This window comes from Labrus bergylta, chromosome 20 (assembly GCF_963930695.1).
Source record: "Labrus bergylta chromosome 20, fLabBer1.1, whole genome shotgun sequence".
Lineage (NCBI taxonomy): Eukaryota > Metazoa > Chordata > Actinopteri > Labriformes > Labridae > Labrus > Labrus bergylta.
Window position 1 is genome coordinate 14,214,889 of NC_089214.1, and position 144,179 is coordinate 14,359,067.

Sequence of the window (144,179 nt, forward strand, 5' to 3'; positions counted from 1 at the left end):
TTACCTGACTGTATGCGCATTACTCTTCTTAAATAAAACAAAGAAATGGGTGGATGCAGCCGGTTCGGGACACGTAAATGACGCCACTTCCATACTGAATGAATCAGAAGAAGTAGGAACAAATATCTGCCTACTGTGCGCGCCTACTGAACAGTAGGTACTAAACAGTATACAGCAAGGATAGTAGGTACTGTCTCCTGCCTACTGCCTACTGACAGATTGAGTAGGTACTTGGCAATTCGGATGCCGCCCGGGTTGCATGGACGAGAGGGGCGTGTCTAACAATAGCAAGGCTGACATCACACCTGGTCAACAGGTGGGGATCAAGGGGATGGTTAAAAGCCTGCACAAGAGTCATTTAGAATGTTTCAAACAAAGGGAGTTAGAAGAGGTGTAGAACATTAAGGAGGCTTTTGTCACAAAACAAATACAAGGGATTTAAAAATAAATTAAAATAATCTTACAATATATTTAAAAATGTATATATATATACCAAATAATACAAAGTATTAGAAGAGCATAAACACATAAAAACATTATAGGAACTCGTTGATTGGAAAATCCTCATTTATCCCTCCTGGAAATAAAGTTTTAAAATTAAAAATCCAAAATGCTTCTCTTTTGTTCCTGATAAAATTAATATTACCACCTCTTGGATTTAGTTTGATGGCTTCTATTCCTAAAAAAGAAAGGAGATGGGGTGTTTTGCTTCATTAAAATGTGTTGCAACAGGGCTGTTGATGTCGTTCCTTTTAATAACACTCCTGTGTTCGGAAGTTTCACCCATGCATCTCTAAGGCACCAATACTAATCACTACACCACTCTGCTGCCTGTCAGTTGTTGTTTTTTTTTTTTTTGGGGGGGGGGGTTGTCCTTTACATTTCAGAACATTAAGGTAGTTTAAAATCATCTCCAAAGGCAGAAACCTAGATCATCACTAAATGGCCTCGTTCTGACACAACCAAGATTTCATCACTTAACAATTCAACGATAGTTCAAAAGCAATTCCACTGGAAGAAACCCAGGTCACCCAGCTCTGCCTCAACCAAGATTCAATCACATATCCTACTGGTTGGGAGACGGCAGGCAGCCTTACCACAACGCCTACTGTGCAGTGTTTCAGAGAATGCCTTTCCAGATGGTTTGTACTTTTCATTTCAGGACATTAAAATTGTTGAAAATCAGCTCCATTGGAAGAAACCCAGGTGACTCCAGATCTGCCTCAACCAAGATTCAATCACACAACCTCTAAGGTTGGGAGGTGCCAGTCTAATCCACTACTCCACCGTGCAGCCTGGCAATGCATGCCTCTTTAGAGGGTTTGTACTTTTCATTTCAGGAAGTTAGGGTAGTTTAAAATAACTTTTAATGGGAGACACCAAGGTCAGCTGCGGATGGTCTCAATCAAGATTTGAACACTCAACCTCCTGGCTAGTAGGCAGCAGTCTTAGCCAGTATTTGTCCTTTTCATTTCATTTCAGAATTTCACCAAATTTGGACAGGATGTTCACAGATAGATAATAGTTACAATTAAAGTGATACTTCACCCGTTGAAAACTGAATCTGTATTGACATTGGGTCATGTATGTAATAGAAATGTGAAATACATTTTGAAGTTGGTGCCTTCTTGGCCGAGAAAAGGCAGAAAGTGTGTTTTTGGCTCATGTGGATGAAAGACACCAAATCCCAGAATGCACAGCACCGCAGGCCACTCCCACTAAGGTCCTCCAGTTCATAATCAGAAATACTTTATTAGTCCCAGAGGGAAATTTGATCGTTACAGTTTCTCCTAAATATACAATATGTGGAATCTTATATTCTTTATACTTTTATGTTTGCTCATTAACTGATCCAATGCATTACACATAGCATTACACATATCACGTATACATGCACCGTGTCCTTATATGACCACTGCAACACACGAACCTTGCACGATACTCACCTCACCACAGGTGTTTTATCTCACGTACACAGACTCAAAAAACAGCTCCTTATAAGGACTATTTTTTTAAACTCTCAAGGACAAGTTATTGCTACATTCACATATTTATACACTGACCACAAGGTGCTGACACAGATAAAGCTACACCTTTTTCTTTGATCCTCCTCTGTAAGTTTCGATCACACTATATGCTCAAGTATATAAAGATTGTATGCCCCAAGAGCGGGCAGAGAACTTACTTTGTGTATCCTGTACGCATAGCTGAACTTCTCTCCATGCTGCATGTAATAAACTGGTGACTTAGCAACTCAACAGTTTCTGAAAGTCTCTTTTATTTACTCTCGTCCCAAGGTTCGGAGGGTTTTCTCTTTCTGCTGATTTTCTGCAGGCCCAGTTCTACCACAAATATACTAGTAGAAATATAGTAATAAAAAACATTTACAGACATATTTATTTTAACACATAAGGCCATTTCCTCAACTGATTCAGAGATTTCTTCCAGAAGGAATTGGCATCTTGGAAATTCCTGGCAGAAAACAGACTCTATGTCTGTGTCCATAGGCAAACAGTGAGAGCACCAACACTACCAGCCCGCCCCAGCTCGAGCCGGCCCTCATCCTCACCGCCGCCGACAGGCAGGCCTTATGTCTCGGTTGCTGAGCTGGCAGCATCCGGCAGCGGCCAGCAATATAGCAATATAGCAATATAGCGGCGAGACGGTTGCTGCTGACAGGCTGGTTTTGTGTCCCGGCGGGAGGCGAGCAGTGGTGGCCCCGGCGGGCGGCGGCTGCAGCAGCCAAAACACAAGCCCGGCCTGTCGGCAGCAGCCGTCTCGCCGCTATATTTATATTTTCGCCATTATCAGCTTTCTCCATAGAGCCTGTTAGCATAGCTTCCAAGCAATATGGCGGATGTTAAGTTTCGATTCTGGGAGTGAGTTCCCACCCACTGATCTGTGATAGCTCTGTAGCTTCAGTGGTTGAAAATATGAGGAACTAGCGTTATAGTTTCACCCCGCTAACCACAACAGCTAACAGTGATGCAAAAATCATCATTCTGCATCACTGGAAGCTCCTTTTCAGACTTAGAAATACAAAGATTTCCTATCTCAGGGGAAAATGAGGGCGGGATGCACGACCATTCAAAAATACTACAAGGTTTCTAATGACACAAAGCTTGGAAGCAAATGGTGGAAGTATCCTTTTAAGCAAAGTTTTTATCAATACCATTTTCAATGTTTGATTTTTTTCACACTTAAACACACATGTAGTTTAGGCGGAAATTGAAAATTGAAACAAAAATTCAAAAAAAAGGTATGTAAATGAAAGTCTGTCATTTTTTAAGTGAAGACACCAAACATTAAAATATGTCGTTTTTATCTTCTTTAGACTGTTATCTCAACATAAAAGCAAGTTATTTGATTTCTCACTTGACCCTATGCTTTCACCAGCCCCTAACAAGAAACTAGTGCAGCGAGGATTTCAGGGCGACCTGGTAGCAGGTTTGACAAGGTTTTGATTTGGGGTGCCAGTCAGAGTCAAGTCTGACAAATAAAAATGAAATGCAAACAAAAAATAGTCAACCTGCACAAAATGTGAAATAAGCAAGAGCCACAATGTGCAATGCGATTCAAAAAATATATATATTATCACATGTATCAACCACACTGCAAACAAAATGATTGTGCGCAATGTGTGTGCGTGTTTCACAGTCTGTGTTTGTAATTCAAAGTTGACTCCCGTTCCGGTGAGAGTCCACCCCGGTATACCCACAACCCACAGTTCAGTCCAGTTCAGTTCACTGTTCGAACTACAAAACAAAAACTCCGCTCCGGGCTTTACACAAATAAGGAAACAAACTCCAAAGAAAGCCAGCGTCTCTCTTCGCGGTGCGACAATCAAAACACAAACAAGCAAAAGACACAGCAGGTACTCACGGTACCGAAGTTTTTCAGTCAGTCAGTATAGTCAGAGTCAGAGTTGGGCTTTGCTTCATTGCGACCGGCATCTCCTGACTCCAGGGAACAGCTGATCCGCCAGGAACAAGGGAAATAAACAAATCCAACCTGGAATCGGCCTGACAGCAACCAGCGACCAAGATGTCACACAAAACGGATATAACACGGACTTCAAACACGCTCTATGCCGAGTAACACTTCTCCTTCACTGACTTTCTTTCAATCACTCTCCGCTCCAGTCACCGGTGACTTGCACCTTTACAAATATAGGCGGCACTGTGGCTGTTTTCCATTGGAGTGTGAGATGAATGTGGGTGGATGACGGAGGAAGCAATGAATGACATGCAAATTCTCTAATTTTTAACATGAAATACTCCCATTTCTGAATGTGACTCATTTCATTATTATCAAATTTCTCTTTGGCAGTAGCTTTCAGGTCACAGAAAATATTGTGATTTAGTAAATTGTGATTTAACGTCCAGAAATCACGTCAATTACTTTTTTGTTGTTTGAATCCCACTAAATGTATTACAATTATTTGTATTAAAATGAATTTGTGATCAGTAAGTGGAGCATATGAGGATTCTGAAACAAATTGTACACAGGCAGGAGAAATAGATATAAATAAGGATGTAAGCAGTGCTTTTAAATCTTGAGTATTGGACTGATGTTTCAGGAAACCTGTCAAGCAGTCATCTTCACTGTAGAGCAGGGGTGTCCAAAGTGCGGCCCGAGGGCCATTTGCGGCCCTTGAGGGGATTTTTTTGCGGCCCGTGACTTCAAATGAAGAATCAGAAGATTTTATTGATTAAGATTGGCACATTATCTTATTTTTCATGTTAACAAGCACTGAACAATATTCCTAAAACAGAAAATGTTCAGTAACATGTATGTTGTTGTTTTAAATCTACAGATTTTACTATTTTCCACATTTTTTTGTAAACTATGAAAAAAAAATGTATGCAAAGTTTTTGCAAACAAGCGGACTGTTGTTTAACCATTTAATGACCTGAGCTAAATGAACCACGTTACAGGCTCTGAGAAAAAAACAAATAAAGTAGAACGAAGAAATCAAAATATTTGATTCCCTTTTATTAAAGGGTTTCTTTTGATTCTGATCTACAAAGCCTTACTATTTTTTCAACTATATTTAAAAAAAAAAAACCTGTGGCCCGCGAGCGTTTCTAACACGACAATTTTGGCCCGCAAGAAAAAAAGTTTGGACACCCCTGCTGTAGAGCATCATTTAGCTTTGAACAAAGTTGTGTTAACATATTTCATGCCTTTGCTGAGTTATTATAGCTGTATTAATTACAACTTACAAGAAAGGTGTTATCCCGATTAAAAACTAGTATTATCCATCTGTCTTTATCTAAAATACATGACTCAACAATGTTTCCTTTAAACTTGTTCAGGAGGATGTCAACCCCTGCTGACTGTTGGGTGGCATGAAAAAAAAAAAAAATACTGGTCTACCCCATTGTGATTTCCAAAATGTCACATCACCATCAATCGCTTGAGAAATAGTAAGAAAAATTAAAGAGTGAATTCCTTTTAGTACCGTCACAGATACCTCTAACGTTAAGATAAACTGTTTGTAATGAACTAAGTAGGAGTATGTCATAAGAAATAATTATACATGAACTTGGATGTCTGTAAAAATAAGATAAGATTAACTTTAAACTTATAAAGCTCTGAGATATAAACTATCGTACAAATAACCTCTGAAGTAGAAATCTCTAAATACAGAGTACAATAAAATTCTTATGCTCAATCTAATTTTCAATAGATGAAGTGAACAGCCGATAATATCACAAAAGTAGGCTAGCAGATAACAAATTATCAGCCCAAGTTAAAGTTGACCATGTAAACCTAAAACTAATCAAATAATCTGGTACTCGGTGAACGTGTAAGAGCGCAAAAGAAAGCTGCTGCACAGGTCGGCTATCTTGCCTTGACCCCTCATTAATGGGTCGTCCAATAACTGTCATATAATAACCCCATTACATCTGCGTGCTAATATTTTCTGTAAGTATCAATGGTAACTGTGAAAAGATCGTCGACTGCAGTTTTGTGACCAAACCAGACTTTTAAAGTCAAAGAAATAAAACATCAAACTCTCAAAACCCTTTGAAATATTTATTTACAGTAGAAGACATTCATTTACAAATTGGTTACCATAGTAACAGAGCTTAATGTTGCATAAACATAAATTTACATTACAGATCCACTGAAAGTACAGATGTGCTCTGTCGTCTTTGTTGCTTCAGAGAGAGCCGAACCATATGATCACTCAGTAATGCAAGAGGAAGACGAGAGATGGCTCTTTAAAACAGCAGTCAAATATACCTTATTGAAACAACTAGATGTTTTTAAAATTATTTACACAGAATTAGAAAACTCCAAAATATTTCCTTAAAGATATCTGCAATTTTACACTGAAATATCTTCAAATAAAAAAAAAAAAACAGCAAGAGCTAAAATCATCAAATATTTTCTCCAAGCATGGCACCAAATACAAAATAAGACTAAAATAAAACCAAACATGTTTGAGCTTAAAGGAGCTGGTTCTGTTCAGAGGGAAGCAGCCTTGACGAGGAAATGGACAGAAACGGACAAAGATTTGGCTTCTGAATTCAAACGTCAGGAAAAGTTCAAAATGTTTAGAAATAACTTAAACAAATATTAAATCTCCGCCCCCTCCGGTCATCAGTACACACGCACATTTATGACGACTGGAGCAGTACGAGTGCTATTTACACAGTGGATTTTTCCTGCAGAAAGACTTCTACCCTGCAGAAGGTTCTGTGTTATCCTACAGGGCCACACAAACAAGTTGAATGGAACATCTAGTGTCTGGCAGGAAAAAGCTTATATGTTTCTCCATCAGTGAGCGGAGTCTTGTTTCCAAGAGTTACTCCTGCCCTGTGTGTGACATGCAATGGTTGTCATTAATGATCTAAAAGCTCAAAGTGCTGTTATAAGAAATAGGACTAGAGGAGAGAAATTACTCAACATGGCCACATTAATCAGAATCTGTTTTCAAGGTCGAAAAAAAACGACTTAAAAAAAAGTACTTATCTTTTTCTTACAACTTGTTTATTTATTCAGGCTTGACGAAGCACAACAAATGAGATTTCACAAAATTGGTATTCAGTTCAGAAAATAACTTTAATGTAAGGATTTTATTATTTAGATGTTTCATGGAGCATTTTTCAAGCACCCTTTGCTAATTTGAAGGCATGGAACGGTCTTCTTCTCCGGTAGTTGTCGTAGTGTTTGATCTGTAAGTTTGTCTTGAATGGCATCTCTAAAATAAGGAACACTCTCTTCAACACAAACAGTTGATAGGTTTCCAAACTCAACCTGATAAAATACATGATACATGAAGCTGTTGTAGCTGTTTGAGGAGATGTGATGAGCATCAAAGTGATGATGCGTTACGAAGAAATAATGAGAGTGGGGCTTAAAGATGCACTTAAAGACTGAATGCTTAAATAATGTCAGGTTTACTTTACACCTGTGTCTGATTATACACACACAGTATACACCGAGGGGAACTCTTATTTATCAGATGGTCTGAGTTTGTTACCACGACAACACCAACTCTTCCCTCCTCTGTCATGTGGCAGGTGGGGCTCAGAAGATGAACTCTCCAGGGACCTCCTGCAGGGAGCTGAAAGGCTCCTCAAACTTGAAGCGTTTGGAGATTGCCTTCTGCTCGGCAGCCAGTGCCTCCTTCTCTGAGGAGGAGTTGGAGGACTGACGGCACTGGCCCACGGTGTATGCAGCCACGACGATCAGCTCCTCTGTGACAGGGCCTTCGTCCTCCTCCTCCTCCTCCTCCTCCTCATCAGCTGTGGTGGTGGTGCTGCCGGGAGTTTCGGGGCTGCTGGTGGAGCTTGACACCTCCTGGTCCTCGAGTGGGAGGATCTCCAGCACCTTCTTGGTTCCCTGACACTGAGAGGGTTTAAGCCAGGAGTGTTTGAGACACTGCTCTGCTGTGGCCCGATCCCTGAACACACACATCAAAACATCTTACATTCTGCATTGGTTATCATTTGTTCTGTAAATTTAGTAGCCCAGTTGTTCGGGAATAACTGCATAACTGCCTCAACATCAGTCCAACTCATGGCTGATCCAGGTATCCAATAGTGGTCAAAAGAGTTGATCACAAGGTAAAGGGAATGTAAGAAATAATAAGAAAATTTGAGAATTAAAATAATTTCTACAAATGCTTAAAATGAAAATGATAAACTATAAATTCAAAAAATGTAAGTATTATAGAATTTCTATATATTCTATATTATAATATAGAATTTCTTCTTCTCTTTTTTGCCTTTTCTGGATGTTATAACAGTGTATCTCACATCCAGGTGGATCTGATGAGTGAGGTGTGGACATACTGAGGCTGTTTGCGGAGCAGCATCTGGATGAAGGGCAGGGCAGCCTGGTCCAGCTGCTGCAGCTCCTCCTCGGTGTAGCTGACATTGAGCTGAGAAATGTTGAGAAACGTCTCCTGCTTGTCCTCGCCCAGGAAGGGAGAGATTCCTGTTAGCATCACGTAGGCCAGAACACCAATACTCCTATTTACATGACAGGAGGGAAAAGTCTTAATAAATATTGCAAGGAATAACAATTCTCTTGACAGAATCATTTGTAATTTATTCAGTCGAATGAAAATTGATCTCGCACCATCATTAAGTCAATTCTTGATTTTTGGTGGTAAAGATGTAATCAAAGCTGATTGTCTTTTGGCTTTTGTAGGTCACATGAAGGCAGCGCTGTGTGAGAATTAGAAAGGAGTGGTGGACACCCGGTGATTCTAATTCGTCAAAATGACAGACAGCCTTCAGATTTTTTCGTCATTGTTAAAAAAAAAAATCAGTTTAAGATGGAGAACATTCGGTTAACGCGACCTCTGCGAATCAGCAACGCAACAGAACAGATGCCTCGCGATACAGGAAGAGAGAGCCCCATGCTGGGGTCTAAGATTCATCAAAAGAATCGTAAAACTGACAGAGACTTTTTGGGCTTCTTTAAACAAACAAGTCCTATTTTCTGTATCAAATAATCTTTTTTTGTTTTGTTTTGTTTTTTAACAAACACAGATATATGTCTGAGATCAAGTGTGACTGAATAACCTGATTCTGATATAAATCTGACGTTAAATGAGTGAATTAGAAAAAGCTGTTTAAATTGATTCCTACTGAGTATTTTAAGAACATGACTGCCATCCCATGGTCATTATTTGTATGGACACATAAGACTTTTAATCATACAGTATATAGACGCTGTGATGATCATATTATCTGTTATAACAATAGATGTGTTAGGAGATATTATTTCTATAATTCATAGTCATGTTTTATGACTTCATAAGTTTGTGACTGCTGAAACACATTGTTTCTTTTCTTACAGATTGTAGAAGAAGAGTATTCTCCTCATTTTTATCTACTGCAAATGTTGAAACTCAGAATGCTCAAATTAAGGTAATTTATGGTGAAGTCGTAAATGTTCCAGATTTTCTTTGAGTTTTTGAAAGTTAAATCAAGTAATTCAACTTGTACATAGAAGCTGCAGTGTCTCCCCCCTTAGAGTGGAATGAACCCCTCTCTATGCCACAGATGCAGAATCAACTTCTCATCAAGTTGTCCTTTGAGCATCAAAAGACAACTTGATGGGACGGAAACACAGAGTCAAGCGATCTGCTGGTCTGATCGCTCCTCTTATGATATAGCATCCTTTGTGTGTTTTTCCTTTTTCCACGTTTTCGCCTCACGTAAACTTCACGTGTTGTTTTTCGAAGTCACATTTCATTCATCAGCTTTCGTAAGCAACTCCTTTTTTTTTATCTGACTCGAGCTAACTTGAATTGGCCAACAACTTTATCTCAAGTTTTAATATTTTTATCAACTTGGACGCGATCAAGGAAACGAGTCTCAGCAGCTGGAGGGCATCCATCGATTTCTGAGTAGACTGCATCTGCAGCGATCTCCAGCAAACTTCTCGGAGCACACGAGTGGACCGGAGGAAATCGCAGAGCCCTACTTTAAAGTAAGAGCGTTCTGGTTGTCTTGGGGTCGAAGAGTATTCAGGAGGATTGCCGAGCTTCTTCACGGAGAGAAGTTCCGTTAGCCTACAGCTGGCTTCCAGACTAGAGAAAAGGTCATTGTTTAACACATCGGTAGCTCCAAGTGATTAGTCTCTCACAACATAATTCTCTTTTTAAATCCTAACAAAACTGTTTATCGTTTCATTTGTTACTTTGACTATTATGACTCCACCATATAAATTAAGTTAGAATCAAAATCATACTGTTATTTAAATCATAGAAATGATAAACTTTGATATTTACTTCATTAATCTGCATTATTGTTCATAATTCCTGTAATAAATTCATAGGTAATCTTTTATAATGTTTTTTCAATGATTGAAAGGATTCAATATTCTGATATGAGATTGATAGATTCATTAATTACTAAAGTGAATGTTATTTCTTCTGTTAAACATTGGAAGCGGTGCATGTTGTTTGAATGTTTTTCTTTTGATTCTCGCGTGATCTTGTAGTTCTCCTGTGATGTCTGCACAGCTGCTCATTGTTACGTTTTCGCTCAGAACGTTCCAGAAACGGATCCATTCGGGCAGGTCACGCGCAGGATGGAGCAAAAACGTGGCGCTGACGGACTGCGGCGCACAAGGAGTATGTGGGGATTGGGGGTGAGATTTATTTCAAATGGTCAAAAAGGAGGACAATATGCGACCTTTAAATGAAGTCAGTTTCATAACAAGTTAAGAATTCCTTCCAGCAGATTCTTCAAGTAAAGTAAAAGCTGGTTATTTAAGTATAAAGGATAAAAGTACAAAAGGTATGCCATTATAAATCACTGAAGTTGTTATGCAAGTTGATAAAGAAGAATCTTCAAAGGAGTTTTAAAAATACTCAAAGTCTGACTATCGTTCTGTTGGGTTTGTCTCGGATAATAAACATTCAAGTACAGGGTTGTTGTCAGTCTACATGAGAAATAAAACTATATTTAATTTGAAATAATCACCAAAAGACAATCACTTAATGTGTCGGCTTCAGCTCATTCATGTTGTATTCCTTTCCAAATGTCTAATCTTATTCAACCACTAGGGGGCCCCAAAGGACAGACATTTCACTGGTCTCTGCAGTGTTTAAGTTAGATCATGTACATGCTGCAGGAAACTGAGTGCCATGAGTGGGTAAGACTGTACATTTGTCATATTGTGTCATATAAACCTTAGCTCTGAACAAAGCAACAAAGTGAGTGAGTTTACAGTACAGGTTTACAGAGAACAGTAGAGTTTTCTTACCACATATCTGTCGCTGTGCTTATGGGCTCATAATTAAGAATCTCAGGAGCTGAAAATATGAACACAAATCACTTATTATCATTCACAGTTAAATGCATTCATAAGTGAAAGGTGGTAGATGTGTTGTAAAACACAAACTCACCGACATACTCCGGAGTACCCATGATCTCTCTGAGCTCCTGGTGGCTGCTGACCATCCTGGACAGACCAAAGTCCACGATCTTGATGTCACCCAGAGGAGAGCTGCTGGTCAGCAGGATGTTCTGAGGCTGATGGGACATCACTTGCATGTTAGTGTTCAATGAAATCATTTATGTCATGGTTGTTTTTAGAAACAGGAGGAGTATTGTCTGGATTCATGATTTCTATCTGTCAGTATAATCCTTTCTGTGTATAATGCATTATTCTTCAGACACTGACACATTCTTGCAATCTAAAACCATCACGTGTGACAAGTAATGGTAAGAATGGACTTTTATTTCACCCTGCAGCAGATTGCAAGCTTGGCAAATGGAAAGGTTAAAAAGTAAATCTTAAAGCTGAACTGTAGCTCAGAAGTGAAGTTTTCATACTCTGAACATCACATTAACAAGCCCAGCATACAATACACTTTGTTTGTCCCATTGGACTCAACATGCTACACACAATCAGCTGCTATGTATCCATAGTCAATAGAAAATGCTGTGTAATATTAATTGTATGCTATACGTCACTGTGCGAACACCAATGATCAGACGTTTTGTTACATTTAAATCAAAATGCATATAGATATACGTATATATAAACATGGTTCTTTTTAGGGACATGAAGCATTTGAAGACACTCAAATACATTACATAAAAATGATGTGGGGGGGGGGGGGGGGGGTACACCGAGATATGGGGTCCCGGGGAGGTTGCTACAAACCACCGAGCCCCTGTATGACCAAAGTGGGGGCGGTGTCCACATCCCCGCACAAAGTAAAATCGTTTCCGATGCGTGTTGGCCTTCGCCAGGGTTGCCCCTTGTCACCGAATCTGTTTGTGAGTTTCATTGAAAGGATCTCTGCTGCAGCCGGCGGTTTGCAGCAGAGTGCGAAGTGGCTGGGATGAGGGTTAGCACCTCCAAGTCCAAGGCCATGGTTCTCTGCCGGAAAACAGTGGACTGCTCTCTCTCCGGGTGGGGAGTGAGTCCTTGCCCCAGGTGAAGCAGTTCAAGTATCTAGGGGTCTTGTTCAGGGAGGGTAGACCTTGAGATTGACAGACAGATTGGCTCAGCATCAGCAGTAATGCAGGCGTTGTGCCGGACCATTGTGGCGAAGAGGGAGCTGAGCCTGAAGGCAAAGCTCTCCATCTATTGGTGGATAATTGTCCCAACCCTCACGAATAGTAATGAGCGATGGGTAGTGACGTGGTAGGAAGAATAAGATCGCAGATACAACTGGCCGAAATAAGTTTCCTTAGAGATAGGTGAGGAGCTCAGACATTCAGGGGGCACTCAGAGTAGAGATGTCATGCAGACAAACAGCTTTAGACGAGAGAAAGAAATGACATTGAAGAAATTTGACGATTCAAGAGTCCTCCAGAAAGAATCCAGTAAGAGTGTCTGCTCACCTTCAGGTCCAGGTGGACTACATTGTTCTGGTGGAGGAAGGAGACTCCCTCCAGAATCTGCCTCATGAGCCTCTTCACGTCGTCCTCGCTGAAGGCCTCGTCCTCCCGGTCTGCCACACACTGGTTGAAGATCTCACCTCCTGCCGCACTGCACACAAAAACACACATGTCATTTTCTCTGCTTCACTTGCGCAGTCAGGTGAGGGTGCAGGTCAGCTGTTTCATACTGACACAGTCACGTGTATATAAAATGAAAGTTTGTGTTTTGGGCATGAAAGGAAAATGAAATACCCGCAGGAGAGTAAACACACACTCAGTGCTCGAGTTTCATCCAAAAACTCACCAAAATGATTGAGACCTGTCCTACATCAGGCTTTTTATGGAGAATCCCGAGATACTCCCTGGAAACACGGTAAATCATATTCCAACCCCAATGTGGCCGTGTGTGTGTGTGTGTGTGTGTGTGTGTGTGTGTGTGTGTGTGTGTGTGTGTGTGTGTGTGTGTGTGTGTGTGTGTGTGTATGTGGTGGTACTTGCTTAAGGCGGTGGTAGAAATAGCAGAAGAAACTGCAAACTAATTATGAAGTTCACTTGAATGAGGCTGTTTGTTCTGGTTGCTGAAGGCTTCTCTGCACCTCTCACATGAGAAAACAGGTCTGTGATTATAAAACAAACAGCTTCTTAAAAAAAAACTGAGTGAAGCAATGGAAAATACTGACTACAGTCTCCACAAAGTACCTTTAATTTCCTCTGACCTGATATAAACTCTGATGGATAAACCCAATTAGGCTGGGTGGATGATGGGAAAGAAAAGAGAGGGCAGTCAGGAATAGACAAGGCGTCCCCTCAGGGTGCTATTGAATTAGGTTTCTATCTCATAGGAAGCAGAGGAAGAGGGGTGAGGGCGTGTGTTTTGGTTTTCAAGGTGAAAACCGTGTATAGGGTCGACTTGATCAGGGCTTTCCATGAGCGCCAAACAGCCAAGTACTTCTTTGAGTCCAGCTTGCGACCTCAGCTCTGTATTTTTTATTCTACTAGAAATGATTTGATCGAAAAGTTATAATTGTCTTATAAAATCCCTTGAATAATATTAAGACTGAGTAGAACATGGGTTTTAAAACATATTCACCCTAAGCATGGCTCACACGTCAAAAGGACCAACTTGTTTCATTGTTTCAAAAATTACCTCAAGTTTGGTCAGTGTTCACATGGACATTTACAAGCGGACCAATGTGTGTGATTCATTGCAAGTTATCGCTACATCCCAAAATGTATATTCAAATCATTCATATTTTACCATTTCTATCGCATCAACCTGATATGAATCTTCTCCTGAAAATGTAGCAGACTAGTCTAGTCTACTTTGAAGGTGATGCTTTGATGGATATTGTAGTCAGGTTCATAATGACCTGCTAAATTGATCTTTCTTTTTTTTTTTTTAAGGCCTGGATGACTGGAGTAAAGCTGGTCAAACACCAGGCTTTAACAGTCATTTCATACACACAGGCTTTGTTGTGTAGGCCAAAAAATCTCACCCTGTTGCTTCAGTGGATAATCAGTGTGTGGATGGCGGAAGTGCCAGAAACCCGAGAGCACAGGAAGAAAGAATTATTATTATCAATTAGGTCAGAGTAGTAATAGTGTGTGGGAAGTATTGTACACACACACACACACACACACACACACACACACACGCACACACACGCACACACACGCACACACACGCACACACACGCACACACACGCACACACACGCACACACACGCACACACACACACACACACACACACACACCATGCACATTAAACTGTCGGAATGCTAATTATTTCTTTGGAGGATTACACGGAACCTAATACACTTTCACAAACAAAAACAAAAACAACTTCCTGTGTTTAGCCAGCTTAGCTTGAAAAGGTCCGAAGGAGGTTTACTAGATGCGTGCCAATACTAGAGCTTTATATGTACAAGAATCTACTAGAAAATGTTTTCACTTGGATTAGATATCAAGTGATTTGAACATTTTATAGAACTGGATATGGTCCAATTGCTTCTTATCTTGTACAGTTTTAGTTGAGCGGGAAACAGCTGACTCCCTCTTGTTGTTTCTTGAAATCATTTTTTCTAATGGACGGTATCCAAAGACCCCACTTGATACACGCTGTATTTTAAACATGCATGAACGATGAGTGTTAACAGTTTATCATATCACTCTGCGTGTGTCAGCTTGTTAAGACACTAAGGTGACAGGGGGCAACAATATGTAAATATTCCACCTTAAAATTGTATTTTCAATGTCGATTTAATAGTACAACAGCTTTCAACAGGTGGAATAGCGTATCTGCCATGTCCACAGATCGACCAGCTTTATGGTACCAGCCCGTTAGCCGGTCTCGATAATGTTTGATAAAATGGCTGAGACTAAGAGGACAAGGACGGTGATGGATGAAGCTAAGAAGAGAAAAAATAGCAAGCAAGAAGCAGTGTTTGTTCATAGTACTCTCCCTAGAGTGTACGGGCTGTAGACACTAGAGAGATATTATTATATATATATATATAAAATACGGTAATGTCGTTGTACATTGTCAGTTGACATGGGTTTTTAATTACACCACCACTCTGCTTGTCAACAAAATCTCATTGTCTGTGATGGGGAGCCATAACAGCACTGTTTGTTTCACGACAGTGCAATTGCAGCCGAAAGCCAAAGCGCACCAAACACAATTCCTGCATGATGTGGCTTTAAGGTAGCTTTTTAAGCACTGATATCTGCCAGCTTATTGTTTCCAGTCCTCATGTTGACGTTATTGTTTGCCACATCAGTTAAACCCTGCATTTGTGAATTAAACTTATCATCACATTTACCCGTTCTTAGTATACTTAACTCTTTTTGGTTTAAATATATCTGCAAGTGTAAAACTACCTTTGTTATGTTGTTTACCTATAAGATCAGCAGCATTCTTACAATGCTTACTGCTGCAATGTTGTGATCAATAAATAGTTTTTTGAATGAGGGACTTGCAGTTTTTAAACAATAAGTAGCCTGGGGTTGGATGTAGTCTATTCTATGTACAAGCATAATACACTGCACACTTTCTGTTCACAAATTTCAGCATTTAAGAGCCAAATGTGATTGAAAAGCTAGAACTGTAGAGCCCTGATATCATATATATATATATGCACTTGAAACAGCAGTGATGATCATTCACTTCATGTTGATTTCAGTGGCCCCTGTGTACAAAGCAGTACGTCTTTGTGCTGATGCTGTCCTCCTCTGATAAATATAACCCTCCCCTTTTTAAATTGGCAAACATACCTATCACTGTGACATTTTGGAGAGGAAAAATTAAACACAAGCTCTTTCAGCAGCATGCTATGAATGCTTCGTTGATCCCTGACCTGGTGACGCAGGTGACACGCTTTGAAGAAACGACTTATTCCTGATGACCTGGCTTGCTTTTGTTGTTCATTTAGAAGCATCATTATACCAGCCTGTTTAATAACGAGTGACCAAGAAACCTCACTAAATGGGTCACCCACTTAATAAAGGGAAAAACACAGAAAATATATGATCCCAAACAAATCAGATTGGCCTTCTGCCTGTGTGTTGTTGTCCTGAAGCCTGACAGCAGCTTTGAAGCTCAATGAGAGGGAAGGTTCAGGCAGCACAGTGGGCACTGCAGTGTGATTGGCAAGTCCCTAATGTAATTAATGAAAAGATTTTCATTGCTATGCTGTGGGAGTGGATAGATTCAGCTTTGATCAGCCACCCGTCACGCTGAACCTCAGATTGTTTACTTGGGGGGTGGGAGAGAGAGAGACAAAATGCACGTCAGCTGACCTACAAGCACACTAAAAACAATGGACAGGACAGGATTTGACCGGGAACTCCCTTGTTATCAGACAGACTGAGAAATATCAAAGTACTGGATATTGCTCCCAGAAGGTTCAGAGGGTGTTAGTGGAGAAAGTAGATTGAATCAGTCATTCCATCACATTGAATAAAGAGATGCTCGAAGAGATGCATTTCAGTGGAGGAGAGGAAACCACTCAACAAAAAAGAGCAGAGACAAAGAGAGAAATGTGCGTGACAGAGAGCGGGAGGGGACATGATAAAGTCAGAGGGAGGTCAAGTGAATGCCTCTGAGTGGCGCTTCATCCTGCACTCATGATGTATTCATGCCCAGCTAACTGGAGTTTCCAACATGTTAATGGCTCCATTTACAACAGACCAATATAGCAACTTACAGTTCAGTACAATGAAACTGTGTTTGTCAGAATTCCTGAAATATGACATCGCCATTCATTACCATCAGGATTAAAATAACCCTTAATGGTGCCCCAGAGCAAAAAGGAGAAATCTTGTCTTGGTTATACTGTATGTCTTTTTCACAAGTGTTTAATCACTGCATATCAAGGACAAACGTAATAAATGTGTATATCTATATCTTTCTCTAAAGATTGAACACAGATCAAAAAAAGATATCGGCCGATTTATCAGTATAAGATTTTTTCTCTTTGAAATATCGATATGCCTCTGTGTCATGAAATCAATGGATTTGCAGGTAAAACTTGTGTTGGGGGGCCAGCCAGACAGACAAAGGACTCAGGCCTGTACCCCCGTTCCAAAGCCCGATTTGACTATTGGGAAGCAAATAAGACAAAGGGGGCTAAAGGACTCTTAACTCCCAGCATGCCCTGCAGAAGCTGTTGCCTCTTAATATGCTTTAAGCATCAGAGGACACACACTCTGTCAGACTCTTTCATACTTCCATGGCCTGGTTTAAGAGTTTTGGCGCAGTTAGTGACTAGTTGTTCGAGCAGAGAGTTTATTTCCTTCCTCCTTTATGTTCCTGTTTAATTATAATTTGTCACGTTCTGACAATGAAGTATAATTATACCATAATTAACCATCTGGTTTCTTCAACTTTCACTCAGGAGCAAAAATCAGCTTTTAAAATTGAAAGAAATAATGATTGACAATTAACGTGATAATTATCGATATCGACTGATATGACATTTTTTCCCATGAAAACATTTTTTCATATCGCCCAGGCCTAAGGAGCACTGAAGACAACCCATTGGTACCTGAAGAAGAAAAAGAATGGGACTCCATGCTGCCTTTCCCGTCACCATCAATAGATTGAAGATCAACCCAACGTTGTTTTTGTTGCTGAACCGCTGTGTTCGCCTAGCTGTGTGTTTATTCCCTGCTGTGCTAGCTTACTTTCAGTTAACTGCTTTCTCAATCAGAAAAGATCTGTGTACCTGCCATTGAATCAAAGTCTGGCCACTGGCTTTCTGGTGTTTAAGTTATAGTTACTGAACTTAGCTCAGAGAGCTCAAGCTGCTCTGAGGGCCAAGCCACACGGCTCCCTTTGTTCTCTGTCCACCATTTATTTCTCATGTGACGTTACCACATGGTGCTTTTTCTTTCTCTGCCTGCTTACCTCCATTTGAAGTGACTACATGGTGGTCACGTCGCCATCTTGTCAACGCTCTCTCTCTCACACGCACGCACGAGAGAGACTTTAGATAAGTGTGTGTGTGTGTGTGTGTGTGTGTGTGTGTGTGTGTGTGTGTGTGTGTGTGTGTGTGTGTGTGTGTGTGTGTGTGTGTGTGTGTGTGTGTGTGTGTGTGTGTGTATGTGTGTGTGGTTCATCACAGATAAAACCTGCTCACATGAACATGTTGTCACAAACACACAGTGTCTTTGATGCAAAACAGTCATCAACACCAAATGTTTCCAAACCAACAGACTTGAATTTACTTGAAACTTTTAAGATCACTAACACGTTCACCTCTGGATGATCTATGAACCTTCTGTAAATAAAATCAGTTAATATTCATTTTAAATCACTGATTTTACAATAATCAGAGGTAAAATAAGTCGGGAGATGCCAAAGGCTCAACGCCGGTGTCCTGAACCTTCACTTAGTCTGGATGTGAGGAGACGGGCCGTTACACATGACGGAGAGGAGTGGGGTTTTTTTATCCAGAAGAGTTGCTCTCTGTGGCTCATTCCAGGAAGGAAGCGTTGTTACTATCAGCCAAACTTTTACTTTTACATCAGTCAAGACGTGTGGACAGAAGTAATGGCCCGCGGACCGTAAGTTTGAAGCGGCAGCAGTCTGTTTTGAGGATTTCCACGGAGCAGGGCATCTGCTGTAAGTCAGGCTGCGTGTAGTACTGACACAGTGCACGTGCGTGTGAGACTTTTATGAAAAAAATCAAAAGTGCGTGCGTACGTGCATGTGTTGACCCATTCCACGAGTCAACACATATTCCACGCCACTTACACACTCACGTGTGCCACTTTGTTTGCTTGTAGTTTAGTTTATAATTTATAAGCCGCGCCTTCTATTTATTTAAATACAGGTATTTATTAAATATGAATAATATTAGTATTTAATTAATCCATTACTGATTTTGGTGATATTTGTTCCCTGATTTCAGGGTGATGCCCCATTTTTATTAACCCAGTTCAATAATATTGTTAATTTATATTAACAATTAATTGAGGGCAATTATTAATATTGATTTAAATAACACAATTTGACTAGATAAAACCCAACATAATTGTTGCCTGCGTGTTAGTTCTGCAAAACCCCAACACTTGGGATCATGAAGGATAAGACGGAAGGAGGGAAGTATAACAGGATGGATGTCAAAGCTTCAAAATGACTTGTCAAATCTGAATTGACTGACAGCATACAGAGTCCTGCTGCCTCAAATACTCCTCAGAGTACCCAAATGAGATTCGCAGCTGATAGTAGCTCCAAAACAAATGCAATGTATTCTTCCTTTCTGAGTAGAATTTAAGAAAATACAGTGACCAGATATGTGAAGAAATGATCAAACATTGTTGAAAATAAAAATAAGACAATGCATTTGAGGCCTAATCTTTGGGAGTTTTTCTATTCGTTCTGTTCAGTAGGTTCAATAGCAATCTCTGCAGCTACAGTCTGGTTTGCAGGTGTGAATATCAACAAGTCGATCAGAAACATCAAGCTATTTCCACTGGGTTATTTCCTCCTGTATGACTCTGACTCTGGGCGGGCTGCCATGCTTTGGCTGGTCACGTGCACTCGAGCGGCTCAACTGACATAATGAACTCTGGACTGGAGCTAAGCCAGCAATGAGGCCACGCATCGCTCTATTGCTCTCTTTCACTCTCTCTGGACACCTTCATTACTCTGTTTAACTGCCCCCCCCTCCCCCCCTACACACACACACACATACACCATCTCGTTTCTGTCTCTCTTTTTTTATCACCCCCCCCTCTTCATCTATGCCTTCCTTTCTCTCCCTTCCAGCCTTTGTCCCCCATGTCTGTCTCCTTCACCAATCCCTCCCTCTCTCCCTCCCTTTCATCATAGCATAAATAGCTTTCTATGCCAAGTTGACCCTCATTTGTAGAAATATACCCCCCCTCCCCATCTACTCCTCCATCTATCCCTCAATCCTCTGTCATCGCCATTTGCCCCACTGTCCGAAATATCTCTCAGCTGTCGGCCAAACAAAAAGAAAGGAGAAAATAAAAGAGCGTGCAGCCTTCTGCTCTATTTCTCTCCGATATAAAACAGCTCAAAGCAAAAATGCAGGAAGAAACGTGGGGTTGAAAGGCCTCGAGCACTCACACATTTATCACTTAATAGACTCATTCCCTCATTCAAAAAATATCTAAAGCCACTGATTTACTAGGTAAATATAGCACTTTACAGATACATTATAAAAATGTGTTATTTATGTGCATTTAAAAAGCAGATGTAATACAGATAAACAGATCTGATGGAAATTAGGGCTGTGTCCCTTTTAGGTCAAACTTTATGTCCTTTATGTCTGACAATATGTTCAAAGTCTTAAGTTGTAGAGTTCCTAAAAGTAAATTACAGTTTCTTATCCTTACATCATCCGATGAATCAAGTGTAAAAGGGGTTAATGCAAAACCAGACTGCAGTTATTTGCAATAAATGTCTGTATTTATTCATATCACAACAGGTCTAAATTGTCTTGATAACTTAAGGAAGGAGTCCCATGTTTGAATAAAGATGGAAAAGTCATCCTTTGATTTTGTATATTAAACGGTTGGGGCGCAAACTGTGGAGTAAAAATTCAGTTGAGCATTTTGAAGACTTCATAATATCCACAGGATCCGTGTGCACAATTTTCCATCTCTGACATAGTTTTGCGGAGACATTTAAAGTCGTTGTAAGACTTTGTAAGCTGCTGTGCAAACACCAGTCATACCTTTAACTTTCTCTGGGAAACAGAGTAACCCCTGGTGAAATGTCGGAGGGAGGAAGGAAACCGGCAATCTGTTGGCCTTTGATAAAATTCCTTAAAATGTTTTTATTAAAATAAAATAAAAAACATTACATGAATAAATGGGAAAAGAATGTTTAACGAGCTGGACAGATTTTAACCTGAGACTTTAACTCCCATAACCCTTTGCTATTTCACAACATCTTTGTTATTGGTTTGGTTGGCATGTCTATCAGGAGAAATGATTCAGTGCAACCAAGCTTATGATATGAAGACGTGTGACCAAAGTCACAAGCACTGATACTACTTTGGGATTCCTCACTGCTTTCACATCATGAGTCATTATGAAAGAGCACCTTTGTCAGATTCTGTGAGGTTGGAGAAGGGTTGGAGGATACTGAGTGCTTGATGCAGAAACATCACCAAATAGGCTTTTAAAGTGCTATCATCCTATGCCAGAGCTGTAGTAGCCACTGGATTCCTTTAATAATGCCACCTTGTTAAACCCTTTCTAATAAAAAATGATGGCCCTTTTGAGAAGAAATTACCTTTAGGACAGATGTTTTAAGGGATAGAAACAAAGCCCTGTTTCCACCAAGCGGCCTAGTTCAGTTTGGTTTTGTACGGTACACATTTATTGATGTTTCCACTGTCAAAAGTTGGGAATGGAATCAAAATAACTGATCCGTACTGTTCCACTTTTATAGTAACCCTCTATTGGGATGCCAAGCATACCGATCCGACCCAAGGCTGGAGCTAGATACACTGCAGTCCGTCGATTGGTCAAAAGAATCTTCACTTACCATGCTGCAGCGGTAATAAAGAACAAACACAAAACGCTGCATGTTTAAATATCCTGTGGATTTAGAGAGAGTCATTTCAAGGCTGTTTTTTTTTTTTTTTGCCGCAGAGATGCAGACCTTCCTAGAAATCATTGCTTCTTGTTTACTGTGTCACCTTCTTGGGCGGTCTACACTATGATTTAGCGATGGGTAAGGGTACGATTGGCTGTGGAAACGCGAGCTACATCAGGATTTACATTAACAAACCGTACAAAACCGTGCTTAACCAAACCTAACCGCTTGGTGGAAACAGGTCTTCTGATCATAGAGGCCATAGAGGCTATTGGAATATCCAAGTGCATAGACCTGTCATCTATCTATCCAATATCTATACCGCTTTTCCTGATCGGGGTCGAGGGGGCTGGAGACTATACACTCACATTCACACACCATATTTAAAATATGGCGTTTGATTCAATTATTCAATTAAAAACCTTTTTTTTTCCAATTTTTATTTAGACATACATTTCTCCCATCACTTTTACATTCCTTTGATAACTCTACGTTTAATATCATGGGAATATGGGATGCTCTGTTTGGTCTGAGTTTGTATGTGCCAGTTGACGGTGTGTCCGTGACAAGGGGCTCATTCAGGGCAGCAGTTAATTCTGGGATTATCCTTTTTCCTCAACAAAGGGCTGGGATTGGGATTATGGATTGAGGTGGGGGAGGACTGGGCTGACTGGAGCATTTAAAGGGGCATTAATGGGATCTCCTTAACAGACAGATTGCACTGTATGGCATGTGCTGCTGACAGCACATAATCCTATAAAAGACACAAGCCTAACAATGCTGCCATCGTCTCTGCTCTATCTCTCTACATGCAAACATTCAGTGAAAGCAGGAAACAAGTTTGATGATAAAAAATTGACATGGTTTGGATTTTAACTTTAGCCTATGAGTCACATGCGGTGAATACACCACTGCTCTGTTACTTTTAACGAGCAATGTGAAGATGACACTGGCTCCTGATTAAAACTGTCACTTCATTTGTTTGCAGACAAAGTGTGGTAAATTTAGAAGAACTTCGATTCTTAATATGGAATATTACAACTATTTTGTCCCACTGAAGCTGACAACTGCTTTTACAATATGCTGCTTATATGCTTCAAGCTTCTGATTCAGTAGATACTACAGACGCTCTACTTTGGTGTCTTGTTTTCCAACTGAAAGAAAACATTTTTGCAAATGGTCTGAAGCTCTGTTATACACCCTTGACTGACTTCTCTCTCAAGCCAAGGTAGCAAAGCATCATGGGGATATAAGTATTTAGAAACTGTGTTTCCAAAAAAGTTGAACACTTATAAATAACTTCAAATATCTAAATCCCATGTAATTTCACAAATCTACAGCAAGTTATCTATAGAAATGCTGCAACTACTCGGTTGGGCTCTAGTTTGCTCTATTTTTTTTTTTTTTTAAATGACTAAAGGTTTAAAAAAATATCCAAGGTAGCATTCAAACACTTATATATTCTTGAAAGGACACTGAAGTTTTCCTCATTTCCAATGCCGCCGAGGTTATATGCACATTTAAAACAAAAAAAACACTTATGATCAATTACAAAAACTATTGAGATCAACTGAAACACTTACAATTTGAAACAAAGTGGCTAGAAATGAAAATCCTACACTCTGCAAGAGAGGACTCCAATCTTAGAGTTTTCTGGAGGCCGTTCCATGAGTTTGGGACATCAAAAGAAAATGTTGATTATAAGTATATAATGTATGTAAGTGGTAAATGTGCTATTCATTGACACATTGATTGTTTGGGATATAAATCTTTTGTTTCCAGAGCTTTGAAAAAAACCCAGGATGGTTTAACTATTCATATTATTTGTAATTTTTCTCACTGTTGTTTAACTACTTCAAAACTCTTTCTTATTGGTCATGGGAACTCCTTCTCAGCCTATGAAAACAGCTGTGTAATGTTTTTCATCCTACTCCGCGGATAATCCTGCTGCTATGAAATAAAAGAGTTATGTGGCTCTATCCTTTCGCTTATAAGACTTTTTAGTCAATTTTTACCAGTGTTAAAACCTGTTTTATTATTATTTAAATCATTCTGTCAGAGGCTGTGAAGAGGTCATAAAAGACAAATGACAGCTGAGTCAGAAAGTGTCAATACTTTCTAATCTACTGGCGAACTGTGAACACATACTCTAAAATGTATGTGTGTGTGTGAGTGTGTGTGTGTGTGTGTGTGTGTGTAGATGGTAGGGGGTTCTGGGTATCTCTATGGTGAGGGATACAGGCAAAATTCAATATGGCATGAGGAGGGAAGGCCTTAACACAAGCATGAATGCATGAATGCATGAATACACACACACACACACACACACACACACACACACACACACACACACACACACACACACACACACACACACACACACACACACACACACACACACACACACACACACACACACACACCATGGGAACCAGGTCAAGCATGGCTGGGGAATGTCCAGTGAGATGAGATCATCAACAACTGGTGCAGCTACCGGAGTCAACACCATACTGTACATGCACGGCAACTTTTGTTCGTGTGCACTAATCCCACATACTGGGTCAAACTGCTGCAGTTGGTCTTTATTTGGTGTTACTGGTGGATTTAACACAACGAACTGCTGTCAGTCTGACTGACATCTCCTTCACCTCTACAACACTATAATCCTGGGACACAGGAAAACTCGATCCGTCCATATCCTGCAAAAACAGCCTGTGCATAAGTGAGTGTGTGTATATACAAAGGGACACAGGAGAAGCTCATTGCTAGAATAGCTAGTGTTTGCTGGAGCATTCAAATTTGGCCTGAAGCCCTGCAGGACTTAAGAGCCCCAGCTATATTGCCTTTTCTTTTCTCTCACTCGTTGTGAACATCACACTATTTACTTCTTGTGGGCTTTTTCTGGCCTATATTTTAAAGTGCATAACTGGAACCCGGGAGTTCTATTTGATCAGGATAAGTCCTTCAATTAGACCATAAAGCCATTCATAACCTACGTAACATTGCAGAGATCAGGCACATCCCATCCAAAACAATGCAAACCCTCCAACAAACTCCTTATCATTATCCTGCTCAAATACGTCTTAAAATTATCATTAGGTGGTTAAAATGCTATGGAAAGTTTACTGAAAGAGACTAGGGGAAAAAAATCATATTACTCCAATGTCAACTTCTCAGAATTTAGCTCCCAATGATATCTAAATACAGTTTAAAATCCATCTCTTCAAGAACAAAGTTTTAAATGTCACACACCAGTGTATATTGAAAAGCTTGTAGTATCCTATAACCCTTCTAGAACATTGTGCTTTCAGAATGCAGACCTGCTTGTGGTACAATTTTCAAAAGTAGTATGCGAGGCAGACTTTTCAATCAGGCCCCTCTCCTTTGGATCCTACCAGTTTGGGTTAAAGAGGCAAATACTCTCTCTACTGTTAACTTCACTTCGTAAAATAATCCAGAAGTTCTTAACCTTAGTTCTTCGGTATGATGGTTTTATTTTATCTCCTTCCAAACAAAGTACTGCACACATGGCTCCACAATGATGCTTGTGATGAAAAACTCTTTCACATGAAAACACTCATGGCTGGATAGGACAACCCCTGGTTATCTGAGGTCTTTGACAATCAGATTTGTGAGTATTTGGAACTATCAAATCTTTTTAAGACTTTTTAAGAACATTAAAATGTTCTCAATTAGATTCGTTTCATAAATCTAGCTTTTTTTGTTAAGATGCTAAATGTGCTATGATGGATACTCACAACTCCAGGACCAGCACCATCTCAGAAGCCATCTCAAAGACCTGGTGGAGGTTGACCACTCGGGGGCTGGCTGTGGCCAACTCGAGCACTGCGATCTCATGGATGATCTCCATCCGACAGTCTTGGCCTTTCCGTCTCTTCCTCATGAACTTTGCAGCGTACTCGTTGCCTGTGCATTTCTCCACACACTTTCTGACCACAGCAAACTTTCCCCTGGAAGTCAAGAAGAACACCAGTTCCGTTAATACAAGGACCATGTTTGAGTTAAGATGACTTCAGACACTTTCAAGTTTACCAAAATGATACCTGTCTGTATTGAGCTTAAGACTAATTTTGGTATGCTCACAAAAACAATGATATCTATCTTGTATAGCGCTTTTCCAGTCTTCTGACTTCTCGAAGCGCTTTTACACCGCAGGTCACGCCTTTCCATTCACAAAGGCTGCGATGTGAAGTGTCCATCAGTATTACTAATCCCATACACATTCACGTCGCCAATGAAGCAGTGGGAGCAATTTGGGATTAAGTGTTTTGCCCCTAGGATACACCGGACATGTAGATGCCTTGAGCATGGGATCAAACCCCTGACCTTCTGGATGAGACGACCGACTCAACCACTGAGCCACATCTGCCCCAGGTAGTAGAGCTGGGTATTGTCCACAATTGTCCAATTTCGATTATTTGGGTCACGATTCGATTAGATATCAATTTGATTCGATATTGATAAACATGCTTCGATATCGATTCAATATTACGCATAGATGAGAGAAATACCCAGATAACTACTTACAGTACCTTCTGATATTTGTTAAATAATTATGTTAGCATTGTTTCTATTTGTTTAAAACAAACTGACTCTGATATGTATTTTATCGTTGCATTATTCTTTAATAAACAAAGATTAAAACACTAAAGTACAGTATGATCTAAAGGGCACATGTGTGCCTGACCTGAATTTGCAGCAAAATCTTAATAAACATAACAGTGCTGTAATGGCACGGACAAAAAGTAAATGTAAAGTGCACGATTGTGCCTGACCTGAATTCACAACCAGTGCCCCCAGTGGAGAGGGATGTTATTACAACGAAAATGCACAGCACCCACAGTGCCCCCCCAGTGGAGAGGGGTGTCAATACAACGGGAAAAAAATCAATCTCGTGATTTTTCATAATAATTGCAATGCATTGATGAATCGATTTTTTTAACCAGCCCTACCAGGTAGAGAGTTTGTAGACAAATTAAATTCCGACCACATGATTAAAACAAATTGTAAGTAATCTTAATCCCCTAAATTCTTACTTTTCATTGAGATGACATCATGTGTATGCCTGGAAAATAGGTACTGGAAAATATGTGAAGGGATCATAAAAGATAACAAGATTTACCCACGACGGACCAACCATGGATGCCTTTATATAACACCATGCTTAACAATGAAACAGGGCTTGAGGTACTCCAGTTTGGACAAAAATGATGGACCAACCACCAAACATTGCCTCCAATATAACTCTAATATAACCACCGGGATTAATAAAGTATTCTGACACGTAGAGCAACTCTGCTAACAAAGATAAAAGGTGAACACAATTATTAGACACACCAAAAAATGATCTCTCTCAATTATTAGTTATGATGACTTCAGAAAATACCAAGGGATCTGGTAACGTGTCAGACAGTCACCTTTCAACAATGCTCTGTGGAGTTTTTAGCATGTGTGCTCTAAAAAGTGGCAGCTGAGACATAGTCACTAAATAGTGTTGAATGTCTTTGTCGTCAGTAACTCCACTACCTTAAAGGGTACACAACGCTACATAGAAGTCCTAAAGGGGGACGAAATTAAATAAAAGAAAGTGGCTTTTGTAGTTGCATAATTCTGGAACATTCTCAAAGGCAGTAAACTGGTGTCCTTAAATGTAGAAAACAAGCTTATCAAAGGCTTTTTATTCCAGTCAAAATGAAAGCAGCTTATAAAAAGCAAGAGCTGCTGCTGGCACCAGAAGTCTCAGCTAATGAAGCAGAGTCTGATTACAAGTTTAAGTTAAAACACAGCTTCACAGATATATCTAGTGTTAATGTTTGGTTTCAAACAACCTTAAAACACTCTGCAGACCTGGCTTTGGATGTTGTTTCCTTTCTCTTTATATCACAAGAGTCTGGCCTGACCCAGTTCTATTTTAGGCTAGGAGGTAAACCCGAGTGAGGACCACAGTACTGTGTGTGCACTGCCCACGGGACATCTGGTGAAATGTGAATGGTGATGGAGATGACAGGCCCACATCATGCTTTCCCTCTGGCTACTGTTGGCAGTCAATGCTCCAATAAATCAGCAGCATGAGCCTGGCTGAACGTGACCGAACCACTGCCAAGTCTCAGCCACACTGACATGCCAAAACTGCTCTCCCTGCTTCTTTAAATTTGCCTTGACATGAAGAATGATCAAAAAATCTAAATGGAGCACAATTTAATTAAATGTGTCTGAGGGTAAACAATGCCAATTAGCAAAGTGTGGCTTATACAAGTCGTGCCAGCCTTTGGTCCACCTTGCATGTTCGTCCATATTCCTGTTTTAAATGTCGTCAAATGTAGTGTGAATAAGCTAGTTTAACCTGACACAGTCCACAAACATTTTCATGTTAGTGTTATAGATTAAAAAACTTCCAAACCGTGCTGCTCCTACGAGTTGTTCATTCACTGTGCCTGTTTACATCCTGGTAGCAGGCCCAATAACTGGAGCCTCAGCCAGTTTATGGCTACAGCAAGTGAAAGCGGCTGCGTTGCAGTTTGAGCATAACATTTGACCGGCATCGGGCCAACAAATTTTAGAAATGTGTTTAACTGACTAGTAATTCTAGTACCGACTAGAAGGGTGATGACGTTTAACTGTTTAGTTCACTTAACACACACATCAACAGTTTAGCCTCGGTGAATATAAAAGTTATTTTAATAGTAGTAGTGATGCCTTTAAAAAAAACACTAACCAACAACTGGATTGATAAAGCTTGGATCACAAGAGTCTTGTGATTGTGGATTATGTCTTTGCCTCGTAATTATAATCAACTCTGTAAACTAAATGAAGTCCGAGAAACACAATTACATTGTTTGTTTTCCTTTAACCTTACATAGCTACAATGCAAACATTAAACACTTTGGTTAGCCACATGATTTCAGAACCAAAAGTGGTCAATGGCTTGCTGTGAAATATCCTGAATTTGTCTCAATGCATCCCTCAAAGATGATTGAGGGATGTGAATAGAGAGGAAAATGACTTTCATGTCTAGTTGAGACAGATGCCCTGTTGTAGCCCTGAATAAGAAAACACCTCAGCTTTAAACATGCAATCATCAGCCCCTTCTTTCACGGATAACTTAACTGTGAAGATCTAATACAGATGTCTTCAGTTTGTTTTCTGTGAATAAATTGATACACAGAGGAATCTTTATTTAATTTCCAGCAAAAACCAAAAAGACTCTCAGAACTATTACAAAGAGTGTTATTATCATTCTGCGCCAAGAGGGAGTTTAAAACATTTATGATAGTTAGAGGGGGAACACAATGTGCGAGTATACGGAGAATAAGACTGCGTGGAAGCTAAAAAGAACCTGTATCGGTTGCAGAGTGTGGTAACCGGCTCTGGGCCTACAGCACTAGACTGAGCTGATTCATGCTCATGTGAGAGTCATGAGGCCTGTGAAGCTCGGAGCTAAAGAGTACAACATCCCAGAGGAGACTTATGGTGCAACTGGGGTTTCTGTAAATAATATTACAATGAGTTTGGTCTACATCTGCTTCTGTTTGTTAAGAATCATGAGGCAACTTTTGTTGATTATGTGGAGTATAATATTTGAGAAAAAGATGATTTGATTAAATTCATTTGTCATAGTGTTCATATATTGAAGATTGCACAGAGCTTACTGTAGAAATGGGTCATGCTTTGCATTTTACAAAACACTTGAGAGAATGAAGAATCTCATTGCTGACATCAGGACAACTGTGACACATGTGACCTCTGACCTTTCCGTCAATCTTGTTAGCCATGTAATTACCTTTCACTTCACCTTTAACACACATATGGACAATGTCCAAATCTGGCAGGTGTACTACTCAGTGTTTACGTGTGCATTATTCAGTTATTCAACCATTCAGTGATTTACATTACGCTGATGGCATTACAATGAGACTAACTCTGAACTTTAAAACAGCTGGGAAAACCAGCCAGACATTTAGTATCACTCAGTTTTGTAGACACAATTGAAATTAAAAGATTTTACAAAAAATACACAATTGAAACAAGGACTAAACTTGTCATACACTTTTGTACTTGACATTGTTGCATTATTACAGAATGCTTTCCTGTATCAGTAAGTGATGTCTTCGTTCGGTTAACATTGGTTTAGGACAACAAGCCAAACATTGATAGATGCAATGAAGTTTCTTGAAACTAGGCGTTTTTGTGCACAAGTAGATGGGTTGGTCAAGCTTTTACAAGAACTTACATTTCTTTGTATCAACAGGACTTCATTTGTTTTACTGAGTTTGGTAGCACAGTGAGGTTTATGTTATTTTAAAATCCTTAATAATCTAAGTCAGTGTAGTTCAAAGATCTTTGCTAGCAGTATGTTTTGGTCTGGGTGTGGACATGTTGGAGCAGCAGACAGATGCTGTTTGGTTTGGGAGTCTGGGCCTGCTCTTTAGAAACCACACTGGGCCACCACAGCCTTTTCTAAAGCTGTGTCAGCACATTTCCAAAGCCAGCAGCCTCATTCACAGACTACACCCTGAAAGAGCTGGCTTTTGTGTGTGTGTGTGTGTGTGTGTGTGTGTGTGTGTGTGTGTGTGTGTGTGTGTGTGTGTGTGTGTGTGTGTGTGTGTGTGTGTGTGTGTGTGTGTGTGTGTGTGTGTGTGTGTGTGTGTGTGTGTGTGTGTGTGTGTCCAAGCCAGAGGTGATGATGGCCCTGCACAGTTACATTTACTGTAAAGAAGCAGCCTAATGGATGCAGTATTTGGCTTTGGGAGGTTACAGACTTAAAGCCAAGCTGCAGCAGAGAACCTCACAGCTCTCTGCACCAGCCGTTCACAGGTTCACCACAGCCTAGTTTAAGTGAAGATTTATGCATCACAGATTTAAAATGGGTTACCCTGTCAAACTAGTAATTAGTCAGAACTTTCTGCAAACGTTTGACTGCATAATAATAATGCACAGAGATTTTTTTCCACTCATATTTTTAAGGTTTAAACTTTGGTCTGATTTTGTGCAATTGTGCTCAAATACTACAGTGACTACTCAAAGGGTATTGATGATATTCATGCTGCTACATGGCTGAATGGCTGATTATTTGCCATGACCTCTGTGTTGGGACGTTCAAATTACAGATTATAACAGAAGTTTATGTTGCAGTAAATTACATTAGTTTTAAGTCTATTTAGGTTAGCTGATGTGTTGGTTGGCTTTTGGAACCCCCCTTTCTTCTCTTCCTTTTGATGGACAAACTAAGTGTCCAATGAGCTAGATCAGTGCTTCAGCCCGTATCAAATTGGCCATCAGTTCTTTAACTACTAAGGTGATGTCAGGTTTGTCTGTGCGGGCTGTTTGCAGTCTCATGGTTGGGCTGTTTTAGAGGCTGTCGGGCAGCCCTGGATTCATTTAACGAAATAAAGATTTCCACTGGCTTATGGCCAAACACTTCCAACGACATCAACGGCTTCCCCCTGTGCACACCAGGGTTGGCTCAAAGCCAGAGGCACATAGCGAGGATGACCCAAACTGAAATGCATTTCTGATAGAAAAAAATGGATCAACTGATGACCCCATTTTTCCAACTCTCGACTGGCTATTACAGGGATGAGGTCAGCCAGTAAATAATGTAGGTTAGACTTATCAGTTAGAATGGATTCCACCGCAGTATACAAGAGAGGCAGAATCTGATAACTTCATCAAACTAAAAGGACTGTGGAATATACAACATCCACATATTCCCACAGGCCACGATGTAATAAGAAGTAATCAAAAATATAATTCAATCTATATATTTTGCGCATGCATAGATAAATTAATTTAAGATCACTTTCAAACCACCATTATTTTAGCGTTGGAACATGTAATTCAAACAGGTTCACAACAAATATCGAACAACTTGGGGTGAAAAGCTAATGAAGTAACTGATTAAAGCAATCAGAAAAGAATTCTACAATTTGAGTGATTTTTAGGATTTTCAAGACACGTACCATGCAGAATGACTTAAGGCCATGACACATTGAGCAGACGGCCAAGAACTGGTGACGTCGTTTGTCTTGGCCAAAAAGTTTCACTAGAACACACCACAAAGACTACAGCCGACGGCCAACCACCACGTACGTTCTGTGCGTGCGTGAAAGGAAATAACTCTACATGCCAGCAGGTGGCGGTAGTCTGTGATCGTCATTCCAAAAAGGGGAAATCGGAAGAGGACGAGGAAGAAAGCGGATAAATAAACCTTTGTTGTCGCTCAACACTCGTAATATAGGAACTTCTAATGGAGAATAATGTCTGATAAAAAGTAGAAAATGGTGCTGGCGTTGTCAGCACTTGGTTTTTTATTAGTGGAACAAGAAGAGAAGAGGCGCTTCCGTATTTCTTCTCGTGCACTGGCTCTTCTGTTTCGCTTAGCTGAACAGCCAATCAGAGAGATCCCTACCCCCCAACCGTGCCGGCGACGGCTCCTCAGATTCTACATGTAGAGTCTGAAAAAAAAAGGCCAACTGGAGCAACTGGGGGGGCGAGCTCTCACCGACAGGCAGACGGCCGACCGTCTCCTTGGTGTGTCAGGGCCTTTACAGCAAAGATATAAATTACCAAAGTGGTCTATCTCAGAAGAATATAATTTGAGTCAGAAAATAATATGTATTAGTGACTCTTAAAATCTTTACGAGAATAAGTAACATTTTCAAAATGTGACAACAACCCCTGCTATCAGAAAGAAAAGCCTAAACGTCTCCTAGTGCTAAATCCTAGCTCAAGGACCAGGCTGGTTATATGCAATCACCAAAGAGCTCTGACCAGGACCATAAGGACTCTGACCAGGACCATAAGGACTAATAAGAGAGTGGCCATTTCTGTCACTAAGACCCCCCATGGAAAAAGCTTTTAACCATATGGATACAATGACTGTTGCACCATTGTCGCAGTTACTAAAGGAGCTTGGCTTCAAGCCATCTGGGACTCCCACTGCAGGGACGCATTGGAGGGTATTACTTTAAACTCCCCCATCCTCTATCTCTATCCCTAGAAAAGTAGCCAGTTAATGGAGGTCAAACACTGACAGTTTCAAGACAAATACAAATTTCTATCCTTTTTAACGATGTCAAGTTTCTAAATTGGTTCTACTTAGCAATAGTTTGAGAACATTCTGTAGCTTTTTAATGGATTGTATTCCGCTGCAAACTCAGACATCTCTGTTAAAAGCCTGACTCAACCACCCTGCAATAAGTTCATCTGATGACAATGGTGATGGTTCATCAGTACATCTTTTTTGAAATGCAAATTACCCAAAGCATTGTGTTCCCATATCAGACAAACTGTAGGGGGCTTCAATTTGAGTGGTGCTTGTGAAGCAAAGCTGATCTTCTTAACTATGTACATCCTGAATTCAACTGTATAGCTGATGCTCTTTGATATCTATCAACTATGGCATCATATTATCATACTAAGTGTGTTATTTTACATTTAAAAAAATGCCCAATCAAATTAGGGACCAATATAAAACAGCCGATGGAAGCATTCAATCATGTTAACAATATTAAATTTCATCTAACAGTTGTGTTTGGGGTATAGGAATCGATGCCTTCTCAACTGTGTTGTGAAACAATATTATGATGTTGGTTAGGATTAGGAAGTGGAAAAATGCTAATACCATAAAGCTAATTGGTATTAAATATGTTGTTGACCTTGAAGTCTGGCACAATTTTTCTTTGGATCTTCATTATGCAATGCCTATCAATCTGCAAAAAATAATTAGTCGTGTGACTTCTAAAGGTTTAAACATTTAGAAAAACAGTAAACGTTGAATAAAATCGCTAACCATTTAAAAGTTAGTTGTTTTTTTAAAAACATTTGGTAAGGTGCGCATGTCACAGCACAAAGCACAGAGCATCAGCTGTTAAGCCAGTGTTTCCCCTATAGGTTTACAGCGTTGGGGGGGGGGGGGGGGTGGAGACAAGCCGACATGCTGAAACGGCGACACAAACACTTGAGGGAATCTTGGTGTTCATGTGTTACTTTTAATGACAGATGTCCTTAAATGACTTATTTCCCTGATTTCCGACTCTATCCACTATCCTATCCCTACAATAAAGGCACAAAAAGACCAAAAAGAAATCTTAAAAAAAAAAAAATTGGGCCACCCCCCCCAATATAATGGTAGGGGAAACACTGTAAGCGAAGTATCCGTCACGAGCTGCACAGGTGGTGACTTTCTTCTCCACCCCTCCTTCTCACCGCTGTTGTTCTGAAGAAGTGTAGAGCGCTACAGTGATCTCATAATCCAATTATATTTATAACATGTAACATGCCACTAATGTTTTAAATGAACGAAGATTAAAACATTAGAAAAGCCGTAGGTGAACCTGCGGAAGGATCATTACCGGTTTGAGATCCCCGCACCCGAGGCCGCGTGGCCCCTCGGTGCTGGCGGCGGATCATCAGGAAAACATTTCTCCCTCCCTACATTCAGAATGTAATATAATGTTAACGTCACGAGGTGGTGTCCCCGTGTATACCTGTTGAAGGAAATACTTTTTTAAAATACTTTTTTAACAAGCTGGCCGACGCCCAACGTGTACACGTACAAAGCTGATCGCTTGCTCTTACTGACATTGTTCCCTTTTTTTCTAGATCCTTGCTTGTGTTGTACTTACTCTCTGATGTACGTCGCTTTGGATAAAAGTGTCTGCTAAGTGAATTGTAGAATTGTAGTTGTAGAATTGTACACTTTCAGCAATTTGGTCAGTTTTGCACACCACTAGTCTTAATTTCCTTTTATCATAACTGGGCTTAATATTCCCATTCTGAGTGTTATCTCAGAAAAACTGCTGTAGTGCAAACATGCATTATCTAATTAAAGCCAAACAAATACCCTGCACAGACTTTATGCTTCCAGGGAGAAGGCACCTTGAATGAAGCTGTAGAGTATTTCTTATGATCATCTGAAAATCTCTGAAATATATCCAGTGAATAATTGGACACAAACATGATTGAACAAAACCATGATCACATTCAGCCAATCCTTAACGTTTATTTATGGATACGTAATCCGAGTGGCTCTGGCGTTGGATCAACAAAAAAGTTGTCCTCTCATTTTTAGTTCTGTGTAGGTCTAGGCCGCTTTCCAGGCTGCTATTTAAAACTGGTTTGGCCACACTGATCTCTATCATCATATCATATAAAAACATATAGGTCAACCAGTCACCATTATTTACAATTTGAATTTACAGACTTTCATGTTATCATAGAGCTATTCTACAACAGCGCCATAACGAAGCTTTGCCCTCATTACGCCTTAAGACATTCATATTGATTTCACATAATATTGGTGTCCCAGTCTGTGAATTTATCGTTGCAGAAGCGCTAGAGAGCACGGTACTGCCTGAGTGGGAGCTCCACACATAACACACGGTCAGACATGCATTGGACACAAACACACAGCGCTGCGTTCCCCCACCGGCTCCGGCCGATCCCGGCTCAGCCATGTTACTAGCTCTGAGGGCTGCACAGAGGGGGATCACTTCATCCCCTCATTACACGCCATGACATTGAGACTGAAGGCTGAAGGTCACAGGGATGTAAATATCGCACTTTGAAACAACAGTCTTGACTTAAAATGTATTTTAATAGTCATAGTGAAAATAGAACAGTATAACATCTATTTTAAGTAGAGTTTAAAAATGTTGAATATCGGAACACCATTTCTGTACTGTGCAAGTTTTTCCCCCAGAAAAATCGGGATCAGTATCATTCAAAATAAAGTGTATTAGAGAAGTACAACAAGTTTGATCCAGTATAATGCTCTGATGTACATGAACTTGAACACATGACCTTGTGTCGACTGATCTGCTGAGTACAACATTAAAGGTCAGGAACATATGCAGATTAAAGTAACCTTTCATGTTGTTCTGTGGCAGCTAATCTCAGTCACAACGTCATGAGAAACCACACACACACACACACACACACACACGTATACACACAGCCTTTACTGTGGCCCTCTAAGACTTGACACACATAGCCAACGTCGCTATTTAACAGGGTCACTGCAGAACTGAGCTCCCATCACAGACGTTGAACCTGGGTCACTCACACAGCCACAACCTAGTTACAGGTTTGTCAGAAAGTGGTGTGATTAATCCGAGTAGGCTAAATGCAAATTCTAAGAACAAAAAGTGGATTTGCTTTGTTACTATGTAAGGCCTATACTATTCTTCTGCTGAGTCCAGCCAGCAGGATGGAGGGCATTTCCTCAAATAGTTAAGCCTTTAAAAAAAAAAAAAAAATCCTGTGAAACATTAATAGTCTAAAAAGTACATCTCTCCCAAATCCTTCCCTCCCGAGATTGGACTTTCTAAAGATCAATCCGATAATGCGTATTTTGATCTGGGGATGATTTATTTTTCCTTCTTTCGTTCTAATGTACTGAATATAAAATTACACTGGTATGGCTAGTCAATGTTTTAAACTGATTACACATTTAAATGCATGTTTTAGTAGATATAAGAGCCGGGGAAATGTAATACAGACATGCAAAAGACAAACAACATAAGAGCGAGGGAATCACTGAATGCTGTTATAACTGAGCTGGAATCACAAAAGGACTTCAGGCATCAATAAGGAAATTTCAAAAACACTCAGAAAGCTGCTTAATGAAAATGTTGAAGAGGGAAACTTATGCAAATATAAGTTTAGCAGTGATTTTAACAGCATAATAACAGCCGACCTATAAAAACCAGTCTGGCTCTGGCAGAGAAACATTGGAAGTCTGAGCAGTTAATAATTCACTTTTGAAACTGATTTGGCAAAATGTAATAAAAGAGGAAACACAAATACACATGAATTGTTGAATTAAAGATGGAATAAAATGTTTTTCTAAAGTAGTAAGCTATGTTAATGCAGTCCTCTTAGTTTACCACGCCAACATTAACAAGCTAATCAAGGTTAACTCTAGTCAACTTTATGACAAAGTTCACTTCTACAAATAAACCCATTCTCTGAACAAACGTGTAGGTCGACTTACCTTCCCAGTTCCTTGCCGGGGATGATGGTGTAGTGGTCGGTGAAAGGTTCGTTCTTGACGGTGGTTTTAATTTCTGACAACAAACCGCTGACTCCGCGGGTCTGGTTCGGTTCGGCAGCATTGTTGTGCTGGAAGCGGGTCCGGCTTCTCGGGTCCCCGGACCGGGGGCATTCGGGGATCATGGCGACGTTTAATTGGAGCGGTTCGTTGGCAAAATAAAAAACTTGAACGAAAAAGTAACAGACTGCTTCTAAACAAAACAGCTGGCTACACGTTGCGAAACAAATTCAGCAAAAAACATTCGTGTGGCAAAAATGTATCACTGATAGGACGAATAAGATTTAAATGCATCCGCATAGGAATATATTTTGGCAAATAACGCGGTTGACAAGCTCATTTTGATGAAGTCCCTCGGTCGTGCTTGGCTTTTCGGTTGTGAGAGGTCCTCAGTCTGCTCGCCACTGGTCAACCCGGACTGGTACTGTGCTTTCAGTAACCATGGGAGACTGTGTTGATTGACAGGCAGACTGACCAATTGGATTGGAAAGGGAGGAAACACACAGCGTCACTGCCATCTCGTGCATTCAATCGGTAAAACAAAAAAAAAGAAAAGAAAAAAGAAAGATGAAGAGGTTGAAACTTTTCAACTTCCTAATAATAGGCTACTATAAAATAAATTAAACTCTGTTACTGTTAAGTGCTTCTTTGAAGGGGAATAAATTCGTGCCTTTGCATATTCTGATCATTTCTAAACTTAATGAAGTGTACATGTGCCAACTCTTTTTCTTGAATTTATTCATTTACAAAGAAAACCTCATGTAGTCATTTAATCATTCACTTTTATACATTATGGTTGAGCTCATATTTGCAATAATTAAACATGGAAATATTGTTTAATAAAGTAAAAAACATAAAATAAACAGGGAAAAAGTGTAGGCATAGGAAAATATTGTTAAAGAGGACATATTATCCCCCTTTTCCCTCTTTTCAAACAGTCCCCTGTGGTCTAAATGAAACATCTGTGTTGTGCTTTGGTCAAAATATAACATGAATAAAGCACCAGAGGAGGTTTGTGACCCTGTATAAACCAGCACTCTCAGAACGCTCCTTTTGGTGTGTGTGTCTCTTTAAATGCATGAACATTTAAAACCCTGAGTTTTCCCAGTAGACATCACTCCTATGTAGTGAGAATTTTGAAATTTGAAACAGCACACTTTTCACTGTGTTGTAAGACTTATGCAGACCACAAACAAAAGACTGGATGGGTTTATTTCACATTTTGTGGGTTGGTTTTCATACTATTTTCCAAATTTTCCTAACATGTCCTCTAAAGTGTGAAAAGAAAAGGGTCAGAGCATCAAGAATTGTTCCAAATATAAAGGCAGCCCTCACTTACACATTGCTCCTTAAGCGGACCTCAGCTCATCGCTTGCATTGTGTAGTATACGTCGTCTCCTGTTTTATTCAGCGGTAAGGAAACTCACTCACAGTATAAACTGTCATCTGTGATGCACTTTGAGCGCTGGCTAGTGCACGCAAGGGGAAGAGTACGAGCAGCGAGACATGATTAGTTCACTAAATTGGTACCTTGTGGCAGATATTGGTCAAAGGTTTTACATGCTTACAGCTGCTACAGATGACTTCATTTCTGTCAGGACCTTAAGACAATTTCAACCAAACTCTGGAGAAAATGACCAACCCTGCCTGATGCTCGAAAATTATCAATGTCACAAAACTTTCAATATTCAGTAAAAGAAAAATCATAAATGAGTTTTAATCAATTGTTTGGACAAAAATACTATTTTGTTTTTGTTTTCATTGAAGTTTGAATCCAAGCACTCTTTTCAGCCTGTCTAATTTCATAATGATATTTCCCCCAAAAACGTCTTAAATTTAAATTTCACAATGTTAGTGTCTTACTAAAGTAGAATCACGATCGCCTAAAAATTCCGCCAATCACATGCCTCTCAGTCGCAAGTTCAGTATTACCGATCTCCTGGTTTGCAATAACTACTGGTTTCAAATCGTGTCTTTTTTAGGTCTTACATATCCACACAATGACAACAAAGTAACAAAGTGACCTTTTTATTGATATCCATAAACAGTTGTATTGTGTGATGGAGCGGTAGCACAGCCTGAGTATTTCACAACCTGTTCTCAGACAATTCAGAACTGTACCTTTTAACAGTATTTACACATGTGTGTCATCTGTACACACAGAACAGAAACAAAACATACAACAAAAAAGCATGCTTCAGTGAGTGTTGCCACATTCAATCCAGTTATTCACATAGTCCCTTTGTTAGATTCCATTTTAAAAATGAGAATAAATTAATAAATAAATTAAAAAAAACATAAATATAAAACAGCTGCTACAGTTTCCCACCACCTTAACTTTCTGTGGATATTCAATGATTCCTAAATTCTTCAAAAGAGTATTTCAATATTTTTTAAATAGCTGCTGTCAACCCACTTAAACATCACTTATATAGAAGTGTTTTTCTCCATTCTTTCTAGGATGAATATCAGCCTTCATAATGGACGATGTATTTATTTAACATATCAACCTAACATAAACAAGACATTCGTACATTTTCTACATATCATCAGGAACAACACACAAAAGTATTGTGTTTTTGTACTCCATTGTTGTAATAAACTGCCCAAAGCACAGATTACTTGGATACATGCAGCTCTGAAATGTCTAACATGGTGAAGATATTTGCGACAAGAAAAAAAACCTTGCGAACTTTAAATGCTGCAGACTTTTCATGATGAAACGTGCATAGCCACCTTGAAGGTGAAAAGACAAAGAGATGTTCTGTTAGCTGAATGGAAATAAAAACAAACACCCTCGTGGAACATTTCCTGCACTGACAGATAACTAGCTAGCTTAATTGATCATAGAAAAAAGACACGCATATCAAAAACGCAAAGGCTCCAAAAGTGAAGGCAAACTCTCTGACTGACGCTTCTCACAACATAAAAAAAAAATGCAAACAAACAAAACATTCAGGGAAAGCTCCAGAACCTCCCTTTACCTATGAATACAATATATATAAATAACAGTACAAAAGATTGTAGATAAAAAAGAGAGGGAAGATGCAACATAATCACAGCCTTGTTTTCTTGTGAGCTGAAAAGGCCTCGCCACTGTTAAGGATGAACGCAGTTCTAATGACCTGACTGCTTTGAGTTTACCCGGAGAGGTCGTTATCTGATTGTAAACAAATGAATTCCTTAATATTTTCACGAAAAAAAACAAAACGTTTTTTCTGTTGCTTTGGTTCCACCCTATTACCCCATTTTTTAGCATGTCTGTAGCAAGCACATAATAATAAAGCACCATCAAGGTGAAATTACATAAACATTTAGCATTTATTTTTAGAAGTCTTTTAAATTAAGAAAGTTTAAAAAAAAAGTTCTGAATGAGTGTACAGAAGTGTAAATTGAGAAAACAGGATCAATGTCTCTCACATGAGAGACATGGACGAGTCTAAATATCTGCTCCTTATTATATTACTATCATATTATCCCATGGCTCGACAAGACTGTAGATGATGGATTTTTCTATGAAACCCAAGTTAACATTTTATTACGGGTTCTTTTTTCTTTTACACAGAATGCTATCGTTGAAGAAGTATTCGCTCATGCCAACAACAGTAATGTTATGTTAGACTGCTGTTAAAACCAATAAACTGTGGATACAGTTATAGCTATGGCAGCAAAATGCCTCTGATACTTAGGTGTAATGAATGTGAATAAATGTGTTAAATAATTTAAATAATATATCTTATACTCCACTTTTCTGTTGTTGATAGATGCCTTCACAGTCATGGAGTCTTGAGCTGTTGTTGTTCATACAGTTTTGCATGTTAAAACATCTGTGTTTCATCTGACTTAAAACAGAAAATCAGGTAAAACAGAAATCGCTCAGTAAAAAAAAAAAAAAATCAGTAAGAAAAAGCCTTGATCCACACCTGTATGAATCTTTGACAATGGCTTGAGACTTCAAAAGTATAAATTGAAGAAGTTGCCCTTGAAAATGATGATCTACATTTGCAATGACAAATAATATTACACATAGGCGCAGTCCAGTCAATGCATGTGGCCTTAAGAGATAACAGCCTTCTTATCATTTCAGCTTTAAAACATGTAGGACTACAATATCTAGGTTGTATTTATACTTGGCTTTGAAATCAAATAGCTATCTGCCTGAGATGCACAAGTTGGCTTTGTGTGGGGTAAAACCAAAGACTTTCCTTCTGTCAGGCTGATATACAAACCACTTGGCATCACAAACCCACATGCCACACATGAGGCAGTAAGTAACTGAGGCACAGTTTCATTACTGGACTCGAGATGTAGACAAGAGGCTGGGAATGCATGAGTGTACACTGCAGTCGCTCATGGTCTGAGACAACATTGTAGACTGTGGAAGAGATTGTAGTACAAGGTCTTAACTATTGCATATATTACACTGGTTCATCCAAGGGCCCCAGGTCATATTTTGAGTTTGTACCAGTAGGTTGGGATTGGTTCAAGTGGCTGATCCAATGATCCACTGCCCTTGGACATCTACATGCTACTATGCACCAGTCATGTTGTTTGTAAAGGTTGTTGGACTGTAAAGGTTCAGATGTTGGAGTACCTGCTCCATGCAAAGAACAACACCGTGGAAAAGGAACACAGTCTGAGAGTTCGGTAGAAGACTTCAATTAGACTACAGGCAGCTCTAGTTCAAATTGAAGGACCAACAATTCTGAAAGGGAAGTACCACTCCTGATAGGAGGGTTTATCGAAGTTGAAGGTACAATGTCCACATGAGTATTCTTTGATTGTAAGTCATCATGTACATCCTGTTTGCATTGTCGACGTGATCACCCTCGGTCTCGACAGACAGAATCCCAGGAGCCCTTGTGTTGGAATTGATGGCTACTTTGAGAGAGGAGACGTGACATCATTGTCCCTGCTTTTGAATATTGTTCAGAGCAAGTAATATGAATGACGATCTGAAGAGCTCTTCCAGCGACATTGCGGTCCATTCAGAGGAGAGTATGAAGTATCTGATCACAGCAGCCGTCCTCACTTTGGACTGAACCAAAGGGGGCCAGGGAAAGTGAAGTTGCAGGTTCAGAACAACGCTCTTCTCTATGTGATATTTTCTTTCTTCTTTGGGAAAGGCAAAAACCTATCCTACCTCTGATTGGATAACTATGATATTCTTATCATAACCATAACCAATCTCTAGCCTTAAACCAACCAACCCAACCAACAGGGGCAACAAATATTTGTGAATCAGGGTAGGACAAGAGTAAGCCACGTGTTCTTAGTTTTTTAGTTCTGCATCATGGACCAATCCAATAGTTCTTGAGTTTCAGACTTTAATAGAATATTATCGTTATTGTTGAGTTTACCCCCTACATTATAAACACTTATTTAAGTCGTTTACCGTAGTCTGAATCTTGCTATTTTGCCACTGTACTTTAAAATGTTTAAGAGGTCTTCCAATATTTCTCACATTGCTTCCATTTAGCTGAACCACTCCAGTTTGTCGGGAATATTTTCATTTTTTCCCCAAGACTTTTGTGATTTTCTTGAGTTTCTGCTCATAACTGAAAAGCTTGTTGAATGTTTCAGCAGAATTCACTTTTTAAAATGATCAACATTACTTAGAAAATGTGTATGGATAGCTTATCTATTATAGACCTATTCCTTTAGGTGCCACTTTCCAAGTGGGAATTGTTTGGGCCATTATTGAGGTCTTCAACAGTCCCTCAGGGATCAGATTAGACATATTTAAAGCTATTGATAGCTCTGAGTGGAGCAAACAGACGGGATCTATGACACATAAGCATCTTTACATTGCTTATGGTTTTAGATTAGTTTCAAGTTTTTTACTGATTGACCCAAAGGCCTTGAAAGGTTTGGTATCTGGCACCAAGCTCTGTCATATTCCTTTCATTCTTTGTATTCAAGATCCCTGACATGGATCCTTTGGCAGGTTCCTCCTGGCTAGTCACAGCCCAGATAAAATATATATATTGATTCTTGTCGACACTCCAGAATAAAAAAAACACTCTACATGATTGTTCCTTTGGCATTAGATCTACCAGCCTTTGCATCCTTCTGATGAGCCCGTTTAAAACTGCTTTTTACACACATTTATACATCTATCTGAATATTTTAGAACAGCAGACCTGAGAATTTGTATGCCTTCATTTGCACACTTTCTCATCTATGTTTGAATTCACAGAGTTGATGCACAAGTATATATGAAATATTATAATTTTGTTCCATGAAAATCTGTCACATAATAAATACATTTACTGAGATTTTTTTAAGTATACCTTTTACTTTTTGATAATTTATTTATTATAATAATATTAATAATTAATATAATTCTTATTTTTTGTTATTCAATACTTTGAATTTAAATATTGATTGTGATTTCAAATTCTCATCCCAGGTGTAAGGATTAATTGAAAGGATAATTCTGACAATTTATCTAATATTAAGATTTGATAAAAATTTCTTAGATGCTATGTAATGTTCTTGTATTCAGTGCTATTATGTAACATTATTATGATGTATTATTATTGTTTGTCATTTCAAGGTATTTCAATTTTTGGATTGGACATGATGCTTTCTGCTACATGCAATTTTAAATGAACTTGATTGCATTTAACATTGCCTTATTTAGACAAACATATAATTAAATATTATTTTAAAATGCTGTTGCAGTGTTCCAGATCCCTCTGTCTTTGAGATAACTAAAAAAATATCTGTTGTTCCGCAGTGGCCCAGTCATCAAGAACCTCATAGAAAGGTGAGCGACACACAGTACCAGGACAGTGACGTACGTGTATCTACAAGACAAAAGTCTAAATTGAGTACAATCCAGGTATCTTTAGAGAGATGCAGTATTGATTTGATTGTCCCGTCTTTCTCATTCCAGGCCAAACGTGCTGGTTTCCTCCACTGCAATCAGCAGTTTCTCATACAGCATGGTGTATGAAGGGTATGGAGGCAAGTCCAGGCGGTTAAAACAGGTGTGAGCCCTGAGAGAGAGAGAGAGAGCGAGAGAGAGAGCGAGAGAGAGAGAGGGAGAGAGAGGCAGAACGAGAGGGAAAGAGAGAGGGAGAGAGAGAGAGAGAGATAAAGACAGAGTTAGTCGCTGTTTCCTAAAAAATAAAATATAGACTTACATAAAGGTAATGCAGTTCAATCATCATTAATGGGCCTCCATACATGTGTGGTGGTGACTGTGTCGGCAGAAACACTGTCATCTGTCTGGATTTTGATGTTTTGGTTTGTTTTGGTTGACTCAAGGCGGGGAGCTGGTGTATTTCCCTCAGCCAGTGACAGCACACAAGTAAGTTTAGGAGTGGATACAAATCAGCGATTGGATGCGATTCAAACTGGCGAATATGAAGGATGTGGACATAGCGGCGGTTAGCTTGTGTTACCGTGCGGTATCTTGCAGTGAGTGTAGGTACACACTTCGCCCTCCAGTGAGTGTGTGCTTCTGGTGGAGATTTGCCCAGGAAGAGGGGCCCATTTTGAATGGTGTCTTTAGAAGTTGCAACGAACAATGCTACTGACTCTACCTTTAAGTCACTTTGACAAACGTTTAGTGAGGATCAAGGACACCAGCACAAAGATGGATCTATTCAAGAAGTTCAAATCTATACCCTGTTCTGGTAATGTGTGATCATTTCTTTGGGCACCATGATTTGGCAATGTTTTTACATTAAGGTTCTTTTTTTTCTCTCTCCTGGTTTAGAGTCTTGTACTTTCAGCACCGACCTCGTAGTTTCCTGTACCTGCCTGAGGTGCAACAGCAGGGAAGCTTTCTCTATCTTATCAAGTAACTCTCAATCTACTTGTAAAATACACGTAATGGCCAACCGGGTAATGGTAAAAGCATAAATGCCAGTATAGTAGTAGCAGAAGTAGAAAAACTGGCCTTTAAATGTTAAGTACACAGTAATATGTGGGTAAAGATTGCTTATGTTTGCCATTAGGAGCCTGTGGTCACACCAGACCTAGACAAGATGTAGCTAAAAATTTGAATTTATTAAAATGAGAATGTGTCAAGTTAGATTATGAAGTTCATTAGTTGACCAAAAGAGCAAAGAGTTTTACTTCATATTCATTATTATTATTAATATACTTTATTAATCCTGCAACAGGAAAATTCAGTTTTACACTCTGTTTGGCCTGGAGCAATAACAGTGCAGGCCAGCGGGGGGAATCGGGAGGGGGGAGGGGCAATTGTGCTTTGTCATGGTATGGGGCAACTGGGCCTTGAGTGAGTGTGCACTAAGAGCGCTAGAGCAAAAAACTTCCTTAAATCGTGCCATTGATTTTAAGTAACAAACTAACAAAAGCAGGAGAGGTTGAAGAAGGCTTTTTAGGAAACAGGGTCAGATACCTGGGAAGAGATGTGACTTTGCCCCACTTCTCAATGCAGAAGCGCCGGAGTCCGTTGGATCCACGCAGTGCAGCGAAGCCTTCGTAGGGCACGCTGGAAGTCCCTGTGACAAACTGCAGCAGGCGGAGTCGCTGCTCGTTGTTGAAGCGCTCCACAGCAGCCCAGAACCAGCGCATCACTATGTGACCATCATGGTAACCTGGTGTTTGTTGACATGTGACATCAGGTCAGCTCAGGTTACAGGGTTATAACAAAACTAGTATTGACTGATTCATTACTTACTGTATTTGATGTAAATGTACATCTCCAGCATTATTGACATTTTCATTGTAGTAAAAACCTTATTTTTTAGCACATGAACAGTAGATATACACCACAGTTTATTCCAAAAACCTATTCCATGAGACACTGCTGGTGCACTTTTTCAGACTCAGATGATCATCTTAAATGTGTCCAAGCCTTTAAGTACTGATTTTGTAGACACACACCCCCTCTATACTCTGTGTTGGTCCTCCAGTCACCGAGGTCGATCTCTACTGTACCAGCGATAACCAGCTCCAGCTCCCGGGCATCAAACACTGACACCAGACGGGAGTCTACCACCTGTGAAGTAACAACACACGAATGTTTCATTAGCCGTTCTGTGTGTATTACGCGTATGTATTCACACCAGCTATTCACATAAAATCTTTATGCTAGCTATTATTCAGAAAGAAATCCCTACAGAGGGGCTTTATGACCTTATTGAACATCGTCCTAAACATGCTGCTAAAGTCATTTGATGTGTCATGTTCTGTCTGAATGCTGAAACAGCGTGGTTTACCTCATAGAAGCCTCTGACTAGCGCCTCTGTCTGCTGCACCACTCCTCTCTCCACCCTCCACTTGGCCATTCGCTCAATATAATCCTTTTTGTTCTTTTCTGTAACCTGAAGGTGGGAGCCCCCGGACTTTAGCTCCCGCTCCGTCACCTGGCAATACAGGAAGTATTGGGTACAGTTCAGAAAAGTATATTAAAAGCTTTTGAAAAGACATACTTAGGTAAAACAACACTATGTGAATCACGACAACAACACAGAATCAGAAGGTTTACATTTAATGATAAATATATGGTTAGTTCTGTTACGCATCAGGCTGAACATAGGCAGACACACGCGCCTACCTGGCCAAAGACCTCCTCGTTGACAGTGAAGGTGAGGTCCAGGATGTCAGTGATGTCGTTGTCCTTCATCCACTGCAGAGACTGGTGGAACTCCTCGTCCAGGTACTCCAGATCAGACAGGTCTGTCGCCCTGAAGGACAAAAAGAGCTCACATAGTAATCCTCAAACCCACACACAGTCTGCAAAAGCAGGAGGATATTTTCATTTCAGCTAAGATGAAATTTAAATAAATGGACGACAAAGCCCAGAATAATCGAGAGAATATTGTCAGGGGTTATCTGACATTGTTATGGCTTTACTTTAGCTAAACGCTTTGAAAACAAAGGACATGATTAATGATTTTAGGAAGACTCAATCTAGTCCTGTGCCAACCATAGTAAAGGGTGATTGATATAGAGAACAACTACAAATATCTGGGCACTGTGCTGGACAACAAACTGTCCTTTGAGCAACATGCTACGACAAAGAAGGTCCAACAGAGGTTGTATTTCTTAAGAAAAATGCATTATTTTAACGTATTCTCTGAGATGATGACCCTCTTTTCTAAAAGTTTTATTGAATTGGTTTTGATGTTTTGTATTATTGCCTGGTATGGTAATCTGGCTTTAGCCAATAAAAACAGACTTGGTAGCCTGGTAAAAGATTGCAGGGAGGAGTCAAGTCCAGGTGAGCGACTTCTACAGCAGACAGGTGGTCAGAAAGTCGACTTCAGAGCCCAGATCAGCCTCTCTTTGCAGAGTTTAGTCTTCTCCCCTCAGGCAGACGGTACAGACTAAAAGGCATCATGTCTCATTTGTACCTGCTGCTATTTGTCTGTTGAATAGCAGTTGAATTCTAATTCCTTGCTCATTGCACGCTGCACTTTTTTTTATTTCTATCTGGATGCTGGAGCACCTCTGCTGGGCTTCATGTTTTGCACTTGATGTTACGATTTATTAGTGTTGTTTATGTACTTGTATGTCTCCAGCTGCAAACAAATTTCCCTGTGGGGACAAAAAAGATACCTTTGACCTTTACAAGCTTTACTCACTCAGTACTTTTGATTGCGCTTTGAATGTTGAATGTGGTTTGTGTTTTATATGTGTCATATACTTGCGCTGTAATTTGAGTTAACTGCATACAAACTGATGCATTTACACAACTGAAGTGCCTAACTGATGAATCAAGTTATATGAAGGCTGGAGTGTTTTCTTGATTGTTTTCATTTCTGATAGAACAGAAAACATTGTTGAAAGTGGTTGAATGTGTGAGTGTGTACTGACAGCCTCAATAGGGCCTTGTAGAAGGGTCTGGTGAAGAAAGCATCCAGCAGGTACTGATGGATCAGTGCCAGGCCCAGGATACGACCGCTGAAACGGAACCTGGACACACACACACACACACACGTACAGAGATAATAAGAGCCAAGAATAAAAGCAGTGAAATTAAAATAAGACACTGTCACACATGTTCATGAGTAAATGGACTTATCATAAAAAGTTCATGAAATGTTTTGGTGCTTATCAAATATGTGATTATCAGTCACACTATTCCAGTTTGTTTCAATAAATGGATGAACTGTACAGTACACATTGATAATAAACACTTAGCACCAAAGTTTCACATCATATCATATTAAAAAAAACAAAAAACACTCAGATCTTAAGGATCACCTCTTGCTCACACGTTTTCACATCAACACAATCAGTAATTAGATCGTCTTCATGTTGTGTGTTGTGATTGCAAAGCTTACCATTCCAGATGGTTCTCAACAAACGCAGACATCGGGCTGATTTGAACAGTGTACGTATCGTTTGCAGAGTATTCAAAGAGCCCGTAGTACGGATTAAACAACTCCTGAGACAAGAGGAAGAAGAACTCTCTGGACGGACCACTGTAGTCCAATCTAAGAAGATAAAAAGAGAGAGGAGGGATGAGAGGAAAGATGACGTATCTTTCACAGTAGGGTCGCTTGCTTTACCCTCACAGTAGAACTAATGTCATAGCCTTCTTCAGTCAATGTTTTAAAACATGTCTCAACTCTTGATATTATTTTTGGTCAGTATGAGGTGCCAGAAAAGATGTAACACAAAAACAATATTTTGTTGTATTGGTGATTTGGCAAACCATCATCCTCACATTTTCAAGACAGAAATGACCATGATTTGGAGAGATGCTTGTGTCAATCTTACGACTGTAAATTTAGCATTCAATCTCTGTTGGTCTTGCTCCACGTTTGCAGAAAAATAATTGGCAAATCTCTGCTAAATGCCACCTTATGTTTGCCAGCTACTGTAACTCGAGCTTGTCTGCTGTGTGGAGCCGGTCAGGGATTGTGCAGATTGTGAGGTGATCAATAAAACAAGCTGCCTGCTGTTTCTGGAAAGCCCTGGTTATGGGAGTAACGGAACCAAAACAATGTGCATTCAGAGGCTGAAATGCTCTGTGGAGCTGAGAGCAACTACAGAATTAGATGTTGTGCGGGTCCATTGGTTAGAATTTTTACATTACACTTTTTCATTGCATCTGTTATTTTTTATATATATAGCTTCTAGTTAGGGAAGCATTTCGAATTATATACCAATTTTGAGAAAAAACTTGTAAGATTTGCAAAAAATGGACTGTGTGCTACAAAATAACACCGGTGGTGTGTGTGTGTGTGTGTGTGTGTGTGTGTGTGTGTGTGTGTGTGTGTGTGTGTGTGTGTGTGTGTGTGTGTGTGTCTTACCCCTCCTCTCCCAGGAAGGTGACATAGAGTTTGTTTCTCTGCAGCTCTTTGCGAGAGTACGCCATCACCTGGTTAAAGGTTCCCTCCAGCAAGTGTTCTCTTCTGATCAGCAGCCTACAGCAGCCAGGATGAGATTTATTTTACAACATGGAAGTCTCAATTACATTTCATAGCCTTGTCTGTGAAGCAGAAAGACAAATCTGCAGGAAATTGGCGCGTTCCTAAAAGTAGTTCAGTTAAGTTTAGGGTACAACATTAAAAATCTATCAAAAACAAATGAGAACGATACAACTTTATAAACAGTGTATCCCATGAAAATTATACCACCATTAAATAATAGATGAAACATAATTCATTAAATTATTGAAGATCAGAATGTGACTATGATTTTTAAGCACTTTTAACTCTGATGGTCACTTTATACTGCTTTGTTCTGAACAAAATCAAACAGCCACTCTTTATACTGGTATACTGTATATATACAATATGTGTCTCTGTCTACTAATGTACAGTATATGTTGTTCTTTTGTCATTATTTGTATTAGTTTTTGCTTGTCATTGTGAGTTTAATGTAACTTGTTTTCCTGTTTACCACCAACCTGCCAAGGGACTACTGATGAAATTTAGCCTGTGGCTATAATCTGGCATATTTACATTTTTATGTTCATTAATGTGCACTGTCCCTATTTTGAATAAATAAATACATACATGATCTAAGTCACAAAGAGAGAGCACTGGGAGCTGTTTATTTCACCAGAAAGCTTTCACTTGATGGTAGAATAAGCGTAAAATCTGTGATTTGTCTTACTTGATCTTGCCTGGTCCCTGTCCGTAACCCTTTGCTTCTAATTTCCTGTAGAAGTTTCTTAGTTTGGCTTCAAAGTCTCTTCGGTAAGGTGCGGGAGCCCTGGCCCTCTGCAAGCCTGCAAATAGATGAACAAACATGCAGAATCGGTCAGAATAGAAGGAAACATAAAAACAAAATAGTTCAATACATAATACTGCAAAAAGCCTTCAACTGAAAAAAAAAAAACCCAAACAAAAACAAGTTGATTTAAAAAGTCAAGACTGATTTTGAGTGTTTCGAATTGAATTGTAGAGAGTTTCACAGCTCATTGATGAGTTCAGTTGTTGTTATGGAATGATGTTTAATTGCCCCATCCCATTCAATAAAAGTGACATGCAATTCAATCATTATTTTGTTGTTAGTAAAACAACATGATTCAACAGAAAGATTTAAAAAATAAATAAATTGAGCTTACAGAGTGGATATGAAGTGGACTCTGAAAGATTTCTTACAGTGAGGCTGTATTTCACATAATTTGTTTTCAGTCTAACTTTTCTCAACAAAAACATAACAAATAAACAGCACAATTACAATTCAGGCTTCTCTGCTTTGACCCAGTTTCAATTCACAGAACCTCCAAAAACATGCATACCCAAATACAAGAGCTGGGTATTGTCCACAACCTCACAATTCAATTCGATTTCAATTCTTTGGGTCATGATTCGATTCAATATCGAATATTGATCAATATGCTTCGATATCAATTTAATAAGACATACAGATGACAGGAATACCCAGATAACTCGTCGCAGTACTGTGTTCTGATATTTGTTAAATAATTATGTGTGCATTGTTTGTATAGGTTTAGAACAAACTGACTCAGAAATGTATTTCATCGTTGTATTATTCTTTAATAATAATAATAATAATTCCTCAAATAATAAAACATTAAAGTACAGTATGATCTAAAGGGCACAATTGTGCTTGACCTGAATTCACAGCACCCACAGTGGAGAGGGGAATCATTACAACGGGAAAAATCAATCTCAGGATTTCCCTGAATCGATATTGAATTGGGAAAATAATAATTGCAATGCATTGATGAATACATTTTTTTTTAACCAGCCCTACCAAATACACACTCTTGCGGCTGGCTTGAGGATTTCTGCGCTCATTAAGATAACACTGCATCCAAACAGGGCACAGCAGGCTCTGTCAAACACTAATGATCATCATTGTGAGGTTTCTGTGTGTGTGTGTGTGTGTGTGTGTGTGTGTGTGTGTGTGTGTGTGTGTGTGTGTGTGTGTGTGTGTGTGTGTGTGTGTGTGTGTGTGTGTGTGTATGCCTGTTTTTGTGTGTGATTGCATGCTAGATAAGTGTGCATCTATACTGTAAACAGGGCTCCAGAGTTTTTCCACCTTTCAAGTAACTTTTTTCCCCATATAGAAATCTCATTACACATCTCATGATTGGACAGTCGGCTGTTTTGGTATTGTTTTGTTACTATAAGAACGAAACTCGTTCTTAAGAAAAGCTCACCTCTACATCTTCTTAAAAGAGTGAGGTGGGAAAGACATGCAGGAAAGGAGCTGCTGGTCAGACTTGATCCAGGGCCACAACCTAACCACAAGGCCACTGGCACCCCACAACACTGAAATGTTGAACATGTTTTTTTTTTCTATTTTGTCAGAAAACGAAAAAAAATCGAACTAAATACGTTGTATTTCCACGTATTCTTCTTTTTCTTTTTAGGTAGGGGAGAACGCTGCAGGGCTTCCAGTGCTGGGAGAAGAGAGCCTATGTAAGAGATTTCAACGGCGTCTTTGTTTCATATTGGGAGCATATACGTTTACCACTGTTAAGTGTGAACAACCAGCATTTCAACACTGTAAGTGAGAATCTGCACATTCATAAAGATTACAAGATTATTATCAAGATCAGAAATGTTAATAAGAAGCTCCAATCATGTGTGATTATCAGGCCTGACGACTTACCAGGAGAGTTCTGTGGTGAGGAGACGGGGGAACAGCGGGGAGAGAAGCTGAAGCCCGGGTGGATCGGGTGGGGTGGAACATAGGACATGATTTCCTCTTCATATAAGCTATAGAAGCAGGACACAGAAATGTAAAGAAAGGAAACAGATTTTATTTGATCTTTTACTTCCCGAGGGCCAAGCAGAAGGAATGTGCATGCAGATGCTTGTAAAGGGAATAGAAGATGTTAGTGATACATTTTGTTCTTTACCTTAACAGGATGACAAGGTCTGCATCACACGACAGCTTCTCCACCCCCTGAGTACCTTCTGTCCGGATGTAGTGGATCTTCTCCCTGAACAGTCAACCAAAAAATCAGTCCTATGTATGAACATACATTCTCTTTTTATTCATGCTTTACTTCTTTGTCGCTCTGTTGTCCAAAAAAAATCGAGTGACAGGCTGAGAGCTGGAGCTGAGGCGGGTTGTAAGCCTCCTGACAAACAGTTACACCTCGCACACCTGTCAATCAGGTCAGCTACACGCCTTATTGTGAATAACACTTATCCTTTAAATAATCTGAACTGGTGAGTTATCAAACAAGAACCAGGCAGTAACCATGTTTATTTCTGCTGTAAAAACAGGCGCTTTTTTAATGGGTGTGTATGTGACTTCCTGTGCTTCTGTAGTCAGTCTGCATCTGCATAATTCTTTTTTTTTTTTTAAGATTTATTTTTGGGGCTTTTGTGCCTTTATTGGAGAGATAGGAAAGTGGATAGAGTTGGAAATCAGGGAGAGAGAGAATGGGGAATGACATGCAGGAAAGGAGCCACAGGCTGGATTTGAACTCCATACACTGGACATGCACACTATCCACCACGCCACCAGCACTTCATTATTAAACACAGGAGGCTACTGCTTGACCAAAACCTGTATGGACAGTATAGGCTTCTGCATCTGAAGCTATGAAGAGAAGCATACCTCAGTGCATGGTTTCTGCTAAGGCTGGGCTGTCGTTCCTGCAACATGTCGAATATGTTCGGCTGTCGAAGGAATGCCACTATCTTGTCATTGTAAGCTTAGGAGAGAAAGACAAGACAGACGCCATCAGGCATTAACACAGGACTATCAGAAAGAATAATGAAAAGCGGGAAAAAAAAAAGAAAGAACAGTATTAGCTGATTAAATGAAGGGTGAGATATTATGAGTGCCTACATGGAGCGCTCAGTTGTTGGGGATCGGTGTGATGCTGGCTTCGTATGGCTGCTACCAGGCTGTTTCCAGGCCTGGCCATCAGAGAAGCCCCCCGACTCCTGGACACATCGGAGGCCTGGGAACAACAGGACACACAAAAGACACTGAGGAACAAGAAAAGCATACACTATATGCTGCCCTTAACACCATGTTTACACGCCATGCAGGGTATCTAAACAGGAAGTTCAGTGTTTCCATGGATTCAGTGAGTTACAATTGTGCTACAACATGAGCCACATTTTTATAAAGGCTGTGTAAGTATACTCTCATATAGCCCCACAGTTAGACAACATGACAGTAATGTGAAGGCTACAACATCATTTATATGTTACATAAATGCACACTGAATTTAGTATTTTGATTACATGTACAAATGTGTAGTGGAAGTGATTTGCACTGTAAATCATGCACATACCAGCAAAACTGTACAGCGACTACCTTACACCTTTAGTACATTTTGTGTTCTTTCTATTCTATCACATATTTTGTATTGCTTTTGATATCTTGATCTTATTCTGTAAAAGATACCTGTCAGCGGGAGAACTGCCGTTTTATAGCTTCTTAATATTATCAGAATCAGAATCGGGGTTTATTGCCAAGTACATTTATTATTATATTATATTATTTATTGTTCTATTTCTTCACTAATTGTTCTGAACCATAACACCAAGTCAAATTCTATGTATGTGTAAATGTACTGGGCAATGAAAACACGGTTCTGATTCTGATCGTTATTATACTTTGAAGTTGTTTTTTTTCTAAGGTTTCTTAGCAAAAGTATTAATGTCTGAAACTGAAATCCTACAAAGTGACACTCCCAGCAGTGTTGATATGTTGAAACATAGCGCGAACACAAGTGTTGATAGTTGTTGAACTTTGGCATTATGTCAAATCTGGTGTTTTGTCTGATTCCATCAAGTCCCATGTGTGCATCTAAACCAACAATGACTACACTTGCTTATTTGTATTGTGTGTGTATCCAAAGACTGAGAAATCCACGTTACTCTGTGCCCTACTGTTGTCCAAATACTATTAAAACATATCAATAAGCCTCACACTATTGTTTTAAAACTGCCCCACATACACTCTTCTTCTTCCCTCTATACTCTCCAAATGGCTCAATGCAGTAAAACACTGAAAATATTCCCCAACAAATTAACCATTTTCTTCTTTTTCAGTAACATTTGATAAAATCTACAGTTTATTTTTGAGAAATGCTGAATATTTTGGTTAGAATAAATATTTTTTTAGATGCACTCTATGCTCAGCTGGTGCCATATGAGCATTATGAAGAGAATTTGAACTACATGCAGCTCTTTTGCGTTACTTTGATACTACAAAATGTGAAGGATCACGAGACGATAGCAGACATAAGTCGTGCTAGAGTTGTCTAGTAAGACATCCATGTGGATGTCAAATGTAGCTATCCCATTACTCTGAAACAATACAGACACTTGTGTGTACCTCTCCTGCGCTGTAGCTGCGTAATCTCTGCAGGTGTTGTCTGTGGGCGAGGTGTCCGGGCAGCCGGCCGTTCTGCAGAGGGATGCGTGGGTCGATGAAGGTTGTGGCTCGACTGTTGTGGTCCACAAAGAAGGACTGGGAGACAGAAAACAGTGGGCTGAACTATTTTGCAAAATTGGAGTAAATTAGGCCCATGCTGTTTAAACGATGCATTTGCAATAGTGTGTGTTTTTGTTAGTTCACTACTCTGGTATGTTTTAAACATGGTATGTAATGAAAAAAAACAAATAATGAGGTCCCCACAGGTTCAAACTACACAGTTAAACAGCTGACCATGATAATCAGTCCAGTGTTTGTCCTTGGATCATTTCACTGGGTTAGCATTTCATAGTATGACGTAGTGCTGACCGTCAGTTCTAACATCGACCCCCCTTGGGTCCATTGGTGGGTCATTCTAAACGCAGTATGTAAGATACCTTGCCCTGGGGGTCAGTCTTGATCTCCCAGCCGCGGGGCAGCTCCAGCTGAGTGTCTGAAAACTTGTTGAGGAAAACCACCAGGTCTCTGTTATGTTGATAACGTTCAAAGTTCCTGGCATCCCGCCGCACCTTCAGGATCATGTGTTTCACACAGCTGCTGCTGGTGAACATCCGGTAAGCTGCCTGGAAAGACAAAATCCTCAGGTGAACTATCACATTTGTGAAAGTTAAATGGACATAGTGTCAGTGGCTTGTGCAGCGTGATATACTGACACAGTGCTTCCAAATCTTATTATAGACCTGTTTTTTTTAATTGCTCAAGTAATAACCAAGGCCGCCCATAAGGGGGGAGAAAGGGGAACGTTTTCTATGGCCCAGTCACATGGTGGGGGCCCAAGGAGGTTAGCAAAAAAAAAAGATGGTCCATTCTACTTTCAAGCAACATTGACCAAATGTTATTTTACACCTACATACTCACCATTACCTCTAAAAGCAAAATGTAAACCCCCCTCTTCTTAAATGAATATGATTTTCTTTGTAATGTTACCAACGTCAGTGAGTCTAGTTAACTTAACAGTCATGCCAGTTATATCACAATTAGTATAGTCAGTCCAGGACCAGCACAAAGTTACATTGCCAGAAAAGAAAGAAGAAGAAAAAGATAGCTGGATAGGGCATTCGACCCCACCAAGAACATGTTAACGAACTTATTTCAATCAGCTGAAACCCATTAGCTGTTGTTAGCATGGAGGCTAGTTGCTAACAGTACTGATCGAATGTGCATACATTTATTGAAATCATCACGTCCTGCAAGCACCTATCAAGTCCTAATTCACCTCTGAATACCTTAGAGTACATGGGAAATGTCCTCGGTGCATGCTCGTGTGTGAAGTACTTACATAGTTACTGTGCAACACAGTGAAGAACTCTGGGTGTGTGATGAACTTGACGGCAGGTGATTGAAGGAGATTGCTGATTTTTTGATGATTGACAGGAGAGGCGGGGCCTGCGGGCAGAAAACAGGTGGATTTATAGTGTACAATATTTCTTTCAGAGAGACAGGGAATGTTGGGAAGAGTACAGGACGACATGCAGCAAAGGGCGGCGGTCGGATTCCAACCCACAGCTGCTGGGAAAAGGACAACAGCCTCTGTGCATAGGGCAAGCAATATAACCGCTAGACTATCGGCACTCTTTCGTACAATATTTCTAAACTACTTCCAGAGGATTTTATGTTTGATTAATACATCAAATTTGATAATAAGAGGGTGTAAAAATCACAACTGCAGATTATTTACAAAGAATATAACCAGAGAGTGTTAATGCCATTAAAGTAGGTCGGTTGTGTCATTCATGAGAATGATAAACACCAGAATGATCTCATTTGTCCTAAAAAGGAACTAGCTTGTATCTGTGATGAGCCTCAGTTATCTATGCATGATGATAATTACGTCTGGGTTCATCTCTTGTAACTAGCGAGTGCATATTTCTTGTATTGATGTGTTTGTCCTTTTTCCTGTTTGACAGAGCAGCCTCTTTTGTGTTAAAAAAAAAAAAAACCTTGAGTGGTCAAGACTTCCTGTACATAAGGGGCATTCCCACTCAGTCTGCAACGCTGATGAAAGCTGTTTGCTGAAACCCGTCCGTTGGTGATCTGCATGCTGCTGCTCTGCCCAGATTATAAAACGTCGGGGGACAATGAGTGTGCTGACTTTCCTGTTTTCTTGTAAGTCTTTATGTGGTTGTGCACCTGACGATTTGTTACTGTTTAAGAGTGTGCTCCTTTTTCTGCTGTTCCAGGCTCAGTTCTGTACCTGTCTGAGGAGAATCTGTTTCAGTCTCTGTGCTGCTGCTCCGCTCTAACCTCGGACCCCCGCCATCTTCCTCTGTGGCCATTGTCCTCTGGATGTTCTGGTACCTGGAAAAAAAAAAAAGAAGAAAGTTGTCTTCAAATAGGAGTGTGAAGATAAGAGACACTAAAACATGATCAGGATCTTTCTGCCATGAGCTGAACATCTTTGCATTTTGTGCCACACAAATACATTTGGAGGTTTGAGTTTACTTTTCAGTCACCAGATGTCAGACTAACCTTACTGTAGACTCTGCATCCAGCTCACCACTCTAAGCACTAACACTTTCTCCTTCCTCTCGATCCTTTCTGAACATTGATCCTGAGGACTGTGTATTCTCTGGTCACGATGAAATGGATGACATTTCTATCTTCTCTTACCACGAAAGAAAAATCTTTGTTTTAAATCCCAAGAAATGTATACACAACACTTTACTGTTTGTATCATATGTACAAATTCTATAAATTTTATGTTTGGTTTTATTGCTACCAACAAATCAAAATGTTACTGTTTTTCGAAGAAAGATGTAACTCTAAAAAACAGAACATTCTAATAAACAGTAAAACATAATTTTTCATGGTATGACGCCATATTTTTCTTGGTCCCCGTCCCCTGCTGCCACATGTCGATGTGCTCTTGGGTAAGTTGCCCCCGCTGATTTGTCAGCAGCATGCAAATGTGTACAGTATGAATGGATCAGATAATGCTGATGGTCACTTTAGCATAGCAGCCTCTGCTGCCAGTGTGTGACTGTGCTGTGACTGTGTATGTGTGACGAGCGATGTAAAAGCGCTTTGAGTAGTTAGAAGACTAGAAAACCATTTTACAAGCTCGAGTCCATTTACCAATTCACAACTGTTTAACATGAAACCTCTCATAACCTTTCATCTTGTGATGTTACAAAACTTTCTCACTAGAACACAACGCATTACAACCATTACAAGGCTTCTTCTTATCACATGATAAACTGGTATGTTTATAATACTTGCGTAGAACGTAAAACTACAGTCTTTAAAAGAGAAAATCCTGCACAATACTTTTGCTCAGGATCACCATCTACTCAACTACTTAAGATCTTGGTGGTGGAAAATGTTTAAGTCCGAAACATTGCAGCTTTTCCTAATAAATGAGGATGCTGAGGGTAGTGTGCAAGATTTTCTCTTTTCGGGGTTAACATTAATTAATCAACTCAATTAACCTTTATTTATACTCGAGAGATCATTGAGAGGCAACCCTCATTTACAAATTACTTCGAGTAATAACAGAATCGATAAATAGGCGGACAACAAATCATTCAAAGAGAAACACATGAGCAATATGAGTTATAAAGATGACAAACAAGGGTCATGTGAATGTGACAGCACTTGATTTCTTTTGATCATATAAAAGTGCCTGAGACAAACCATGCAGGAGAAGATAACTGAAGAGAAATGTTTCTCCTTCATGTAGTTTCAACTGAAGGCTGTTTGACAACATTGATGGACACATGAGTGCGGCCTGAGTATCTCTTTCTCTCTTTGTGCACTTCGGTCTGACCTCCTGTTGAGCTGCTCCATCTGCTGCGTGGATCCCGAGCGGGGGATGCTGTGGTTACACTTGCCGCCCTGGCTCGGTCTCTGCCAGGTTGTGGTCCGGTTGACGTGGTCCACATAAAAAACTCTGCCATGGCTGTCGATTCGAGCTTCCCAGTCTGTGTCAACAGAGAGTTGGCGAGAATTAGAGAGTGTTTTAATTAAGTACTGCCCAAACTCGCAGTAGATTAGTAAGATACATACATAACTGAAAAGTTTCACTATCGTGAGCACAATTTTCAAACATTTGTGTTTTGAACATCATCCACTCACAGAGATTGAGTTTCTACTTTAGAGAAGTTGGGTCTTTTCCCACTGCTTTGATGCTGTACATCATAAAAACAAAACTCTGAGGAGAACTAATCCCTTCATGCATGGTCTGATGCCTGCCTCAGAGATCACTCCGACTTTCAGATGTTTTCTGACAAGCCGATTGGATATAAGCTTATCTCTCTACTCTGTAACATGAAAATATAAGAAATGTGAATAAACTGTGAAAATACAGCAACTCACAGCCAGTGAGGGAATGCTTGCTTGTCTTCATAACTGCTGAACAGTGCAAATCAGGGAAAGGGTTCAATTTAGGATCAACTCAAGGCTTGCACAAAAGAGCTTTCAAGAAAATCTTTCTGAGATCCCAGGAGGAAGTTTCAAAAATCTCTCAATCAATCTGTCATCTTGTTGTGTCGAACCTGTTTGGCAAGTTCGACTAACATCTTCAGTAAATTAAATTTAACATGACAATCTACCTGATGAGAGTCAAGTATTCACTTTTGTTTGCAGTAAATCCACTAAAGGGAACTACACTGTTGGGCATAATTCTCTGGGGATTTGTTAAAAGGAGCTTTGATTTCCATGATCATCTGACTACAGCTGTCAGTCGTACAACAGGAATAGTTTAAACTAGGTCCTCAAAGGAAGAATGTGCAAACATCAACAGCTCAAGACAAGGACAATTCTGTCCGCCGCGCTAAGTGCTTAATTATGGTGCATTCCAATTGAATAAATACTTTGTGCAAACGCGAGGGGAGAGCGGTTGGACGTGTGTTGCTGTAGCAGAGCGGAGGCTTCAGAATAGCAGAGGTGACGCCAAACAACAGTTTGCTTTGGTTTCATGCTGGTGCTCAAGGGCGACATCCCCTGGATCAAAAAGTGGCACATTCTTCCTTCAAACAGATAAACTCTACTCCATATCTGACTGAACATTGTCATGTAAATTATTGTGGTGGGGAGAATGTTGAAAATGCTGTAGAACTTCCCGAACAAGCACACCATGTTTCTAACTCTAAATAATGCACGATATTGTCAGCACTTTTTTTCACGGTTGATTTGTTTAAATTAAATGTAAGAAGAACATAATTTGAGAAGCTGAACTCCAATTTTAACCTCATAATTGAATTTTGATAATACTGTTCATACAGCTGTCATAATGTATGGCATTTCATATTAAGTGGTTTAAACAGTGATTGAAAAGATTACAAATTGTTACTGTTACACTGTTACCAAAGTATTTCTGCCATCCTGTAGTTCTGCTTTCTGTTGTCAAAAGAGTAGAACTACAGGTATCGGGATATCCCCCCCAACCCAATAATTTCATACAGAACCTCTACCAAAAATGGATTCAAGGAAGATACTACGAGGACATATTTACCTACATAATTATGAATGACACGGTTGCAATTTACCACCCAATAGTACTGCTCAATCTGGCAGCTCTAATAGTTACAGAGCTGTAAGGATTAAGTGTGAGTAGAAATACAACTACAGCTGTACCCATAGTTTGTGTTAGACAACTAGTGTCACAGCTTTTCTCCGCTCTGACTAACTGCTAAAGGAGGAGGTAGCAGATGAAGGCTGCCCCCTCAGGAAGGAAAAACCCTCTGTTGGTCGTCACGACTCCTCTGCCTACACAAACACACACACACACACATACAGGACAGCGTCTTTTTGCCGATACCCACCATAATTTGTGAAGAAGTTTCCCCACTTTGGTTTTGTAGCCATGCTTCTCATGTTCCCCTCTCTAACAGAGGGAACCCACGCATGCACAGGGAGAACATGCAGAGTCCATAATGCCCCGGCCCTACAGGGCATTGGAACTATGAGCCGACAGTGCTAACCACTGCACCCCCGTGCAACTCACCCTCTGACATACAGCCCCATAATAACACTATTTGTTAATTTCTTTGAATTAACACAACCAAAGAATACAGGGTATAGAAGGCAGCTGGGGGCAGCAGTAGCTCAGTCTGTAGGGACTTGGGTTGGAAATTGGAGGGTCGCCAGTTCAAGTCAAGGTGCGGACTAAGTCTGGCCAAGTCTGGTAATTGGTGTGTGAGCTGGAGAGGTGCCAATTCAATTCCTTTCCTTGGGTGTGCCAGTGAATTCCCACCAGCTCAGGATTGCCCACTGTGGGTACCCCTCCTCACTCTGACATCTCTCCATTAATACATATCCATAGGATCCTGTTTGTGCATGTGTGTATTTCAACTTATGTGTGTGTAACATGTTCAACAACAGTGTGTAAAATTGAATTTCCCCTCGAGGGATTAATTAGGGATATCTTCTTCTTAGCCATTATATGCATTTAAAATTGTAGTTCAAATAATGGAAATAATAATTTCAATAATTAATGCATCGATTGAGAACACTGAAAATTAATTGACAAGATTGGTACAAGGCTTATATGTATTATTTTCTAAACTGGTATTAAGCTATTGATGTTGGTGGTTATTCACAGGAAAGCAGCAAGGCTGGCTTTGTCTCATTCAAAAAAACTACCAATCAACATCTCAAGAGCCTAATTATTCACTTAATTAACTTAGTGTTTTCGTAGTTAAATTTGAACACTAACATAAAACCTCAAATTGATCATTTGTTGTTCCACACTGAGTTATGGCCAGGCTCTATATCAGGATGTAAGCTCTGTTTGAACAGGTTTTGGTTGAAGGCCCAATGTTACCTTACCAGTTCATCTCTCTGTGATGGCGAGGTGACAAGAAGCTGCACAAACTCTGCCTGACTGTATATTTAAGAAACAAGTCAAGCATGAAGACCTCCTTCAAACTCCAATATTTGCTTTATTCCTTTATGCATTGATTTAACAAACATATTGGCATATTTCTGAGGATCATAAACTGTCGATGTTAAAAAAAAATGTTTTCACATTTAATGCAATGCATGTATTTTAAGAAAATGCATTAAAAGGACATAGTCCCGATTAAGGGATTCTCAGTTCGATGATGAAGTGGAGTACAGGTCCCCTGGCAGCTGACTTTCCTATTTTGACCTTGCAAATACGAGCGACCCTTCCAACATCCAATACTGAGTGCAGATCCCATTGTAAAGCAAATAAAAAAGTGCAGTACATCAGCCTAAAGAGATGGACACACACAGGGGGGAAGGGTGAGATGACGATGGCAGACACAGAGGAGATGGGAAATGTTAAAAAAGCAGAGATATTCATTGCTGCATGCAACGGAGTGAAACAGACAAAAAGCCACAGGAAACCAAAGGGGCAGGGATGTTACTCCAGAGTAAGACTTGGGTGTGTTGGATCTTACTTGGAGGTAAGGCTGGGTCAGTGGCTGCAGGAAAATGGTTTAGATCATGGCTGGGTCGCAGGACTGGAAGATGGCCGACAGGAGGGGAGAGGTCTGAGCCTACAGGACATTAGAGAGACAGTTGGATGTGAATGATCTGGGGATATACTCTACCATCTTTGGAATGGACATCTGACATTTGGGATGTTGAAACTCCATCATTTTTACATCACCAATTCCTTGAAATATCCTTGGAATGTCATGTCCATACTTGGATGTATTGCAGAGAATGATTTTTGTCCTGTAGGCAATGCTGATAGCGAGTGCATGATGTGGAATCCCCTTTTGGTGTCAAAGGAAGTTGCCATGGTTCTCTTATTTCTTCTTTACACATGCTCCATATAGATGGAGAACATGCGCTTTATTTCCATCACTATGCTGATGACACACAGCTGTATATTTCTTAGGACCATTCAACAACTTGTTTGGCTGCCATGAGCTGCTGAATGAAGACACTAATGCTTGAATGAAGTTATGAGAAATCACAGATGTTATTACTGGCTCTGTGAACAAAAGGAGAATTAGCTTCCACCAAACATGGCAGCTTCGCCTTAAAAGTTTAATTAGGAGTCACAAGCCAGTGTTTCATGGTAAACTCAGTCTTAATAGAGAAGATGACTGAAGTAGCTCTTTTTTAACCTATGGATTGTTGCAAAAGATTTGCTCTCCCAATTTCAACAAGATGAATTCCTTTATTTCTCAAACATTAAGACCACTGAAGTGAATCAACTAACCGCAATAAATTCAGAACTCTGCAGGCTTTTAGGAAGAACAATAAAGAAAGATTCATCTAATCTGTACTTGGATTGATTCTAAATTTTGTTAATTGTCCAAAAGGATCTGAAGTGTTGGTACTGGTCTACATAACTTTGTTTTCTGATCGTGTTACACAGCCTCTAAGATGTTGATTAACTTATGATTTGTGGAAGAAAAGACAAACAAACAAACAAACAAACAAACAACAACAACAACAACAACAGGTTAGCCATCTTATTCGGTTTCAACAGTATCTTGCGTTCTTAAGAAAGGGGCAGGTATTATACATTTTCTTCCAGCTTTTGTTTACTCATGGACAGTGTATTAGTACTATGAGAAAATATGTTGTCTGTTACTGTGTTGGAACCATACACTGACATGAGCAAATAAGTCAAAAATGAAATGAAATGAAAGATCCTCTGCAGCTCTTTTTCAAATTAGAAAGTAAAACACAAATGAGAATATTTGGGGTGACCCAAAGATAAGTATTAACGATAATCAGTGGTCTCCTGATACAAAGCTTTGACATTTTTCTCTGAAAGCATCTCCATCTTCTATTAAGACACATATTGTGAGTGCATGTAGGACTCTGCCTGCCAGCCACGCTCCAACCTAATCAGCCAACTCAACTCACCTGTGCGCACAGCTGCCTCTCATCTGCAATCATTCCACTATATAAACCTCTCCTGTTGACAGACAGACACTGCCGGAGCGTTCTTCTTCTCAATGCAAGACTTTCCAGCACTCTCACTTCGACTGATTACCTGTTGCTGACCCCGTTTGCCTCTGACCAGCCAGCCTTATCGTATACTAAAAGTAGCCTCCGCCTTCTGTCCCCAATGACGAGATCTGTCTCTGCCCTCCTGGTTCCTTTCTGCCGTCCCTCTGGCTTTTCCCTGAATCAGCTCCTACATTGTGAGTGTTTTCCTGTCAGGATCTCTGGATTCTACCTGCTGACCTGCTGGCTCCCCGACAAGCATTCCTTTTCTTCCTGAGTCAGCTCAAGTACTCAAAAGCTCTTACAGATTTTTATTACTGAAATCTGTTACCTGCCAGTTGAACCTGTACTTGCCATATTTATAAGTAAAGGTTATAATCAATGATCTTTTTTTTTCCCCCCATGCCGCGCATTTGGGTCCAAATAGAACCCAAAACAAATGGCATAAAATGATTATCTGTCAAATTCAGTATGTACATAAACTTCAGTGGAGGACCTCAGGGTTGTATATTGGAAAATTCCAGCTGAGAAGTCAAACAGGATAAGCCAAATCTGTGATTGAAAGAACATGAGTTACGGAGAGACTCTTTTTCAGGACTTGACAAGGCTCTGTTTTATACAACCTTATTGTTACTTTAAGTACTGTACATCACCAATCTCGTAACCCTTCTGCATTCATCGTCTATCTCCGCCTGATAGATGTTATAAGCCTCTGGGAACAGATGTTAATTTCTCTGTAATTCTGATGAAGCCCGGGTTAACGTTGAACGACCTCCAGGCAAGACTTCCTTTTCCATGCAGCGGTTACTTCTGCAACGTAAGCGCCATGATTTCTTGGTCCATAACATCCCAATGGAGCACCTGTTCATCTGTTGAGTCTCAGTTCAACAATGAATTACTGATTCCCACAGGCCTTATATCATCACATAAACATTATGTTTAGTATTTGCAGTTAAATGTGTTTGTACAAATTACAGACACGGCCAATTCACATGGTATAGTGATCACAGATGACCACTGCTGTGTTACAAATTACTTTAATCCCTCTAACTTGTGAAGTTCAGCGTAGACTTCTAAAATCACTCCTGGTTTCCAGCAGAGCAGTCCAGCAAGAACCCACAGAGCCAAACACAAAACCTCAGCAAAGTAAGCCAAAAATAACACTCACACAATGACTCTCAGCAAATATATTTCTAAAGCCACTACTCTACACTTCCCACAGCATTACTCACCCACTTCCTTGTTTCTGCTACTTTTGGTCTTCCACCGTGTTAACGTCATGCTAGGGGAAAAGGAAAACCCTTTTCTTGTCTTCCTTGCGCCACATCAAAAAGAATTTGCTTTTACGATTTAAAACGAACTCTTTCACTGAGCTCAACTTTCAACATCTCAAAGGAGATATTTAAGACAGTGACAATGCATCTTACCTGTGTTACTGTAAAGGTGTAATGTAATGATTTACGGAGAGTGAGAGCCATCATCAGAGTAAAAACTTCTGGAATTAATCTTAATGAAAGTCCAAAGGTAGCTTTGAAGTGTGAGTACATTCTAGGAGATAGCATAACAGGGGTTGACATTAAGCTAAATTTGGCCTCCGGGCCACTGGTTTTCAAAGATCACTGGCCCGACCATTGTAGGAACGTTACTTTTGATTTGAAGAATAACAGTCACCAATTTACTCCTGAACCATTCTGATGCAAAAGTAAATTACAACTTTTAATTAATTGAGCTTTAATTGTATCAAATATTGTGTATTTTTCTTATGTGCTCATGTTTATTCCATGCTGGTCGCTGTAAGAGTCTACTTAATCTGATATTAATATGAGATTTGAACTGGGCCGAGCGGGCCAGCTGAACGTGCAATCAGCTGGCCTGGACTCATATCAATCATTCATCCAGGCCAGCGGGCCAGTTATAATGTCGAGCCCTGCATAACATTATTTTAAAAACAACAAAAAAAACCTTTAGGTGGAGTATGTTCTGGTGCATTTTGAAAGGACCAGGAGGTGGGAAAGAAAAGAAAGTCATTAGAAAGAACAAACCTGGCAGGGAGTCTGGCAGTGTACTGATTGCATTTCAGAGGATGGAATTTCATTTTGTTTCTTGAATACTCTCTCTGTGTGTGTGTGTGTGTGTGTGTGTGTGTGTGTGTGTAAAAGGAGGAGTGACCTACTTTTCTAAGTCCAACAGTCGTCATGTAAAATGTACAAATAACAATACTAACCTTCTTTGATGGTTGACAGAGCAGAAAGAGAAAGTTATTTACTTGTTGTGTACTGTCATTGTGCTGCCGATAATGTTTGTTGTGTGTATGAATTGACCAGGTGGCAAATACGTTTCCCCCGCTGGGGATCAATAAAGTGTTCTAATCTAATCTAAGATCCATGGCTGGAGTCCCACTGAGGATGTTACAGAAATGTTACACGTGTCGTAACCACTAGACCAGTGGTTCCCAACCTTTTTACTTCCAGCCCTATTAATGGTATCTGAAAAAAAAGCTAAAGCCTCTCCAGGACTTGCATGAAAAAAGGTGATACACTGTTGGCTGTCAGCCAGTTCCCATGCAAAGAGAGAGCCGCCCTCTTCCATGCCCATGTATTTAATTACAGGGTGTCGCCAGGAGATGGCGCTTCCCTCACAAGAACACATCAACCTACTAACAGTATACCTTATTTATTATATCAATTTATAACAGCTTTATGTACTAAATGACTGAGATGAATACTGGACCTCCTATAAAAATCTTAAAGCCTAACTGAATGAACTTAGCTTTCATTCTAACTCAGAACTTTATTAATGAATCCTGCATCACATCAGCTGCTGTTCACAAAGTCAAATTCAATATATTCTATGATTTTCTTCATGAAATTAAACTTGTTCATTATTTATATACTCTAGTCTACAGTAACTTTAATCTTAATGAACAAAAACTTCACATATTTTGTTCTTTATTTTAGTTAGCATTGCTTTCAGGTCGTTGTTAAAATAGGTTGTTAAGATAACAGTGAAAGACTTCCTCTTAATGAGCTCACTAAACACTAAGACAAGTTATCGGGTTGTTTTTGGGTCAAACCGCGAATATACCTTTGACTGACGTGCGGATCGGTCCACTCACAGTCAACACAGGCAGCATAATCTCCACCTCTCAGGTGCAGCTCTCACACATTATGACATTTGTCACAGCGCTGTCCTCGTGATTTTTGTTGTACTTTCTCCGCACTAGGCACTGCTTATCGGGACGCAGAAGCTGCTCAGTTTTTGAAAGGATTTCATTCTAAAGTTTGATTTATCTTTGATAGGGGGATCATCTGGGCATGGCTCAAACCTCTGTCACATGTTGTGTCTCTGTGCGCTGAATGTTTGCCCTTACGCAATGTGCGTGACAAAGTGGTCTGGGATGGATGGCCCATTACGTTTGAACAAAAAGAGGCACTGTAATGCTAATGATTTGATTCATTTCACAGTGGAAGAGTGTCTTTTCACCATACTTAATGCATTTGTAGAAATTTTTATTCTGTTTGTGGTTTTCTTTCACGGCGCAGGTCTGTCTCCTGCGCGATTCTGCAGGCACTTCATCGCGCTGAGGCTGTTTTGGATATTCTGTCAGTCTGAAACTAAATGTGCCCCCTTTTTCTGGCCTGTGCTCATTGTAATTGTCTCTAGTGTTGTTTTGTAAGTTTATTGTCCCTTGTCTTGCAATAAAACAAAGAAGAAACTAAATGCAGCATGCTGCATTTACCAAAATGTGCAGAGCTAATATTGACAACCTGTGGGTAGACACAGCCTTGGACCCCCCCCTGAGTTCTTAGGCTTAAGGGGTCCCAGACCCCAGGTTGGGAACCAATGTACACGGCAACCAGTACAGCCTTCAAAGTTGTTCAAAAAAATCATATTCAATGTAAATGTTTATATCTGCCTATCCTACTTATTTCAAAGTATGTATTTATGGATGTGAAGAAAGATGTGCAGGGTGGCACTGCAGGTGGCAACCATGGTGCTGCATTCTTGTCTGCACCTCAGTTACAAAACAAGACATGAACAGGGACTGAAAGTGTCCAGCATCAGAAAGAAGGAATCAAAGCCTCCACACCGACTTTTACAACGTCTACCCTCTAGTAGGTGCTAGAGAGCTCTGTAAACCAGCTGATGCAACAACAGAGTCTTCCTCACTCATTTTCTTATTAACATATAATGTCAGACAGTATCAGGGTCATCTCTCTGTCTCAATCACAGACACAATTATTTGAGAAGAGGGGGAAGAAAAGAAAGCAGGGACATCATTTACAAATATAAGGAAGAAATAAACCATGAAGACATTTTCAAGAACTTACAACTAAAGTAGCCAGCTTATCAGCATTCAAATTAAACCACCCTTTTGTTTTGTTGTCTTCAGTGCAACAAAAGGTAGGATTTTTGTAATGTATATCATTTTAAAGACACCCTTAACGTCTCATAATTAGGATCATTTTGAAGATATTTATGAATCATCTGATATCATCCCTTGTTTTCTTTAATGTTTGCCAACTTTAAGGACATGAGCAAGGATTTTTGTTCTTGACTGTGAAATGACAGACCTCTAACTCCTTGTTTAGCTGGTCTAAATATTCTGATTCTAAATAGGAGTCTGGAATAGCACCCCTTGTAATTTTGTAAAAGATAGCTCTCGATTTAGTTGTGTACCACCTAAAAATGAAATGTAATGCAACCCACAGACTCACCGGAATTGTTCATGTCGCTGGGCCCTGCCACCACTGGCTCTCCCTGCTCTCCTCTCCTCGACTCCCTCCACCTCCCCGTCCTCCTTTCTCCTCCCGCTCCACCTGACTCCTGGCCCTCTGGCGCGGGGTTGCCGTCAGGTACAAACTCGAAGGCGCTCTCTTCGTCCTCATCCTCGTCCTGGGATGAGAACACCGTGCTGCCGGAGAGTCTGTTGCTGTCCACTGAGGAGAGGCGGGTGTGGCTGCAGTAGCGGCTCCTCCCCTCGTAGCCTGAGTTGCTGTAACATGACGTGCTGTAACAGGAAGTGCTGTAGCAGGAGGTGCTGTAGCAGGAGGTGTCACAGAACTCACACTCGTTCTCACCCGGAGGTCTGTGGGTGCTACCCCCAACTCTTCTTCCTCCCCCGTTGCTGGAATCTCCCTCCTCACTCTCCAGACAGGAGGGGGAGATCCTCCTGATTGCTGTGTGCACTCCCACTCCCTCACCTTCTAGGAGTTGGTTCAGCTCAGAGAGGCGTTCGATGGAGAGGCTGCGAGGTAGGGAGCGACGGCAGCAGGGGCCGGGACACTCTGGGACCTGTAGGAACACACAAATAAAAACTTTTTTTTCAAGATATTTTTGGGGCCATTTTTGCCCTTTATTCATAGCTTTCAGTGGCGTCAGGAAAGCAACGGCTGCCGTTGAAAACCCTGTAGAACTGCAGCACAGACTTCTAATTTAACATCTCCTATAAACGACATGTTTACATCACCTGACAACCATAGCAAAACTAAGATATTAAGATGAACTTTGAGTTTGGGCCACACAGAACACTATCTATATCGCTGGAAACGGCAAAGTCTGTGCCGGTGTAACGTTTAAAAGAGTTACCATGTTAACTTGTGACTGTCAGCCGACTGAGTCCCGGTTGTCGTACGTTACGTGTCCTAACAAAAGCCTTTTTGTTTGGCTTTAATTAAAACATATCTCATAAGTAATTTTGACATTGTGATAAGACATAAACGGAACAAAAAGGCATTTGTTAGGACACTTTCAGTCGCGTTTGTCTGAAAGTCATCAGTTAACATGGTCACTCTTTTCACCGTAACACCAGAACGCCACTTCAGTGATATTGCTGATATTTAGAGGAGAATCCCTCTCCTTACATCGCTGTAGGATGAAAGTCTACAAACATACAGGCAGCTTTATGTATTATTGATCGGTCTGGGTCGATAATGCTGCTGTTTGATTTAAAAAGTGTGTCTACTTCCCTTTTATAATAAGAAGAGTAAAAGAAGATAGTAAATCTTTGTAAGGCCACACGAGAGAGGAAATATGTGAAGACTGTTATTTCTGTGACATAACCTATTTGTTTTGCAAAAAAACACATTTTACTGCAATCTTGCTACTTTGTCAAAGCCTACAGAATGACGCAGACCAGCTGAGATAGCATTGTTTATACTTGTCATTTCATTAGTGTAGCACAGATCTGGTGACAGTTGTTCTGGTGGATTGTGTAGTTCTGAGTTACCAGCTAATTAATCGAGGCAAAGTTTATTTGGTGTAAAATTAGTTCTGTGGTGTTTGTCGACAGCATTCAGAACAATTGAGGTAAAGTAATTCACTGTATAATCTGTATCAGAACTTGGGGGGGGGCTTTTTTGGTCCAATCTTTCTGAACCCATCTCTGCAATTTGACTGCGACCATGAGTCATACCTGAGAAGGAGACAGGGTTGTATCATCATCATCCTCATCCTCCAGTCCCTCCTCGTCTTTGGAGGTTTTCAGGGTGGGGGATGTGGTATTGTCAGTGTTGTTTGTGTTTTCCCCCTCCCCAGTCTCCTCCTCTTCCTGGCTGGGAGCTCTGAGTTGAGCAGAGGGCAGACTGTGGAGGAGGTGGTGAATGCGGATGTAATGGGATCTGGGGGTCTCTGGTTCACCGCAGGCTGATGCAATCACCGTCTCCAGTTCAGACACGGGAAGGGAGCAGGGGCGGTTTTTGCGGCGGGATGGAGCATGGTTGTTGCAGTTTGAGAAAATAGATTGGCAGGTGCAGGGGACGCAGCTACTTTCTCCTCCCCCTGTCACCTCCTGAGGGGCCTCTTTAGCCGGTTCCACAGTGGCCTCCTGGGCTGCCTCTGTCGGGGCCTCGGCAATAGCAGCCTCACTGTTTGTTGTTGATGCTTCAGGATTGTCTGAATCTGGCTTTGGCTGTGTTTCCTTACCAACCTCATCGTCTCCTACAGTCACGTCTTCCTCAGCAGGTGGTAAAGACGCTGCTTCCTGCACCTCCTCATTTTCCACCTGCAGGCTCTCTTCCCTTCCGTCCTCTCCCGCCGCTCCACTGCTCTCCTCCTGCTGTTCAGCCAAGAGTCCCTCCTCACGCTCCAACTGGGGCTCTTCCGGCGACGGGGGATCCTCCCTCACTGTGCTCTCCTCCTCCACAGCTCCTTGCTCCACCTCCGGTGTCTCCTCAGCCTCCTCCTCATCAGCAGGTACTACCTCCTCAGGAGAGGTGGAGGCTTCTTCTATCGATGCCGGTGCCCCCGAGGTTTCAGTGTCAGGAGGGGCATCCAGGGGAAGGTCAGGCATGTCAGGTCCCACACTTAGCGTGTCATCATCATGTGCATCAACAACATGGTTTTCATTTGCTGCGTTTTCCACCTCGGGACAGGCTGCCTCAATGACCAAGGAGACCTCCTCATCGTCTAAAAAAAAAAAAAAAAAACACAGGTAGATGCGAGAAATCAGCCCTTCCTCACTTTATTTAAAAAGTAAAAAAAAAAAAAAAAGAAATGGCCTGAAAGAAATATCACTAGCCAGTGCTATTGAATCACAGACATGGACATTTATACAGCACAGAGACCCATGCATTACATCATCCAAGACGAAACAAAAATCCATATTACACAAACCCTCGTTTATAGGACTTTAAAGTCTTCCATGTTCTGAAATACATATTTTTGAAAGTAGCCAATGAGATGAGAGAAGTTACTCTATATGATGATGATGATGATGTCATTGAACAAATTCACATTTAATTTGTTCATTTAAATGTTTAGAATAATTCAAATTTAGAGTAATCACAGCAGCTCATAGTGGTTTTAGATTATTTGACGCATTTTAGCGAGCAATCAACTTAACACAGAACGTTTTACATTCAATGCATGTTGGAGCTGTTTCCTCCTGCATCAGCCTGTGAACAGAGAATGTAGTCTGCACTGTTGTTCACAACCTTCATTTGTAATCTGAGTAACATTAGGACAGATGATCAGACTAAGTTTGTATTTCTTGTCTTTCAGTATAATGGCACGCTCCTTCACTGATCCATCCAGAGGAGCTCTCTCTGTCCCTCCCTCTCTCAGAAATTGTGTTAAAGTCATTAAAAGAAAAAAGAAATAAAACTGGAGAAAAATCTAGAGAAATATAAAGTTATGTTGTTCCGTCAGACTGGATGATCAGATGTTTGTGGTAGCATTGATGACGAGAAAAAAAACCTCTCCAAAACCTAACTGCATAACGCTGAGATCTACTGTAAGTTTTATCACTGTGAAGGAAGTTCAAACAAGTTACTGAAAACTGGAAGATAAAGATGACGAAGATAATAAATTAAACATCTATACATCCCAATGTGTACTACACCTTCACATGTGTACACCATCTAAACATGTATACTGCATGTACACGTGTGTATTACATCCTCACGTGTACTACATCATAATATGGTTACATCTATAGTCAGTGAATATTGCAAAAATTCCTTACCAAGAAATTTCTTGCGGACCTACTGTTCCCTACCTCTCCTTTGTCATTCCATTTAAGAGTAAGACATTTCTAACACTGCTTCCCTTTTGTATTCATCAGTAATGGGAATAAGATATCCTTGAAAGCATGCATAATGGAACCATTTCTACTTGAAAGGATAAGATTTTAACAGTTTCCTCCCATATTTAAAAACGATGATGATGGAAAACAATTGGAGGGACTAGCTGTCTATTTTGCGTTTGAAACACCGGGGAGAGAAGTTAGCATCAAACTTATGCTGTTGGGAATGATAATATGTACGTTAATATGTATGTTAATAGATGTGTAAATGCATTAGCGGTATAGCTTTTGTTCTGTCACAAATGCATAGAGTCCTCTTAATCTCTACTGCATCATCAACACTTGTTATTTTTCTTTCTGAAGTTCCTCACTGTTTAACCATACTTCTTTTGACTATTTCAAATATTTCACTTGTTTCCACAGGGCCAAGGGATGATAGCAGGATTGAGAGTGTATCTGTCAACTCTACAAATTTGCACGAGGCAGCGTGTACCTGGGTGAATAGAAGAGGTCAGCTCAAAGCGGAACTGCAGCTGTCCACAGACATGATCTGTCGGCAACCTGCGACCCAGCGTATAACTCACTACCCGATCCCTTTGGAAAAAAGATGGAGAGAGAGAGAGAACGAGAGAAAAGAGTGAGTAGAATCAAAGTGCAGGGAGGAACAGGGAGAAAAAATTTTGCTAGATTATAGCATCACTTGACAAGCATACTTATATTTGTAGTAAATTATTATGCAGCTTCTCTGTCCAGAAATTCTATCATCTTATAGCTAAAATCAGATGGTCCCATGAGATTTAAAAAGGCAACAACCGCCCTCATGCTTATCGACTGTCAGTGTGGGTTTGTGGGAAATCTTCCACAGCTACACTGACTTGAATCATCGAGCACTGGAGTAATATTTGGAGAGAGGACAGTCCCTCTGCACTCAACCTCCTGTTTGAGTGTGTATGTGTAAGGATGTAAGTGCTTCACCCAATGGCGTGTTTCTCCAGCAGTCTCTGGACGGGGACAGAGAGCTTCCCCAGGAAGCGCTTGATGATTGGCCGACTCTTGGAAAACTTGTCTTTCACCTCGATCTCCAGGACGTCAGTGGGCAGAGACACAAAGTTAAACCTCTGGAGATAAAGATGAGAACGAAAGAGAGAGAAATGTAAAGATTAGAGCACAAACAGGGTTGTGTATGCACTACAGCTAGAACTTAAAATCAGTATGCCAGTACTCATTTAATCTTTGATCGAGGAAAGACAAAGAATTATCAAAACCAGACAAATATGTTGTAGCATACATTTGTAGGAGAAGTCAATGCAGCCTGGCATTGGCCTTTTTCAGGTACAGGTATGATTTCAAGGACAGAAAGTTTGATTAGCCAAGTTATTGATGTATTTGTTAATGCTCAGTCTGTAGGGAATCGGGTTGGGAATTGGAGGGTCACCGGTTCAAGTCCCAACGCAGACCAAGTCTGGAATTCATCTGGTAGCTGGAGAAGTGCCAGATCACTTCCCTACTCTCTCTCCCTGATTTCTAACTCTATCCACTGTCCTAGCTCTCCTTTGAAGGCACAAAAAATAAATCTTACAAAAAGAAAATTCATCCGACTACAGTCTGTATTTCAATGCTCAACATACTTATTCAGGCAGGGATTTGTCTCCTTGAGCACTTTAGCACTTTTTTTATAAGTTAAAAATAAAAGATCAAGAGTCTACAGCATTGCTACTTACTATGTTAAGACTTGCCTTGATACAGCAGTGCTTTGAAATTCTGTAAATGCTAATGCTGGCATGCTAACCAATGATAATGCAAAGATATTGACTGTAAGCAGGTCCAGTTTTTACATCTTGGTGTGGTTCTGCTTTGCGGCTGACAAGAACATGAGAGGTCCGTGTTGTTTGATAGTAATTGTCTGACTCTCGTTTTTATTCTGTTTTTTTTGTCCTGTCTGGTTGTTGCTGTCTTTATTTTATTTATGTTTTTATTTGCGCTCGTCGTGCAAGACAAATCTTTGTGGTAATAAAGATTTCATTCATTCATTCATTCATTCAAGTTAAGCATACCGGTAGTTAGGCTACATTCATGCCAAATAAAGCCAGCATGAAAAAAGTCACTCAGTTTGTTTTTGGACGAGGAGGCTGGAAACCACTCTGTAATAAAATAAAGCTCTGCAAAAGTGTCTGTGGCCAAATATGATCATGTCTTGACTTGAGCTTATATAGCGCTTTTCTAGTCTTCCGACTACTCAAAGCTCTTTTACACCGCAGGACTGATGGTAGTGATCATGTAGTATCATCCATCAGAAGTAACTAATCCCATTCATACACCGCCAATGAAGCAGCGAGAGCAGTTCGGGTTAAGTGTCTTGCCCAAGGGCACATCTAAAGCATTTTTTGCTTTAGTTTGGATGATTTCAAACACCTTCTTCTCCTGTTCTGTGTCCTACTCGATCTCAGTCCGTCACTGAGGTCATTGGCCACGTTTCTGAAATGCTACTCCAGGGCCTTAAACTTCAAAGGTCCAAATCTTGCAAAGCGGTTTCTCTTCCTCCCAGAATATTATTCAGACAGGAACACACAGCACAGCTTAAAGCCCCTTTAGACTTACTTCATTACTTACATGTCACCAGATTTGGCTTAAGAATTCTTGATTCTTAGAAAACTAGTGGTACTTATTATAAGCTATTAGAACCTTAAATCCAATGAAGTCCAACTTTTTTCAAAATAAAATGAACTGGTCGTTCTTATTGATATATATTTAGAGCCCACATTCGTTTGTCTTGCTTTCCTCTAGTCCCCTCACGTGTTTCCTTGTATTATTGGGCAGGATGTGTATCATAACACAACAAAGTTATTGAAACACTGACTTGATCATTGTTGATGCTTGTATTAGTTAATACACATAAAATAATGGGTGCAACATGAGGTTTCTGCTTTAAAGTGTCAATAAGAAAATGTATCTTTTATGTCTTCCTTCCTTCTTAACCTTCTGAATTCCTTCTCTGCTCTGTTTTTTTTTTTGACATGTATTCCATTCATTGAACTACATTTATATGTACACTGACAGTTGCATGCTACTTGATAAAGCTAATGAAAGCAGGGACTAGTATGCTTGTTTTCAGGAACATATAAGTACCTTGACACGGAAAGGACTGGTACTAAACATCAAATTGGCTGTTTCTGGTTTTCTGGTTGGGCTGTGAATTATACTTTTCAATCCTACATCTTGAAGACCATTTGTATAAAAAAAAAGGATACAAGTAAGTATGAAATGGGAGGAAAAGAGAGCAAGAAACTAACTGACATGACAAAAAAAAAAATCACCTGGTTGCCTGAAATAATGAATTTATGGTGTTAGGAATACAGAAAATACAAGTAGGAGGGAGAGAGAGATGCTTGGCTGGGGAAATCAGTGTGAAGGGTGATAAAGGAGCAGGATGAAAAGGAGTCGGAGTGAATAATTTAGAAGATGAGCCAGAAGAGAGCAGACAGAGCAAAAGTGTGTGTTTGTGAGTGGAGCACGCAGGACAAACTCAATAAAGAGGGTACGATGGTGCAGAAGAGAGACAGAGACAGAGAGAGAGAGAGAGAGGAGGAAGAGGAGGAGGAGGGAGTGTGTGTGGTTGCAGAAGAGGAGCACAATATTAATCTGTAGGAGGAGAGAAATGCAGCTGCAGAGGAGGACGTGCAGACAGACAGGTTAGCTAGAGAGAAGAGGAAGGGTAATAAAGGAAACCTGTATTTATTACTGTTCAGATGTGAGATTTGACATGATCCAAAATGATCCCTAATAAAAACTGGACATTGCCTTTAGCTGGTAACACAGGATTATTCTTGACATTTCTTTTTAGCCTAAGCTTAGATAACCTTGAGACATGACAACATGACCACAGAACCAAATTTAAACACGGAGTTGAAAGCCTTCCCAAAAAGGAAGCAAAAAGGTCCAACTGATCTTGGCAAATTTTGTTGACCAACTTTATCCATAGACTGGACATAATAGAAATTGGACAAAGCCTGAGTGACGTCACCCATCTGTTCCTGCAGGGGGCGCTGGCATCCCATCAATGGCAGTCTCCATACTGGAAATGCTGTCTCAGCCTAACTTTCAGTCAGCCTAACTTTCAGTCAACCTAACGACAGGCTGAGAGCCGGAGCTGAGGCGGGTTTTAAGCCTCCTGACAAACCGGTTACGGTACCCGCCTGTCAATCAGGTCAGCTACAGGCCTCATTGTGAATAAAGCAGTGCGTGCCGATCGAGACATGACCTAATCAGACCTATTACATGTTTTGAACCAGGCTGTACACATGTTAATCTCTGCTGTAAAAACAGGTTTTTTTTAGAATGGGTGTGTATGCTACTTCCTGTGCTTCTGCAGCCAGCCTCAAGTGGACACTCAATGAACTGCAGGATTTTGCACTTTTACATTGGCTTCATTTCCAACACTGGAGGTTGCTGCTTGTCTTTATCATGTCAATGCATTACACCAAAAAAAAAGTATTTCATTCATTCACGTTTGAAATTTGTTCTTGAATTTGTGAGGGACAGTATAAAATAAAGAGGTTTAAAAAAGATATATTTTTAACTCTTATTCCTTGTTAAAAACGTGTGTTGTATGTTGCAACTAGACACTTAAACATTTGGTTGTAGTTTTTGGCTGCCCTCTGCTAGTAGCCGCTCATGTAACTTTGTGTCACTCCCCTCAGGCAGAGAGGAAGAACGCGACACAGAGGGCTGATCATTTCTCTTATCTAACTCTACATCCTCTCATTTTAAAACTCACAGTCTTCACACTACATCAACCCTGACTCAAGTGACATCACTAAAGACCATTTATGAGACTTCACACACTACTCTTCAGACACTGCAGGGTTTTACAACTTTTTAAGAAACAAATGAGATTCTAATGTTTTTTTTATTTTTTATAAATACATTTAGAGTGATGGGAAAATAACTGCAGATGACATCCTTTAATATGACTGGGTTCACGTTCAGTAAGCACACTTCTCTCTTGGGGACATCTGAATTTAACACTACTGTGTTGATTTGGACACAGAACATACAAAGAAGAAGATAATGGCATCTCATTCAGCACCACATGCGATCAAAACTGTAAAAGCAGACCCAATATTTGTTTGAATGTCACAACATGTGAGGTCTCATTAAAAAGTTATAAAGGTGATTTTTATGGATGGGGGATTTTGGTATTTTCATTGATATTAAAACTACTACAGAGACTCTGTAATGAGTGTGAATCAACTCAAAGGAGGGAGGAGGGGGTGGGGGGAGACTGTCTCTTCAATGTTTTGAATTTGGACCGCAGTACCCATTTTAAACACAAGGTGTCAGAGTTACATACTGCTCCTTTAACATTCAGCAGTGCTAGAAGACACAAGCTTTTTTATGAAGATACTTCAAATACCACACAGTGTGACTTCAAATTGACAACAATCAAAGTCCAATCTTCATATCCAAATATTACAATGTGGCCAGCATATTCCAATTGAGGTTGAATTTCACAATGACTAAATTAGTCACTCCCAGACACAAGCCTCAAATCCAATCAAAGGGACAAAAGCAGACCAAGGCTGACTACTTGGAAAAGTAGAAACTTCATAAACTTATCGTCCACATGGAGAGCATTAATCTATATGAGACATACAGTATGTTCATATAATGATAAAAACATATCTACTATGATTTGGCTTCAATGCAAGTGCTCTTTATTATTATACTTGTTTCCAATATATATATTTTTTATTTCAGTCAAAATCATAAGTCATCATCTTTTTTTAAATACATCACCCATGTCTCTTCAATCTGCATCGAGTTGGACTACAGAGCATGCCACAGAGCTGCATTCGAGTAATACAGTACATCACTGCCAAGCAAGCTGAGCTCCAATCAACATGGGAGCTGTTTGGAAAAGGAGAGTGGCTTTGAGTTGATTGGATGCTGCCAAGACAGACACTGCATTATATCCATGTGTGGGGTCTCCTGAGGGACATTAGAGAGGATAGAAGCTGTGCTATACAGCGGTGAGACAGCAAACAGCTCCAAGTTGTATACTGCATATACAGTATGTGCTATTGTGCAAACATATTAAAATGTAAAAAATACAGAACAAGTTATTATAATATTGGTCAATTTTACCTTTAAAACTTTAAAAAACTTTTTTTTAAAAGTTGGCTTTTTTTGAGTCAACGGTTGCATTTAAATCTGGGTCATCTGCGGCAGCACTCCCCTTTATTAGGTTTTGAATGTCTATAAGCCTGAGACTGTGTTCCTTCAAAAAAAAGGTTTGTTTTTTTCTTCTCTAGTTGACTGAATAAGGAGAGTGTCGGTAAAGACTGACTATACTCCAGAAAGAACAGCTCTAATTGGACCTAAAGATGGACGCGGGAACACATCTCACAGTAAAAGAAACTCAGCAGAAATGGAGAAAATATGAATTTCTTCTTTATCCTCTAAGGCTAAATGTTTAAACAGCTATGAGACTTCATGAGCAGTTTTTAAAATATTATTTTTGGGGGGAGGGGGGTTTATGTCTTTGTTTAAAGAGGAATGAACAGTAGATATCGTAGGAAATTTGGATGAGAGAGTGAGGGATGTCATGCATACTTTGATATAGCCAATATACATGGGGAGCACGTCATAACTTTTAGGCTATCTGGCACCTGCATGGGAACATTTAGCAGGAGTTCATACAGACAAAGAGTACAAAATGCAAATGATTGGATTTGGAAGTGATACAAGAGAGTATTCATAAGCTGATAACGTCTGTGTTGTGTGTCTTTAATAACAGTTTGTTGATCCCCTGGTGCCCAAAAACAAATCAAAGCAGCTTTCACTTGCAGGGTAAGCATTTTAGGAGGCCGGTGGACTTGTGGTGCAAGCGCCCCATGTGTGGAGGCTGTGGTTCTCCAGGCGGGCGGCCTGGTTTCGAGTCTGACCTGTGGCTTCCTTCCAGCATGTCGTTCCCCTCACTCTCTTTCTCTCCCTGATTTCTGACTTTGCCACTGTCCCCCCCCCCCACATAATGTAGCAGAAACCAAACAAGCAGGGACTGAGACAAAATGGAACCGTCTCAAAACATAGTCATTGTTAACTACAAACTTGAGTGATACATATTCTCTTGAAGCACATTCTCTGTTTAAAAGCCTGGCTGAAAATGAAAAAATAACACTTTTAAGCATTAGAAATGTAATTCCTCTATGAAATGAATTTGGAGAAAATGACAATGTAACTTTAAACTAATTTGCTCATGCCATTAATCTGTAGCATCCATAAAATGGTGGATAGTAATGAACACTGCAGAAATGTCTGGTTTCCAAGAATAAGTTGCAAAATGAGAAAATCAATTGGCTGATCTTGTTTTCTACAAAGCAAACACGATTTTCATGGATTACAATCATCATCTCCGTGAAGAGCTGAAACCTAAGGAGAACCCAATTACCTCCTGCTTTGGAGGATTGCCATTAGAGATTGAAGTTTTCTAGCAAGACTGAGACTATTAAAAATCCAACAAATGAAACAAATACCAAACTAAAAAGCTATGTTGATTGTTAAGACGACTGTTTGCTTTCTACCCATGCATAAAAGGATCTCTTTGGTCTTCACCTCTAAAGTTAAACATTAATTTTAAAGTTTTTCATACACATCAGGCTAACCCTTTTTAAATGTTAAAAAGAGTTTTATCTGCTTGTCTCAAGCTGAATCCATCAAGATAATTAAGTCTGCAGAGCAAAGTGATATGAACCATTGTGTGTGAGTACTAGAACAGACAAGTATTAACAGGATAAGATGCGTTTACTGCTGACCTTGAGCTAGACGAGAACAACACCATGATACCTTAATGCATCAAAAATTGCAACAGATGAGACCTCAGGGTGCTTTGAAGACCTGATAATTTGCAATGTAGAGCCCAACCAATTAATATGCCAGTCGATAACATCGGCCGATATTCGCATATCACATGACTAACGGGGTCGGATCATTTTATCACAAATATGCGCAGATATTACAAGATTTATTCACAAGTCAAATATCATTTAATTTGAGCACCATTGTATTACACTAGCAGCTTTCTTTCTGAATGTCGCCAGCAGAGGGCGCTATATGGATTACAACGAGCATGATCCCCCTCCGGAGTATGTGATGCACATACATGCAAAGTTACTTTCCGGTTGAGTAAATGTCTTGTCCTTATAATATATATTTTCCACGAGTGTTGGGTAGCTGCAGTTAATGGTTTAATGCACTACATTTGTAAATCTTCATATCTCTACAGATCGAAGATGGATCGAAGAAAGATATCTGTTGATATATCAGCATCAGATTCCCCCCCCCCCCCCCCCCCACCATAATATCGATACCGGCCCAAGAAAAATCCCATACCGGGCCCTAGTATTATAAGAAATATTTTTTCCCTAACATTGAAACATTCGACTGTGTCCCTGCTTTCATTTTTCTCTTTAAAGCCAGACACAATCATCGTCTACATTCTGGAGACTGTACATGTGCACATTATTCAGACATCCATCTTTCATCAGAACTCATTCCTAATTCAGTTTTTTCCAAAGGGAGACGGAGATGTTCGAGGTGAAACTCTTCTCCACTTGGACAACAACAGCTGGAGACTTATAAGCAGAGCCAAGGACATCGATGACACAGGAAACATTATGGGCACAGGTAATAGAGTTTCAACTATTTAAATGTCTAAATATAGCTTGGAAATCTGTCACCCAACTGCTGCTGCTGTTTTGTTTTTCCTTTTGCACGTTTGTGTGTGTGTGTGTGTGTGTGTGTGTGTGTGTGTGTGTGTGTGTGTGTGTGTGTGTGTGTGTGTGTGTGTGTGTGTGTGTGTGTGTGTGTGTGTGTGTGTGTGTGTGTGTACCTCTGTGCTCCACTGAGGGTTGACTGTGTTGCAGACCACCCCGGAGCGTTTCTCCTGGCCGTGGTGTGGCAGCGAGGGGAAGATGCTGTGCTTTCCCGGCTGGATGGAGAGCTTCAGGTAGGGGTCCGGATTGAAGAACATCCCCTTCTTCAAGCTGACTGCCTGGAGGTCTGTATTAGATGAAGGCAAAGAAGTAGCGGGTCGTTTGTTTTCTGTTGTACTCGCAAACTGACCAAGATTCAGACCAATAGAGAAATAGCTTTGGTCACTAGTTCAACTGAACTAAATTCATCACAAGACGACTATGTGCTGTATTTTTTGGTTGGACTGGGTATGAAAACAGTAAGAAAATGTTTCTGTATCTCTAGGTATTGGAACAAGAGAAAGTCCAATGACAGCGATCTGAAAGTATGTCATGAGCTGATCTTTTCAGAGTTTATTTCATTGTATAGTTTGTTTCCTGTTGGATTAATTGGAGCTGAATTTAAAGGGACAAATCAAATATGTTTGGTAGAAAACCCCATAACTGTACATTGAATGTAATGTAGTACAAACAGAGAAATTGTCTTGTTGTGTACTGGCGTGCAGGCTGAGGTAGGAGTGAAGAACGGGTCCAGTTTTGCAGGTGTTCCCACGCTAAGAGCTAACATGCTCAAAGCCAGCTCTAGATACAGTGTCTGGAAAAGGAAATAGTAAGCTAACTTTACTGCCAAGCATGGAGGCAAGCTTTTTACGACTCTGTTCTTTTAATTACAGAAAGGTTGATTGGAACAGAGACACGGATTATTTAATAAATGTCTGTGGTTAAAAAGAATTACAGCAGGTCAATAATAACGGATAGGGAATGTTGGTGACGATTAAAGGATGAAAAGTGTGTTTAAGTTGGTCTGGGCAGTGGGCAGTATACGTATACGTGATATGTCATGATCAGAAGGGGGGAAAAAGTTGAATTCTTTACGCTGCCAAGAGAGAATTTCAATTGTTTCATATCTATATCAGTGCCTTTAAGACAACATGATGTTTTTTCATACTTTACAGGCATGTACAAAGCAATGTCAAAGACTCCTGGCAGATTTTTGAGGTTGAAGGGAAGGTGTGAAATAAGAGGTGTGAGACAAGATACCATGTGAGGTGAAAGGGACAGGTGCATGCTTTTATTCTGAAAACAACAGGAAGTGACTTATAACAATGCTGATTTGACTATTATGAACATAAGGGGCAGCAGCAGTGACTTCGACTGACACGGGCCGATAAAGGCAGCGAAAGTATTTAAGCTTCTGCAGAATACAGACAGACATCAGTATGCTTTTTTTGATCTGAAAGTATTATATAAAAAATCCCATGTTTTATAACTGCAGAACTTGTCTAAGAATCCTAATTGGGTATTTTGCAGTAGTATGTATAACTGCAAATGAAGGTCAGCGGAAGTTCAGGCAGAAAGACGGTTTCATACTCATTTATACCTTCATCCGTTAGTCATCATTAATTCATGTCACTCTCCCTCTGTCTTCCTGCTCAGGTGATCATCTGAGATGCACCACGGCCCTTGAGCTGGTCCACAATCCTCCTGTCGTGTTCGTCGATAAGCCAATTGGTTAATAATTACCCGTCTAATTTGAATTGTATTTCTTTTTATGGATCAAAATAAATATGTGTTCATTTTTGTCCCTTCCTGCATCTCTTCCCAGTGGTCTGGACAGCGCAACCCTAAACCCCATGAAGTCTCTGGCTCAGGGCGGACGGACAATCATCTGCACCGAGCTGAGTATTTAACAAACCGGATTCTGTCACAACCGCTATCAACCAATCATCCTGCTGCTGTCATATTTAAAAAGAAAATCTGTTCCTCTCTCTGTCGTTGTCAGTTTGTCGTTTCGGTTTGAATGCTGCGACCCCCCCTCCCCCCTCCCCCTCACCTTCATTACATATCAACAGTGTTCCTGACCAGCTCCTCTTAAGTCCACTTCTCATCACATCCTACACACTTCCACCACCACTATCCTATCCTGCTGTCGGCCTCACCTCCGCTTCGAGTACATGAAGACATCACGATGGAGTTTAACCGCCAAAGACATCGCACATTTCCTCTTTTTCCAAACTTGTAAATTAAACAATTGTTTCCTCATTATTTGTTCTCCAAAATCAAAAAAAACTTTATAACTCATTTAGCTATAGCTCTTGGTGCTAACTTCTAATTTGCCAAAATGTAAACAATTACAGGGTATACAAAGGGTCTGTGTAAATCACTGAGTCCATGGAAACATGGTTTTGTCTGATGGAAGACCCACAGTTTCAGATATTGAAAACCCCCTGGTTAAGAGTTCATAATTACCCAGCTGGTATTGATTTGAGCACACAACTGCTTTTTGAAAGACAACACTGAAACAACAGACATTGACAGAAAGAGCTGTAGGTCAAGGAAAGGGGTCGGATGAGGACAGAGCATGTGAATGCATTGATTAACGTGTTCTGAGTGCTGCAAGAAAAAAAAGAAGAAGATGCGATTGGATGGAGGGATACAGACAGATGTTGATTACCTACCTGACAGGGAAAAGTTAATGAGTCTCCTGTTGCCCAGTCCATGGTTGACTTCAGGACTAACCACAGGCTTCAACACCTGAGGACACAAATAGACATGAGTTAGGAAGCAGCCTTAAATGAAAGGAACATGAAAAACTTGCTCAGTTCTTACTCCTCTTCTACACCAGAGTTATCCTTCCTTTGTTGTAAGATGAAACTTTAATGATGCCCATGAGCAAAAATAGGTCAGCACAGCCATCTATGAATGTTTTTCAAGCATAAAATTAACAATGTGTACAGTACACCGTTTATTAATATCCTTCCAAAAGACAAAGATGCACATTTTTTGTGGAGAAACTAGAGGCACATCTTGTTTCAACACGTCCTTTTTTGAAGCTCCATTTTCAAGCAGCCTGAAAGCGTCCTGAAATCAATACTCTGTCTTCATTATCCTGACATTGATTCTACAGCCAGGAAGAGGAGGATCGTGGGGGAAGAGGGGAGAGAGACAGAAAAGCTGATGAGAGAAGGAGGAAGTGGAGAAGAGTGTAAATACAGTACTGCTGTGTTGTCATCCCCACCATACAGTGATAATGTTTTGTGCAATGGCGCTTCAATTCTGAAATCTGTCAAATATCAACAAACAAAATGTAAAAATAATGTAATGGACTGTTAAAATTAAAGAGATATTATTTTTTGAGCTTCACAATCTCCATCTGAATTTTGTGTCAGTACACCCTTTTTCCACAGAACTAAAACAAACCAGCGGTTTTGGAGCCTTTTACATTCTAAAGGTTCGAGCTGAAAACTAATGTCCTAAGGATGGTGTTAAAGGAGAGGTCATGGCATTACTAAAAACAAATCAATTAGTTAAAGGCAAATCGAATCAACCAAAAACATGCAAGTACCTGCTTTAAAAGATATCTGCCGTCGGCATAAATAAAAGTTCTTAACAATTTTATATCAGATATAATATTTTTTGTTATGTCTACAGACTTTAAGTCAACCATCATGCACATGTGACTAATTGCGCAAACATTAGCACACTAGCATTCTTGTGTTTTAAGCATATTATTGCGTAAATATGAACACATCACACCCATCCTTCAGACACTACACTGGCTCCCTATTTCATTCAGGATTCAATACAAAGTCACCCTTCTCACCTACCAGTGCACCCATGGAAATGCCCCCCTCTATCTCAAAGAACTCCTCACCCCACAATCCTCCACACGAAGCCTCCGCTCTGGAAACACCAACCTCCTCCATACCCCCCATGCTTTTAGTTTCCTTAGTTGCTTAGTTGATTAAATTTGTTTTTATTTCTATTTTATTTTTCTTCCTGTAGCACTTTGAGATTTTTTTGCAAAAATGTAAAGTGCGTTACAAATTAAATGTATAATTATTATTATTATTATTATTATTATTATTATTACCAATTGGCATCAAATACTAAGTAAAGTTGAAGCAGATGGGAATGTCATAGCTGCAGTTATTTGGACAGACAAACTGATGAAAAGTAAGAGGAAATCATACTTTTATCATGAGGGCTGTTCTGAAAATGTTGTTATGTCTAGTAGGGATGCACTGATGCATCGGTTTAATATCTGTATCGGCTGTTATCGGCAAAAGAAGGCACCTTTTTGACAAACATTGATTTGATTTGATTTGTTATCTGAACATGTACTATAAGACCAAAAAGACAGAAAAAATAATAACAATTTTCTGTTGTTATAGTCAGTTCTGTATAGTCAAACTGTTAAAAATGTTGGCATTGTGGGAAACTTGTGGGACTAAGCTAACTGTGGTACAATGCATCAATGTTGTACATGTTCCCTTTACAAATAAAAAATAAAATGAACTAACACCATAAGAAAAAACATCCGTATTAGCCCTGATTTTCACAGTCCCTGCATCCCAAATGTCCAACCAATAGTTATAAAGACCCTCAAAAGTAACACTGACAGGGGCACTGTTGGCCTTGTGGTTATGTTGCATGCCCCGTGTACTGAAGCTATAGTCCTCGTCCAATGGCTGTAGGTTAGAATCCGACCTCAGCCCTTTGCTGCATGTCATTACCAACTCTCTCTCTCTGTAGCTGTAGTATCCAATAAAAGCAAAAATGGCCCAAAAAATATCTTTAAAAAAATAAAATGAAGACTGACAGAAATCTGCCATTACCAGAAAATTGTAGGGTGCCTTAAGGGTCTAGAAACTACAACTCTAGTCATTTTTGTCCTGTAAACTACATTACTCTGGTGTGCAAAACTTTATTTATGCCAGAAAGCAAAATCTAACATCAACACTGCGTATTTAGACTTTGGCTGTAGCAACTCTTGGTTGTAGTTTGGAGTGAACTCTTGACATTTATTAGATGAATTGTGAATTTAGAGATATTCATAGTTCCCTGGTGATGAATACTCTGCCTGAGGTGAGCTGACAAATCATCTCCACCATGAGGTGGAAAATTATAGTGCTTCCATAAATGTTCTAAAAATTACAAGATGGATTGTCATTAAACGTACCTAATAACTTTTGCAATATAATCTTAAATCAGTTTCAAGGAGGTTGTAAAACCTAGACATTCTTTTTGACCATTGTGAATTGGCAAATGTTAGTACACTTTAATGCTAATTTAAGATGAGGACACTGGCCAAGATTATACCACCGAAACAAAAACATCAACATGACATTAATGTTATCGTCCTTTTTAGAGACTTGCAGAGCTGCAAGCATTTCTGTCCAATATTAGTCCTAAAATACTTTGTCATGGAACAAAATTCTATCAACAGGATGTTTTGACTTCATGGTGTGGGTAGAAGAAACAATTGACCATTATACTATTAACTCAACTATTATAAATACAAATATAAAATCCTTCCAGTAAATGAAAACATTAATACTGCATAAATTAGCATGATTTTCCTAATAGATGGAACTGATCCCAGCTGTCATTGAGCGAGAGATGGGGGTACACCCTGGACTGGTCGCCATTTAATCACAGGACTGACATATAGAGACAGACACACATTCACACCAACGGGAAATGTCACCAGTTAACCTAACGAGCATGCCTTTGGACTGTGGGAAGAAGCCAGTGTACCCGGAGAGAACCCACACATGCATGGTGAGAACATGCAAACTCTACACGGAGAGGCTGCTTTCTGATAGGGATTAGACCCAGGAACCTCCTTGCTGCGAGGCAACAGTACTAATCACTGCACCACCATGCAGTGCTAAATATTTCACAGATACTAAAACATTACAGTCATCTTAGACACACTGATAAATCTACAAACATTCAAAGCAAAAGCAGTATGATGCATGGAGGCGATGCAGGACCAAATTAACAACCAGTTTGACAGGTTCTATAAAAATACTGCCGTATTTCCTTGCAAAATTCCGTATGAGCACTGAATGCTTTATGCAATGACTGAGACAAAAAACTGGCAGTGGAAACACCAAGAGAAAGGGATAAAGGAAATGACAGATGTTTGGACCAATTCATTTTAATGAGATCCTTATCTGCCTTGCTGAGAAGACTCAGAGAGAAAAGTGCCAGCGCGGGTCTCCTCGATGATCCTAATCTCACAGATAAACTGAATGACAACCTTATCCATCTGCACCACTCTTTATATAACCGACCGTCGCCCAGCAAAAAGCAGAGACAGACCAAATACTCTGGCTCCTTGAAGGGACAGTATGTACAATTCCTTTGCTGCAAGAATCTTAAATGATGCAAGAAGAGGGAGATTTTTACGCAATAAAAGCTCCTCCCCTCCATGACAAGCCTGAAAGATTCAGGCTGCATTCACATCGTGGATCCACATCTGGAAACAGACCACATACACCTAGGCCTCCACCTATGAGTACGGGTAAGGGTGTTTACCGTATTTTCGATCCCAGGGCTTCTTAAGACTTAGAGGACTCGTGACCTTAACCACTTGGAGCAGTTGCGTGGCTTTCCGCCCGATTAACGAGAGCAGATGAATCAAAAAGGCATCGTCTTATTCACAAAACGAACACAGGAAGTTCTGGACTGCAGAGCAAACAGTGTGTCTGTACTGCTTTAGCCCCAACCCTGTGGCATCATCCTTCCATATACTGTATATTGGAAAATGCTGTCTCAGCCTAACTTTCAGTCAACCTAACAACAGGCTGAGAGCTGGAGCTGAGGCGGGTTTTAAGCCTCTTGACAAACCGTTACACTGCACCCGCTTGTCAGTCTGGTCAGCTACACGCCTCATTGTGAATAATAACACTTATCTTTCATAAAATCAAAACAAATGAGTGTTCAAAAAGTTGGTTAGAAATTGGTCTGATTAGCACATGTTCTCTGTTGGCATACATTGTACTTTATTAAAATTCACTTGTATGCCAATAAACATGAGCTCATCAGATCAATTTTTTTAACATGTTAATTTCTTGGAATGGTGTAACTTCCTGTGCTTCTGCAGCCAGCCTCAACTGGAAACTCCAAGAACTGCAGGATTTTGCATTTCCGCATTGGCGTCATTTTAAAACACTCAAGGTTGCTGCTTGCCAGCAGCTAAGGTAACAGAGCGTCGGACAAAACAGCGAGCAATCAAACATACATACATGAAATTAGACTAATGAATATATTCAAGACATTAAATAACATGTCAAACTGAAAATATTTTCACGATCGAATACAACCATAAATACATCAGGCAGAACATCTACAGCCAGATGTGCCTGACAGTCATTTAACATCCGCTTCAAAGCATCCAATGAGAGCAGCTTGTTAAATCACCACTTCTTTTTGTATTTCGTTCCAAGTAAAGGGAGCAGCAAACTCAATTGGCTTTTTTTCCTGGTTCAGTTCTGACCTCTGGTACAGACAGTAAGAAAATAATCCTGAGACAGATTATTATACATTCCTGGGCTCTTCTGATGTAGGTCAGAATAGGCTTGGGCGGGATCAATTTCGTCATACTTTCATACCGCCTTGCCATTTTACCGGGGTATACGGATATGACGGTATTTCTAAAACCAAAATAAAAATAAAGTTTTGTAAAAAAAAAACCTGCAGTTAAAGTTGTCAAGTACAGACCACGAGCTTGCAAGCTCTCTGGCTGACTCCGACTCTTTCAATCAAAAGACCACTCAACAAGGTCTATTTATGGTACAATATACCACTGTTTTCTGTAAATGCATGAGTATGACCTCATGAGGAAGAAAAGATGTGAAAAAGTCTCCCTCCTCCACTCTGATGTTAGCTTTGCCCGTTTACCTTCCCGGGGCTATCAGCTCTGTCTCGACCTCCCTTTTTGTCTCTTTGAAAGTGCAGTCATAGTGGCCACGGTAACGGGCGTCCACAAAGGACCTGACCCCTGCTGGCACATGCTGTGTACTACAACCCCTCACCTCAATATATTTTATTTGCGTCAGTTTAACAGAAAAAGCAGCATTTGTATTTTGAAAGGATTAAAAGTCATACCATTGGGATTTCTAAATACCCTGGTATACCTTAAAGCCATGATACCGCACAAGCCTAGGTCAGAAGGTTGGAAGGTTGTAGACCTAAAATAGATTTGTTAACAAGAATATGACAGTGTTTAAGTCTATACGTACAGCATGGACAAAGATCCAAGAAGTGACGGGTGAGGGATTTAAAACTTAAATTTATTCATTCAACATCAAATCTCTGTGATACACAGTGTCCAAAGTGTACTTGTTTTTTTTACATTTACTTCTTTAAAATAATAATGAGAAATGAATTAGTTAACTTTAGAGATGTTGATGGATATTGATTTTCAGATTGAAGCAGTCTAGGCTAGCTTTTTTTCCTTCTTCGAGACTCTATGCTAAACTAACCACATCTGGACTCTAACAGTTTTCAACAACTAGACTTTGAAGGTCCCATATTATGCTTTTTCTGGTTTTATATGCTCTTTAGTGTGTTTTCCAAGTGTCCTGTGCATGTTTAGGCACATCTATGTCCAAAAATTCAAAGTCTGCGGAAACGCGGATTCTCCTAACTGCTCCTGTTAGCTGTAGCATTAGCTGCATGTAACGCTCGGTTCTAGCCCCCCTCGATAAAAATTTGTCAGTGCTTTTTTCGGACTTTAGCTATTGTGAATGTACAAAAGTAGGTACATAGATTAAATATAAGAACCCCAAGAAGGGCATAATATGGGCTCTTTAAATATTCCAAAGTCACTCTTAGATTCATCTTAAAATTGGAGCCGGACCGATTAATCAGCCAGTCGATAATATCTGCTGATTTTAGCATATCAAGTGAATATCAGTATGGGCTAATTTTATCCCTGTGCCGATATTACTAGATTTATACACCAGTCAAAAAGCATTTCATTTAAGTATTGTTGTATTACACTAGCAGGTCATTTTCACCAGCAGAGTGTGCTTCATGGATTACAACAAACATTATCACTCTCTAGTCTTAAGCGCTGATGCCAGACATGCACAGTTACTTTCCAGTTGAGTGACCATCTTGTCTTCATTAAATATCTTTTACAGAAATTTTTGATAACTGCATTAAAGGGATCAAGGCAATACATTTGTATATCTATCTCTACAGATTGAAGATAGAACCAATAACGACATATTGGCCAATGTTTCGTATCAGATTTTTTAAACCCTTAATAACCATTTGAGTATCGGGCCAAAAAATTCCATATCAGTCAGGGCCCTACTTAAAATTCAGCAAAATATTCAAGAACTTTTAATTAGTCAATTTAATTAATAATTTTATATAATCATAAAAACATAACAAAATGAGACCTATACACACTGTCGATTGGATTTACACACGCCAGTATGTCATTAGCGTAACATCAAATTTTACAAGGAAATATCAAGCTGCTGTTAATTATCATGGATTTTTTTTTTTTAACTTCACTTTAAGTTAATTAAGTTACTTATCATTTCTGTTTCACAACTAAATGCTGCAGGAAGATGAGATAAAAGGCAGACAACTAGTGACTTCACAAAGGAGTACACGTTATGAAATAAAAGACCTGTACAGAGAGAATATTTATGGTTACCCAGGCTATCCAGCTGAGCCTCGTCCTCCACTCGCTTCTTCTCTCAGGATGACTGGGAGACAGTAATCCCAGCTGGAGACACATGCCGTCCATCACACACATACAAAATCAAATGCTGGATCTTCTCTGTGTGCGACGTCTGAGTTCTGACCTGCTACAGTAACTACAGGCAAAGAAGGCAAATCGTCCCCCGCTACTGTCAAGTCTGTCCATCTCCCCTACACTCTCCTCCCCACCTCTGTCTCCTGTTGTTTATCAGCTTTCTGCAGCTCCACCTGGTAATTTCCTCCTCTTGCCTTCAAAAAACCTGAATGATTTACCTTGACTAGACTCTTTCCTGCTATCTCTACTAGTCCCTCCCTCTCTGACTCCCTTCCTATGGCAGTTATTTTTATGCCTTTGTCCTCAGGAAGCAAGTACAGATCAAGTTCAGGGCCCATCAGCATTTCCAGGGGCCGACAGCAGCAGAATGTGAAGGCAAACAGTGAAATCCAATCGCACAGCTGGACACCCTCGTGATAACGGGTCCTGACTGATAAAGGCTTTAGAAGGGCAACAGCAATTTTGAGATGCTGATGAAAAATGTGTACCACTACTGCTCATCAGAAGGCTCTCATTTCAGATTTTTTTTCTTGTGACCACTTTCCAAGTTATTGAGGGAACCCTGATTGAGAGAATGGACTTTTCTTTTTTGGACAGACTACTAGGGGCACATATTAGTGTTTGAAAAAACATGGTGAAGTGTATTTTTGCATAATAAGTGACCTTAAAAAATAACCTAATTTTACGGCAGACATAAACATGTTTACAGCCTGGTGCAAAAAAGAAAAAAGGTATCAATAGCTCATTTCTTTATTTGTACACACTATATGGATGGTGATTTTTTTATATAGCTTTTATTTTTTCTTACTTTTATGAAATTAGTCATGTTAACTTCTCTTTGTTTTTCTTACAATTCAGATTTCCATATTTTTCCTTTTCTTTTGACGTTTGACAAGTTTGGCATAAAGTGAGGCTGATTACCACGACTCTATTATCTGACTTTACTTTTACGTGACATGGATAGCAACATAACAAAGCAACCAGGATGGCAGTGAGCAAAGCCACGATGGCTTTTGTTCAGTACACACCACAGTTGTACATCTTAAGTAAAAGGTTATTAATATAACCTGTTGGCGGTTCTTTCCACACACTGTATAAACCATCGTGTTACTTACCCGCACTGACAATGTTGAACTATCACATGGTGCTCTTAAGATGCCTTAAATATGCCTTAAATAGACAAGCCAAGAAGAACGTTGTTTTGACTTGGTCGCTATTTTATTCATTACAACGTTTTATGTCAAAGCTGTGGGCACATATTTCAGGAAGTACTTAGCAGCAACACAGACACACATTTCCATATTAAGTTAAAAGAGCTAAAGGTCAATGAGAAATCACCTAATGGCAACCTTAATGTATGTCGACAGGTGAGACCTCATTTACACCTGTGTGATATTTACCTGGCAACTTTCTGATCTTTCTGAACAACAACAAAGATGAAGTGTCAGTCCGACATTCACACCTACTGCTGCAGTCATAATCAGTTCTGTGTAGGTGAGAAAGGATTCAAGGTTTAAACTTTGCATATCAACTTTCTGTTTCCCATTGCAATCACAACGATGTCTGTCCCTTTTTAGGCACAACTAAGAGCAATCACTACAAAAGTTTTGTTTTTTTCAGGAAATGTGGGCTTTAATCCTCACATTCAAACAACGATGGTGTATTTGTTAAAATGAATGATGCTGCAGGCCCCTCAGCCAACACACAGTCCCTAAAGCTGCAGCTTTCTTATACTGTTAAGCTCTGTGTTCATTATTTCTGAATATCTGATGCTGCATCATAAGAGTAAAGGAGATAAGCTCTCAACAGAATCCTCCCCAAATCTCAGCTTCTCTGAGAGCACGCTCAAAATGTAGAGCTCTTTTCTGCAAAATCTCATTGTGTAACCATTTGCGCTGGACAGACAAGCAGGTGCAGTGTAGCCACTACAGGAGTAGCTGTAAGCCAGACGAGCTGCAACTGCAAAGCAGATGGTGTGTGTTTAGAGACTCACGGGTGGAGAGCCCTTCTTGATGGTTACACTGGGTGTGGTCGCCCTCAGTGCCCCGCTGATGCCGTGGTAGTACCTGAAGCAGACCTGGGTCTCAGCTGAGGAGGACACACAGATGGAGAGAGAAATTAAGAATGAGTTCCCTTTCACAAACAAAGAATCTCCTGCACCTGCTTTTCAAAATGTGTCTGAAAAAAGCAACAACACCATGACTGTCAGATTATCACATGAATCATGCAGGATGAGGCTCAAGCAACATTTCTTCTTGTCGACCACTATCATGTTTATATGAACAACATTGATTTGAGTACAAAAGAACTCCATTTTGGAGCCTAAAAACCAATGAACAGCCTCTGAGAGCTGCAAAAACTCAAGGATTTCTGGTGTAACTGTTACTATCAGGACAGATATTAGGGTGAAAACTTCCTCACTGAACACTCCAAATAATCCATTTAAAGTTTAGAATATGCTGATTGCTATTCTCTATGAAAATATACCTGCGAAATAAAGACATTTGAAAAAAAGTTAAGTATTAGCTTAACTGATGTCAGATATCAGCCAATGGGTGTGACGTTAAATTTCTGCGAATGTGTTTTACCTTCATAGCTCTGCAGGTCAATTGTTTTACTGCATGCACAGAAATTCAACTCAAATGGAATCTGCATATTATACAACGAGTGAGTCTACAAAAAATATACTCAAATAGCGAGGTATGTAGAAAGTAAAGATTTTATGTACACTTTCAAAGTTTACAGTTATACTACATATGAAATATTTCAGGTCTTCGGTACTACTACTATCTTAAAGTAGTTAATATGCACACACACACACACACACACACACACACACACACACACACACACACACACACACACACACACACACACACTTACAAATACAGTGTTTTTAAAATCATTTACTGAACAAAATAAGAGTTTAAACTCTACAATGATGAAAATAAAAACAACATATTTTTACTTTTAATACTATATGATTAATAGCATGATTTTAGCAAATTATTTCCCTCTTTGGTGAAGATTTTACAGAACGCTGAAAGGTGACCGATCATTTTTGGTACGCAGTGGTCTTTCAGAAAAAGGGGAAGTAGAGCACAAAAGAAAAAGGCTTGTGTGACACACAGGGAGATTAAGGTCATACTAAAGCGCTGTGTTTTTTTCTGCTTGTTTGGCCAGACACACTCAGTTAATTTGACAGGCAGAGGGGGGTACGCAGAAGACACGGCAGGGGGTCGAATGTCCACAAGTGTGTCTGCAGTTTAAATGTGGAGAGACGGTCAAGGCAGATGGTGGGACAGAGGTGTAAAACTGATTATGAAAAATAATTGTGATTTAACTTTATGAGATTCTGTATACATTCCCAAAATACACAACATTTCATTTTAAATTAAGGGATTACATGCAAAAAAGACAAGCTATTTCAATACATGATGACTTTGCACAAACTGCACATAAAAAAGGACTTTGTGAGGTGCCGGTAGCCTAGTGGTTAGTGTGCACGCCCCATGTATGGAGGTATTAGCCCTCCAAGTGGGCGGCCCAGGTTCAAATCCGACCTGTGGCACCTTTTTTCTGACTCTATCCACTGTTCTGTCTCTACAATAAAAGGCATAAAAATGAACCTTAAAAAAAAGAAGAGCTTTGTGTTTCAATTTTAATAGGTCCTATACATATGGCAGTATTTTTTAAAGTGTAAATAAAAAATTTATTAAGTTTTAAATGGGAATATATCTCAATGTATCTAAGAGTAATCACTGCATTGTGTTGTTCTTGTTAATGTAAGAAAGGAAACATTTGTTATTTGAGATGTTTCGATATCTTCTGTGTCATTTATATGGTTTCTATAGCTTCAATAGCAATAGTCGCTTTCTGATCCTGTCCTTTGGTCACTGGATTTTGGTCCTCATTATTTGACTGGTATTCTAAGGCCTATAATAAACTATTTCATCCAGATGCTGGACTTGCCAAACTCACAGGTAACTGAAAGTCTTCCCTCACTATCTGAAAAGTACGCTCGAGTTGCAAGAAGATGTAGAGATTAGTCTGGAGCGAGCATTTTCATTTGAATTATGATATGATTTAGTCACAGAATGTGCATATTTGAAGTTAAAAACAAATATGCAAATTAGATAAATTAGTAATAATTAAAAAAAAAAAACACTTTTTTTAATAATAATAATAATTTTCAAATAAAAATAAATTCTGAAACTTTAAAAGCATTTCTGTTAATGCATTTTAATTTTCAAATTAACTTTTTCATTTAAATTCTGATCACCATTGTTTATCACCCCACACCAGATTTGGTGTGGGGTGAAAACTCACCTTATTACCCCCACAGACCTCTTCTTAGAGACTTTTAAATGTACATGTCTGAGCTGTGTTTGTTTTTTTGACTTCTTGTCTGTTTTTTTGTTATTTCTTATATTATTATAAGCTATTATGCACAAAAACTACAAATAAAATATTGAAAAAATAGCACGCATGTTTTTACACTGTTTCATAAGGCTAATTTTGAACAGTTAAACATAACAGCCTCAGTCCTATTAAAGCCTCAAGTTCAGCTGCAATATAGATGCTGGTGTTACTAAAAGGAAACACCTGGGTGAATTCACACTCATACATTTATTCTGATTCATGAGTCCCTCACCCATAAACACAATTCCCCATGTCCCTAAACGCAGTGATGGTGCACCATTTGTGACTGTCTCCCTGCTCCCAGTCTCTCCCTCTCTCTCCCTCTAATAATGTGCTTCTGTAAGCAACCCCTTTCCTTTGCCAGAGACTGATACATCTCATGCTGATACAGCTACAGGGCTTACAGGCTCCATCCACTTTGTTCCTTAAGAGAGAGTATAAAAGCAACGCAGCAAAGACCACTTGGCTCTAACACTTGAGACAGAAATGAAATGTAGTGTAATTATTACCAGTTATATCTGACCACGTTGTATAGACTTATGGCTCCTTTCACACCAAACCTTCTCTGGTAAAGATGTGTCAAAGAAGATGGTAAAGATGTATTTGTCGGTTTGGTTCGGTTTGATAGATTGGTGTTAGAGCTGTCATATATAGCAAATGGACCTTTATTGCTCAGGTTTGATTGCAGAGCAAGAGTTGACCAACCACATGGCGTTGCTATGTGACATTTCTGTCAATGTAAAAGCTAAAACCGGCAGCTCGGACAGCTCAGCAGACAAGTACAGAGTAATATCCACTTCATGACATCAAACATTTGTTTTCTGTTTTCATTTAGTTTTGGATCCTTAACGAGTTCCATTTTCAGCGATGAAGTTAATGTCGTAGCAAGTAAAGTACTGTCAGCTTAACATGATAAAAAAATCTAAATAAAGGCATTACATTTTTTATTCTTATAATGGAATTTCAAGTACAATTAATTGTGATTAACTATTGAAATTTTGCAATTAATCACAATTAAAATGCTGAACTGTTTGACAGCCCTAATGTGAATATAAAGCAGATTTTTTCTGTTATACTGATCAAATGCACCAAACTTGTGCTGTTTTTAAATCACCTTTCAGTTTTCTGGTTTCCTGTGCCAGAGTCCAGAGAGAGATCCAAATTTTTTTTTAATTATAACTTTTCCAAAAATGATTTTCCGATTCCTTGAATGTCCTGGTGTTTTTAGTGACTATCTTCTTGTAACTTTTGTTGGACTTGAAAGGCTTTGTGAAAAGGCTTCCTGTGACTGATAGAGGCTGAATATAAACTGTAAGAAAGCAGAGGCCCAAACATAAACCTCAAAACAGTCGTTATATAAAGAATCAACTAATGCAGCCTGGATTGAGAGGTGCACTTATTAAATTTTATAGGCTGTTGCTTGAGCTGTTTTTATTTTGTAAAAAAAATCCCCCAAAAAACAAGAGACAATTTTTGCTACTTACAGTCACTGAAGTTGGAGCTGGAATCAATTTTCCAAACGATCTGTCCCTTATGAGATCCATTGATGCCTCGATTCTTATAGTCCAGAAAGTTCTCAGACAAAGCTTCATCTGGGAGAAGAGATAAAGCTGATGAAGTTACATTGCCACTCCAACCCTGACACATTATTATAATGAGGCAACATTATATTCCTTTTCCCATTAACCTTTATATGAGCTTACTGCAATTGATTCTCCATGTTAAAGGTCTCGTATTAAACTCCTTTCAACCTTCATTTCAGAGTCTCAAACATGTATGCAAAGTTTCCACTCTGATCCTGTATTTGATCATGTCTATAAACCCCTCTATTTCAGGCCTGCTCAGAACAGGCTGTTTCTGTGTCTGTAGCTTTAAATGTAAATGAGCTGTGTCTGACCACGCTCGGGTGGCTTGGCCTTTCTTGCACCGTGCCCTATTGTTTGCGGTGAGAGGGCGGAACCCCTAGCTTTGGGAGTGTCACCCACCTGGGGGACGGGTTAATGCCTTTTGTGATGTCACAATGGGAAAATCTCCAAACGGCTTGTTCGAGCACACATTTTCTGAAAAGACGGAGAGAATGGACTTTTCTCATAATGGGGGGGGGGGGGGGGTCCATCAAACTACAGGCTGAAGTCCGATATTGTGCACTGAGGAGCTTAGGACCAGAGCTCTGCCTCTGTCTGGTTCTGTCTAACAACGTGTGCATCCAACAGTATCACACAGACTGAAGACTCGTAAGTGAATGGCACAATGACACTTTCAAAAGAAAGACGGCTTCAGTCAAGATGTAGAAGATACTAATGCTTTTAATAAAGACACTTCTTTTACATCTGTTAAATAACCATATTTATTTATGAAATACCAGTTTTGTATCTAACAAGGCAGCTAGTTTGGGTTTTATTAGCCTAGATATCAAATTAATTAACTTTAAGCTCTCTGTTTCCAACTGAAAACAATGAATCTACCACTAAATCAAAAGCAACAACCTTAACTAAAGCTGTCAGCCTTAACACATTTAGGCTAGGGTCATCACAAATTCTTTAATGATGGTGCTGATATGGGCTCATCATGTAATATCTCACTTACCAACTTGATACATGCCGATCCAGTCTCCAGCATCCACTTCCTCCTTGATGTCCCATGTGATCACCAGGTCTTCAGACTGGCCGATGGTGTAGTGGGAGGAGCTAATGGTGAGGGTGGAGCGAGCATCAGGGGAGACCAGATCGGTGTCGCTTGTGGACCGTGACAGCCCCAACATGAAGGTTTCCTGGTTCAGGCCATTGACAGCAAAGCTCTCTGGGCCATAGCTGTGACGGGTGGCGTCTTTACAGCGTTGGCGGTTCTGGCTGCTGCGGGTGGGGGAAGCCATGGCCGCCAGGCCCAGGAACCGATTCTGGTACAAGTTCTAAAACGAAATACACACAATGAAGCTTTGAGCTACAAGAAAGGCAACAGATGATGTTCTGGACACAGAAAATTGAAGGATAAAGCAACTGGATAAAGGATGAAGAAATATGTATTTCTATTCCGTTTCACCTTTAAAGGTCACATGTTATCCTCCTTTTCAACCAGTTTCAAAAAAGTCACAGTGGAGCGCTGGTGGCGCATTGGTTAGTGTGCGCCCCATATGTGGATGCTATAGTCTTCCAAGCGGGCGGCCCGGTTCGAGTCCTGCCTGTGGTTCCTTTCCCGCATGTCATTCCCCAACTCTCTCTCCCTGATTTCCGGCTCTATCCACTGTCCTATCTCTCCAATAAAGGCACAAAAAGCCCAGAAATAAATCTTTAAAAAAATAAAACAAAGTCACAGAGCTCCCCAAAACATGTCTGTGAAGTCTCTTGTTCTAAATCCACTCTGATCCTGTATTTGATCATCCTTGCTCAGAACAGGCTGTTTCTGTGTCTGTATCTTTAAATGTAAATAAGATGTGTCTGACCACGCCCCCTCTCTGGAAGGGCTTGGGTGCCTCTGTCTTTCTCGCTCCAGGTCCTATTGTTTACGCTGAGAAGGCAGACTCAGAGGGCAGAACAAACACTTAGCTGTGGGAGTGGGGCTATTGCCCTTTGTGAAGGGAAAATCTCCAAACAGCCTGTTGGATTACACATTTTCTGAAAAGTGGAGCATGCAAAAGAAGGAGAGAATGGACTTTTCTCATCATTGGGGGGTTTGTAGACAGACTAGGGACACTTAGTGTAAGAACAACTTACAATTTGTGTTTTTGTGTACTATGTGACTTTAATTAGATCTCCACTTATCAGATGTGACTTCTAGGTTTGAAACTATTTTAGATCAGAAGCTTAACTCGACATGTCATTTTGAATTATTAATGTCCATGTCACTTTATTACACTATCTATTGATCCTGGTCTCATTGTCCACTTCAACAGTATTTTCCTTTTTACAGAGAGAAGCTCAGTTACTCTGCTCACTTGATGCACCAAACATATCAGTTAAAGAAATATACTTTTTGACTATCCCCTAGTTAAAAGGCATTGTGCGACACTTCGGCAGCAGTTTCATGAGTATGGCACATAGAAAGTAAAAATACAAATAAGGGTAGAAATTGAAATACTACCTCAATAAGGAAATATTTGAGCAGTTTACAGTGTTTGTGCCAAATACTTCCTCTTGTTCATAACTCAGATTATCCACCTCTGCTGCCTTGCTATACTGCTATTAGCTATTAGTTCAGACAGAGTTATCTTGGCTGTTAGTGAAAGTGGAACTTAGGACGTTAAAATGGAAATGGAGACCAGAAGGTTTCTTTGTAATCTAAGTTTAGTGGTGAGAAACCGTCAACCTGTCTTTTAGACCCAATCCCAAACAGGCTGTTCAAAGAAGTCTTTCCCTTAGTTAGCAGCTCTATATTAGATAAGATCAATATGTCTTTACTGGCAGGCTATGTACCACAGTCATTTAAAGTAGCCGTAATCAAACCTCCACTTATAAAGCCTACTCTAGATTCAGGAACTCTAGCTAACTATAGGCCTATATCTAACCTTCCTTTTATCTCAAAAGATCCTGGAGAAAGTGGTAGCTAATCAGCAGTGTGACTTTCTCCATGACAACAGTTTATTTGAGGAGTTTCAGTCCGGATTTAGAGTCCACCATAGCACTGAGACTGCACTAGTTAAAGTTACAAATGATCTACTTCTAGCTTCAGACAGGGGACTTCTCTCTGTGCTCGTCTTGTTAGATCTTAGTGCTGCTTTTGACACGATTGACCATTAGATCCTACTATACAGACTAGAACATTTACTTGGAATTACAGGGACTGCTTTAAGTTGGTTTGAATCCTACTTATCAGACCGATCTCAGTTTGTACATGTTAATGATAAGTCCTCTATGCACACCAAAGTTAGCCATGCAGTGGCACAAGGTTCAGTGCTTGGACCGATTCTCTTTACATTATATATGCTTCTTCTGCGTAATATTATGAGGAAACACTCCATAAATGATCATTGTTATGCAGATGACACTCAGCTTTATGTATCAATGAAGCCCAATGGCACCAGTCAGTTATGTAAACTAGAAACGTGCCTTAAGGACGTAAGGACCTGGATGACCAGAAATGTTTTGCTACTTAACTCAGACAAGACTGAAGTTATTGTGCTTAGCCCTAAAAACCTCAGAGAGACTTTTTCTAATGATATGACTGTCCTTAATGGCATCAGCTTGGCATCTAGCACCACTGTTAGGAATCTAGGAGTTCTATTTGATCAAGATATGTCCTTTAACTTTCACGTCAAGCAAATTTCAAGGACAGCCTATTTTCACGTTCGTGATATATCTAAGATCAGGAATATCCCGTCGCAAAATGATGCAGAAAAACTAGTTCATGCATTTGTTACCTCCAGGTTGGATTTTAGTAATTTTCTTTTAACAGGGTGCTCTGGTAAGTCTCTAAAAACTCTTCAACTAGTCCAGAACGCTGCAGCTCGTGTACTGACTAGAAATAGGAAAAGGGACCACATTACTCCTGTGTTGGCTTCTCTGCACTGGCTCCCTATAAAATCTAGAATAGAATTTATTCTTTCTCTTCCTTTCCTGGTTTCCCCTTTTTGGAATGACGATTACAGACTAACACCCCCTGCTGGCATGGAGAGTTATTGACTCTCACGCATGCACAGAACGTACGGTGGTTGGCTGTCAGCTGCAGTTTTTGTGGTGTGTTCTAGTGAAACTTTTTGGCAAAGACTAAAGGCTTCGTGCCACAGGCGCCCTTCGTCGCCACTAGTTCTTTGACGTCTGCTTGGTGTGTCAGAGCCTTTAGGCTCCTCGGGTTTGTTGATAGACGGCCTGCCTGAACAAATACCCCCCACCTCTGTTCCCTATTTCTCTTCCTGCATCTTAACCCATCTCTCCCTATCCCTTTTTCAAGCCAAGCGCAGTCTTGGCACGAGGGCTGTTTCATCATGAGTCGGGGATCCGGCCTGATTGATTGATAAAGATATATTGGGAAGGTTGTTCAGTTATGTTTTGAAAGTTGTTGTTTTATTTTAATTAGTTAAATAGTGATGTTCTTAAAGTCGTTCTTGGCTTTTTATGGAGAACAAAGTGGTGGGTAGAACATGGTTTAAGTGAGCCATCTTGGTGTTTTAATAATTACAAAGTTTAAATGATAAATAGTGTGTTCCCCAGATAGAGAAAGTATTCTATGGATGATTTATCTCATGTGGTAAAGAGTGGACAACAAAACAGTCAATTCCATTTCCTCCATTATCTGTTAAGAAATTTAAAGCAAGAAGCTTTGATAAAGAAATTCCAGGCTGCTTTCCTGACATGTTCAGTAGAGATTTAAGCTAAAAGCACAGGCGCTCATGTTTAGTAACACAAGCCGCTCTCTTCTCTTCGGCTGAGAGGCAAAGTGCCAGTAGTGTGAATCTAAATGATTTAACTTACTTACTATGTGCAACCAGCAGTTGAGGAGCATGCTGCTAAGTCACTACTCCAACATGTTATTTTGCTGAAGGGATAAATGGATCCTTCTTTTATTCTTTAAATGTTTGAAAACTGTATAAACACTTTTGTATAAACCTATGCCTACACAATGTTTCACTCTAATCATTAAAAATCAAACATGTATTTTGTTATTTTGTACTTGTTTATTAAAGGAAACTTCTAAAATCAAAGTGAGATTTCATTTCCAGACACATTGGGCCTCATTCACCAATATCTTCTTAAGAATTTCAAGAAGTTGTTCTTTAAGAAGATTTCTAAGAAGACTGTCCGTCAGATTCACCAACTGGTTCTTAAACGGTTAATTTTAATCGCAGCTGTATTATTATCTCCTTGTGTTCGTAAGTTGAAAGCACATGCCGTTGTTTCCAATTAGCATAGGTAACCACGTACTAATGCCCATAAAAGGGCGCAGATACACAGAAACATATGCTGGTAGCAAAAAATAATGTTGCAGAGAGGCCTAACGGAGGGCTAAAGATGCCACAGGCGGAGCACCGGGCTACTAACAGAGAAAAAACTTGATTAGTTCTGTAGTGGAGGTACTACTGCAGGAGGTCAGCAGCGTGCGTAATGGTTGCACAAGAACACAAAACTGGCTACACAACTATATCTTCCAATTAAACGAATAACCAGTCATTTTGTCCAAGCTGGTCAGCACTCAAATGTCCGTAAGAGTCAAATAAAAATGTTCCTATGCTTTCAACTCAGTCTAAAATAACAACAAAATTTACAACTCAGTCATGCAGTTAGTGTGGTCTTGTAGAGTCATGTCTGATGGAGATTCTAACTAGAGCCTGGTTTGGAGCTGGTTTCACAGAAAGCATCTTGTCAACATGATGGTAATTGTTCACACAGACTGGCAGAAAAATCATCTGGATGATAATACTAACTGTACAAACACAAAAGAGCATGCATGAATCAACACATCTTTTTGGACCATTAGTCACAAAAAAGCTATCAAATATACAAAAGCCGAACATTAAGGCAGTTGATGAGAGTAGCTGTATTCAGTGAAGAGAAGGGAATTTCAACACAAGTAAGAAGACATTTTAGTACATCTACTCCGTGGCTGAGAGCTCTACTTTCTCTAATACGCAGTATTACAAAAAGAGGCCACACAAATGGACTGTGGCTTATGATAGGATGCAACATAAGTCCACTTGATCAGTTTGTAGGTCAAAGTCAAGCAGTTAATATTGAATATCTACCAGTGGTTTTGGCTATCTCTTGAAATGACAGACATTGCCTCTGTTGAAGCAGTACATTAGTTCTTTAAGATTTTGATTTCCTTGGTTGTGTGTTTTAAAATCCTTTGAAAAATCCTGCCTCAGGAGTTGCTCCTTGACCTCTCTACTTGATGTTCAATAGCTTAAGGGAACAGTGAGATCAGTAAGTTGGGCACTGTTTGTCAATCCTGGGTTATGAGCGATGTCTAAGGATTTGTCAACATTTAGTTTGATCTCAAGGAAACATAACAGACATGTTTGTTGGCAGCCTGCAATAAGTAGGAATGTAACAATTTATTCAACAGAATAAAGCAATATTAAATAAATATTAAATATTATATTCTGTTTTGTATTAGGAGTTTGCATTATCTATATTATTTAATGTGAATATTAAGCATACATGATTTGCCTATATTTTCAGAAATAAAAATAGCATAAAATAATATTAAAACAGTTGTCAAACTTTTTCAACATTAGATACATTGTACAATGCATCTGCCTCCATTGTTACATTGTAGTTTGTATTTTCCAAGTGGGATTAAAATTTGCTGGAGACTTCCACTAAACATAAATTGTCTGACCATAGCCTAATGATGATGTATTCAGTCCCTTTTGGAGGACTGTAAAGGATCCTGTATAATGGTTGTTCCTACTTCTCTAGGTCAGTCAGTGCCGGGTTTACCATTTTATGACTTATGGCAAATTGGTCTTATTGAGAAAGTGCACTGTGACTAAAATCTGGCTCTAGAAGAATGAGAACAAAATAAGCTGAATTTGCTGATTTAATTGTAATAAATGGCTTGGTTCATGATGGTGCAGATTTGTCAGAGAAAAAGCAAACACCTTGTTTTAAATGGAGTTACGATCAACTATGTTTTTATACTTTTATGTTCTCTCCTGAGTTGCAAAAAAAATCGACTTGTGGAAAAGCACAAGCTCGAAAATATTCACCAATTCACGTTGTTGTGGTTGTATGTTTTGAGTTGCCTGTCTGGAAATATGCATCTCTATGCATCTTTGCATTGCAGCTTTGAAAGAGTACAATGCAAAAACGTTTCTCTCTGAGTGTTTTCTCTGTGTTTCTGTTGTTTTACTCTTTATTCTAGGCAGGAAACATTAGAACACCACTGTATCATTATTAAATCCAATATAAAGACACCTCAAACTGGTTATATATGATCTGTCATTAGATGTCACAGAGGAGATCCCACGGACTCACCAGCAACAAAGATCACTTTGTACAGCTTTGTGTGTAAGAGAAGGAAAATCAAAACAATCGTCCTGTTTTTCAGTACTTGGTCTGTGATCATATTTACTGCAGCTTTGAATGACCTATTAGCACCTAGTAAACAGAGTCTGTGTGGCTTCACCTACGAAGCGTTCAGTGTCAGTTCAGCACAAGTGCTGAGCTTTTTTGCGTGGTATATCATCATCACCAGCAAGTCCAAACATCAGAAAGAGTTTTCCATGCTGTGATCTCGGATCAGATCAGAGAATGCTCCAGTTAGAAAGGAGCTTCAGGGCACCACTCAGCCAGCGTTGATGGATTGGTCTAAATGCTGAAGCCCTTTGTGCATGAAGAAAATATACAGTATCTCAAATGCAGAACTATTTCCGCGTGCTTGTTTTTGTTATCTCTGTTCTTTCTTCAAGTGATGTGAATATTAGTGAAAAAACAATTAGGTTATATCAAACTATGTATGTTCATTGATTGCAGAAATTATGTTCTTTGATACAATACAGGGGGCTTAAATTTGAACATGGACATGATCACATTTACAAATAGACACTGAATAAACATAAATATATTATGTACTGGGTTTCACTATAGGGCATACCCTATATTCCTGCAGACAAATGGGGTGTTGGGTTGTGGTAGGCAGGAAAATGGAGATGATAGTGGGTAATTGTGATGGCTGGCAAGGGGGGGGGGGCACTGACCTTGATACTACAGAGCTGCATCAGCATAATGATCAGTCAACCCAAAGCAGACCAAAACCTGAGAAATGGGAGGAGAAGGGTGGCGTGTTACAAACCATAGAAACAAAAAGCAGAATGCAGTGATAGTTCAAAGTATGGCATTTGTATGCAATTATGTTCGAGGCAGGAGGGGGGGGGGGGGCAGCAACACAGCATCTTCAAACTTTCATACCTCATCTTTGTCAGATAAAGATATGAAGGAATTCAGAAGGAGGAGAAACACAGAGTGACAGACGAAGACACTGTGGCCTCTACACTGGAACACGGAGAACAGAGATAAAACAGCGGAGCACAGACATAAGACTCAAATGGTGTTTACATTCAAACATAATCATCAACACTGAAAGCACACGCAACAGTTCAACGGTTTTAATGTGCATCAACTGATGGTCACATTGTTTGCATTGCTGCAGTGCAGGATGCATGCCTGCAAAGAAAGAACATGTTAGCAGTGCAATGTCCCAACTTTAAACTGTGGTTCAGAAGGATAAGATCCAATCTGACTGTTGACTGACATCATATATCCTGCTCTTAATCGATGTCAGATGTTATGAAACCTGGAATGCCTTAAATTGGATGCTTTATGAATATCAACCTATCTGTTAGTTGAGAGAGATTGGCTCGTGTGAGAGTCAGATCTGACCATAAGAACAGCACATGCACTCTTATAAACTGATTTGCACCTCTATCATAGACTGTCATCATTTAGGTCTAAATTCTTGTAACGTGAGATTACTCTCAGAATTCATACACATTTACATCACTCAAAATGTGTCATAATTCTGCCATGACCTTGTAAATTGTATAATGTTCATTAAATCAGCCTTTGACATGCTGACATGTTGGATATCATTTCTTTCTGTGATCCCATTCAAGCCATGAGATCTCCACTCCTGCCTGAAACCCAGAATCGACACTCATATCCGTTCAAATGAAGGTTGCCGTTTCTCTACAAGAAGCCACAATTAGAAATCAGCTTTTTTTCCTCTTAATCCTCATGCTCGCAAATTTCTTCATCATAGCAAAATGTTTTCAGTGGCCCCCATGGTTAATTCTGTAGGGTCAACGTGATGTGTAGGACGTTATAATTGCAAATGCATATCCAGGTCAGACCAGAAATGGTTTGTTGTTAATGTGACAAATTCTCACTGCAATATTATGCTAGTTGCAGTAAAACAACAAAATTGGATCCAAGCAAAAACTCAGCAGTCTGGGGTGATTGTACCCTGACTCTTCCCTAAAAGCAATTTTGTTTTTTTTCTTCGAGTCAAATACACATGTATTTAGAAATCTACATCAGCTTCCAGTCCAGCACAGAGCTGAATTAAAACTTTACTTACTGCCTATAGAGCTCTTAATGGAAAGACGCCTCATTATCTCTCTGACCCACCGGCCACAGCCCAATCAGATCCTTGAGATCACCAGGCTCTAGAATGTGTGTAAAGTTAAATGTAAATCAGTTGTTGGTGCATTTATACACTGCTCACTGAGGCTGTTCTTAAAAAAAATACAATACAAGTCAACAATAAAGTCGCACAATCCTCACTTGTAGGCCTCCATACATGTGTGGTGACTGGTGAGTGTGTCTGCAGAGATCCTGTCCTCTGCCAAGATTGAAATGTCTTGGTTTGTTTTGGTCGACTGGGACATCTCTGGTTTGCTGTTTTGTTTCCCTCAGCCAAAGACAGGTAATTTTAGGAGGGGATACAATTCAGCAATTGGACGTGATTCAAAACAGACAGTATGATGGACTTGGACGCAGCAGCAAAGCAGAGAAAATGTAATCATAGTGAGGCGAAGGCAAACGGATAAAGCTCTTTCTAAAACTGGCTTTTACCTGTGGACGCAGAGTTGGCCTGCTTTCTGTGCGACAGGCAGGTGCCAAACACCGGTGGTTAACTTGTGCTAGCGTGGGGTAGCTTGCAGTGTAGGCAGTAAAATTACACACTAGGTCCTTGAGTGAGTGTGTTCTCTAATTAAAGATTGTAAAACTCTTAAATATAAGTTTGACTTCTTTCCACCTGGATAATTTTCTGCCAGTGAACTGAACTATATTTTTGCTGGTGTGCTCAAGGAGACCGAGCCTGACATCTGAGATCTGAAAGCCAGCTGCTGAATAGCAATGCCTTTCAAGGACTCACAGGAATATTGTTAAAGAACAGTACTCGTTAGAACGCGAAAGGAATTCAAAGCCGTCGTTGGTTCTTCTATAATTCTGTAGCATCGTGGTTAAACATGTTTCACTCTGAATACACCTGTCAGGTACCTTAACGCAGACTCCAGTGGTTCTGTTGTAGCTATAACAAAGGAGCTGGGAAATTCCATTGTAGACATGGCCTTGTGTTGGATGTGACACTCATATGCAAACATGTAAAAGCACAGGCACATGCAAAAACTGTGCGTACTCATGTACACACAATTCCCTACAGAGCTCATTAGTCTCATCTTACTATATTAGTATGGTGCCTTATCTTTCTAGCTTCATTTACATACTGTATCTAATCTCTAGGGAAATATCCCCACTTGTCCCCCCAACTTGTTCTGCCACTCGCGTAATTAACCACCATTACTGCGATCAAGACAACCTGAATATTAATTTAGCACACATGTAGAGCAGGTAGGGTAAGAAAGGGGGACTTGAATGCCTCGGCTGGAAATGAATTGATCTGGCTATGTAATGATCTGCAGTCACCCTGCTAGCTTTTACTTCAGTTCAGCATGGGTAACCATAGCTACAATCTAATCATTGTGGTCTTCATGAGTACTTGTACCCAGGTTTTATCTTCTTTCTACTGCAAGTGAAAGCTGATATGCATTGTATGTTGCTGATTCATGGGTAGCATTGTGCAAATACATATTGTCCTGCCAGGATTCCAGTGTAGCTATGCATGTTTTGCCACCAAAATAATGGGATAGGATTTTGGTATAGTTACAATTAAATATAGATTGATGGAATGACAAATTGTTGTGATTCTGTAGAATTACATATTTCATAACACACTTAATTTTTAGTTGTTTCAACATCAACGTTTCTCAAAATGGGTAGAGAAAGCTTGTTTGGGATCTTGGTTCATAATGATGCATCGACTTGATTATTTGGTAATGTAAGAGGGCTAGAAAGGATCTAATGTGAGGATCCTTGAAATGTATAGACAGAGCCATCCTAGTAATATCAGTTATGTCATATTAGGATTTTTAAGTCAGGACTCTGTAAGTGGGAACAAAATATCCTGAAGGGAAAAATCGACCCAAAGTCAAAGCCTCTCAGTGTTTTCAGGCAATGGTAAACATTTTTGTCGGTTAACATTAAGGAGTATACTGCTGTTGACAAATATTCAAGCTGACAGCTTAAATCCTACCTCAAGTTTTCCCTGAAGAGAGACCACCCTTGTTTACTGCGTCACCAAACCTTATACTTAACCTTAGACTTGTTATTCCTTCTGTGTTTCTCAATGCAAGGCTTTACAGAAAGTATCAACGCCATGTCAGTCTTGATTTGTTTACATCCGCTTTTACGAAAGATTGCTTGAGATCATACATCATTTGAGGTGGTACACTGCCCCACTGTCAATCACATAACCTTAAGAATGTATACTGTAGGGGAGTGATGCACCATCATTTCTGAAAGTTTGGTGTGCAGTCATGTTTGAAAGAAAAGGGTGACGTCGTTGCCACCGATGTGACTGATGCAACTACATCTTTTTAAAATCTTTAAAAGGATTTTATCACTCTCGTAATCTGAGCTGGGCCTTACTTGTATTTCAAGGATAATCCTGTTTAACGTTTCCATCATTTCTTAAGGATGTTTACATGAATCATAATATTGCATAGGAATGAGTGAGTTACACTGTGGGCTTCAACATGAGGCAAATATTTAAGCCTACATTTGTTGCATTTAAATTGTAAACTGAACAAATAGGCACCTACCAATAAGGCAAAATACCAATAAGGCTATTGCTGTCTTGATAGTGATTGAATGGCTAGTGCAAATACTGAATGACTAGTGCCAAAAACTGTATTTATCACATTATTAATATTATAACTTATGTTATATATTGTATATTTTAACTTTGAAAAGATACAGTGCTTGAAACAGATTTCCCTGGCAATTTGACTCTGCGAGTCTCGTCATGACTCCTCACAGAGAGGAGTTATGAAATGAATCATGGCAACATGAGTGAAAGTTAATTGGCCAAAGAAGACAGCAAGACAACAAAAAGGAGACAGCAGGATAAAAGAAGAAGACTGCAGGATAGTGTCACTGTCAGACATCAGAGAAAATAATTCAAAAGATGAAGCATAATTGGAGGTGGAGGCATTTTTGCCTTTTTTTGGACAAGACAGTTTCAGGGATGAGAAGAGAAAGTGGGATCGACATGCATCAAAAGGTCACAGCCAGGAGTTGAACCTGGCACTGAAGCCTTTGTAAATCAGACACCTGCTCAAACAACTCAAGTAAATCATCATCATCAAGAAATTATTGTCTTACTAGGGCTAGTTAAAAAAAAAATCAATTCATGGCCATGTATCGCATATTGTACTATATCATGAGTTACCCTCAGTAACAGTTCCTGTTTTTAGTGAACACACATCTACAGATCATGGTTTCAATAAACCATCTACGCCTGTCCTGATAATGAAACTGTTCAAATAATGACTTTAACAGTTTGTTATATAACAAACTCGTGACTGATAAAAGGAGTGCACAGAGGCCCTACATTTCCTCTATGGAATGTGTGTCACAACTTGCTGTTGTTATTTTTAGAGTGTGTTATTCCCCATTTCCCCATTGCGGTATCACTGACTCAGTATGCCTCCTCATTCAACTCTGGGCAATCCTCCTGGGAGGCTCAACTCACCGTTGTAAAACCTCTGCTCTAGTACAACTTTTGTTTCTCAGTTGTGATCACGGGTGACAAAAACAGGGTTGAGAAGAAAATAAAGCAAACCAAGCAGTTTCTTTCCAGTTGAGTGACCATCTCATAAAACTTTTCCACAAGTGTTTGATAACTGCGTTTGATGGATCAACACAATAAATGTGTAAAAATATATTTATTTACTCAGATCGAAGACAGATCTAAGAAAGATATCAGCGAATATATCGTATCGGATTCTTTCACTCCACAATATTGCGATCGGTATCTGACCCAAAAATCCCATATTGGTCGGGCCCTAATCGAGATGCTGTAGTTTTTGTCACTCTGCAGTAGGGATGCTCAATAAATCGCAATATGAACTTCCGCAATAAACATCCAAAGGTCAGCATTTATCGGAGCACGCGAATCATTTAAGGCTAATTTATTTTTGTGCAAAACCAAAATAAAAGTGTCTCTAGTCTAGATTTGCGTGCTACTTCCTTTGGATCCTGCCTGAAAGAAGGAGCCAACTGAATTACAATATGAAGGTATTAGGCCCTTTTCTGAGAGCACCGATCTCCATTTGTGGAGCGTCGGAAGAGCAAAAGTTTCCTTCTACTTTGTTGGTCTGAATGTGTTGCACTAAACAAGACAATGTAGCTATGTAAACAAGCACTGCTCAGCATGTTTAATAACGGGAAATAGTATGGCTTATCACATTTTCTCCTTCATACTGTACAGTGTGGGCCTTGCATGAAAAAGACTTCAAGTTCAAAATAATCAAATTGTGATTGTAGGATTTAAATGTTAATTGGCCATATTTAAGCCCATAGAAACTCAATGCATTTGTTTGGAATAACTTCCCATATTGCAATATATATTGCAGAAAGAAAAGATATTGCAATGTCTCTTTTTTTCAAATATCATTCAGCCATATTTGCAGCCATCTGCAGGTCACGACAACACTTCAGAGGAAGCCAGCACTCATCACCGCCATGTTTTAAAGCAGACCAGTCAAGAGGAGGGAGTTGAAAGCTGGGCCATTTCAGTGTTTACACCAGAGCAGCCGTCTGGCCATTAGTTGCAGGAAGAACAACAATCTGATTATATTTTATCTAATACGAATGAAGGAGGTTTGGTTGTGCAGTGGTTTGCAATCACTGTCCCCAAGAAGCAAGAAGGTCCAGGGTCGACTACAGTTTCATAGATAGATAGATAGATACTTTACTGATACCGAGGGAAATTGAAATTCCAAGCTACAGGGCCAAACTTGAAATGTTCAAGAAGAAATGGTGAGGAAAAAAAGTGGAAAGAAAGGGCAGAGGGCAACTAAAACCATTGCAACTTGATGTTTGGCCATAAGCCAATTTCATAGCTGTCTTGCCTCTATTTGTTGAGATATACTCCTCTTCCTCAGGGACGGCTGCAAGTGAGGCAAAGTACAACAACATCAGTCAATGGCAGATCCAAGAGCGAGAAAAGACTAAACTCCAGCCGTAACACACAGTCATCATCCTGCCGTCTCTGCGTAATTTCTTAACTGTTTGCTGACATTTCACATCATAAAAAAGCCATTTGTATACAGTGTAACACCTAATGGTGAGCTCCCACTCATGTAGAAGGTACTATTGCTTTATAAACAGAAGAGGTCTCCCAAAACTGTGACTATTTGTCTCATCGTGTCATGCAATGGAAGGAAAAAAGACATAATGCTTTGAGCTCTAAAGCAGCACTTGCAGTAGGTACAGCAATGCTTTTATCTAAATGGTATCAAACACAGTGACCGATGCAAACATGCCGATACTCAGGTGCTTGGGTAAGTTTGCTGGAAACACTTTGCACTCTGGTGTACTGCTGATGGGCATGTCTTGATTTTAAAAGCAAGGTATTAAGTCATAAATCAGAGTACAAGACAATGGTATGTTCAGAAGGCCTACACTACAACTGTCAGCCTCATGTTAGCCTTAGGAAAACATTCAGGGTTAAGAGAGTCAACACAAGTATACTTTGGGAGCCAGGAATGGCTGAAGGAAAGTGGTGGACAGAATAACAAGCCAGTTATCAAATTACACAGGAGCCATTTTCATCTGGTGAGATGATGAGTTGGAAGACTAAGATGCTGCCATAATGATAGTGTTTTTTTTCTGCAGTGTTTCAGGTTGCAAGATAAATATAAGGAATCTTACCGAATGTTTGTGATTATCATTTTACAGCTTCAAGATTTGATACTGAAAAGGTACAGGACAAGAGGCAAACATATTTAATAACCCGTTACAAAACAGCCTCATCCAACGTATCATAGCTGTGATAGTGTTACATGATATATTCAAAATCATGTAAACCCCTAGCTAACAGAAGTATTCGTTTGTAAGAGGCTGAACGATTATGACAGCTGTTGTCTAAGGGTAGCTAGTGGGTTATCAAATGTGTTGTTTTACTTTGAAATATATGGCCCTTTTAGATTTCCTGTTCTTGTGTTTCTACAAACTGCAACCAAAAATATAGAAAGCATGTAGTCTCTGCATGTCAGGTGTGTACTTCTTTTTCGACCAAATTATCCACACTGATTGGAATACGTCATCATGGCAAATATTAACCCTCTGAGTTCACCTTCATCAAATTTCAATGCAACTGCAAGCTGCTTACATTTCAAGCCTGGCTTTCAAAAAGACCAGCTGTGTAACAGCACAGTTCACCACTTGTGCAATATCCAGCTGGATTTCCACTCTGCGCTCCAGCATGTCTACTGTATAACTCTGCACTGTACTGTAAATCAATACACACTCTATATAAAGCACCGTAAAATGACTGAAGCCTGCAGCATCCCAGAATTTATGTACCGTCTCTGGAACAGGATTCTGTGATGTCATAACAGCAACCAAGTTATGGAGGATCTCTTCTGCTGCTCAGGTCTGCTATTGAAATGGTGAAACATAAAAGTATTTCATGCAATCACTTCAGAGCCAAAGTTCAAGGGGCCAAAGTTGAATATTCGAACGCCTGTTTTTTTCACCATACTATGAATAATTACTATCCTATTGGAAAAAGAAAAGAAAGACGTCTTTTATTTTGAAAAGCTGGAATCAGTTAGAGTTCAGAATATTTGCTTAAAGTCCCAACGAAACATATTCTTTGATGAAGTGATGTATTTCCAACTGAAACGGGATAGAACCAATTACAAGAAGGCAGGACATAACATCGGGATGATTGGATTGTAAGCGTCAACAAAGCGAAAAATGAGTAAACAACAATGTGTACAGGATGAGTCATCAGACATTTGAAACGTTTAACAGGAAGAGAAAATACACTTATTATGATGTAAAACACTCAGATAATGCTTTACTGAAATACATTTGGCAGATAATGAATGAAACCTTTAACACAGGCACGCTGGATTAAAACTGTAAAAATGATTTTTTCATTTCATGTGGACTGTGAGAAATGAATACAATTATTAAAAATACTGCTGAATTAGCTTTATCTTCTCCTCTACCATGATTTTCTCTTGCCTGACATGACAGTAAAACATCAAAAGACAAGTCAAAAGCCGCTGCTTGATTTAATTTTGTGTTGGAGCTTTGATGTTCATCCAAACTGCATGAAGTACCTGAAGGACTTCTGACTGTGCCAAAGCGTTCAGTGCCAAAATGTTGCAAAAAGGACTTAACTAAGACCGACATCAAACTTGCTTGAGTGACAACCATTCATCATCATGGAAAACTTCGGCTCTGGAGCAGCTTCAGGCAATTACCCTTGCAGCAACCGCACTTAAAAATCCATTGTTGTCAAATGGAGATCATAGTCGTGCAGTGCTGTATGTTTTATTTTATCAAACACATCTTAAGGGCCTGTGTCCACAGACGGCCTTTTTTTGCATGCCGTTTTCAGCATTTAGCACAAGGAACTATCTAAAACCAACGTAGTAGACATTACCAAGGGAAGCAGATGTTATCTTTCGTAACCTAGCAACAATAATCGATGATGGGAAGCGGAGGTTCTGCTGGCACAGGCCCTTAATGTGGTACAAGTCAGCATTTGGTCATGTCTCAAAGTTGATACTCATTATGAAGAAGAAAAAAATCTGTCTTTTAGTGAACAATCTGGTTACACTTACGAACTCCTCTGGTAAGTGTTGAAGCGCTCTTTTGCTTGGAAAAAGTAGAGGCAATCAAAGTTGGCATAAAGTTCATGTTGTACATTTCCAGTTTGATGAAAAAAATTAGACCCCCCCCTGAAACATTTTAAGCAGAATTACACAATCAATTAATTTTTCATTTGGATAATTGCTCGAGCTGCATCAGTAATAAGGAAAATGTAGTCCTTTTTTTCAAGCCTCATTTTGAAGCACAGTTCCTTCGACACTGAACTGTTTTGTCGACTTTCAATCTGCGCGATTAACCGAGAGAAAAGAGTTTGCTCTGCATCCGTCTGATCAGAGGCAGTGCGGGAGAAACACAACAAAGCCATATCTTCTGTATGATAAGCACTCTGAGTCGCTCGGAGGAAAGTCTTTGTCAATGTCAAACAGCTGTATTCATTGTGATTCTCAAAATGCAGAGAGAAAAGGCAGCTCCAACAGAACGGCCAAATCCACAGCACTCAGGACACCAGATCAGAGATTCATATTCTATCAAACAGATGATGAAGGTAATGTCAAAAATCTAACTCCTGTTTTTGTTTACAATGGGAAATACATGGAGTCTTGCTTACAGGAGTTATACAGCAGATGACTAAAAGACCCGACCTGACCTGAGGGGCCTCAGCCGACCTCTGAGACCTATTTCACACCAGCAGAAACCCTAATCTGAAACTTTCTCCTGCATAAATCATCCTTAACTTGGTGCAAACAAGGATATACATATTTATGAGTGTTTAAAAAAAGGAAGGCAAAAATTATTTCCATCCAGGAGTGAAGTGAAGGAGGCGGTTTAGCCTATATGTTGTTTCTGGAATGCTCAATAGCTCTAATAAAACAAGCACTAAGAATCACAGTAAATTAAGTAAGATTATAAAATAAAAAGTTACCACTTACGTTTTGGATATGATTGTCTGTTTACCATTGTTGATATCATATGTCTTCACCTCCTATACCTTACAACCATCATCATTGGTGATAGGCCAAATCAAAAATCTATAAACAGTGGCACAGGATAGCTCTTTGAGGTAGCCTTAAACTTCTCATACGGCAGCTGTTCTGGTATCAAGCCTCCACCTGGTCTATTATTTGTTTTTATTGCAGGGTATTGATTTGCATGACTCCAAAGCACAAAGGGAAACAAAAGGGAAAATGCTCCAGTATTTAAGAGGATTTTGAGGATGGGGAATCCCCACACAAAGGGAGGGGGGAAGCCTGTACTTACATTGGGGACTCATGCGTCCCAAATTAAGAGTAACCAGGGCGACACTGCATGGCCTATACATCTCCAGCTCCAAGACAACACGACGAAACACGGCACAGGAAGTTGGATTATTAAAACTGCATTGCATTACTGGCGAAAAAATAGACATATGGCGTGAAAGATGACTCCAGATTTTTCTCATCTCCTCATCGAGCCTTTGATTCGACACACTTCTAACAGCTGTGAATGACTCCATTTAGGCTTCTCGGGTGATGTAATGCAAACTTTGAGGGATGGTGTGGCTTCCTATTGCAACATCTGAACGATATGACCGACCTTTTATGAAGTGCTGCATGCAGACGTGCCCTCTTTACTTGAAACGGCAACAAACAATCATGTTGTGGGCATTGCAACAAAATTTGAACCAAATAGGCCAACTCGATGTCCTGAATGTAATTCAATGTATCGTTTGTGACGAAATGTCACACTGAGTGACAGGAGCGCTGGGCCGCTGCTGGAGAGGAGACTGATAGGCTGCTACATCACCTAACGTTACACAGCAACAATGGAAGCGACCTACCTGGGATAAAACAACCTGCCGGTGGATCATTCTCCAGCAGTAAGGACGAGGACTCGAGGAGATACACGCCTGCTACTTTCCACCGAGCTCCATTTCGACGGTAAAAGGCAGCGGGGACAAAAACAAACAGCGTACCGAGTAAAGGGCCGACGAGGATCTAGTCACATCCTTTCCTCTTTCACTGGACCAATGTAAAGCTGACCAATACCAAGCGAGCATTTCCGTGCAGCGCAATAAATTGTCTTTACAAAACCGTCATATATAAAGCTTTCTTTTTACAGTTTTGGGTTCATAATTTGTCGCTGAAAATGTTGTTATTCTTGCAGAAATGCGACACAAAATTGACTTGATCGGGGCAGCCTTTGTCTCGTCGTCCTTTTACATCTGTAAAGTAGAGTACGCTTTTATTTTGAAGGCGCCTCTTCCTGTCGCATCGAGGTAACTCTTCGAGGCTTGACACCGTTGGGTACCAATCACTCACAGCCAATCAGAAAAGGCTATATTTTCCTCGCGTGCGCTGCTGCCTCCGTCATCAAAAAGACGTGCCCTCCACCAACCAGCTCACATGGACGTGTATAACTCTACACACAAGCAAGCAAGCAAGCAAGCAGTCACGCACGACATTACACTATCATGTCTTGAACCGCTTTTCATCACTGATATGAGGTTGATTAGTGCTTCTTTCTGGAGAATCACGTCCCCAACAAAAAATACAAGCTGGAAGAAACACCGGAAATGTGTCTCTATTTTAATTAGGTTTTAGGCAGTCCATGTCTACTTTACAATACTAGCCTGTTAGTTTTGAGGTGGTAGGCTAAATACTCTTAGAAAATACTAACCAAGAAAATGTTAGGATTATTTGTATTTTATTTGTTTGTTATTTTTAAAATATAAATATGGTGAATGCTGAGAAAATAGCTACCTCAACTTTCTTCTTTATTTTATTTTTTGAACACACACTTTCTTTATTGGACTCTATATTTATTAATTTGCTAAAACCAATCAAATATTGGATTGGCCCCTTTGTAATGACTGAGAGTTTGTTTTTTTTTTGTAAGGGATGCTGTAAGTGTTTGTTACTGCGGGCCTCAGGCAGCTCACTGTTCCTCTGGTGGCATCTGCTGGTCAGGAGCTGTAAATGCCTCCATAATGTATGACATCACTGGTTATTTCTGCCACCGTTACTGCAGAGATCGTCAGTTCAGAGGACGGAGCTTAAACACTAAATCTTCATTGGAGTCTCCTGGCAATGACGGCATTTGATCATTTACTTTGTCATGCAGCTGTACACTCACAGCATGTAGGATTACCGTAGAAAGGACTGTTTAAATTATAGGTGTGCGTTTGCGTTGTGCGGGACAAGGGAGATTGAGTGGAGGAGGAAGTGGAGGGAAGAAGAAATTTACCACATGAATGTAAATGAGTAACCAACATTTACATCGTCCTGGTCTGGCTGTGCGTGCTGATATCACCCCGTCACTCTGTCATCCCACACACTCACATTATCTCCGATTCCCTTGCATTCCTCTTCACTCCCTCACTGTCTTCTCCCATCCTTCTCCTCCTGCAGGCTTACTCTGTCACCTCCTCCTTCCCCACCTCCTACTCCCACTTCCTGTTCTTAGTGTCATTTTGCTGGTCCCTCCGTCAGCTCCTCTCCATTAGGGTTGATTCATTGAAGTACAAGAAGCAACAGCTACCTATTTATCTCTCTGCTGACTGTGACGTGATCGGGAAGGAGGTGGAGGAGAAGGGAAGACTGCAAGATTGCTTTTTTTCGTGATGTCCTTTTTAACAACACACTCACACCCGCTGCTGTTACCGCTTGATTCAATTTGAATTTGACAGCGATAAAGACAGTCGGATAATTCGGGAAGGTTTGACTTTTGTACTCCAATAAATCATCTGAAGATACGCAGCAAGTCTCAACTCCTATCACACTGTTCCTAAAATGAAACAGAGCAAGTCAAAGTCCCATTTCAACATCGCAAACAGAGATCGCAGCCAAAGCTTTGACAAGTTTGACGAGTTTTGACCAGCTTCCCAGATCATCTTGGTTTTTCAATCTGAAATACTCCTCTGATCATTTCATTACAGTGTATAGCTAATTAGCATTCATTTATGGGCCTGCCAGAGGAGGCAATTTGTTGTACAGCCAGCAGCTATAAGCAAGCAGGTGTCACACTGGTGATAAAAAAAAAAAAAGAACGGTGCTCTGACTTATTTTATGCTGGCGTAAAGCAAATAGACCTACGTGAAATATGAATGCTTCTTAAGTGTTTCATATGCGCAGCCAAACAAGTATTCTAATCTAATTTAACCCATGCCGCCGACATCCTAAAGCTCTTATATGCAATTTATTCAAGATGTGTGTTTTGGTTTGTTTGTTGGAATGCCCGTTACATCCCAGGAGAAGTCCATCAATCTTGTGATCTCAATTCAAAAGCATAAAAATAAGTCAGCTATCCCATGTCTGTTGTAGACTGTAGTTTTAATAGTATAGAATTTCAATATTTCATTGAGACTATGACAAATAATTGGATGACTAAACTGCATGTCAGCCTGCATGCATCTAAACTAGAGCCACAATGAAGTGGGGTGAATATGGTGATGGTGATGTGATATTCTCCTGCCTGCACCTTTTCCTGCAACATGTACTGTCTTCCTGAGTATAGAGTCATTTTTTTTGCAGGGAGTGGCTTTGACATTTTTTTCAATTGGATAGTTTGAAAACCTTTGTGTTCGTCCAAAAATTTGCTATCCCAGGCTTATCCGGGCAAAATCAGCCCATATCGGAGGTGTCATACTGTCAATAGGAGGGTTATTGTGTTTATGACAGTAAGAATGTAAATATTACATATTACACAGCTCACAAGTATACTGGTTATGATCAGTTAATCAGAGTGTCATGCGTATCTTCATTTCTGTGATAGGACAGAACCAAAGACTCTGCAGCATGCAAAAGAATACTAATTCTGTATATGTACCAAAGACTGTGCAGAGGAAGTGGACAACCTTCTCTTTCATTCAAAGTAAAGCCGGAGCTTTGAAAGTGCTTTCACTGTGATGTCCAGCAGGGGGTGACTGCACATGGCTGCAGAATCAGTCAGACTGGTCGTTTGTAAAAGCTTACTTTGTAGTGACAAAGCTAATCTTTAAGTAATTTTATCTTCATGATCTCTGATAAAATTGAAATGCCTGCACACACTTTGATCATGGAAGAGGTTTAGGCAGTGTTGCCAAGTCTGCTAATTATAAGCGACTTAGTGCTTCTATTTTTGTAAATATTGTCAGTTATGGATTGTGTTTTTTAGGGTATATTTCTAGTTGCTTATTTGGGCTTACCTTACTCCCTCTATTAACCCCTCCTTTTTCTCTTCTAGATCTCGCCAATAAAGCAAAACACAATAGTTGGTCCTGCTGCAGGATCCATCCACAACCCCTGGTAACCCTCCGGCCCCTCCAACACACACACGAGCACATAGGTGACAGGCAGTGAGTGACAAAAAGATTGTGGGATTTATGGATTACTCAGTTGCTGGCTTGCTGGCAAGTTGGTTTATTTTCAACCTGGGTTCAAAAAGAAAGTACAATGTGTTAACTGTAGTTCAAATTATATTATATTATATCATATATGACATGTATGTGTCTGCATACATGTCACAAACCACAGCAGAGGCTCAAAATGTCCAAATTCTGCAATGACAGCAAGAAACCTCCCTTAGTGGGCACGATAATGGGGATGAACCCTTTTTGGAGGGACCCCCCTGTGAATCTGTGTCTTGGGCCCAAACAGACTCCAGGAGCGCCACTGGAAGTTACAGTATATTGTTGATCAAGTGGCTCTCTTACACAGTGCTGTATGTAAGGTCGCCTTTATATTTATTTATTTAAAAAGCCATGTCACTTCTTTTGGGCTTGTTTGCACAGACCTGGTTGCTTTTCAAGTCACAATGATAGAACTGTTGTCTGGATACTACCAGGGTTAAATATACTGTATATCTAAATATATACATCATCACAACTGAACCAATTGTCCTACATTATGAAGAAATCATTCTTCCAGCGGAGCAGTGACAGGCTGTTCATTATTTGTTGCTGCATTGAAAGAAGCACTTTTCTTCTTTTTTTTTTCCATGTAGAACATTAGTCCTTAACCTTTTCTTTCATTCCTCTCCCTTTAAGGGAGAATATTTCTACACCCCGCTCAACACAAAACAAAATGGAGACTAAAAGGTGAAAGTTTAACTTTATTAAAATACCATCAAGATTGTGAACATTCATTTCACCATGTTGTGTGTGTGCAAACCTGCATAGACTGTAAATATTAATGTATGCAAGAGTGACGTCACTTGTCAGTTACTGCAGTTATCTTTTATTCATTCATAATCAGATTTTTATCCCCCAGTTATGGCTGCAACCTTCTCAGTGTTACAGTCTAAGTGAGCGACGTGCGCACACTGGATGATGTAATGGAAAGATTCTGTTTGCTGTCGAGGACACATTTTACTCACAGCTCGGGTGAGAAATGCAACAATATTTAATATTTAATACGTAATATTCTTGTTTTGTCTATACCCAAGGATGAAGGTTTCTCACAAATAGATAAATATCAACGATACCCAGACTTGAAGTTTTCTTGACATTACTGTTGTGTGACACTCCTTATATAGGCATGAAGGTTTTTCTGGGACGCATGTCTATATAAACCCAAGCACTGATTACTTTGAGCTTTCTTTCAGACTGTATTGACACTCTGAAGCTTTGTTCCTTTACTTGCAAGAAGAATTCATCTAAACAAAGACATTGACTCATGATCCTTTCTTGATGGTGTTGGTCTTGCCTCGGTCTCGCCCTGCCTTGGCCTTGGTCTTGTCTCAGTCTCAGATCACTCTGGTCTTGGGAATGTCTTGGTCTAGGTTAGTGCTGTCTTGACTACAACACCACTGTGTGCCAATCGAGACTTGAGCTAAGTCCACCGATTTCATTATTTTGTACAAGGCATGTTCATTTCTGCTGTACAAACAGGCCTATTTAAAGAGGGTGTGTATGTGACTTCTGGTGCTTCTGCAGCCGGCCTCAAGTGGACACTTGATGAACTGCAGGATTGTGCTTATTTCTATTTAATTGGATTCATTCTTCATCAGAAGAATGCAAACACATATTTACGCTTTCTTTCTACATTAATTGATGATCTATTTTTTTTTTACATCAGAGTTTTAAAATAATGTCAAAAAGATAACTGTATAAAGATGAATGGGTATATTGTTCTTTACATCCATTTTTTTACATTTCCTAACTTTAAAGGTTGAGGTGTAAAGAAAGCTGCTGTTGTAACACAGCACGAGTCTACCCCGCCTCTGATAAGGTAAATACCTAACCACGCTTTGTGATTTCGAAGCGCCACACAGTTTGAGATCCACAAACATTGAGCAATCATAAGATACATTATTTGTTATTAACAGTTCATTATGCTATCAACAATGATAGCCCCAAATTTATATGCCTATGATGACCACGGCCCCTGCAACTAATGAACACCACCTCCCATAATAAAACACATCCATCCATATTGAGGTATAATCAGATCAATACGTCTCATTAAATGTGAAGAGCTTCCGGCAGGCAGCCAGTGGAGTGTTAAAGTTGCTATCAGTCATTCATTTACCATCCTAAACATGATCTACAAGTTAGTTTGTGATTAAGCAAGATGATTATTTCTTCTCCCACGTTCCCTCAACCTGCCTCACACCCACCTCCTCCAGATGAAGGGTTTCAGAGATTGCCTATCTCCATCCATTTACCGTGATGTGTTATTAATGAAGCGGTTGCTGCGATACTAAACTCTCGCTACAAGTGATGTGTCCGCCTTTTGGTCAAAATTTAATAAAGCGGAAAATGAAAAAGTACTACTAACACATCCAGACACTCCGTCCTGCACTGGGAGTAGGCCTAGAAAACTGCAGCCGGTGCTATGATAAACATGAGCAGTAGGAAGATATTTATGTTGCTAGTGTATATTTGTCAGGGATAACAAGTAGTTTGAAGCATGAAGTCTACAGTCTTTGAAAAAGTTGTGAAGACATGTTTCATTGCCTTTATTGACAGTTTAATATGGAGGCGTCTTAATTAATAAAATCCTGATTGAGTAGCGTTGAGGTGAAGAGAGCCCCTTGGTGTGAAGTTTGCGGAGGTATTTTGGGTTTAATTACCGCGCTGACATTAATTTGACTGCAGTTAGAGCAGCCCGATCCCAGTCTGTTTACCTTTAAATTGACACTAACGTCTGCAACTTCGGCTTCGGGCTGGTGATGCAGAGCACAGTGGAGAGTAATTAAAATGCATTTTCTGTTCTTTATTAGAAAGTCAGTTCTCCTGAGATTTCGTGGGACCATCAAGGGGTACCCGGGGAGAGTGCTAAACCAGAAAACTGACAAAAGAAGCGGGCTTTAAAGTGAAAACTTTTGATTTATTTTAGGTGTTGGAGAAGGTTCAAAGCTTTTGCTTTCTTGTATAAAGCTGGCTTACTTTCATTCTAGGCCAAGATTTGTACATTAATGTAGGTTTATTTGCTTTATAAAATATAAAATGGTAAGATGTTATGTTGAAGTTTAAGTTGGTGTTTAATATGCATTGTTTTGTTATGAGTATTTAATGTCTTTGAATTAATGGTGTTATACAGGAGGTTTTTAATAAAAGTTTTCACCCTCTGGAGTTGAAAAGTGAAAGAAGCTATTTTTGGCACCCCAGCTTCCAGAAATAAAAGTTTCATTCATTTCCCCCACGGACTCTGTTATGTAACACACAGATGCAGCTCTTCTTTGGCTCGAAGGGGAGTGTAACTCTCCAGGACTAATCCCAAATATAAAAAGAACAGCAACAAAAAAGGAAATACTGTCAAAGAAAACCCAAATGATTGTTTGACAAAGAGTGAAAGACTCAAGCCCGTGAACAAATGGTTCACTAAGTATACTCTATTCACTAAATGGACATGAGCTTGTCTAGTGTTTTTGTAGTCTTCAGCACTTTTACACCAGACCACACCTATCTATTCACACACTATGTAAAGTGACCATCAGAAGTAACTAATCCCATTCATACAAATTCATACGCCACTGAGGACACAAAGACACATCGGACATGTGGTTGCAGGAGCTGGTGATTGAACCCCTGACCTTCAGGTTGAGAGACAACCAACTCTACAAACTGAGCCACAGCCGCCCTGTAGAAAAGCAGCTGCATCAGAATTTGCAAGCAGAATGTGTGATCCCAAATAGGAATTTAAACTCAACATGACTTAGAATTTTTACTTTGGTCTGTCTCTATTGGCAATGTTCACATTACACCGTGTTGTAAGAAATACACAGATTTACAGATAGGTGACAAAGTGAAGAAAAGGGTGAATAAATGATTGGAAAAATCTTGTGTCTCTTTGTCAATTTATTAGATGTGAATTGCATGAATCGGAAATCAACAAACATTTCACAAACATCTAAATGAACATTGCTGGGGTCCCTTTTCTGGATAGTCTTCTGACAAGATAGTTTTCTATCAGATGGTATGCTGAAAAAAAACCTCTGAGCTTAATATTCTACAGATCTGATGTGTAATCATTACGATAGAACCATGCCTTTAAAGATCCCACACTTTGACACCCATGCAAGTTAGGACCTGAGAGAAACAGGTGAAGCAAAGAAGACAGACAAAGAAAATGTCATGCTGAGAAACAACTTGTTATCTTGTTGGAGTGGGAGGGATGAAATCATCTGCAATGTCCCATATGCAGTACTTTACTGCAGCACTAGAGGGCAGTGTGCTCATTCCCTACAGCCAGCTGGTGAAGTTTTTTTTTTCTTCCCCTCACTGTTTTTGAAGTATGGAAAAGGCTCACTGTTTGCTCTCTGTAACATCATGTGGTTCTATCTGTCTCCCTCTCTCACACCACTGCACAATCTTTTATTTACATAAGAAGGAGGAGTGTTGATATGTGTGTCTGCGTACGTGTGTGTGCGTGAGACTAGGCGCAGTATTGGCTTGCCTTGTCTGTACTGGCCAACGGCGGCATAGCACAGCATCTGCTGCAAAGAACTAAACATCTCCTGGTGCCACCAGCTCAGCCTCTCTCTCTCTCCTTTCTTTGCGCTCTCTTCTGTATTTGTCTTGTTCCTTCTCAAATCCTTCATTGCTGTGAAGGTGACACGATCAAACAGGCTTTCCACTGATAGCAGCCTTTTAACACTCAAACCAGTATCTTTATGGTGGTGCTCTGAATAGCTGACTTTTAATACTGCTGCTGCCTTTTGAACTGTTCCTCCTGCTGCTGCTTCTAACACCACTTCTGCTGAAACCACCACAATTTCTTATATCAATTTTAAATTGACTGACTGACTGCCGATAGTTCCACCTAAATGACTACTGCTGTTACTCTAACCCAGCTGCCTCTCACTCTGTTTTAGCAGTTGGACAGTTGGAGATGTGTTTGTAGTTCAGTAACTCTTACTTCCACTACGTCTGCCACAACTACTGTTGTGACTATAATGATTACAATTTCGAGTGCGTCCTTTGTTGCTGCTGCTCTTTTACTGATAATATGACTGCCAGCATAGCTACCATACTTTACATTTGTGAAATGCATTTTAACTGCCTAAAGCTAGGGTCAGATTACTTGAATTGTACCTGTAGGTAAAGTTGGTTGCAGGGAGAGTCACATCATACTTATTAAAATACGGACATAACATAAAACATAAAAAGTGCAAATAGTACAGAGGCAAAAATGAAAAAGTGCATAAAGTGCATAAAGTGCTCTGGTTTCAACCTAAAATCTCTTGTTTTTTTTTCTTTGGATGTTGCAATTTGTTTAAAATTGAAGCTGGAAATGACCATATATGGATCGGAGGATGAAGCTGGAGACTAATTAGGGATCAAGTAATCAGCCAGCTGGTATAATAAGACCTGGTCTTAAGTGTCCCCCTCATCTTATGGTCTAGTTGAGCACTCCCATAATCTACAAGCTTTGAATAAGAAAACAGGCGAGTCGACCTTGATTTTAGTAAATTGCTTCAACACCTTGATCTGTGGCTTTATTAATTTAGCTACAGCGTAAATATGAATTCAAGGGTAGGTCTTCCAAAGGAAGATATTGTAAGTGTGTTTCTTAAAAAACTCCTTTTTCTGTGCTTCTTCTGGTGGTGTTTCTTTGGTGGAGGGATACCTACCAACAATGAAATGTTTGTCTTTATGGGACAAGACAAGAGCAAAGAACTTCATTGCTCTACCAACACCAATGTTTGTGAGGTCATAGTGTTAATTATCTTCTCATTGTTTGATTCTGAACATTCTGTGAGTCAGAGCGATCAGATCATTAATTGACAGGCAGCCCAGCCGAGGACAAGTCAATAGTGCAGTCGGCTCTGGTGCTGAAGGAACATTACTGTTTGAGAGAAATTCTACTGATTTAATTAAGATCTAAGTGTACTTTTTCTTTTAAGATGGCAAGATGTACAGATACACGCTGTGCTCATAAGATTTTCAATGGGTAGGCCCAGTTTGCAAGAGTTAGTTGCAGCAGGGTTACGTCATGTGGCTGATTTATCAGCAGTTTGGGAAGCAAACTGATGAGTTGCTGATGTAGATGGATGGATAACTGAAGTTAGAATTTCTTTTGAACAGCGCTGAGTAACCTCACAATGACTTGTTGCCTCTTTTGGGCATCAAACTGCTTGAACAATCAGTGGCAGTAAGTATTCGACCTTCGCCTTGCTTTTTAAAGAACCGGGAAGTACAAAAATATTGAGAAAATAAAGACATCATACAAGGACTGAAAACATGAAATTCCTACTAATACATTTAGCATTGCTGCAATCGTTCTTTTCTTACAGGAGCGAGTATGCACTGGATAAACATCATGGTGGTAGTGGCAGACGGTATTGACGTTAGAGGACAAAAGAGAGAAAAGAATGACATTGACACACACCTATCTCAGGGAACATTGTCATTTTACACTCTTCATATGATGGAAATGATCGTCAAATATAAATCATGACAGCTGTAGCTTTGACGTGCCAGAAAAAGCCTTCTTTAATTCACTTATCCTGTCTGTTAACGGTACCACAGCACAAAAAACAGAACTTTTTTTAACGGTTTATTTTTGGGCTTTTTATGCCTCCATTTTAGAGATAGGACACATAGATATGTTTTAGAAATCAAGGAAAGAGATAGTGGGGAATGACATGCAGGAAAGGAGATACAGCTCCGATTCAAACCTGGGCCGCCAGTTTAGAGGACTACAGCCTCTGTACATGGGGTTGACATACCACTACGCTACCGGCGCTCCAAGAAGACCTTTTTTAAATGGCAAGTGCTTCTATGACCCCCCCCCCCCCCCGAAAAGCTGTTCAGCAATACTTTACACATTTTACTCTAAATTTTGCCCTGCTAAAATAAATAGCTACATAAAACACAACAAACTTTATTTAACAATGCATTCATTTGCATTTCTGCACTGACATGATGATATCTCTGAAATCCCACCATTTGCAAAAATGGAGAAGTTTGTTTTCTGCATCTCTCAGATTGATTCAACTCGACTACTCTAAATTAAGCAAAGAACATCTTGAATAGTGGGGATCCAAAGTTAGAATTTAATATTGTGTTTTACCTTTCTTTTTAGGTTTGAATGTCTGTTGCATCAGTTATCTGCTTAGTTTAATTGGTGAGGCTTTGTGTAATGCTCCTAGTGTTACATTCTGCAAACAAGGAACGTGTACGACGTCTTTGTTTGCTTAAGAAACTGTTGACTACTCAGTGCAGGCTGCTGTAGAGAAGTCAAGTGTTCTCAAATGTACTTGACAAATATACTTCGCTTATCATTTAAAGTAGTATGAACACCACAGTCATGGAGTGTTCACTTTACTCCAATCGACTTTGACATCATTTATGTTTTATTTGTTCAAACTGGCAGGAATTAAAGGTCTAGTAGCAGAGTCATTAGCAAAAATAAAATGTGGCAATATTCCCCAGTGTTTTAATACATCTACCTGAAATGACTAATTTGGTTTTAATTGACCTGGAATGAGGCCTTTACCTTTACAGAGAGAAGATGTTCTACCCACAAGCCGGCAATGATATACCAGAGTCTCTGCAGTAGCTTCCAAAAGAGTGACAAAACACTGATTTGATGTTGTGAGGGGACATTCGATGGAGTGGATGCAATTTGATTTTGATACATAACATCAATGCTAAATACAACACCCTGTCCCTGAAAAACTGCTTATCTTCAAATTCAGCTGTGATAATCTGTCTAGAAGTTCTTACTTGATTGACCAAGCAATACAAAACTACTCCCAAGAGTGCAATGGACCAACAGGCCCTTTTTTTCTGACAGATTTAAGCCAAAAACTGTAACTTTTTTGTGTGTTTTGGCTGTTCGTTGACATGACAACAGTGTTTTGGGAGTCTGAAAACGCTATGTTTGGAAAACAAGTTGAGTCTGCAAACTTTCGAAAACGGCCCAGACTTTTAAATGGGCAAAACATAGGAAAACAGAGCTTTCGTTTATCAAAAACATGGCGAAATTAGAGTTGAAACTTATCACAATTAAGCAGATATAGCCATCTTTACTTGTATGTGCATTAACAACAATTTAATTGTAATTTCTCTGAGGCATTTACAGTTACTTTCGGTAATTCCTTCGTTGCTGTTAAGGGATTACCCATAATACCTTGCAAATTCTACCCTGGCGCTGAGCTGCAGTTGCTTATTTCTGACAGCAGGTGTCACTGTTGCCCAATTTAGCTGGATTTAATCAAAACCTTATTAACTATGTTACACACTCACAGTTCTCCCAGCTGGAAACAGTTCAACTTTTGGAACAGCACCATGCTCGTCAATATCACTTCTCCCTCACGGACCGATCAGAATCAATGGACATTACCGAGGAAAGCAGACGGTAACTTTCGTTACCTAGCAACAATGAGCGCTGGTGAGAATTGTGAGCACTTCCAGCGCTGTCTGTGGACACATGACACAAATCTTTATTCTTTGGAGGCAAATATTCATCCTCTGGAAAGGGAACAAAGTGTAATGAGATTAAACCTTTGCCACCACTTATTTAAACTAACATGATTTTGAAAGTAGCATTCCCTCAGTGCTCCGTCTGCACCCCCCCCCCCCCCCCCCCCCCCCCCCCTCTGTGCTCCTTCTAAAGCCACTCCCCCTCACTTACATGCACGAGCGCTGTCGCTCCAGAAGCGGACCTCAGCTCATCGCTTGCATTGTGTAGAAACTACGTCATTTCATTTCTCATTTTGCGGTAAATAAACACTAAACTTAAACACAATACATGGCTACCATGATACCAGAATCTTAAAAAGTGGATCTGGAGGAAATTACCAACCCTGTCTTTAAATGTTTTTATAATTACAGTAGTCTCTTCTTTGGTGGAATAAAACTAACTTATTTGCTGCAGCTGTAACATAATTTCAGAACAAGTTTTATCATTGAAGTGCTCACAACTTCAATAAGGAATGTGTCAATAATTCATCTGTAGCTGACTTGGTGGAGGACTGTTTCCTTTGTAGATGGGCAAACACTGATGTTAGATTTAGAAGATGGAAACAGTTTGAAGAGGGGCGAGAGGTCTCCTCACCTCACATCACCTCTTGTGTATAAGCACAATGAAGTCATTGCTTGTAACAGCAACATCAGGTTTTATAACTTGTGACAACATTTGACAAATATACTGCAGACCCATACCAATTCTCACCCCTGATATACTTGATCTTGTGTTTTGCTCTGCTTCACCCCAACTCTTGAGTCACTGAAGTGAGGGAGGCACACAGAGAAATTGGTGTGGAGCTCTAATACACATGAGCAGCTCTTGGTTTTCCCAGCAGGAAGGAAGGGATAACAACAGTTACCCAACATGATCGTCTAAAGACAGCCAGATCCCAGTGGAACAAGCACCAGTGCACCACTGCGGAAAAACACCATGACGACACAACTAGGGTTCATTTTGTAAAGGATATAAAGTCAAAATATTTAAAGGCAACAAATAAAAATTCCAGACTTTTACCAATTAAAAACACATCACATAATGTTCACAGAGAGAGTGAATTCCTCTGTCGAATAAGCAAAAAATTAGGCCAGAATACAAGCCTCCTGATTAACTTGAAAAGTAATTAGTAATGGGAATCCAGGCTCTTTGTTGCGAGCCAGATCATTTGGCTCAGTGAAGCTATAAGAGCTGGCTTTCTTAGCCCTGCTGAACCAAAACAGCTTTTTTATTTAATACCACTTTTTACCTTAAAGATTCAGCCAATCTATGCAATGTTTGGATCTTTCATTAGAAGATCATACAGAAGCTTAAGCAAATACTTTTTCAAGTTTCTGGGAGCGCCAGTCTGCTTTATTGAAACAAGAAGGAAAGACCAATGTTCAGGTTACATCTCATTTCATAAAATTTAAATCAGCCACGGGTAAAAAAAAAAAATCTAATAGAATTCAAAGATCTGATTTCAATACGGTTGTCTTGTTTACTTGTACCAGTGTAATGAAATAAGATGGATAGTAGAGGGACAGTAGAAAACATAAATGAGGGTATCATGTCACACCAGGCAGTGTGGATGCATATTAATATATATGCCTTATGAATGAGAGATGACAATATACTGGCAAATAAGGGAACTATTTCACAGATCAACAGCTAAAAATACATACTGTAGGTGAGTCATGGTATTGCATTCAAATCAATGTTGTCTTGAAGCTGACTCCAAAAGACCCAGAAGCCAAATACACACCCCATATAAAAATCCCTGTTTTGACAGCAGAAATTAACATGTTTACAACCAAGGGGGTGGGGGGGGGTGAACAAGTATCTTTGTAGTCATGAAGATGAGTGACATTCTCTTGTAGTTCATCAATTTTACTCCTCAGGGATTGGACGTTGGCCAGGATTAAAGATTGTTGAGGAGTTGCTTCCTTAATCGCTGCCGCACTTCCTTTCGCCAACTCCTTTAAGTCCGTCAAGGTGCTCCGGTTGTCACAAAATGATTCCCGATTCATGCCGGAAAGCCATGGGGGATTTGTAGAATCCCGAGAGTGACCATTTCACTGAAGATTTAAAAGAAACTCCCACGAGTATTTGATTGTGTGGGAGTGTGACTGACTCCAAGCAAAAAAAAAAAATCGAAGTTCAGAAGTGTCACCAAAAGCGAATGAGATAAAATCTCCATCTCCAATCCAACTCATGTGCTGCACAAGCAACAAATTGTATCTCTGTTGGGCTCCAGATAACATAAAATAACACCTGATAAAAACACTTAGAAATACAAGACGAACAGAGGACAAACACATGAGCTGCGGGTCGCCACAGGAGCAGCGCCTTTCACTGAACGACTCAGGGGCTCCTTTGTTCCAGCAGCAGTCAGATATTTTTGTCAACATTTTAGTTGGGGCTCTGACTCATGGCTGTAAATGATGTCTCAGTTGGTTACGGTGTGTTATTTATTTACTTGTTGTGTACAGGGGTGCCGCCAGGACTAAAGTTTTCTAATCTAGAGGCGTAAAAGATCTGACTGCGAGAAGCTGCGTTGTAACGGTTTGTCAGGAGGCTTCAGATCCAGCTCTCTGCATGTTATTAGGTCGACTGAAAGTGTGATAGAGTCAGCATTTCGGATACAGCAACCACCATGGATGGCATTCCAAAACCGCCCTTCAGAAATCAATGGGTGACATCACTGAGACTTTGTGCATGTTTATATAAAGTCTACGGGTACCACTCAGTTGAGTTGGGATTTGTAGTTTTATTTTTCATCCACACTCAAATATGGGACATGGCAAAGCAATGCGATTATGAAGTGCAAGTTGGATGTACGTCTCTGTGGACACTGACTAATGGCACACCTGAAAAAGCATATTCTCTACTTTTGATACTCCAGTCATAAAAGTCAGTTCACACAGCTTTGATTTGATTTGATGTTAGGAATACGGGAGAAAATAAAACAACAACGTCAAGTGTGCAAGCAAATTCATTCTGTGTTGCATTCCAAAATGGACATAATTGGATAAAAAAATATTTTTGTATACATTTGGCTGTATTTTTGATATACATGTAAAATAATATATTTTGTTGTGTTTGTCACGCCTGGGATTATTAAGATATGAATGATGCTGTTAAAAGATGCTGCGCTTTCTCCAATAAACAAATGAATTAATTGTGTATAAAATGTTAGTCAAACAAGGGTCTTGTACATTAGTTCAACATGTATCTCGCATGCAGAACAACTATACACAAGTGCTCAGTGAGTCGCAAATGTCTCCTCTGCCACTTATTGTGAGACAAAAAACCCCTTCTTTGTCAGTAAGATTGACTGGATTAGGGTTAACATCAAACCTCCTGTCTCTGCAGTGGGCCTCTGCTGCACCTGGATCCTGTCTAAATTATGTTAAGTTGCTCCAGGCTAATATCACTGCATGCACTTATGAATATTGAGTCGCACATGAGACCCTCATTCAGTCCCCTTGACATTATCCCCACAGGACTGTCCAGAGAGATAATAGGGGCCATACGCTCTAATGTGCTCTCCATTATTAATAGCTCGCTCTTCTGGATGTGTACCAGATCATTTTAAGACATTCAGTGTTCAACTGCTGCTCAGGGAACCTGGCCTGGAACTGGCAGACAAAAAAAAAAACTAGACTAGACTTCATACTGCTCCAGAAATGGATCCTTATGCAGTAAATCTACAAAAGCTAGAACAGATCATTTATTTATGTGTTCTCTATCATTAGACTCAGGAAGAACATTTTTAAATACACTGATCATAATGATAGCATGTATTTGAAAATTAAAGATGGCTTGCACTACTACACTACTGTACTTGCCTAGTACACATTTTTTTGTTTTTCTCTTAAGAGCAAGGTGAGCAGATGCAAAGTCAGAATTAACCTTGGTCAGAATGGAAATATTTAAATGAAGTACAGGCCAAAAAAAAACCCACAACAAACTTATCTTTAAAGCCATGTTTACTTTAGGTTCAGGTTCGGGTTCAGGTTACTTTATTTGTACCAGTAGGTAGATTTGTTTTGCAGCCAGCAAGATCGTGACATCCGTTATGACAACACAAACTATAAAACAGATGTCACAAGAAACAACACATTAGAGAGAAGGAAAGCTATTTAATACTAAAACCTAATAAAAAAAAAAATATATATATATATATATATATATATATATATATATATATATATATATATATATATAAAAATGATAAATGTGTTCAAGGTTCCACCAATCAGGCCATATCAACCAATAACATCTATAAAAATCACATATCAATAACCTATTAAATGGGCTAGTGTAAAAAGTATCTTGTTGGGACTGTCCCATGTGTGTGTGTGTGTGGTTGTGTGCGTTTGCGTGGGTATTTCTCAGGTTGAATCATCCACCCGGCGCAGCAGTCTGGAGCTGTTTTGAGACCGAGCCACGAGTGTTTTTGTTAGTGAGTAACTGTTGAAACGTATACAGGTACTCGTTTAGACGAGGCCGGGTGTTATTATTGTTGTATACATATTTTGTGACACAAATTTACACTCATCGATTGACCTAATTACTTCGTTTAGTCACACTACGTTAGACTTAAGTTAGGTTGTATTGTCCCTTTCTGATTTCCTTATTTATTGATTTGAACAGCACACGCTCTTTTAGTTTCCTCACTTTTTAAATTTTTTTTATTTTATTTTACTTCTTTGTTAACAAATGACTTGTTTTTACCAAGAATAACTGGTTTTATGTTGCTTCCCTTTCTCCCCTTGCTGGGTTGGAAAACGACAAAGCTGTTGAAAAAAAAGCAAAACACGAAACAGCCAGTCATTTTTTTTTAAGTCTTCTGTTGTGGTGTTGGACATATAAAGTGTCATTAATGTAAATATTATTGGTATAGTTGGTATATTCTCTTTCCATGTGTGTTTTAGTCACATTTTGGCTGCTTTCTCCTGCTGTGTGTGCCACTAGCAGGGACTTTCCATCTGCTTTTACCAGATGTTTCTTTTGAGGCACAGTCTCTGCTGCTGCTGCTGCACTGCACATTCTAGACTGAGAGATTGGGTGCAGCAAAGATCTGAATACATTTACATTTTTTCATTCCCTGTAATATTCTGCTCCCCTAAACATACTGGATACAACATTCAATTTGCAAACACAACATTAACAGATCAAATATGAAAAAAACAACAACATTGTCCTATAGCTTTTGGTATTATTTGCTAAAGCCTATTTGATTGTGTTGTCTGTGTTTGTTAGCAATGTAGCATGGTTGTTTGTTGTAATTGTGCGTGCATGTTTTGGATTGTTTAGTCCGTATTTGATCCTGTTTGTCTGTATTTGGTCAGGCCGTCAGCATTTGGTTGGGTTTGAATGTGGTTGTGTTGTTGGCTCATACTGTACATCACTTACTGAACGTATCGGCTCCGTGATGTGATGCATACAATATGTATGACTGTAACTGCATGGCTTCGTTGTGTGGCATTCCAATTGTTAACATAAATATGTTCTTTTAGCTGAGGAGCTTAGATGCCCGGGGAGAACATTCACGGGTAATAATTAATTTAAAAAAGGCAACACTTTCAAGCCAGTTTAAAGCTGTAACTATGAACATTACCTGATACCACGTGTTAATGTTATAATTTGATGTGAACTGTTTATATTTCAGCTGTGAAACACATACAATGATGTAAGTTACCACATGGACTGTCTCTAAGAACCAGAGGACTAAAGACAAAGCTGCTCTTTTACTCTCATACTGTGTTCTAGGACTACTTTCTTGATCTACTGTGATGTCTGTTAGGCAGAAATGGATAGACTTTTGGTCTTCTGCAATTTGGCTGTCTTGTCATGCTATGCTCCCTCTCGGCTTCTATCCTTATCAAACATCCACATACAGCAGGACTCCTGCAGATGCGTGTCGTGTGCCACAGGTTTCTTGCTCACTTTGAGTCGAGGCCCAACTTAGAGCAGCGTTACTATCCTGACAACCCTGAGGTGTCCCCCGAGCTCCCTGTGCATGCTGGCTCCATTTGTAAGCGTCAGTAGTGCGACTCCCCAAGGCTTTCTTTACGCCATTCACCAGGTTTGAAAGTATTTAAAAGCAGTGTGCAGAACAGCCCGAGCATCAAGCCCTCATGTTCTATTTCTGACTCGAACAAGCTAGTCGTGAAAGGGACTTTAATTAATCAGAGCTAAATACTGGAACATTTTCCTTCTGACAGAAAAAATGACTGAGGATTATTGTGTTACAGCGCTGAACCCCTGTCTTCACCCTGTTCCTTAATCCATAAAAGCCCTGCAGATGTCCAACATGCAAAGGGAAGTACGAAAGTAGCCAAAGATATATCAACAGTAATAGCACCGAGAGCATGACTATGCCCAAATGCATATTTATTTCTCCAGTTAAAAACTAAAGCTTTATCCATCCCAATTGGAATTCGAAATGAGATCCAGTCTTCTCCGGCCATCTGACATTTTATCTCAGACTGGTGAAAAACCTGTCAGTAGTGTTTTGGTGCCATTTTTGGATAATAAATATAATCCACTAAGAAGGACATAAACTGTTTCATAAAAAGGCATATGAAACAAAAATCACGGCAACAACATGCACATATGGGTTTCTAAGCTTTTGTTTGGTTGCATTTTCCGTTCGGTTGTGTCAAACTGGGGGAAATGAGGAATAAAAGATCAAAATGTGAATAAATACATTCACTTATTAAATCATTCTCGGCATTTTTTTTTATGCTTTCATAATTCAGCTAGTATGCCTGTGAAAAAAGGCATTAAACTGAAAGTAACTTGGGTTCTAAAGGTCTTGAAAATGTATCGAAAATGTCCTGAACAAACCTTGCAAAGACCTTAATCACAGGAAAAGACAGAGTGCTATTTTTGTTTTGTTGAGCATAGACGGTGAGCAGGTTTAGAGTTACCAGAAGTTGTAAAGTTTGACTAAGGCTAAACCCCGTATTTTCTTTATTGTTTATTTCACTGTGCAATCGTGAAGTCAGTACAAGAGCTAGACAATACAAAAACAGATTAGGGGGGCAGCAAAGACAAAAAAATATAATAATATTAATAAAAATAAAATAATGCAGAATACTGAGACTACAATTAGAAAAGACATTGCAAAATGATACGAATTACATAAAAAAAGATACGAGAATGGAAAGAAGCGACAGATAGAGAGAAGGGAGGAAGAGATGGTGCTTTTGTGAGATGGACTTGAGAGGGAGAAGAGAGGATTGAGAAGAGTGTATAGTATGAGTAGAACATGTTGATGTGTGTATTCATGTTGTGGTGTGACAGGTGAGAGTTTGTGTAATGAGTATGCTGTGGGGTAATGGACTGCAGCTGGGGTTTTGGGGTTCGAGGGTCAACTGTTGTTGATTTGAAGGTAGGATGGAGGGAGAGGGTGATCCTATTCATTTTCTTTGGTCGGGTCATGCTGCAGAAGCTCCCAGACCCTAAGGAGGGGACTTGTCACTTGCAGGACCCAGCCTGTTTAAGGTGTGCATTGTCTTGCCCCTCCCTCCTTACTTTTCGCCTTAAATCGGTCTGTGGTAAGGAGAGGACCCAATGTACTTGATGGGAGGGGGGGTGAGTCACTTGGGTAAAATGACAGTGTGTATAGCCATGCATTGTAAGGAATCTTTAAAAGGTAATTACTCAGTGATCAATCATCTATCAGTGGTTGTGTTTTTGGTTATAGAGTTTGGAGGTTATTGATATCTACTTGGCAGGAAATCATTGCTTGCTAGTTTTGTTGAATTTGGTAGTGTGTTGTATTTGTGTTTTATTTAAGTGTTATGCAGTTGGAAAGGGGGACCGTACTGTATTTAGCACTAATGATAGCCTCCATTTTGCAAAAACGAAACGGTAAACTTGCGTTGCAATGTCTAGTGTGTCCCGTCCAGTCCACTCGACCTAAGTAACATTGCCTTGGGCGAGTGTCCTTCTGTGCATCGTATTGCGCCACAGCAAAACTATTACAAATATTTTAGCAACCATATGAGCTCATGTAAACTTCACAATCAGCACTGCACCTCCACAGCAATACACCCGCCAAGCCTGACGTCCATCGGGCGAATGGTTGTCTAGAAACACCCACACAGATTCCTGGATTTATAGATAGATTCAAGCACAAATAATAGAAAAAACGACTGAAAGAGAAAATTGGAGAGGGGCTTGAAACACACTGATTAGATAAGAAGCATACTTGTATTACCACTTTGATTAAAGACTGCTCATATATTTCCTGTTGTTATTACAACAGATTAAGGTTCATTCTGATGTGTCAGAGTGAAATACATAGGCCCAGCTGTTATAATTGAACAAGTGAACACAATGAAATGAAGTTCAGTCAGAGATGAGCAGCCAGCAGGTGATTACTGCTATCGTGGTTTGATCTCACTGCAGATGATTAATGTCTGACTCTCTTTTGTGTATGTCGCTCTTTGTTTAAGCTGCTGCACAAAGACCCCTCTCTCCACTCCGTTTAAGACACATGCTGTTTCCTCAAGTGTTTCATTTGGTCGCACATAAATCTGTGGACTTCAGCTGTCATCACGGACACAACGACACACACTGTTTTATGACACTCTGCCTCTGTCCATTACATTAAACTGTATTTCATGAGCGGCGTAATGTTGCCTGACCACTCGAGGAGTAAGAATCATAAAGAGGAAAACTATTTCTCAAATATGGCTGGACAATACTGAATCACCTGGGGCCGTGGTCATAAAGTGTTTTCTTTTTTACTTCCAACTGAAGGTTCTACTGCGTAAAGCTTTGTGCTGGATGTATTTTACATGTGTTTATGGGGGAAGAGCCTCAAACAACCACAGGGGATCGCAATCAGCTGGAAGCTACAGCTTCTGACAAGAAGAGAGAACTGAATCCAAGGACTACCTTTTCAGAATTTAATAAAACATATGACAGAGGTTATGCTCAAGAATCAGAATTCCATTTTTCCAAAGAAATTTATATAAGTACTATAGTGACCAGTTTCAACAGACCCAATATTGTCTAAAAAAAAAGTCACTTGAGGGATGAATGTGGAAGCTATTTTGGACGTGTGCTCAGCCCGAAGGAATAAAATCCCGTTTGTGTTGCCATTTGGATATTTCATCCTTTTATTGTCACACGTTATAGCAATACAAAACAAACAAATCTGTTTCATCAGATAAGATGACTCCGACAGGCTGACACAGTTGAAAAACGATTTGCTCTCATTCAATTGCCTGGCCGCTATCACCTGGAGCCTTTAGCACAGCACCAGCTCAGGCTCCACATAGTGTCCAATAGAGGGACCACACACACACACACAACCAAAGCAAACTATTATGGCCAAAAAAAATTAAAAAGCCCCAAAATCATTGGTTCATTCAAAGATCTACAAAATCTACAAAAACACCTAAAATAAACAGATGCATTAAAAAAAGACTAATTAATTTTCTGAGCTCAAATGTAAAGACTACTTTCCCCACACTCTCTCTCTCTTTCTCTGATGTATTTACTTTATCAACTGTCCTATCTCCACAATAAAGGACATTAAAAATGATTTTTTTTTTCCTATAAAGAAGGCTGAAAGGTAGTTGATTATGAATTCATATTCATCAGGGCCACACACATTTCATCACCAATTCAGGAGAACCTACAGCCTTTCTAATGCAATGGAAATACTTTGTTTGGCTTACAAAGCTCAAAAGAAATAAGAACCAAATTAACTCTGGGCTGCATATCTATAACAACTCAACAGCAGCAACAACAATGGCAGCCTTGAAAAAGTGGAGTCCACAATTTGAAACATTTTCAGCATAATAATAATAATTTACTTTTAAATTAACTACAGGACTGCATTAGACTGAATTGTTTTAAACTAACCACACACACACACACACAAAAAAACGTGTATAGTTGAATGATGCTTCTTCTCATTTTCAGCGTGTCTTCTTTTCATTATCGCTGCATGGTCTGGAAAACAAATAATAAAAGTCTATAAGCTTTTATAAATGGCCAAGAACAACAGTAATTAAACAATGATGATAATTCCCATCATGGGAAGAGCCTGAATAATAGTTATATTAATTACCTGGGCAGATTTTTGTGAAGGAATATCAGCATATTCACGTTGTCGGGAAGAACCCGAGAGCGTTGCTTGGACACCAGTAGGCCTTCAGCGGAGAAAACTCTCTGACGGCACCGAAGTAGCCGGAATGCTCAGAAACCTTTTGGCAAGCCTGGACATTACGGGATATTGCTGTTCACTGGTTTTCCATCATGCAAGGGGGTCTGTGTCCAGAGATACCTCTCTAACTCTGACTCGGGGTTCTCCTCTTCCTCATATGACGCATCTAAGAGGAAGGCCATGGCACTGCTTTTCTTTGGTTGTTTTGGAGCTGCAACATCGTCCCCGCTCTCCTCATCCTGCTCTTCTTCTCCTCGACTTGCCCTTCCCTTGTCCTTTTCATCTTCAAAAACCGCCTCCATGTGGGTCTTTGCCGCAGCTCGCATGTCAGGTGACAGAAACCTGAGCTTCTTGTGTCGGGGGTCGAGGACTGCAGCCACAACAGCAGGCTTTGATGCAGTCATAGTGTCCCATGGGAGGAACCTTTTGGCCAGTGAGTCTCGCACAGTGTTCACAAAAGTCGCAACTGTTTCATTACCACCTGATGGCTGCAAATGTTCATTCATCAGGCCGCACACCATCGGGTAGACCACTGAAAGTGAGACCGGCTCTTCACCGCGGGTCGCTGTTGTGGCCATCGCCAATGCTTTCAGGACAGGATCCATCTCCTCCATGAGTCTCCAGTCGTCATCTTTTAACTCGAGGTTGCGCGCATCCGCAGGTTTGGTGACAGAGCGGTCTGACAGCACAGCGCAGACAGCCCACCGTTGCTCTGTCAGCCGCTCAAACATTGCATATATAGAATTCGATCGGGTCTTGCAGCGCTGCATAAGTGCATGCTCTTTGACGCACATCTGCTTTTGCTTCACAGCGAGTGCTTGCGTAGCAGTTGCGCTGTGATGAAAATGCGCAACCAGCTTGCTGCGCGCTCCAATCATGCACTCCAGGATCTGGACAGCCTTGAACCCGTCATTAATAGCCAGTTGGAGCGTGTGCGCAAAGCAACACACCGACTCCCAATCTCAGGCTTGGTTGGCCTTTACGATATTTGCCGCATTATCGTGGACGCATGCACTTACCCGTCCACTGAGATTCCACTCCGCCACAACCGTTTCCAACTCCATCTGTAGATTTTCTACTGTGTGCCTCTCCTCCATATTTTGTGTGGCCAATACATGGGCCTGCATTTGCCACTCCTGGTCTATACAGTGACAGGTTACTGTCATATAAGAAGTCGTGGTCAGGGATGTCCAGCAATCGGTTGTAAGTGCGACATAGATTGACATAGAGCAGGCGTTTAATTTTGGCCGAGCAATCGCGGTATAGCTTTACAACCCTTGAAGTAACGCCAAGCCAAATGTACACCACACAGTGTACATTTGACTTGGTCTCCTTTCTCATTTTTTTCCAAAAACCTCCACGCCGCACTTCGCTGAGTAGTCTTGGCTGCCATCGCAAGTCAAAAGTGAAACTTACTTGTTACGTGATGTAATGCCCGGTGGTCAGTTATCCAACATTTATCACGTGCATTTGTGAGCGCAGTAACGTTGTCAAAGTGGAACATTTGTAGCTTTAATCATTTCTAAATAAATAGTATGTGTTATTTTTGATCAGAGATGATTGAATGCGTGTCTCTAAAATATTTTAAAATAAATAAAAAAAAAACAAAAAAAAAACGGTTTTCGTTTACTGACTTTTCCTAAACGGTTATGATTTACAGGTGCACACCCCTACTAGAGACACATATTGGTGTTAGAATAACAAGGTGAAGTATATTTTGCATGATATGTGACCTTTAAGGGTAATCCCAGAAAAACAATGGTTTTGTTTTATAATTTCAATAATCTTTCTTTCACAATCACATTGAAAACAAGGGGATATTGCCCCATACAGTAGCTACACGATGTAGTCAGATTGACAGGCACCCAGAGAATCAGGCAGGCTTAAAACAAACTACATGGTTAGTCTGACTTTTTTGGAAAATAAAATAAAAGATTAACAGTACAATAATTACAAAATAAAAACAAAAAAAACATGGTGATGTTTGTTGGTAATCTCTCTTTTATGCAGAATTACATGGCTAGAAGAGCTGATGGTAAATATCAACACATTAAGCCTACAAATGCTGGCATCACCCTTCAGGCTTGGTGAACGCCTCTTTGTAAAGAGTTACAGATTAATGTCTTTAAGGCTCTCTGCTGTTGGCAGCTGAGGTGGGATTGTCTTAGTTTCTACAAACAGATACTTGTGCCAAACTTCAGTGTTGAGTTAGATACTTTTTAAAAAATGTTTAATTCAACCATCCATACATTTTCATATAGGTTATTCAACTATACTATTAAATGTGATGTATTAAAGGTAAAACCAAAGATGCAACATAACTCTTAAAAGATTTTCAGCTTTGAACATATCCATTGAAAAAATCAAATTAGAGAATAGAAACAAAACATGGATACACATGTAAAAGCTGGAGTCGGAGTTTGTTCAGGATCGTTATTTCAAAAATGTAAGTATGCAAATAATAAGTTATCATTATTTATACAATAGCTATACAGGCTAATCCATTAATTGTAATCTCTTTGCATTCTTTATTGATATTTGATTTATTGGTTTGATTATTATTTTAAGTAAAAAAAAGTTCTCTACTTCCACTCCTTAAACACACAGTATGTGAATTCTGCCACCAGGGGGCTCTCATTCAAAACAATAACAAAAGATGACGCCGAAGCTTCCAAGGAATCATAGGAGTGGTCCTCTCCGCTTTTCACACATTCCCGCCATAACATAATATATTCAAACCAACCACTGATTCACTAGATTTCTTTGTAATGTCATATGTAAGCTGGAGCTTAAATTGAAAACACAAAAGAAAGTGATACAAGTCTTTACATCGCCGACTTACCAGAACCATATCTAATTACATGAGGCTAACAGTTCAACTGTGGCTTTCGGCAATGTTCTTTCTCCCTTTGCTAGTGCCCTTCTCTCTCTCTCTCTTTCTCTCCCTCCTCCCTCCTGGTCCTTAATCAAAGCTGTGCTCCTGCCTCTTCCCCTTCATCACCACCTCAGATTGTAGAAGACATTTAAATTAGTCCAATAGAAAAACACAGCAGGCAGAGAAAAATACATAAAGAGGCTATCTGACTTTGCACAAACTGAATGAAAGGAACATTTTCAATTAAGAGCCTTCCATTGTAATTGTTTGATTGTGCTGCGTATGGATTCAGATACATAATTCTGAATGGCTGTCCACTGCACAACAACATCAGCATTGTCACCATCAGCATCACTAGCATATCTCTGCCGGATGTTGTGTTGCTCAAACAGCAGTATGCACACTTCCCAAAGTAACACATTAAAGACGTGTTTCATGTTCATGTCAACGAAGACAGCATCAGCACCCTGATGGTCTTTGATGGGAGCCATAATATTCTTGCCATGGTCGCCACTTGGCCGGGCTAACCTTATAATTCCTGCGTCCTGATGGAGTCAGGCCTCAGGCTGTTGATGGAGACCAATCTTATCCCAGCTGGACGCCAATTATTGGTCGGCAGCAAGGCTGTCCCTTCAGGCTGTGGATCATCATGTCTTACAACCACCCACAGCCAGGTCAGTAATTAAAAATGATCACGTGAGCTCACACTTTGTGGGTCATTTTGTGAACAGTACAAATTGTACAATGTACCAATTAAAGCTCCTGCAGGGAGTTTTTTTTTAGCTGATGACAAAAATACTGAAATATATACTATGGCGTCTATATGACCTACAAAAGCAAACAAGACCATTTGCCAAATTGATTATTTCTATAAAGTAATTTTAATGTCTGTAAAAGCTGCCAACTATGAAAAGCATGCTGCCAAACACCCTTTTTTCTACTTTTCATACGTCAAAGAGTCACAGTGAGTGTTATTTCTCACCAAGCAGCAACTTCTGCTGTTTTAAAAACGGTGCCAACGCTGAAGTGCATAAAACTGCATTTCCTCGCAAATCCACTTGAGGCTGGTTATAAAAGCCAGGGAACCCCCTTTAGGTCCCATGTTTGAATGCCCATTTTTACAGCACAAATAAACTTGTTTAAAGCTTGGTAAAAACTAAGGCTTTGGTCTGAATATCATACTGGTTTATTGGTTAAAACAGTACAGGGGTGTTTTTATTTTAAAAATCATTAATTTTAATGAGGTACACATTAATTTGCATAATTGGGGGCATAATTGAAATAGCTGACAAGTTTATAGCATTTTATTGCCGAGATGCTAAAGGCCCGACTCAGTTCTGCCCCTTGCTAGATTAAAAAACACATGATGAGACCAATAAAGAGATAAGATGTTCAGCTTTGGTAACAAGTTTCTCAGAGTAGCTTTAAATGTGAAATATACAGTGTTTGAATTACTTGTTATAAGATCTGTAAAATAACCAGTGGAGAGACAGACAAACCTCATTGTGTGAAGCTTAATGGCTTAATGAAGCTTTACATAAGCAAAGTCTTTTTTAACTTTTAAAATCTAGGTCTGGTTTGACTTCAGACAGATCTGCACCGTTCCCAGCTCTCAGTTTGCAGTTTTGCTCTTTGATAATTCTCATGCAAGTTACACAGTTTCACAAAAATAACCTCAAAAGTTAGCTATCCTACCCCGAGGCTAACTCTGAACTAAAGCCCTATTTGGTTTTACATAACAGGGGGAGGTGGGGAATAAAACAGTCTCTGTGCTTCTCTAAAACTAAAGTTATTGTTCTGGACAGAGTTTTCAACCATGGGGAGATTAGAGGGTAATAATATGGCTTTAATGGTAAAATCTTCATAAAATGGGCCTTGTAAAAACATACCAGAACCTACCTGTTGCTGATTTGACAAAGATCTGCACTTGCTGTCCTTATGACTTCAATTTTTTTTCCTGGCATCATATCAGTTCTCTCATATGCTTATAATACATGCTAGTGTTGTAGAGACACAAACCAAGACCAAGACATTTAGGGATAGAGACCGAGTCGAGACTAAGACCAAGGCAAGACCAAGGCAGGGCGGGATCGAGACCATAAATATCTATAAAAAATTATGAACTTGTGTGCAGGAAGTTCAGCGTTAGGCCGTAACATCGGAAAGGTTGCAGCTGCAACTGGGGGATAAAAATCAAACTTGTTCTTTTAGAAAGAGGCATTTTCCTTCTAACCACAGTGATGACGTTGAGAAATAGCCTCTTAGTGGTGGTCTTGACCGGTGTTAATTCAAAATTCGGAGTCTGCCCGGTCTGAGAAAAGGACAAGACCGAGCAAAAATGCTTTCGAGTCTGAGACGAGAGTGAGACCTTCAGAAAGTGGTCTTGAAGCCAGGCTTGAAGCCAAGACTGATTTCAAGTACTATAACACAAACACATGCTGTTGACTGCATGTTTCCATCCGTCAAACAGGTCGATTTTTTTTACTTGCTCCTTTTAAATATTAAAAGAAAAAAGAGGCACAGGAGAGAGACAAAACCACAGATCCACATATAAACAAGGATGTCGCAATATGAATACATCTGAAATAAAATTGCAGTATTATCCTGTTGGATATGAAAAATCAGCATGTCAGCTCTACTGAAAGTCTGAATTCTTCACAGTTTTAGTTTTCTGACAGTTTCCACACAATTTTGCCAGTCAAATCAATGTTGAGTTCTTCCCTCGGGCAAACCATTTCTGCTGAATGGAACGCAGGTAGAGTTTTTTCAGGGTTGCTCTGTCAGCCTTAATTCACACGGATGTCTTAGAAATAAGTCATACCTGAGACACTCATGCCTTAGACTGCTTTAGGGCTTGTATTAAAATGCTACATTCAAGTCATTGTCAGAGTCTGTCTTTTTGAAACTATCAAGTGGGGTTGTGTTCAATGAAATCATCATGTTTTGTGAAATGCTGTTTGGTTTCAGTGTTTCAGTTTCCAGAAATATCGCTGTTTTAAGCTTCAAGGCTGAAGTAAATGTGATATACTTCAGTTATTTTAAAATGTTTTAGCTTTCTCCAAAATATACTCATGAGAACTTGTGCATTTTAAGGTTTGCAATGTATTCTGGTAATAACTATGGTCAAAGTCAAGAAAAAGTTGGTAAATGAATAGTTTACAAAGGAATATTATCATATGAATAGAGTGCACAATGTGTATTGCACAGCAGAAAAGTAACTTGCACAAGAAATTATAAAATGCACAGATAGAAATAAATATGCACAGATTAAAAGATATATCACACATACAGAGAAATATATATTGCACAGGTAGAAACATGTGCACAGTGAGAGAAATGTCTTGTACTCTTAAAATGTGTCGCGCTATAACTGCACACGGAGAAGTAGGTAAACAGGGGAGGAGAAATGATGCATTACCAAA

The 144,179-nt window shown here is 39.8% G+C and overlaps 2 protein-coding genes across 2 annotated transcripts; both read right to left on the reverse strand.

Annotated features, from left to right (window-relative positions):
- Positions 1-6,028: 6,028 nt before the first annotated feature.
- Positions 6,029-37,435, reverse strand: stk17a (serine/threonine kinase 17a). The gene is made up of 7 exons (XM_020637294.3): positions 36,966-37,435; positions 25,708-25,920; positions 12,834-12,981; positions 11,384-11,510; positions 11,242-11,290; positions 8,310-8,489; positions 6,029-7,918 (listed from the first exon to the last, which is right to left on the reverse strand). The coding sequence occupies exons 1-7, from the start codon at positions 37,145-37,147 to the stop codon at positions 7,543-7,545; spliced, it is 1,275 nt and encodes a 424-aa protein (XP_020492950.2). The 5' UTR covers positions 37,148-37,435; the 3' UTR covers positions 6,029-7,542.
- Positions 37,436-39,034: 1,599 nt separating this feature from the next.
- LOC109986588 (E3 ubiquitin-protein ligase HECW1) lies at positions 39,035-115,849 on the reverse strand. The gene is made up of 30 exons (XM_065948955.1): positions 115,654-115,849; positions 104,840-104,897; positions 97,795-98,116; positions 96,693-96,800; positions 92,780-92,874; positions 83,678-83,753; positions 81,137-81,306; positions 73,225-73,367; positions 72,743-72,843; positions 70,141-71,132; positions 68,444-69,020; positions 62,213-62,311; positions 58,615-58,768; positions 57,043-57,146; positions 56,128-56,234; positions 55,226-55,411; positions 54,750-54,884; positions 53,247-53,361; positions 53,013-53,109; positions 52,303-52,386; positions 52,053-52,159; positions 50,079-50,193; positions 49,271-49,384; positions 48,296-48,448; positions 47,826-47,924; positions 46,564-46,693; positions 46,226-46,372; positions 45,891-46,005; positions 45,403-45,601; positions 39,035-44,026 (listed from the first exon to the last, which is right to left on the reverse strand). Exons 2-30 carry the CDS (start codon positions 104,864-104,866, stop codon positions 43,915-43,917), a joined length of 4,983 nt encoding a protein of 1,660 aa, XP_065805027.1. The 5' UTR covers positions 104,867-104,897; positions 115,654-115,849; the 3' UTR covers positions 39,035-43,914.
- Between the last annotated feature and the right edge of the window lie 28,330 nt (positions 115,850-144,179).

Bases quoted from the DNA above. Each gene is read 5' to 3' on its own strand.
- stk17a (XM_020637294.3), bottom strand. From the start codon at position 37,147: ATGATCCCCGAATGCCCCCGGTCCGGGGACCCGAGAAGCCGGACCCGC. The intron at 11,291-11,383 runs GTGAGTTTGTGT...TCATATTTTCAG, and splicing joins GGGTACTCCGGAGTATGTCG to CTCCTGAGATTCTTAATTAT. The intron at 7,919-8,309 runs GTATGTCCACAC...GTGTGTGTTCAG, and splicing joins CTGCTCCGCAAACAGCCTCA to GGATCGGGCCACAGCAGAGC.
- LOC109986588 (XM_065948955.1), bottom strand. From the start codon at position 104,866: ATGCTGATGCAGCTCTGTAGTATCAAG. The intron at 46,694-47,825 runs GTCAGTACACAC...TTTGTCCTTCAG, and splicing joins TACAAGGCCCTATTGAGGCT to GGCGACAGACCTGTCTGATC. The intron at 45,602-45,890 runs GTGTGTGTCTAC...AACAAACACCAG, and splicing joins CAACACAGAGTATAGAGGGG to GTTACCATGATGGTCACATA.